The 132,141-nt window shown below is 44.5% G+C and overlaps 2 protein-coding genes across 3 annotated transcripts in view; both read left to right on the plus strand.

The window, feature by feature from the left end:
* The first annotated feature begins 777 nt into the window (after positions 1–777).
* On the plus strand, positions 778–60,691 carry gpc1b (glypican 1b). 2 transcript variants are annotated; one of them, XM_034556453.1, is made up of 11 exons: positions 778–871; positions 961–1,503; positions 34,912–35,070; positions 46,816–47,043; positions 47,280–47,443; positions 52,483–52,648; positions 53,258–53,388; positions 56,029–56,157; positions 56,411–56,544; positions 56,901–57,076; positions 57,173–60,691. In XM_034556453.1, exons 2-11 carry the CDS (start codon positions 1,341–1,343, stop codon positions 57,379–57,381), a joined length of 1,659 nt encoding a protein of 552 aa, XP_034412344.1. In that variant the 5' UTR covers positions 778–871; positions 961–1,340; the 3' UTR covers positions 57,382–60,691. The 2 variants fall into 2 exon arrangements, with proteins under 2 accessions (XP_034412344.1, XP_034412345.1); XM_034556454.1 differs by having other exon boundaries at positions 778–1,503.
* Positions 60,692–117,391: 56,700 nt separating this feature from the next.
* The window catches only part of LOC117746320 (ephrin type-B receptor 1-B), a gene marked incomplete at its 5' end in the record, with an annotated part of 95,395 nt that continues 80,645 nt past the window's right edge, over positions 117,392–132,141 (plus strand). Inside the window, 2 exons of the mRNA XM_034555377.1 lie at positions 117,392–117,463; positions 131,459–132,140. Of these exons, the coding sequence (XP_034411268.1) occupies positions 117,392–117,463; positions 131,459–132,140 (754 nt within the window). The remainder of the gene's footprint in view (positions 117,464–131,458; position 132,141) is intronic.

Genomic DNA, 132,141 nt, shown 5'->3' on the forward strand with positions numbered 1-132,141 from the left:
ACGATGGGGAACACACACATTAGTTATGGACACATTGCAGCCATTGACCATGACAAGGCTGGCTTACTGGATTTGGATCTTGGAACCAGTAGTCACTGATCCCATTAGAGGTAATGAATGAACTGAAAAAATTCCAAGTATGTATAACATGTGGCCTGCTCTATAAACACAGCATTTCCGTTAGAGATGTAAGAAGAAATATTAAATGTACCTCGCCAAACCGATCCAATAAGGCAAACAAGCAAAGGCACAACAGCCTACAGTTTAAATACACGTATACAGAAACGTAGATAATGAAGGCATTCAGCAGGTGACCACTGTAAGCTGACAACTGCACCGGGCGGGTAGCGACTTGCACTGAGACGAGTGATGCAGTGGAGTGGAGGAGAGGACCGGTAGTGGTGAGTGGGTGCCTGGGGTCGAAGGCCCGCCCACAGTTCACCTGTGACACCTGGCTGGCGGAACTGTCAAGACGCACAGAGCGCATTCTTTCCCTGAGACCACCTTATGAGACGCAGTGGGCCCGCGCGCACACACACTGGCACCACGGACACGTGACGGACGTTTCCAAAACTAAAACCCCGAGTAATGTTATTCTGAAACGACTAAAAATTATATTTAGATGAGAACGGAGCAGGAACACGAGACCTCGTATAATCTCTCTCTCTCTCTCTCGCTCTCTCGCTCCCCCCCTCCCTCCCTCCCTCCCTCCCCTCTCTCTCTCTTTCTCTTTCTCTCTCTCGCCTCCTTCTCATACCACACAGTGGCAGCGCTGGCATAGCATCGTTCAGAATATCCTGAGCCGGGACCGAGCTGCGATAGCTGCCGCCTGCGCGCCTCCTCACTCGGATCCCTCCGGCCGTCACAGCCGGTAGGCGTGCGGCACGACCACCAATGATTTCATCTGGAAAAGCGTCACCTAATTCGTTCATCTCTTGCTTCTTCTGTCTCCCTGTCTAGGTGAACTGCAACATATAACAAATACAACATTAAAAAAAACCAACAGTGGAGAGAGGAGAAACGCACTCATCCCGGGGCAAAGTGTGATAAGATCCAGTCGTTTTGGAAGAATACCAAAGCGCATACTGTCCCGTCCACATCGGCCCTACAGGGAAGAGACGGGACCTCTGCGCTGTGAAGAGTCGCTCCCCGTGCGGGTGCAGCAGTGCGCGGAGATCAGCCACAGGAGGGATCTCGGAAGGTGGAGGATATTTTACGCACAGCAGCACTCCGGTAGCCCTGTTTGACACGCGGCCACTTACTGGGAGTCTCCTGCTCCGTTTGGGACTCAACACAGTCGCTTCGCCTCTTGGTCGGATTTGCACTTGACTAAAGTCCACATGATGGATTCCTTCATCCTGGCGGCTCTGGCGGTGTGCTCTCTAACGGCACCAACCTGCGGGGACAAAGGGACCAGCAAAGCTCGGAGTTGTTCGGATATCAGGCAGTTTTATAGTGGGAAGGGATTCGCTCTGGATGGTGTCCCTCAGTCTGAAATATCAGGTAAGACCCTTCGAAATACGCCTGCTGCGGTCATAGTGTGCGCACTATTTATTTGGACCAAAATGTGATCTTTCCCCCTGAGAACCAAAAGGAATTTCAGGAATGACAGGTAGATACCTGTCATTTAGCTTCAATCATGCCATACAGTGTTAAACTGTGAAGCCCCGTACAGTTGCTACAGTATAAACTCATTGCCTCTGAGAACCATAATCTCTCTGCAAGTCCCCCAAGGAATGTTGATCTATTTTGGGGGCAAAGTCGCACCTGCAGTAGCACCATTTGAGTGTGTGTGTGTGTGTGTGTGTGTGTGTGTGTGTGTGTGTGTGTGTGTCTGACCTATCTTGTAGAAATGTGTGTGTGTGCATTTGGTTCACAAACCACACACAATGCAATTTGCACACATCACTGCAGGGAACTATTACTTCAAAATAGGTCTTGTTTTCCCAGGAACTTAAAAAGGATGTATTTTTACATTGTGCTCTGTTGTGAGAGTGAGCAAACCCAGTGTCTATCTTCATACCTTTTTGAACCTGCAGTCACACGCACCTCACGTCACATGGTAAAGGAAGGGAGCTCATAGCTCTCGGCTATTTCTCGGGATGAAACGCTGCTTTGAAAAGACATTAAGAGAGTACAGACATGTCACAGACACTCTGGCCTTTTGATCCCTCGTCATAAATGTCCCTTCAAATTCCCCCTCACGTGACCTTCTTAGAAACCCAGATGCAGGAGCAGCAACTCGCCTTCTGTTGTCGTTTTTCTTTAAGTTTCCCTTTCACTCACAACTAAGGTGCTCCACCCAGCAATCTTTCCTCTTATCTAAAATCAGTATGGTCTTTGTGTGCATAATGCTTCCCTACGGAATGCCTGACAGTCACTTGACCATGTGCTGCGACCGCACAAATGTGATGCTGCTCACTGGGTCGTTCATGGTCTGATGTCAGACAGTCACAAGCCTCTCCGCCGTTCAGATGATTACGTGCGCCTCCTCTGGAATTTCAGTGCGAGGCTTTCACACACATGCACACGCACACATGCAGTTGACTGCAATTTCAGGTTCTACAGTTACAGCGTTGTGCGTGAACTGGACAAGACAGGAGACTGTGGCCGTGCATGCTTACACAACCACTCTCCCGTGCACGTATTCAAATATAAACTCGATTCAAACTTGCATATTTCTTGTATTTATTGCCCCAAAACTGTCACATTACTGAATGTGAAGAGCGTGTTTGTTTTTTCTCCAAAAGTCAAGAACAGAAAGTACACCCTTAATATTTAAAGTAATCTACATATTTTACCAAGAGGAAATGAGCGTGCATGTGCACAGTAACACTGCCACAGTCCCTCCCAATCGTATAACGTATACCCTTTTCCTCGAAAAGCCCCCCCAGACTGCATCAGCCACCTTCTCTATTTTGTCCAACTCATTTTCCACAGAGCGCTCCACGACTGTGACAGTAGATAAACTCTTCCTCCCCTGTGAAGACAGAGGTGTTTGTCCATTAGCGCAGGCCGAATGGCTCTGAGACAAACAAGGGGGACTTCCTGCAGTATTCACCTAAAGGTCACTCACTCCAAAGGTGGAAACGGCTTTATTTTCTCAACGCGTACGCAAAACTTATACATTCCGATTTTAGGTGTTTTCTTCGTGACCATCTAGAGACGCCTTTAAGATGCATAAAAATGGAGCATTAGGAGAACATGATATCCGACGCAAGGCCTTTCAGTTGATCTTTCCTAGTGATCGCGCTGATAAGATAGGAGAGATTATAAGATTTGAGGGTGGGGCGGTAATGTGATGAAACTGTTAGCTCATGTCATGACGCCATACATCATAAGGCAGTGAGGGCCAAGTAGTAACTGGACACTTCTAATTTAATTGATTGACCGTACTGAATAAATCATTTGACAGACTTAACGCCAGCCCCTGTCCCTTAGAATTCCCCTTTTCTTCCAAATGTCTGTAATCCATAATGCTTTAAAGATAGAAATCTGTCTTGTCATGACACCACCTATTCCTCTTGTTTCAATCAATGATGTGGAGCTTACTTAAGTCTGGGGGTCAATGCATTCTCAATAAGAGAGAAAATAAGGGAGTGAGACACTGAGTGCCAGGAAGAGATAGATGGAGAAGTGAGAGTGAGAAACAGAGATGCAGATATGGATGGATGTGCAGCAGGAAGAGAGATCGAGGAAAGGGCAGATTTGCCTTTGATTATATTCCTCTCTGTGTCCCCGTCTCTTGGCTCTCAAGCATAAATAAACACTCATTAGGAAAGTATGAAAGCTTTAATTTATTCCTATTATGAGCCCCCTGATATTTGCCGCATGATATTTATTCGTGAGGCACCATGCAGGGCTTGATTAACTTGATGTATCGGCTGAGCCGGACTCAAAGTCCCATGCTGAGAACATCGCCTCGATTTAGTCCGGGAGGACATTGAGAGACAGCTGCATCCCAACTGTAAAAACGATGTCCAGTCGCAGCTCCGTGTGTCTCAGTGGTTAGCAGGGTCGTCCTTCAATCAGAGGAGCGGCGGTTCGATCCCCGGCTCCGCTAGCCCATGTCGATGTGTCCTTGATCAAGACACTTATCCCCAAAATTGCTCCCGTAGCTGTGCCTACGGTGTATGAATGTGTATGAATGTGTGTGAATGTTAATTAGTCCTGATGGGCAGGTGGCTCCTCCCATCAGTGTGTGAATGGGTGAATGATGTCATGTAGTGTCAAAGTGCTTTGAGTGGTCGGAAGACTAGAGAAGCGCCATACAAGTAGGTCCATTTACCATTTACAATAAATGAGATACAATATCTCAGCACACAAAGCATCGAATGTACTCCTGCACAATATTAAAGTTTGTTTTCAGATTTGTATAATGAATCATATAATCATGTGTAGATGAAGTCTAAACAAGTTTTGCAAGTAATATGGCCTTTAAAGTCATTAGTTATTAGAGTTTATTTTTTAAGAGATATACTTTTTACTCATATACCTCAGCTCTTTACATTTGAATGAGGCACTTTTATGAATGTGTGAGGTACACATCCCACAACACAGTCCCTGTTTGATTATGCTCAGTCTACAGTGAAAGAAGATTCCTAAATATTGCCTTTACATTGATACGCCTCATATAGCAACTTGGATAGTCTCCCGTTGTTAAATACTTTGCCCTAGAAAGCAAAGCACAAGAAAGCTATTCAGTTAAGGGTGAGCTGTTTGATATTGTGTTGAAGCTGTGTTTACTGGACTGTGGGAACAGTATCAGTCGAGCAGCAATATAAAAAGATGGTAATCGCGAGTAATCAAAAAAAATATGATGATGCCAGTGTAATTTGGTCCATTGTGGTTATTTTTGGAAAACAGCTTTGTCTCTTTTTTTTCTTGGTATTTATCCAAAATGGATATTTTCATTTTCCGGGGCTCACCTGTCTCCTCCCCATCCCACCCCACCATTACGGCCGTGATGACTTATCGGTTTGCCTTTCAGCGGAGGACACCCCTCATCCCTCTGTTTCTCTCTCTCATCGGCTCTTAAAGAGAGAGGCGCCAGACGCTCTTTGAAAGCAGCTGGCAGCCAATGAGTGTTAGATGCTCTATGACATATAAGCCCAAACAAAGAGACAAGCTGCATTAGACATCTGGACGAAAGGCTGGTAACGTTTTGGCATGGCATCGGCCTTTCCCACGCTGTATTTGTGTTGTTGTTGATTGCCGGTTGCTACAGGCCGACCGCGGGTTGCTCGGTGCTCTGAAATGTCATCTGTAACCATTGTTTGGCAAACAATACAATGGGGTTGTTGCTTACCAGGCCTGCTAGGAACTGTTATTGACTAATGACCGACTTGTGGCTGGAAATACGGGCTGATCAACATGGTAGCCAACAGAGAACAAGTATGTGGATCTTTTGAAACTACAGCTTGACTTTTTTTTTAAACATTTGGAAATGTAAAAGTAGCTAAAACAACGCATTTGTTTTTTCATACACTGGGTATAGGAAACTCTCCCGGGGCAACTCGCTCAACTAATAGACTGTGGGTAATGATAAGATAATGTGCTCGCTGCCCCCCGACACCACTTTCCAGCCAGAGGTTAAATGGAGATAGGAGTCCACTGCCAGAATATAACATGGCCAAGGAGAGGCTGCAAAACCAAACAACACAAATATGGAGGAGCCACATTAATTTCAAATCTGTATTTCGATCTCATTGTTATAAAAGCACCCAACTCTCAGAATCGGCACGATCTGCAATCCAGAGGACCCACCTACTCGAGTGTTCATGGTCCAGAGCAATGTTGTATGTATTTAAGCCCTTAATCTCTGTGGACATACTTATACAGTATCGCTATATCTTGCACCAGTTGCTGTGAGCGTTAAGACCCTCCAGTCCCCCTCTGAGGCTACTTGACCTGCGGTGGCACCTCATTCTTGTCCCCTCAGCAATGTACTCTCATGCCAGTTAGGATTATAATATAATATATAATAAATCTCTTTAGTGTTCACAGTTATTTACTAACCTGTCGGTACTACTCACTGTGAACAGTGTCACCGAGCTAAATAGTTTATTTGCCTGTGCAGTCCGATAATGAAACCACACTACAGAGCAGCAGGCATTGAGACTGTGAGGCATGTTGAAAAGAAAACCCAGACTGGCCTTGAATTTGGGATGTTCCACTTACGAGGTCATCTTAAAACCCAGAGACACCAGGACACCCCAGCCTGGGACATTTTTATGTAAAAAAAAAGGAAGTCTCGCTAGATCGGACACCAACAGATTTTTCTAACCCTTCCAACATGGTCGGAGTCTGAATTGAATACTGTGACGTGAACGTACTGGATTCACCAGAACAAGGGAAAATACACTTTTATAGATTAGTCACTTAATTATCATCTGTTTTGCACAAAGTACATAGAATGTCTACTTTCACAGAACACTATTTGGACTGTAGCAGTAACACACATGTGTAATATCAAACAGTGTCATTAAAAAAAGAAAAGACAAATGTAGGGAGCATGAAATAAGTAAAATGTCTGAATACAACATTAATAAATGAATCACTTCAATGGAAACAAGAACACCATTATTAAAATACACGGCAATAAAATAAAAAGAGTCCAAAACATTAATAACCAAAATACTATATATTTGAGATTTATACACTTGTGTGTCAGTAACTCATGAAGTAAAATCTATTTTTGGTGTGTCTGATGTTTCAAAGCAGAAGTTGTATAAAGAACAGTTGAAACCCACCAGAGGACAATTACTTATACTTGATACATAGTATGACAACGAAACAGTGTATAATACTAGTTTATTATAAAAGAAGTTTGGCGTGCTATTCAAAATGACATTTTAGACCCGCCTTTAATGTAGCCTCCACATCGTTGATGCTTCCCACACACATCAGCACGGAGTAAACAATGACAGACCCTTGGCTGCTCTGTTCTGTGCAATTAGAAGTTGTTGTTGTTGTTGTTGTTGTTGTTTTTAAGATGCTTCTCAGCTGCACTTCACCAAATGACTCGGCAGTACTCCAGATGTAACCGAACAAGTCACCGAAACAACGTCAATCACAACGTTTGTGTATTCATACCAGCTGGATGATTGAATGCCTGTTCAGTCTAGATCTGGGGTTACAAACTCATTTTCATCAGATCAGCATCATGGCTGCCCTCAAAGGGCCGGTTTATGAATGTAACTACTTCCGAACATGTTGTTAAATAAACGTCCTTGCATTTGAAAATATGGTACATGCATTTTTTATAAATGTACGAATATATCTAAGCAAATCTGTTATTATAACATACATCCATTTAATTTAGGGTTAAAAATAAGCAAACAAACATATTACTCTATCAAAGATCAAACTTTTAAAGAAAATAACAAAGACAAACATCAAACACACTTTATTACATGCACTTTGTTGAGAAGGACATACCTCTGGTACAACACATAATTGTGAGCTGCTAAGCACATGTGTGACAGATGTGTTCTGGGGCACACCTACTCACATACCTGTAGCGTGCACTGGTAGGAAGCTCGGGTGATTTCTTCCGCCACAATGAAGCCACCTTTTCACAGCAGCAGCATGTTTTGGCTGTAGCTTTTATGAATATATTCTGCTGCGATTGCAGTCTGCCTTGTAACTCTTGGACAATTTATGTTTTTCTGGGAGGCTAAATTTAGCGTACTTGGCTCCGTGTTTGGTGTCAAAAACGCCGACGTGAATTGTTTTCCTTCATCACCGACACAGAAGACTTACCGGGTTTTTTTTCTCCTTGAAGCACAAACATGTAATCGCTTTCCCATCTTCTTTAAATGGCCTTCCCTCAGCATCAATCTCTCTCTTCTCGGACACTTTGGGATTATTTGTCAATCTTTTTCAACTTAATCACTTGTCATTAGTTAAGCGCCGATATGGAAACACTGCTTTCTCGACGTGCATTGTGGGAGATGTAGTCTATGGTCACTGTACACTGTAAAGCAGCAGAGATTTTAATTTTAAGACGATCATATGCCTTTCAAGCTGCCGCGGGGGCCACATAAAATGACGTGGCTCCATAACGGCGGATAACTAATTGATCGCACTGAATTACATATCGCCGCCTCGTGAATGGAACTCATTAGTCGACTCCTTTGAAGGTTAGCGTCAGCATAAAGCGCCATGCATCTGTTGGTCTTCCTCTACAGGCGGATTAAAGCAACAGCAACAGTTGCTTCTGTAACACAGTGTGCCGGCTCATAACCCCGCTGCAGTTTACAGTGTGTGAATCCCTGCATCTGGGCTCCTGTCTGTGCCTGTTTAAATGCGTACTGTATCTATGTGTGTTTGTGTGTGTGTGTGTGTGTGTGTGTGTGTGTGTTTTCCTACCAACTGAATATGCTGGAGTTGTTAAAATGCTGAAGCCTCTTGAAGCATTAAGCCATAATGGGCTGCAGGGAGCATGAAACAGACCACAGTGTGTTTGATGTTCACCACAGAGAGAGAGGGAGAGAGAGAGAGAGAGAGAGAGAGAGAGAGAGAGAGAGGGCCCATGGTTTGCTGACTGTGACTTGGACTGGCCTGGTCTGCCTGGTTTTGCTAACCCCTGCTCCGCTTACGGGCAATATGTAGGAAAACAAACAACACATAGAACAGACGAGAAGAGAAAAGATGGAGTTTAAATGGGTTAAAGCAACAACAACAAAAAGCTCCTTGTGTGTTTTCTGCGCTGCCTTTCGTTACGTAGTCTTTTAAATATTCGGGGGCTGTTAGAAACATGAAAATCTGGAGGACAGTGTGTCCAGACATGTTTCGCTGCTCCGAGTGTGTGAACAAGGACGGAAGAAACCATTTCCCACTCACCAGTCAAAGCCAAGTAGTCGTCTTCATCTGAATCATTTCTCATTTGGGACTGCGATTTAAGGTCGGGCCAAAATGTAAGAGTCCTATTTCCTTTACACAGTAAAGAAATAGTCCAATAATTACACTGACTCATTTTTCAATGGAAAGAGCTGACAAACTGTTTGTCAGCTTAAAAAAATGTCACTTTTTCCCTCACCTTTCATCTGACTTATTTAAAAAGAATACGAAATCTACTGCAATTTATCTGAGGGTCTTAAAGGGTAGGAAATTGAGGTCCAAGAGAAATAGCTTTTTAGGATTTAACGCACCACCTTGACAAGTGTCAGCTGCCTCTTCTCTGACCAGCATGCTCTTCAGCTGCTGCCAGCCCTCTCTTTTCTCATGTCTTTTGTTCCGTGTCAGTTGTCTAATGTGTAGGAGTTCACACGTACAGCCTTCCCTTGGCGAGCACACACACACACACACACACCCACACACACACACACACACATGAATGACAGCATAGGCCAGTCTTTTTATGTTACCACAGGGGTTGTGTGTGTGTGTGTGTGTGTGGTGGTGGTGGTGGTGGTTGGCGCTTATGTCTCTTTTGTCTTCCGAGGAATTGGTTGTGTCAAAAGGAAAATTATTCCCTCGTCACTGCGAAAGCGCCTTTCGCTGTCTCTCGTTGTGTGAGTGTGTGTGCCGAATGTGCCCCTAAGCAAATTAGAGAGTATTCATGTGTGTGTGTGTGCACCACAGATGTGCGTGGACTCCAAACGGCTTCTAAAGACATAGCAAGTATATTATTAAACCGCTTCCTCTCCATTCGCTGTCATTGTGTGCCAAGCACGTGTGTGTGTGTGTGTGTGTCTGTGTGTGTGTGCATGATTGCTGGCTTTTTTTGTTTGTTGTGCCCTTTCGTCGGTTATGTAAATGCATACGTGTGCCATGGCAAACTGGCATGGCTGTTGTGTCTCCTGTCCCCTCCGGCAGTGCTTTGTGTAGACTAGGTGGGCATTTGACGTGACAGGAAACAGGCTCTGCTTCAGCTTCAGCTTCCTCTCGTCTTGCCCTCCTGCTGCTGGACAGATGGTACAGACCCAAACCCGGACGCCCACTCCCATATTTTACAGGGAGACACGGCGGACACCAACACGCACATACGCACCCCGTCTGCAGCTGTGGACCCGTGGACCCGTGGCTGTGGCACTATGGCAACAAATTCAGCAGGCCCACGGGTTGAATTTCATTGATTCTGATACTGAAATAATAATAACCTAAACACTTGGGTAGTACGATGTTTTGGCTCTTCTAATTAATAATAGAATGTTAAAAACCAAGAAAAACAAATGGCCTAAAGTGGTGTCTTACACATTATTCTGTTTTCCTCCCCGTATTTTTTTTTTGTGTGTTAGGATTCTGGGTCACTAAGACTTGGAAATACTGTATACATACACAGTCATTTCCTACATTTTGCTCACCACCATCTTTTGTGAAGCCCCCACTTTTGAGCCCCCCCCCCCCCCCAGTTCTGATCCAATTCCCGATTCCAAATAAAATTGCCTAAAATAGATGGATATTCTCTGATGGAGGCAGCCTTCAGGCTATTATCTCTGAAATATTAAAAAAGAATAAACAGGAATTGACAAGATGGTAGATTGGGCCTGTATATAAAAAGATTGGAGTAGATGATAAAACCGGTAAGGATGCCTCCTAACTGTTGAATGCCTGAAAAGGCGTCGGCACCTTGATGCTCAGATGCCTGGCACACACAATGCAGATTTAATAAAGATAGGACAAACAGGCGCAGTGGTACACATATCCCTCAACTACACACTTCCATTTGATAAGCAATCATTTATGTCCCACTCTGTACTACATTGGCCCTTTCTTCCACACACAGGTTTTTGTTAAAAATCACCATAGCTCACATCTGCAGAAGTAGCGGTGCAGAAACTGGACCGCCGGCCACCGAGCCTTCTGTTGGCATATGTGTTTCTGCATGTGGGTGTGAGGCAGACATCCCAGGTGTTTCCAGACTTGTGAATATCTTCTTTGTCTCGCCTCTCCTCCTCTCTTCCAAAAGTAGCAGCATTATTCGACACTATCTAGTCCAAACTCGAGGCGTTGGAGTTTCCACACTTGGGAGGCAGAACAGTTGCCACTTTCTTCTCATCTCTATCAGATCTGCCGCTCTCTGGCAGTCGGCATTTTTAACTTGGTCATTTTGCAGGAATTCCATTGCTGCTCCAGGCAAGTGACTGCACACGATGCTAATTCAGCTTTTGTGTTGCTTGGCTTTTTTTGGTTTTGGTTCTGAAGGTTTTTTTAATCATTGAGATTAACTGTTTCACATTTGTTTCCATTATCGTAATTATTTTCTCCCCTCTTTCTCCTCTCCGTAAGTCGTTTCTACTTGTGAGGCTTTATCTCTCATTCTTCCTCTATCTAATCCTGCAGAGGAAGTTGTGAATCCATTTATTTTTCATGTGAAATTTATTGCATACTCACAGATGCTCTAAGTAGCTGTTTTTTTTTTTTTTTTAAATCTGCTACTTAGTTTCTGGTAATTGTCTGTGATTTTTATGACTCCATATTTTTGGGGATTTAATTTCAGCAGACATTTTATAGCCTTAACATTAATGCCATATGTTTCAAGAATCCAATTCCAAATTCTTAACCTTCATTAATGGAGCTACACATGATGGCAACCGGGGACTCCTCGCTCTTCTGGGCTTTGGAAGAGACGTGTGACAATAAAATAAATCATTTATGTAGCCTTTATAAGCCGATGATCCTGTTAGTTTTCTTCAAACTCTTCCGGTCTGAATCCGTTTTCTCACACTCACTTTATCCGTCCTCCAACTTCCTTTGCTCTGAGTTTGCAAGTAATTAGATTGAAATCTGTGTGTTGTCTTCCTGGAGGCCTCAGTGCTCTGTGATCCTCTACTGCATATCTCCCTCCCCATCTGGTACATTTGGCTTAAACTGCAGAGATCTCTGGTCCCCCATAACATTAGTTCTTCTCGCAACCAGAATACCCAAATGGGTTGCTGCACTGGAGCCTCTTTATATCTCCCTCTCTCCCCGTTTGTGGTGAAGCAGCTTTCCTAAGTTCTCAGAGTCCACTCCAACTCTCATCTCCTGTTGGATTCTTTTCTGCTTTCTAAGCACATTTTTGTGTAATTAGATAGTCAGATCTGGTTTTGTGTGACATCACTTCTCCAGCGTTATTTGTGGCGTAGGAAATGCCCATGTACATCATGGTGGTTGGCTTATTTGGCTTGACCACGTTGGACTATTTAAATCCGGAGGTCGAGAGACTGTCTGAAGATGAGGAGGCGAGAATGACCGGAGGATTACTAAGGCCGAGCGAGCATAAAACAAGCTCATGATTACAGGGGGCAATATGTAATTACTGTCAATTGTCATCATGTTAGCTGGTACAGGATTAGCTTTTTATTAACCAAATCCATATTCATTATTTCTTTCCACATTCCTCTCTTTAGCGGCTCCTTTCACTAATTCTAGTTTGGAAAATGCTTGTGCGGATTTGAGAGAGTTGAGATATGACTTCTGTACGTCCTATACGTAGCATCATATCCTCTCCATACGCCAGGCATCTGAACCAATTCATAGCAACGTGGCTTGAGCTCAGTGTGTCTGACGGTCTGAGCCGAAAAGATGGAAGAATAGTGGAAAGGAAGATTCTCATGGTGCGCCAACTTCTAAAGATTTGGTTTGTTGAAACCGAACACTTCGTGATACATTTGTGATTGTGTTTGGCTCCACATTTATGTTTATAGACAGGATTTCACATAGGTCCTGTAAAGGCTGTACAATAAAGGACTTGCAATGAAAGTGTGGATTTTTCTCGTGTCAAAACATGAGCTTAAAACTCATCAATCAATTTTCATTATGAGTTTATACCCTATTGTACAAGAGTTCAGAGGTTTCTTTGCTACTGGGCTGTTTGCTCGTCTCTCCCTCCTCCCAGGAGGAGAGGGCATCCAGTAAGCTAATGAACTTGAAATGACAATGACTTATTTAGCTCGTATTTCTTCTGCTCAGCCGTAACCGGACATTTCAGTCGCCCCTCCCCGTCACCGTTTCATCCGTCTCGTTACATGCTATCCGTCCGTTGCTGCCTCACTATTTTCATCTCTTCTTCCTCCCCTGCAGAGTCTTCTTCTCATAAATATTTTACAGCTTCCAAATGAACTCTGTCAACTCAAGCTTAGCGCATGGCTGGCTGCCTTGTGTGTTCCTAAAGCGTATAATGTGTTTTTGTATAGTGCGTGTGTCTGAGCGTGCGCACGTGCATTCGAATGTATATGTACAACATGTCGTTCATCTGTGCGACGGCCTTGCTTCACTCGAACGCACCAATCGGTTTCTGCATGCATATTTGGATAAGCGCTCACATGAGACGTGTTTTACATAATGTTTACGCTTTTGTTTATTCAAGTGTTACTGCACCAAACAAGGTGACTAAAAAAACAAACATGTTATTTAGAGCAACAAAAAAAAAAAACCTAGAGATGGATAGAGAAACACACAACACGGAGTGCAGATCCGTAGTATGAGGGAGTGCATGTCTTTACACCTTACACACATGCACAAGGTGAGACAGCATCCAGCAGTATTTTAACTGCAATCCCTGACCCCTTAGTGTTCGATTAGATTGGGGGGGGGGGGGGGGGGGGGGGCTGAGGCATGCTTTCAACTATCCAGTGTCTTTCATTTTAGTGATTGTAACATCGAGCTTTGTAGGAGATAGTCCAGCGTCTCTCTTTCTTCTCTATTTTGAGCCGAGCTCTGGTTTAAACTAAAAGCATTCTCTTTAAATATTTCATGCTCTTGCTACCTTAATGCTGAGATCAAGTGAGAGACAGAATTAATGCGTGGCGCTTAAAAACCAGAAGTAACTTTGCTCCACTTCTGTTTCATACTGCCAGTCTTAGTTTCCACGAGTCTTGCTTTATTTGTATTTCACCTCAGCATTATGAATTGTACTCGTATAACTCCTCCTCCCACCAAACAACACATCATGTCAAAGCTCCCTTGTCATTCGTTTTCAGTGCACATTACTTAAACGTCACACAAAAAAAAAAACTATTTTTCATCTCACCCGTATTTTTGTACTGAATGCCTGTGTTTTTGTCCGCTAACACGTGCCACCGAAAAAACTAGTAACGGACTTCTACGGTGTGTGACTCAATCGCTCCCTCGCAGCAGAAGTGGTGCCCCTGAGTTGCCATACGTCTCCTGTGTGTCCTTGCTCCCTACACCCTTCTCTCCCAGTAGCCTCAGTTCCAGCCCTGGGGCCCAGGGCATCACTCAGTCAAATTGAATCACAAATTCTGTTGGGCAGGGGAGAGCGTGAGGCTCAGGATGAATGGCTCGGGTCGGTCATGTGACCTCTGCTGATGAATGGTCAGGGTAGAGGACAGGATGGACTGAACCAAGGAAAGTGGATCTGGTGTGCCTCTTTAAAGGAGGATTTGTAGTGCAGCATATTCTCCCACAACGAAAATGTCTTTATTTTATTTAAAAAAATGCTTTTAAAACATTAATTTCAGGTCTCTCATTGTGTAGCTTTTATATAATTGATGATCTTCCCCGTGTAATAGAGGTAAGACAAGTAAAGTACTGCATTTTCCTCCTGTTGAAAGTTGGTAAAGGGGAATAGCAACCTGCTGTCTTGGTTCCGGAAGATGTTTCCCTCTTTGCAATGTTGTGCTGATGCAAAGAGAAGCATCAAGGCTTTGATGTTTCATATCGGGGGGTGTTTTGTCAAGAGAGTTTTTGCTCACTGGGATGAACTCTCCCTGCAACTGCCCCCTCTCTCCTTAAATCTCTCATCCCTTTTTTCAGGCTCTCAGTGTTTGAGATATGAGAGCTGAGACTTTGTTCCCTTTCCGGTCTCATCCCATCTTCCTCTTTCCCCTCAAGCTCTCTCTTCCTCTCCCAAGTTTTCTTCACCTTCGTTCAGGCCTTCTGTGTCCCTTCACATCTCTCTTAGTTTCGCTCCCGTGATTAAGCACAGCTGTCGCGCTCATCGCAAAGCCCCTCTTTTTTTTCCACATTGTTATATAAATTGGCTGGCTGTCTTGCTCAGGCCCTGGCCCTCTTGATTTTGGGTTGACGTCAGTAACTGTTGTTTACGCCTTGGACACAGAGCCAATTCTGCTGTCTCCTCCGACGGCCGTGACTCGGGTCATTCAACCAAATACATAAACACTCGTTAAATTAAAATCAATCAACTTGATCTTTGGCAGCTGAATGAGATCACAGTTATATTGATGGAAGTGTCTGCTGGGTGGACGAGGAGGAGCGCGATACATGATGGCACTCTGTGAGGCAGAGATGTGTACCTGCAGGGTCCAGGAGGCAGTCAGGCCACGGCGGTGAGGGGAACTTTAATCGTACGCCATTGTGTGCTGAAGAGCTGAAGGGTGAGGTGACCTCTGGAGCGGGACAGTAGCCTTTGGCAAGCACACACGTGCCCTTGTTGGCCCTCGGTTTTCCACACCATATACTTTGAAACCTCTCCCGCATTGGTAAAACCATTGGTTTCCAGAAAACATGTTAGGGAGATGAAAATGTCTAGTTTGTTGTATGTTTTGCTGCCCTGTGAGACGGTAATGCGCTGACATTATGTTGGCAGTATAGGCTGCTTAGCTTCTTTCTTTTTTTTTGTGCTGTGGTATGCAGGATATGGTGTATATGTTTTTGAAGCCTTCTGTAAGGGCTGAAATGAGAAGTCAAGGAATCAGGCAATAAAAAGAACATTCACAGTTTTCATATTCGGATGATTAGATTCAATCACAAACTTGAATAATTGCTTTTCAGATTAATGTCCAATTTGTACATTAGTTCCTCGATTCATTTTTAAATGAATCATTTTGTCCGTAAGTTTTCTGAATATAGAGAAAAGTGTAAATTATGATTTCCCCAAACCCAAGGGGTTTGTTTGTTTTTTGGTTTCCTACAGCCCAAAACCTAAATATATTACGATAACCTTTTTTTGACAAATCATTTTCTGACAATCAACTAATTTGTTGTTGTTAAAACACAGTTGTTCTAGTCCAATACTCTTTGGATCCTAGTACCCATGTTGTCATCTGCCCATGTCAGCGAGGGGCGAATGTGCCGATAAACATGTGTGAACACAAGTGGACACCCAATGTACGGTAGTGCAAATAGCATCGCCTGCATTTTGGCCTACGTCTGGCACGTCTAACACTTTAATGAATGTTACAGTCGTCACTCTTTCTCTGAAGCACCATGCATAGGCAGTATGACTCAATGGATGCTACATGTATCTCAGACAACCCTCCAAGGACATTGCTCATTGTGATAGGAAAGCACTTCAGCCCTTCAGATGAGATGCGTTCACTGTCAAGCTACAATAACGCCCCCCGCCCCCGCCCCCACCCGCACCCCCACACCATAGTGTTACCTTTTCTGAAAGCACTTTGCTCTCTCAGTTTGCATCTCTCAAACAGGCATGGAGTTATTCTATGTGGCGGCCAACCAGCTCTTTTGTAAAGGACATGCAGCAGTTGTGGGAAGAGGCGGCTTTAACTGAACCTCCCACATCACCCATTTTGCAAATTGTAGTTTGGCCCTTTTCTCCCCCTGGAAACACAGTGCCTAATGCACCCTTACGCTGCTATGAATACTCTTTTCCATAGACCATGCTCGCGCTCCCATTGTGATGTGATTATTATTTTATTTCAACTTACCGGGATCGGTGTCATGAGTGAAAGTGGAGTCCTGCTCTTTCAAATGATTTTAGATCAGCGGTTCTAATTTTGTCCCTTGTGTCTGATTATGACCACTGGGGAAAACAAATGGATAATGTGCCAGTTTACCATTTGTTGAGCATGTTCAGCATCCCTAAGCAGTAAGTGGCTCTGCTCCATTCATTGTGTGTCGCTAATTGTCCCCAGAGCAGAAGTTGTTTTTGATCAATGCTCTGCAGTACACGACGGCCTTCTTTCTCCGTTTGTGTGGTTTGATGATCAGAGAAAGCTCTGTGTCATTTTCAATGCTAAGAGCAAAACGTGGGCCAAACACAGCTGTCAATGGTGATGGTGTTAACTCAAATGGAGATGCTTTTCTTTCTCTATCTCCTATACCGCTCTTAACAAATAACTCAAGGTTGTTGGCTCTTTTTCCTGAAACATAGGAAGAGGTTATGGTTACAGACTCTCTTTTCACCTCACTCTTTGAGTGTAATTAAAATGACTCCAAAGAGACAAAATGTTAAATAAATAAAGTACAAGATTCATTTTACTGATAGCATTATTGTTATATTCGTATTATTATTATTAGAAGAGATGTTCCAATACTATTTTTTCCATCCCAATATTGATCCCCATACCTGAACTTGCATAAGGGCCGATCTCGAGTACCAATTCGATATTAGTGTTGAATAAAAAAACTGAAATCATTTCAATGCTCTTTTTTGTAGGTCCAAAACAAGTGCTCCTTATCATTTCAGTATCAATAAATGGAGTTGCACAAATAGTTAGCGACATCAAGACTACATTTATTACAAACCAAGCAGGGGGTCAGAAGTCTGGTGTTCAATTCTGTTGATTCTAAGTCAGGAAGTAGAGTACCCCCCTCAAGATCTCTCCAAATCACAAAGCAAGCAAAAAAAAAAAAAGGAAACCGTAGCTCTACTATCGCCATTGACTGTTTACTCACAGATTAGATCCCTATCTCCCCTAATTGAGTTCACTGGGATTGGCACACTCGGAGCCTGTCCACAAGTACAACTCCGGTCTCCCAGCGCCCCCGTTTTTTTTCCCCGTGATCTTTCCATTGGGAAAGAGGAAATGGATGAATGCAAGGCCGTGAGTCGTGCCTCTGTGTGTCCTTGTGACGATGCTTTCCGAGGCTCGTCTGTCTTCCTGTCTGAATTATATGGTCTCTGCTTTGTTTAGCAAACAGACTGTGTCGCAGTTTAGGATTTTTATTGCACCTCAAGGTGTTTCTGCAGTTTGTATGTAGTGTATGTGTGTGTGTGTGTGTGTGTGTGTCTGGAAACAACATGGAGCAGATACCTGCTTTTACGAGCAGGTCTGTCCTTGTAGTTAAAGCAGCCTGTTACACTTGGTGCTCTGCAGCAGTGTTCGGTGATACAGACATCTGCCCTGGCGTTATTATTGTAGTCCGTAAGGGGAACCTATCGTGCTGTCTGGAGACAGATGCCTTAACAAGACTCCGTCAAGTTTGCGTTCCTTTTCTCTGAAGTAAAAGGGCCTTCTCTTTCTTTCTTTTTTCCGATGCTGATATTTTCAGTAGGGAACACTGGCTGTAAGTTCTCGCTGCCTCCACCATATTTTTTTCTTTCCCCCTGTCTCTAGCCCAAAGCAGGCTTTGATGTTCAGCGTCTTTACTCTCTGAAATAAGGCTGTTCTGCTGCAAAAAGAAACACCCCATCTCCTTCTCCTTTCTCTTCTTTGTTTTGTTTAGAACACTGCAGCTGGATGTGTTTTGGAGACAACAGTGTTCAGCCAGCTGTTAGAGAGCCATTGTTTCTCTCTGAGTTGAGATGAGGTTCTCTATTGTTGCTTGTGGCTTGAATCTAAACCACGGAGACAGGTAGGTAGTTAGAAGAAAAGGTTGTTCACTTTATTATATTTACATTTGTGCATTAAGGTAATATTAGGAGCACACAACCATACATTAAAACAAGTTAATATATACAAGTATACCTTTCGCTTCAGTCGCATTTGAAGCACCACAGACAGGTGTCTAGAATCTGTCTATGAACTGAAGTATGAACTCAAGCGTGAACGTCTGCTTTCATCACGCAGTAGCTTAACTATTTGTCCGGAATCAACATTTTACCATATTGTCTTCATTCATAAATCAAAACAAAAAGCTTACAATTACACAGATTATAGACCAGAAGTTGTAAAAAGAGGTTAACATGTTTTTTTCTTTTTCTTCCTTTTACAGTTCGGGAGGATAGAACTATTCCTCTCTAGTCAGGACATGCAGCTCAGAATCAGAAGCTTACTGTACACACAACCTTAGACACAGACATACACACGCACACCTGTTGTATAACTGCTTAAAGGTGTGCATGAAAAGGATGAATGGGAACCTCAATCTTACGACGTCTATTAGTGGAAATATCTGCTGTTTTTTTATGTTGGCTTTTTCCCACTTTTAATTGTATGGGTTAAAACCCCATAAAGATCAAATGGGACATGATCTGACATGGTTCAGTGGCAGCTGACAGATTTGAAGGTAATTAAAAGTGCTCTTTTGCCCGATGACTGATGCCAGTGTGACGGGCGTGGGTGGAGGGCACGGGCTGGCCCGGCCCACACAATGGTGGGCTTTGTAGGTGGCGGTGATGTAGGGAGAGGCTACATGATGTCAGGCAAGTGCTGGCTTCAGTCCGTGTATTCAAGTCCGATGGTCCTCCTCAGAGCATTTAACACCTTCGCACAGCTGGTTGAGGATGAGTGGGAAGAGCAGGTGGTGGAAATCTATCCTGCAGGAGGAGCTGCAGAACAATGGACTGCATTCCTTGTGAATAATATGGTGGAGGATCATTTGGAGAGTAAGATGGTTGCATGGTGTGAAACTGGACTACACAATGCAGCTGCCAGAGCTCTAACCAAAGCAAGTAAAAGACAGCATATTACACCCATTTTAGCATCGTTGCAAACTCTTTTAGAGCAGATTTTTAAGTTATTCTACCCTACGACACTTCCATACTTAGTTTAATATCGCCCCTTCTATTCGAAAGCATCAAATAAATAAAGAGAGTTGTTTGCTAAATGAAGCTACCACCAAAAGCCAGTTAGACTTGAAACTATAAGGAAAACAGAAATCCTGGCTCAGACTATCATGGACTATATTTCCCGGCCGGCCACAGTAACTTCCTGGAGGCTTGTCATCCCTGTCAGGTTGCCACGACAACTTGTTATTTTTACTGTGCAGAGTAAATAAACAAGATATATAAGGTGTTAAACTGTGAGCAATAGAGTGGGTAGTTACCTTTGGGCAGACACAGACCAGCTGTTTCTCCCTCTGTCCTGTCTTTGCAAGATGCTAAGCTAATTGGCAGCTGTCAGCAGCTTTATATTTACTGTAAAGACATGAGCGCGATACCAATCTTCTCATCTAAGTCTCTGCAGGAAAGCAAATTATGTTTTTTCCCAATAATTTTTAACTATTCCTTTAAGTGAAAAAGAAAAACAAGTTATACGAAGAGGCAATCTATTATCGTATATGGAGCAAAATTGGCTGTATATTACAAATAATTGTTGTGATTATGGTGACAGTAACAAAGAAGAAAATCATGTCTCGGGTAGAATGAACAGATCCAGAATGAACAGATAAGTGAATAAGTGAATAATAGTCTCACATTACAATACAGATGCCAGCTTTGCAAATTAATTAGCTGCCGTCTCTGCGGTACGTACCATCACCCTGGCGGTTGTGCAGTGATGCTGCTGACTCCAAGTCGTCCCGTGGCGGTTTTTGACTGGCGTCTGGGCAGCAGATAAGACCCCAGAGTCGCAGAGGAGTGGAATAGATAACTACAGAGCGCTCTCCAGTCCTTCTCTCTGTGTCATTGTCTCTCTCTCTCTCTCTCTCTCTGTAAATTCTCATTTTCTTTTTTTTCGACTCCCAACTTCTCCTCCCTCCCTGGTCGGAGGGATAACCATCTAGCCTTTCAGCAAAAGCCAGTGCCCTATCTGTCTCCCTGTGGCCTCCCTCTCAGCTCTCTTTCTCCCTCTGCCTTCATCTCACTCTGGGAGGATAACCATCTAGCCTTTCAGCACAGGCCAGGTCTGTCTAATGACTGTTTCTAGTGAGGGAGGACAGTGGAGAAGCTTTGTCCTACTCACTCTGATGCATTTCAGCAGCTCGGGGGGGAGGAGAGGGGAAGTCTATTCCATTTTTTTATATATTCGCACAGCCCCACAGAGAAGGACATTTTAATTGAATGTATTGGCAAGATGAGATGATAAGATTCCTGCCTCTTTAAATGTGACCCTTGCTTGTTGAAGTTATATGTCAGCTCATCTCACACTATTTTTGCTAATTTGATAGTCATTTGTAGGCCTTTTAAAGAGTTCAACAATCATCCACTACAATTAAAAAAAGGATTTAAACTTTGACTGACAGCTGAAATGGAAATGTCAACGGTCCTACCAAAATAGAAAATAAGCAACACAACTGCCAGTGCATTGGAGCGCATGAGCACAGCATCATTTCCTTTTTCTCTTTTTTATAGTGTGCACCAAATGGTGTAACAGTGTTCCTCATCAGACCAAACATCTCTGTGTAGACTGAACACAGTTTCTCGGATGTAACACTGCAGGTGGGAAAGTTTTGATGACTGATAACAATAATGAGCAGTCCAATTTGGAAAGACGAGAAAGTTGGAAGTCTTGACAAAGAAGAAACTCCCAAAAAAAAAAGGAATGTTTGAGAAAATGTAATGTTTGTAAAACTGATGAAAGACTTACAAAGCGCGGGCATGAAAGAAACCGACAGGAGCGAGACGGAGTTTCAAGCTCCGTGTTTAAAGCATAGCGAGCGAGGCAGCAAACCAAGACATTTTGACAAGCGACGGGAAAACATCTGAAACGTTCATGTCAACGGGCACGTGAGCTCCGAGAGGAAAACATTAATAGAGTGTGTGACAAAGCGAGTGAGTGGAGGAATGTGAGCGCGACAGAGAAAGACAGAGAGGATAATTCGAGGGAGGCAGGGAGCAAAGAGCTGCTGCACTTCCAAGTTCAGGAGTGCAGACTTGACAAGCATAGAGGTTTTCTTTTTCAAAGGAGAACCCGCAGTATCAAAAGCCCTCTTTCAGGCCTGGCCTGAAAGGCATATTAGACAGAGGCATAGCGAGTAAAAGACACAAACAATCCTTCACACATCTTAAGCAGTTACCTGTCAGAGCGTTGCAATAAAGCTGCTCCCACATGGGCAATATGCCAAGATTTTGAATTCTATAAGCCTAAAGGGGCGGCCTGTGAAGATCCTAACTCCAGTGTGGCACTGAGCCTTTTGTTCAGGGAAATAATTTAACATTATGCCCAAATAACAGTAACATTTCTGTAATGTGTACACACCTCTGATCTTCAGTTTCCAGCAATATATGTGAATCATAAATCATACAGAGAGTAGTAAATATCTTCTTCTCTGCCTCTGACTGTTACATTGGAGTCTGACCTTTTCGCATCGGAGTTGTACATCAGTTCAAGCCCTTCTGGATGTAATTTCCCTTGCAGCGATGGTGAAGAGTAATCTGCTGTGGTTCTAGCTGATCTATCTTTAAAGAATGCTTGGACTGTGCTGCACAGAACACAAATTCTCAAACTGCACATAATCTGTCCAGTGCCCCTGACAGTGGAGAGAGAACTAATGATTTCTTTTCATCATTAAGCTTGTTTCAGAGCTTGAGGGGTCATTGTGTGACCAGTCAGCCTCGCACTGTCACGCTAACAAGTGCTAACCCATGACAAATTCACTAGTATCAATAGTGAACAAGTCTTCTCTTATGTTGTTTTCTATCTCCTGGTTTGATAGAGGTCAAGTTGTCCAGTCTGAGCTCGTCCAAATGAACATTCGTCAAGGAAAAGACTTTATTGTTGGTTCCAGTCAAAGAATATTACACCACATTTGTGAAAGCATTTGTTAGGCCATCGAGCCCTCGGTAAACCTATACTAATGTGCAAGCTCTCTGCAAACTAACATATTTCTTGGTTTCTTTCTTATTTCTTTGTAACTTTCTGGTACTTCAATATGAACTTCAAATCATTTTTGGCTGTATTTTTTAATCATGCAATCTTTCCATTTCTATGTACGCATCACTGATATGAACCTTTTTGTTTTGAGATGATCAACAGTCCTTGTTTATTGCATGCACTCCGACAAACACACAATAATTCATTACAAGAAATACAACAACCATACATTTGTGGGACGAGACGGACCACCGCACCTTTTAATGTGCTACGGTTTAGATCTAGAGCTGGGTCAAAGGTCACCATCTAGGTTGCGAGTGTGGAGGTATCTGTCTCGGTCTTCACTGTCTCTGTAATGAGCAGGCATACAGCCAATGTAATGTAGGAATGATGGCGTTGGTCTGGATGCACTGTGTAAGGGAATGCAACTTTGTAATGTTTGGGAACATCGAGTGAAGGAGTAGCCAAAAGGATTCGTACTTTGTAGTATGATGCCAATATGTGTCCCCTGTTAACAAGTCCTTTTTTCAATGCCGGCGCAATCAAATACCAACAAATAAATAATGTTTTGCTTTGTACCTAAACTAAAGTTAAGTTTACAAATACCAATCTTCTCCATTTCTGGTGCACCGCTAACATCCTGAAGGTGACTCAGCTTCCCATCAAGCCCTTTTTTTTCCATGAACAAGCACAGGCACAGCTGAGGGTTGTGGTTCTTGACTCATTATGGTCAAGGCCCATGCTGCTTTGCATCAGGCAGGAGAAGTGTGTGACATCGTGATGGTGGCCTACATGGAACAATGATTTGGTGGCCTGGTTTCTGAAATGAGCTACTGCGGCGAATGGTGCTCTGTGATGTATCATGGTGACTTACTGAGGATTGCAGGGAGAACCGACTGGTTGGAGGCGAGGAGAAGCCGCAGACTTAATAGTTCTGACATTCTCTCAGCATCTTTATCTTCGTCTTTCCAATGGTTTGTGTATGTGCTGACTGGCTTCTCCATCGCTCTTTGTTTGGCGTCTGCCTACCTGCCTGCCCATCCTGAAGCTCTCTTCCACTCTGTTGTCTTGCTGCCCTTTTGCCAGGTGGCGTTCATGTTCTCCGTTTGTTTGCCTTTCTCTCGGCCTGGCTGTCAGTTAGCTGTGTCTATCTGTCCGTTGTGAAGACATTTCACTGACTCACAGTGACTAAGTGAGGCCTGAAGCGCTAGCCTGTTCTGACCTGACTTCAAAATAGACAGCTTGGCACGCACACCATGCACACACACAACATCGCCAAAAACAGGGCTTTCCTTGTACTGTGTTAGTTCCCATGTCAGCCCCGGTTTCAGATCTGGCTTCTAATGTGACTCACTGGTTACGAGACTTACGAGCTGTCGCTTGAGAACGATCATCGAAGCCCACAGCCATAATGCGTCTGATTGTCAGTGAACAGGAACACCCACAGAGGAATACAAAGCTCTGTCTTCTGGTTCACTGATTAAAGTGCTGCAGTTGGTTCTTTGTTGATTGATCAGACCTCAGCTAGACGGTTAATCGACGCGGCCTGACAACACAACCGGTAAGTTAACGTCACGCAAACAAACCAATAAAGCCACTGAATGATGGTGATGATACTATTCATCTTGATATAAAATGTAGACAAATTAGATATTCATACTGATAGAAAGAAAACCCTCCAAGGTAACGAGTGATGTCTAGCCCCAGCCATTAATAAAACATGCCAGCGTTTGAGGATCTGGGCAAGTGTGGATCTGTTCTTTGGAAGCCCAGATTCCCTGGCCAAATTCCCAGAGGCCAAGGAAGGAGGGAGGTGGGGGGGCATAAACTATTGGATGTACTGAGAGACTTGTCTTTGCTTTGATCTGATAACTGAAGCAGAGTGTCAGTCATAGTCACATAAGCACAGATCTATGATCAGATCACCCAACATTTAATACTTATCTGACTCATCATTGAGGATTAAAGAAGATCTGATTGAGGATTCAACAACCTCCCCATCTGGCTTTTGAAAATGGTTTGATGGGAGTGGCATGGGTGTGTGCTGTGGGTTGAGAGCTGGTGATTGACGGCCTTTAATGAGGGCCTTTGTACTGTGACAGCAGAGAGAAAAGAGACACATTGAATAGTAGAATTGCATTTAAGTCTTCCATCAAATGTGCCATTTGTCTTCTATTAAAAAAAAATGGATTTCCATCCAAAGAATGAGAGTGAGAGAACAGACTATTCATTATTTCTGTGGAGTGGAAGTTCGAAGCATCAATCTATGCTGACAGCTTGTAAATGTAGGAGGTCTAAGTGGTTTCGTCATTATTATTATTATTATTATTATTAAGCAAGTTGTACAATACTCAATAAAGAAATAATTGCGCACTACGAGTACATTGATCTCTCTGTACTTTGTTTGATGCACACGATGAGATTCAAAGGTTAATAAGGTAATTTTGCACAGTGCATAACAAGCACTGTTCTGTTTATTGCGCAATGTGCAATTTCATGAACTCATTGTGTGTGAATGAATGTGAGAACCAGGAGATGAGCTTAAGGAGTCAAACGTCTTGGCAGGTAACAGCTATCCCTGCAACTCCCTTGCAATACTGTGGGAAATTTGTATTCGTTATTTAATCAACTGGTGGGAAAGTAGAACATCTCAATTTTATAACCGGTTGTTCAATCATCTGGCAGAATGATGTATAATTGATGTCTCAGGCTTAAAGGAGACTTGCATGCTTATGTTATCAGTATAATATTGAACACTTTGTAACTGTTTGTGACTGCTTCTCGGGCAAAGTTAACGATCTTAAAACATGACTTTAGGGATTGGTGGTGATTTTTCATCAAATTTGATGGGGCTAATAATGTAATTCATTTTGCAAACTTGTTGGCTATTTGCGCATCCATCATACACAGAGGGACTTCTTTACAAGTTTTACAGTGTGATTTTTTGCACGATATACTGTATACAGTTTTTATGTTGGTTTCTGTGTCCCAAACCTACTATTACATCCAGATTTGTATCTTTTTGTATAACTTGAGCTTGTCAGTGAGAATATCAAAATAATTAAAACCTGTTTATTTAGTTTAGCACGAATAAAAGTTACCTTTTGTTTATGTGTGTATACATTATTATTATAAGTTGAATAAATAATACTCCATGTTTGTCTGCTGTTTGGTGCTGAGCAGGTACAGCATTTTTTTTTTAACTTTTTCATGCCTGTACAGTTTGATGCGAGCAATAAAAGTAAACCCAAATAGTAAACTACCAGCAATGATCTGAGATATGCTATACTGCTCCCCAGTTGAATATGGATTACAGCTGCTTCAATGCTTAGTGAAAATGGTACGTTTGAGGTCCCTAAATCGTTCGGTTCTAAACCCTTTCCCCTTCTTTACCCTTCTCAGGGTTTGTTCGCTCTTTATCTTTCTCAGTTTATCTTCGGTTCCTTTGTGGAAACGATTCATCCTTTCCGCTTTTTCCTTCACACCGCCTCGGCTCCTTTTCTTTTTTAAGTGCTCACCTTCCCATTCCCCCCTCCCCCTCAATACATCTCTCTCAGCTGCATCACCCACCACCAGCCTCCGTGTCTCTGACTCAGTCCGGGGCTGAATGTGTTTGGAGCTCTTGTTGCTTTGACAGGCCCCGACAACAGCAGGTCAGCTTCTATCAATCAGCCTCTCCACCTCTCAGCAGCACAAGGCGGAGTGGATCTGGCTCCTCTGTTTGTTCTTTCACCGTCAGGAGACAGCCACCGCCACTAAGGGAAGCTTGCTCACTTCTAGGAGTCAAGCCATGAGCTCTCTCACACACACACACACACACACACACACACACACATGCGCAATTACCTGCAGGCACAGGCTCTGTGCTGCACCAGCTCTCCTTTTCATGGGCTGTCTGACCCCTTTTCACGCATTCAATTGGGGCAATTTGACATGTCAACATCAGTCTTGAAAAGGAACGCAAAGCGGGTTATTTTTCCCGGAAATAAGAATTTGCCTCCTAAGGATTTAAAGTCTTGACTATCTGTTTCTTTATCTGCTAAACGGCAGTTTAATGATCGACAGGTACAATTCTCAATTCATATGGAGTGTTGACATAATGGCGTGGAGCTTGAGGGGGCCCTTATCCTTACCAATGGTCAGAGATAAACTTAAACAAAACAATACATCAATTAGACAAACTGAGAACAGACAATGCACTTCTTCTATGTTGTCATTATTTGTGCAATTCGGCCTGCTGCTGCAACCAAATCTGTTCCGAATTGTTTTGTCCTTTTTTTGTCCAGAAATGTTCCTTTTTAGGAAACTGTGCATGTAAAAAAGTCTGGCTGCATCATGGATGTTTAAAGTGAGCAATGTTACATGTTTATTATGTGAAAAGGGCTCCTTATCCTCCCTTCCTCGTCCCCCCTCATCTCGAAGAGTTTCGTAGACCTCATTGCGTGCAGTTACACGGCTGGCAGGAGCGTCATGTGACAGGATGTTCTGCCTGATGGGTCTCAACTGTTGATGCTACCTGTCAAAGACCTTTGCTCGACTGTCAGTGGAAAACTCACCCACACACACACACACACACACGCACACAAACACACACACTTAAAACCAACACTCCGCATACTTCCACACATGGGAATGAGGTCAGCTCTCTTCAGGATGCGGATCTACAATAGGCCTACAGTATGTCTAAGATATGGTTCAGATACACATCAGCAGTATAACTTTCTTCAGAGTAACTTTTTCACAGACTTTTCCTAATCTTTTTTTCTTCTTTTTTTTTCGCTTACACATATTGAGATCCGGCAAGTCAGTAAGCACACAGACAAGCTCAAGTTAGGACATGCCTGTGACATGCAGGGAGGGCTATAGGGTGTAACTACAGTGTGTGTCTGAACAGTATTTGGTTGGATGTGTTATTCTTGTTAAGTCCAAGTCAAATACATTCCAGTTCAATCTGAATTAATCTCCGTCAACAGACCAGTGAGCAAAAAAAAAAAATGGTGGGAATAGAAAAGAGTGTAGAGGACACTGAAAAAAGCAGGACGTGAATGGGCACGTTGGCAGGTTGGTTGGGATGCTACAAAACCACATCAGCCTCCTCCACAGCACTCTGACTCTACCTGCTAAGTGAATGGCACCGGCCACTGCCACCATTCAAAGCCGCTGGCTCTCCCACTCTGTGGTCAATTCTGAGCCGGAAGGAGACAGAAGCAGAAGAGACAAAGAGTAAATGCACTTATCAGAGTGGGCCGACATGTTTATAAGGGCTACAGCGTCCTATTCACAAAACCTGTTGTCATCCATCTCGGGATCCCACAGGTTCCCCATGACCCAAATGGTTTTGTGTTGTGCATTGTTCTCTACTTATCAGTGGGCCTCCAAACGAGGAACACAATTCACTTTTGGTTTAGGTTGTCTCCCTTTGCTCGCCCATTCAAATTCTCTTTCTCTCTTCTAAAGTTTTTTAAATTGGCATCACTGATCCATTTCAGTACGTAAACAATGACACTATCACTGTTGTTCTTCAGTCTGATGTTCCGGCGTCTGGTACTATGGGAGATGATATAAACAATTCATCGCGATGTTATTCACTTTTGTGCTCCTCATACTGAAGCTATTTGTGATAGGGCAACAGAATACACAGTTATGGTCAATTTAGACACGCCTGCAGGTGGTCGTGAACATATGCAGGTGCAACATAGTGTGCTGTCTCATCCCGCCTTGTCCTTCCCCTACTTTACTCCATTTTTCTCATTTTAACACAGACTGACCACTGGGTTAATCACAGCCAGAGCTACTAAACTCCAACCAAGTAATCTCCTCTACACAGCCCACATCATTACATTATTCCTTTAGTCATTCCTCTCCCCAATGAGTAGCTGGTCAAACTTTTCCCAGCCCATTAAAAAGAGTCTGAGTCAAGTGAGCATCTGTTGAGGGTGACAGTTGAGAGTAATAGTCACTGGCCGTTCAGGTAGTCGGTTAGAAAGGGGGGGGGGGGGGGGGGGAAGTGGTGGGGGGAGGGGGGCTCGACGAAGGCAGCATGGAGATCAGCCGGCCTCAGTAGTTATGCGTTATTAATGTGTTTTGTGGCCGCCGCCTCGTCTGGCTCGAGGAAGCTATTTATGTGACTTTCTGGTTGGCTCACATTACCAGACCGGTGAGCACTGAGGGTCTAGGTTAAAGCCTGGGTCGCCCGTAGGTCGCGCTGTGTGTGTGTGTGTGTGTGTGTGTGTGTGTGTGTGATAGTTAGGAGCACAAAGTAGCCCGACTAACAGCAAGCGGGAATGCAGGGTGGTGGCTGTTAGTCAGCCCGTATTACGCACATGTTTGTTTCGGCATGTGAGATTTCAGCGCTCACAGTTGGTGCATGAGACATGTCAAGCTCGGTTGCCAAATAGCCCTGTAACTTTTCACCTGTTTAACCCTAATCCAGTGCTCAAGTGTGGGTGTGTGAGTAAGTGTGTGATTCCTGGTGTCCACGGGTGTTTTCCTTGGCACTGGCATTAATCCACCTGGCTGTGGACACACACGCACGCACTCTCATCAATGACTGGATTAGGCTGCTAATCTCTCAGATCCCACAGCATGTGTACACACACATGCATGTGTGCAAACACGCACACACACACACACACTCTGTACACTGCGATTTGAAACGGTGTCAGTTATGCAATGGCAATCATAACCAGGAGCCATTCGTTATGTGTGTCAGCATATGAGCGTGGTCGAAGTTATGCCATTTGGTCAAATGTGCCTCGGAAGAAAACAATGGAGATTTGACAACTGTTCACATGTCATGCGCGCTAAATTCCTTTACGCATACTTCTCCAAAGCTTCAGTGCCAGCAGTGTCAGAATGCAAAAATACAACCAGAACTGTTGCCTAGTTTGGTTTATTGTGAAGTTGAGCATTAATTCCATCAAGCATTAAGTCTACTTTATTAATACGACTGTGGGCTTATTAATAAAATGCTACTACGATGCATAAAGAGTGAGGTTGGCCGGCCGGGTCGATTTCAGGTCGTTAGACCAAAGAAGTCGTTTAGGGCCAAAAAATGATTTTAATGCTCAGTGAAACAGATGCCCACTGCGCTCTGGCTGAGTAGGGGCTTGATTATTGATCTGTTTTGTGTATTTGTAGAGCATGATTAAGCATAATCCAATACACTGGTTAACTCCAGGTAACATGCAATCTCTTTTGTTACCCCAATGTGTAACCCAAGAACAGTTCGCACACAAAAAAGTAATATGTGCTCATAGGTCTAGATCATGTTTATGTATACACAGTTCCACAAATTCCCTTTCTTTGCAGTCTCCATCCCATCCAGTCTACTTGAGCTGTATGCACATAGTAACGCAAGGAAACACGCAAACTTGATGCTCGACACGGACAAGATCAGGAAGCCTTTACTTTTTAAACTCCAGTGTCAACTCTGTTTGCATTGTGGTGATGGTTGTCATCTTGGAAATGAATTAAACAGAATGTGCAATGGAAACAAAATAATATTCTATATTCAAATGTTCCACCGTACCAATGTGAAGGACAAAGAAACTGAGGTTTTGAATCAGCTGTACACGAGTGTGCAAAAAGTCGAAGCCTAAATTGCCAATCGGCATAACACCTGCACAGGTTAACATTTTCTGAGTTGATGGAACTAATGTGGCTTCAAAACCCGTGACGTTGTCTGAAAGGACCAAATAAACTGTGAGGCGGTGTTTGTTATTTCTTATCTTTCTATTTAGTACCCCTGGACCAGAAAGGAACAAAACCTACACTACATAGTGACACAGTGATGGTGACATGGCTGAACAAGGCCAGCATTTTGCCTTTTCCTGTTTTGTTCACAGACTCCCAGACAAATGACGGAGACACTTTGGCTTTGAGTCATTCTTAATTTCCTGTTGCCCTCTCCTCCCTCTGTGTTTCCCACCATCTCTAAAAACCGCTGACTGTCAGTCTCTCCCATGCTTTACCACAGCATGCACAACCCTATTCTGCCTTCCTAGATTACTGTTTAATAGGAGCCTTCCTCCCTGGTGAACAGTGATAAGCTAATGGTTCGGGAATTGCTCACCATTAAACAGCCCTGTCTGTCAAAAGAAAAGGGGAGGAAGCGGTGGTTGACTGTTATGGGGGGAATAGTTTCTGTCATTTTTCCCCCACGCATAGATTAATTTTTGGGTGGGTGGGTGGTTTATGCATGTGTGTAATTTTTAGGCGAGGCCAGATAATTGGCTTGCTTCCTCTGTGCTGATTGGCCTCCCAGAAGGTGGCTGATTAATGCAGAACACCTACTCTGTCAATTTGAATATTTGAAGAGCTTATTCATGTGTGTGTTTTGTTTCTTGTTTCTTGTTTCTGTATCTGTGCGCCAACTGCGCAGATTTGAACTCAATTCGTCGTCTCTTGCGAGACATGAACACGAGTATGACGGCATTTTTCACGTTTATCCATGAAGTTTATTCAGGCTCCAGGAGCAATTCAGGAACAATAGAGACAGGAAATGGCGAGGGGAAGGCTGGGAATTGGTTAAAGCAAGAGTAAATCTCTAATGTACGAGGAGTGGTCTTCTTGTATGTAATGAAAAGACGTTTTATTTTTTTTGCCCGCTCTCTAAGAGCAGAAAATAGGATGTCTGGTATTGTAAGCACAGAACATTGAACGTCTCAAGCATTAGCATTAGCTGCCCTCTCTGTTGTGGCCCTTTAGATGCGTCTGTTGGAGCCTCCCACTAAAACAGCTCCTCTCCAGATTGAGCTGTCCTCTGCTGATTACTCCAGTATCCTCTGGCTATTAGACTTAAAGTGTGTGTGCGTGTCTGTGTGTGTGTGTGTGAGAGAGAGAGAGAGAGAGAGAGAGAGAGGGAGAAAGAGAGAGGGAGGCAGAGAACGAACGAGTGTATGTGTAAAAGCGAGAGCTATGTCTGGTTGTTAAGAATCCATTTCCTCTACACTTTGATCGGAAATGGCTTACTGTCGCTCTCTCTCTCTCTCACACACACACACACATACACACACACACACACTGCAGTTTACTGAGTCAAATGGAGGAGACAGCCCTGTTTTTGTAACATTAGCCGACTGTTAAACTGGAAACATAATGCTCTTTCACAAGTGACCTTTTCTGCCGTGTGGCAGATGTGTGTCCAGGAACTTGCGTGTGCGTTTAAAACTGCACGTGTGCGTGTCCAATCAGCAGATGTTGTGCGCGTGTATACGGGAAATCACTAAATTTTTATTAATGTATGAAATGGGCCCTCTGAAGAGCCGCTTTCTGCCCGGCCACACGTGGAAGCCTCCCACCTCCTACTATCCGTGTGTGCGTGTGTATGTGTGTGTGTGTGTGTGTGTGTGTGTGTGTGAGCGCATTGTGCTTTTAAGTGTGTATTGTTCTTTTTGCACAGATGTCCTTCAAGCAGATTGCACTGGAAGAAATGGCCACAGGCCCGTAATACACAGAGACACTAAAACCAGTCCAGGCATTTAAACGTCTGTCCCAGGGGCTGACAGATAGCAGCTGACCCCTGATAGCGCTCTATGCTGTTCCTCCATCAAGCTTCTCTCTCTCTCTCTCTCTCTTCCTACCACCCCCCTCTCCCTTTTTACATTTCTTTGTGCTCTCGTCTTCACTCTCGCACCCCCTCATTGAATGTATTCGTCCTCTTACCGACAAATCACACAGACTTGGATACAAGTGCCCTTCTCCAAGTCCACAAACTCTCTCTCTCTCTCTCTCTCTCTCTCTCTCTCTCTCTCCCCCCCTCGGCTTGTGGATGAGTCACACCATGACCAGTGAGAGGTTGCTGAGAGATGCTCAATGTCACCTTCTCCTCCGATCTAGGCGGCCCGTCCTCCACTTTCATGCTAAAAGATGAGAAATCACCTTTAATTGCTTCACTTTAGAGTTGGTCCAGATGAGGCACTTCAAGGAAAGTTGCGGAAACTTTGGTGACATATGATCAGTGGAGTACACATCACACACTGTCATTGACTGTAAAGTACAGCTGCGATCGCAGAGTGGATAGTGCGCAGCAGTGACTATCTCAGCCTGCAGCTACGGTTCATGAAGCTGCATGCCTGTAAGTCACCAGCATTAGCGATGAAAAGGATGGGGATCAATCTCACCGATGCCTATAGACTCAGCCGAACCTGCACCAGGTGCATGCTAATAACAGGGGGACGTTAACTCTTTAATCCTGTACTCATGTCCGCTCATCGTATTTGTTGGTGCAGGCTACGTAAAGCAACGTCGGGATGATGACGCAGACATACAGTAAACATTTTGAGACTTCACAGTCACAATATTAGAATGCGTAAGCTGCAAAGCTTTGACGATTAGACCCAGGCTTAGACCTAAGCCCATTCATTCTATTAATAAAGGAGAGAACGGGGCCAAAGGTCTTGGGGATGCTTTACTGTACATGTTATGTACATGAAAAAGCATTTTGGGTTTTGTATGCTGCACATTTCGGCTTTTATGTGTCAAAACCTGACAGCAAAGACAGGTTTAGTCACCACGTTGTTAATATTATTGTGCCGTTTACATGTAAGGCAATGGCCGAGAAACGTCCACATTCAATCTGTTTTTCACTGAGAAGCAGAAAGATATATTAAAAAAATAATTGAAAAAAGTGTCCGTGTTAGATTCTGATCAAATACAGTAAGTGGCCATATATATCTTAATTATTCACGACATTGGATAAACAAGACGTGATGGTTAGGTTTAGGGCCTGTATGCGCGTGTAGACCTGAGTGAACCAACAGAGAGGCGGTTAGATCGCTTGTCACTGCCGGGCCTTCAGGTGGGAGGGGGGGTCTTGTGAGATTCAGTTAGGTGTCTCTTCCATGGAGGGAGTATTACAATCAGGATGGAAATTCTACAACCTGCACTCTATCTATAAACACTGCTTAGCACAACGTTCAACCAGTGGCACACTGGTATCAAATAACAATGCAGATGTTGGCTGCTGTAATACAGACTATACGGACTCGTGAGTCACACAAACTGTTATTGCTATCTCCTGGAAATGTAGCGCTCCTCCATGAGCAAGGCATCCTTTTCGCCAGCATTTGTTCAATTCTGTGGGGTTTGAATGTATCTTTTGAAACAAAAGATCACGTATGATTCTGATAGCAGGGGTTAGCGGCATCCCCCCTCCACGGTTTAAGAACTCCTCATCAACTGTGTGACGGACAAGCCGACGAAAAATATGTGTGTGCTTTATGGCTGTCAGGAAGGCCTTGGGTGACAGAACAATTAGATGCTCCTTAATATTTAATAAACATTACTCCCTCATATGAACAACAGCACGAGAGCAAAAGGGCCTTTCTTTTCTCTGCATCCTTGCTGCAACATTTGGATGTTTGTCCGTGTGCTTTTGTCTCATAAGCTTTATTTCATATATTTCATACTCATATAGTCCAACAGAATCATCTCAAACCTTCTTTCCTCTTTCCCACCACTGTGTGTGTGTGTGTGTGTGCGTACGTGCGTGTGTGCGTGCATGCGTGTCATATGTGTCTGGCAATAATAATAGCGGGGAGAAATCTTTAAAAAAAATTGCGTCACACAATATCTTCTCTCTTCACCTGCAAATGAACATCTCCCGCTTTTGTTGTGGATTTTGTTCGCCTCAGGCGGAGCTGCGTTGATGTGTACGATGATGTTTCTGTCTTGCATCATTTCTCCTCGTTTCAGCTGCAGCTCGACTGTTGTTTTAACCAACTTTGACAGCCCTTGTTCAAATTTGTTCATATGGTATTTATTTGCGCGCCCGTGTGTGTGTGTTTGTGTGTGTGTGTGTGTGTGTGTGTGTGTGTGTGTGTGTGTGTGTATACTCGCACACAAACCCCGAGCTCACGGATCCTTTATTCTCGCCTGAGTGTATGTATCAGTGTGTGTGTGTGTGTGTATCTGTGTGTGCGCTTCTGTCTACACACGTGTTTTCAAATGCATACACGTGAATGCGTGTCAGGAATGCTCATTAAAATTGCATGGGAGATGATGCCGTACTCCTGCTCCACTGCTCCCACGTCTCGCCAGGTAATCAGGCGGGCGGACGCATTCAGCGCCGCCACCTCGACGGGCCGAGTTCAAGGTCATCAAAACAGCTGCTTATTCTCCCCGTCGCGTTCATGTTCACCGCTGACTATTTCATACAGCAGCAACACATTGAGCGCCGACTGAACTGAGGAAACCTGTAAATAACAAATCCCTTGTCTGTTGTCCCTTTTCTTCATCCCCTCATCTTCCTCTTCACCCCTATCCGTTCTCCTCTCCTATTCCATCCCCCTTTCCTACATCCGTTCTCCTCCTCTGCATCCACCTGTCGTCCTTGTAGGGGAGCACCTGCGCATCTGCCCCCAGGGTTACACCTGCTGCACCAGTGACATGGAGGACAACTTGGCCGTGCTGAGCCGCAGGGAGATGGAGGGACTACTCAAAGAGGCCGGCCGATCCTTACAGACCTCGCTCACTGGACAGTACAAGGTCTTCGATGGTGAGTTTGTGTATTTACAATACATGTGTGTGTGACTGAGTGAGGGAATGAGACACTTCTTTGACATGTACTGTACAAGGACACACGTGTGGCTGTTTTTTGGTTTGTTTCAGTGTCGATGGAACAGAACATTGTCCTTCCAGTTGTGCTGTTTTGATTCCACATACCCAGCTGGCACAAACATGCAGACACGCATGTACACACAGTGTGAGAGAGAGGTGTTATCATAAAGTCCACTGATTGATGCAGATCTAGTGTCCACAGGAGAGGCTGGTAATGCCTTCCGGTTGTCTTGTCAGAATTTCCCGAATCCACAGAAAAATCTGCATCCATCTCATCGATATTTGCCTATTTCTTGAGAGGACTTGATACATACATTCCTGCAAGTGACTCAAATACGGTTTTATTATGGGCATAACTATGTGCCAATACAAACTGAATTTGAATCATTCATATTTGAATTTCTCAACTTGATTAATAACATAATAATTTGGTTCACCCAATTCATTTTTTTTTAAATTAATTTGTTTGCCAATTAATTACAATGAACTTTAAAAGCTAAACGTAATATAATAATACGAAGATGAACATAGTAATACATATGAACTCAATTGCTCTGTAACTGTATTTGATCCTCAATTATATACTTACACATTCAGTTCTCAGAATTCAAATTCAGTTCACTGAGACAGACATCTGTCAGGTCTACAGAGCTGCGCTTTGATAGTTTGTTTAGTGGATTAAATCCAAAGTGGCAGAGACGAGAACAGGACTCATATCTTCATTTCATTCTCCCCGATACGACTCCTGCACCGGCACCGGAGGCGGACCTTCAGTTAGCGGCTGTGTCTCATGACACACAACATACTTCCTATTGCAAATTATGTTCACATTTTCCAGTGTGGCGATAACGTATGTCGAGCAAGAGTCTGATTCACTAAATATACTCTGCACCATAGCAAAATATTGTTTGAGCGCTTAATAATATGAACTTAAATCAGGACTTATTTGAAGTGGCGAGAGAGGAGAGAAGCATTTTCAATCTAAGCACATTTGCGCACCAAGGCAATTATTTGTGTCTAATGACCTGCTCCAGTTAATAGAAGGGTGTTTCTGTGCTCCACGTGTTCCCCTCGGCCAGTCGGTGACAATGGATCTGTCAGCCGGGGCTCTGAGTTTGGCTAGTTAGCCTGACCTTTTCCAATCCCAGTGATTAGTGGCAGAGTGACACTTTTTCACTCTTCTTCTATCGCTGTCCTGCTTTCTCATCGTCCCTCCTTGTCGCTCAGGGGGCGGTTGGCTGTGCCAAAGGGATACAGTCACCCTGCCGAGTACAAATATGAACACACGCACACACACACACACGCACACACACACACATACACGCCCACACACAATCCTGGCCAGGACAAATGATCTCCAAGTTTGTTTATGTCATCCTACAGTTCTTGAGCTTTCCCAATTTTTCAGGAAAACACCTCATTTAGCACAGCATGGCTGTAAACAACACAGACGACAGGCATACACTCTCAGGCAGCACTCAGCGCCGACCTCTAAACACTCTAATGACGTGCATCCAGAGATACGTAGTTAAATACGCAGAGACACACGGCACCAACATAGTAACTTGGGTTGCCTCAGAATGAAGTCATTCGTTTCTCTTCCTGTGTGCTCAGAGTTTATCTTCTTGTGTTGCCCGTCCGTCCGTCTCATTCTCATGAACGTGATGTCATAGGAACTCCTTCAAATTAGGCACAAACATCCACAAAGGGACAAACCTCCATTTGGACTCCCCCCCCCCCATCCTCCCCTTCTTCACTTGCGTCCACACTGTGCTGTTCCGACATGATCACCGATAGCTCGTCTTCCCTAATAGCTCGTTGAGTCGCTGACCTCCAAGGCTTGAGCAGCACACCACAAAGTCTCCAAGTAAAGACAGCAGTCATTGGAATCATACATCTCAATGTACTTTATTCATAACTTCCATTTCGATCACAAACATACGCTGAATACTTTTTATTCATTTTCTTCAAAGTCTGGACAGACATGGCTGTAAACCGCTATTTGGCTGGTTAGCGGAGGCATGTGACTGTGAGGCGGTATTTCTACTGCCTAAAGTCCCTGTTTCTCAGGTCCCCTTATCTCACCCCAATCCGCATCAGATGGGGATGGCAGAGCTGACCGAGGTAAGAGGGAAATATATGTGTGCTGAGACCTTGAGGTCTTAAAACCATATGTTGTTGACTGCGTACTCGGAAGGCAAGAGCCGAGCGATAGACTGGGGTTAATTGGACCATAGCACGTTACATTTGCTGCCACATGATCAGCGCAACTTAAGGGGATCCATCCATTCTTAGAAAAGACATCCTCTTGTTAGCTGTGGTAAAGTGAAAAGGTCAAAGAGAATGTACTTCTGTTTCAGGCTGTGATAAACAAGTTACGACTGGAAGTAGTTTGGTTGTTGGATCTTATAATATTCAGTAAGGTTCTTATGGTTTAAAAAAGGTGAAGATTAGATGGTTCCTAACCACGTCCAGAGCAGTTTTCTTTATGGCTGAAAGAGAGTTCAGTGACATTGTAACATGTTGCTAGACGCTGCACATCTGGCTGTGTTTAGCAGGGTGTGGGCTAGCTAGCGCCATGTGGCTAAGTGTAGGGTGTTACTATTCCAGGCAGACTAGGACGTTTTAGGTCCAGGGACTTTGGAAGAAGCCCCAACCAAGCCACAGATTAGAGGACCAGCATGCTCACATCCAGCTGGCTCTGGGCCTGTGAGTGTGTAGCCTACACTGTATGTGTGTGTGTATATATATATATATATATATATATATATATATATATATATATATATATGTGAGCATGCAAATGTGTGTTTATATGCATGTGTTTGTAAGCTTGTGATTTAGTGTGTGTCACAGTCGAGGTTTGATGGGTATTTGTATACAGCATGTGTGTATGTGGTTTGCACTTGGTAGTCCTCCCAATCTCATCACCGTCATTCATACTGTGCAGAGAGGTAGAAACTAAATAATATATCATGTTAAACAAAGATACAGCGTATAATGCAGAGGAGCCCCAAAAAAGAGGGGCAGAATGAAAGACAGAATGATATTGAGACGGATAAAAGAAAGATCCAGAGAAAAAGGGGGACGTGTCGTCAGAGCAAGGGCGAGGGTAAGAGATTAACTGGTGGAAATGAAGAGGGGTAGCTAGAGAGAGGGAAAGGGATGGCCGGAGAAATAGAGATGGAGTTACATATGAAAGTGAGAGGGAAAAGGTCAGGGAGGACACACAGAGAGTGATGGCACCAAAGGGAGTTGCGTGTTAGCTAGCAACCAGGTGTGTTAGACAGACGGAAGCCTTAAACCTGGCAGGTGGTGTTTGGCCTAATGGTGCCATCACTAGCATCTGATTCAGTGTCTGTGAGTGTGTGTGTGTGTGTGTGTGTGTGTGTGTGTGTGTGTGTGTTCCCTTGTACTGCTGCCACATATAGCTTCATGCAAAAACACATGTTTTTGTACAAGGGGTTACTTATTTAGTCTATATAATACCAAGACAAAGACAATATTATTCTATTATTCACTCAATTCATACCTGTTCCCTTTCAAATTTAAGATGTGGTTTGTACAGTACATGAGGCTCCCCATGGCCCTGAATGGTTTGACATACAGCTGCAAACTCCTGTCCTGATCTCACTGCTTCCACCACGTAAGGTCGTCAGACACCGGGCTGGTGTCTGTGCCTCGATTGAAGAAGCAGGTGAAATTGGGACAGAGGTTTTCTTTGCTCCCATTTGAATTCCTCTGTTGTTATTATGTTAAGAAATAATTCATAACACATTTGTAGTAGCTATTTGTTCAAAAAAAAAAAAAAAACATAAATCAAAGGACCATTAATGCACCATGGGTCATTAACAACAGTAACAACAAAATACTTGAACTAAACAAATATTAAAAAGCTATTTTAATGTATAAAAAAATGCTAACCTAAATAAGCAAACATCTGAATTAAAAAAAAATAAATAAATACTAACTTTAAAATAATAGAAAAATGAATAGCTCCTACAACATTGTTTAAAATGCGTATGTGGCTATGGCAGCATCACTTCAGAAAAGGACTGAAATAATTAGGCAATTCACTGAAACTATTTTGATCGTTTTTTCATTTAATATATTGTGGACGTTTAATACATCCAATGATTTATTTAGGCAATTCCAGAGTCTTTTCTTGCAGATTTGTTACGAGATGGATGAATATTTGGATGCAGTCAGTGCGGGTCGAAGAAACTTAATTCTTAACTAGAGAGGCACCCACACCGATACTAATATTGGCCAGTGTTTTACAGCCCATTTCATTTCAAGGCAGATCAGTGGTCATAGAGCTTAATCTGATTTGAAGATTTTTGGCTGGCCGGTATATGGGTACACTCCTTTCTAGATGACCAGGCAGGACTCAGTTAATTATTAATTTAAGTAGAGCCCTGAACATCTCCCAGCTGGACTGTTAAGTAATTCCATCTCCTCCCAGAGAGATAGACTGAGATGGAAAGAATCCACGAGTATGACATCAAGCACTCTCAATTGTCTCCTATCAGATTTAGGAAACAGGCCCTAAACTTGCATCAAAGGACAAGTCTGTCAGCTGATAGCAAGCGGCAACTTCAGTGAATCGTCTGGCAGCTCATCGGGAGTTCTGATACAGATACATCACTGTAATGCAATCCATACAAGACAGAGTGGTAATTGTCAAGTGATACGCCATTTGAGTATATGTTGTTTACGACCAAATGTAGGCCAGTTTGTTTTGTTTTCACCTCCAAATCACTAAACCCATGCTGACATAGATTGGACACTGGTGGCACATGCTACACCTGTCCTGCAATATTCCTACAATTAAGCAACCGATTTGATTCACTCCCACCTCTCCCGCCACCCACCCTCTAATTTGATGCTTTCAGGGTCACCTCTGATGATGTCACGAGAGACAAGGACATCTGCTCCCATTGTGGTGCTTGATTGGCTCATTTTATCTTCATGCAAACCACGTCGGCGGGGACCTGGAGTACACTGGCCTAATTATGCCAAACACATTACTCAACAGGAGCGATGGTGCCTTGGAAGGATAGAATGAGAGAGAGAGAGAGAAAACAAGACGGCGAGAAAAATGGGAAGAGGAATTCAGTGCTAGAAGGGATGGTTAGCAGTGGAAAATAAGATGAGGGGAACCAAATGATAGTGAGGGTAAGGAACGGTATGGAGTTTGGGAGGAAACAATCGTCTGAAAAAGAGAACCAGATGGACGGAAAAAGAAACAGAGTAAATGGTGCATAATGCTGGAAAAGGGAAAGTCAGAGGAGAGAAGGTGGAATAAAAGCTTCCACTGAGTGCCTGTTGATAAATTACATGCAGTATGTGATGTGTTGGCGTGTATAATATGGGTGAGCTTTTAATAGCATCTAAATGCTGGCTAAGGGGCTTGCAGTGTTCTCTGGGCACAGTATGTTTGTGATAAGTGTTGTTATTGATGGAGACTCAGTCTGACACATAAACAGTCTAATGGCTCCCATATCATCTTTTGTACATTTAGTGTGCGCCCAGGACAGCAGTATTTGTTTGTGCCTGTTGTGTTTATTTTTTCATCGTCCTTGCACAGTTATGGGGGGGAGGGGGGGGGACTAACGAAGGGAAAGGCTGAGGAGCCTGGGTAATGTGGATGGGGGTAGTGGTTCTGGTAGGGAAAAGTAGAGATCACAGCACCATCTGGGGCCAGCTGAGGAGACAGTGATGCCGAGTACAGACTCGCCTTGATTTGCCTGCAATGTTACAGCTCTGCCGGTCGCCCTTTCTTTCCTTCTCTTAAAGATCAAGCTACCTCAAACATACAGGATATGTTTGGGGTTTGTTTTTGGGACAACACAGCTGTTACGAAAACAGCTCATTTGGTGGATACTTTGGAAATAGGCTTCCTTGTGTGAAGAGTTATATTTATGTTAGCCACATCTGTATCGGCAAAACAAATATTTTCAAGCGATCGTAATGTCTTTGTGCCAAAGCGTTCACGAGCCCGAAAATGGCCCGTTGAATACATTGTGAACTCTTAAACCAAGTGCAGGCGACGGTTCAAGCCGACCTGAAAAACGTGATGTCGTTTAGCCTACGGGTGGCAACATGATACAGTTTAATGATTGACACACAAATGTTGCGCAATTCAAACGGCTAATATTCCCAGAGAGAATTTGGATATTCTCCAAAAAGTCATGGCAGTCACCATACAATCATGTGATTTAGATCAGATCCAGATGCAGCTTAACCTGTTCAATCATTACAATAACAAATGTAGAGCAGTGCACAGGCTTGGCAGAGGTACTGTACGTGAGTACTTTACTGAGTACTTTCTAGTTTTTTTTTTTTTTTATGCAACCATGGCACCTGTTTTTCTCCTCCTCCTCCTCCTCTTGGCATATGTCTCATCTTTGGCTCTCTGTCTCTCTGCCTCTTTCCTCCCTTCCAAAGAAGCAACCAGCTAATATGATCATTCAGCACTTGCCAAATGGACAAATAGAATTAAGGCTGTCAGATATGAAAGAGATATACATTTGCTGCTTTTTTCCTGTGTTACTCCCTCTCATTCGTTCACTGATCTTCCTTCTCTATCCAATCATCCCGTTTCAGTCTCAGGCCCACTGCCAACAACTCAGTCGATCTGACATGTTTCTCAGCTAGTTTTCTATATTTGGGCAATAATTGTCGTTGAGTAAGTGTATGAATCTGCAGTATGCTTAAAAGCATTAGTGTCAAAATCTACTTTCATTTTTTTCCTCCATTTCAATGTGTGGGAAGTGTCCTTCTCTTGCAAAAGACCTCGCAAATTCTTTTCCTCGAATTTGGATTTTATATTTGACAAAAATAATATTCAGTCCCGTGTGCTTTGAAAACATTTCCTGCACATGCGAGATAAGGTAACTGCCAATTAGAGGAAACAAAAACCAAATGGTCCACGGGGGGACCAGAGAGTCGGGTGGGCTGAGTTGTTAAAGATGCAATGATTTCTTGTCATCCGGTGATTACTTAATCACCAACACATATTAGATCGGATTATTCATTCAGCTGGTGTTAGTTGCGACTTTAGTAAACAGTGGCAAATGTTGCCAGACCCGCTAAACCCTCTGTATGAGAACCCTGAATCTGGATTATCCTTGGAATGAGTAGCACAAGCCTCGGCCAGTTAATACCTCTGTGTGAGAAAGTAACTCGGGATCAGTCCAAGCCCTCAGCATTGAGTGATTGGCAGCTGGAGGAACATCAACACTGCCTCCGTGTTCCTCTGAATCGCTTGTCAATAACACACCCTGACACGGGAGACGGAGTGAGGAGAGGGAGGACGTACGATGGAGAGACACCAGAGACTCAGAGGGCACGTGGAGGTAGAGGCGCCTTGTTTAAAGCACTGTATTGATGGACATACGTCCGAGAGAGGGTGAGAGAGGGGGATATTTGCCAGAGTATTCTATGGTTTATAAGGATTTGTGTGTCCATTCAAATATGTAAAGAGGCAGCGGGATAAGTGGGCGTAGGAAGAGAGTTAAAATAAGCCTCTAACATGTCAAGGTGGCCTGGATGTGAAGCTCAAAGTGATTACAAATGAAATCATTACTCTCCTCTCTCCGCAGGAAGAAAGTCATTAAGACACATATGCTTGACTTAGCTTATTCTAAGTGTTCGAGAGAAGAGAAAGAGGGAAAGGCAGAATGTGTCGGAGGGAGAGGGCGGCGAGAGAGATTTTCCAAATCTACTGTCACATTAAAGATGTTAATTATGAGCGTATGCAGCCAATGTGGTCGGCTTCTGTAATGGGGCTGAGCAAACGCCTGACGTATATTTACGATATTAACAGGATATTCTCCAATAATCATATCCGACACAGTGTTGCAAAGCAGGCGCATAGGAAACCGTCAAACCGATGTTTAAATCAATGTATCTTTGTTCCACTCTGATGCATCAGACCAAACTTGATGGTTTGCTCGTTTTTTTTTTTTTTTTTAAATACAGCTTTCGTTAATGATTGGTTATTAAATCTGACTACGGACGGACTGGGAGGACGTTATCGTGATGAGATTATAATGTCACGATAAACTGGTTACAGGACAATCCTGAATTACAGCCCAGTTCTACTCTGTTGGACTATTGGAATCAGTTTGAGGACATTCATTGTATTTAAATAAAGCTTTTAACTGTATATACATTCTAGGATAAATAGCGTAAATACTTTGTTTTTTACAATAACAATAACGTATACCTATTTTTATACCTATTTTATAAAAATATTTGGATCAAATGACTGAGATTTACCAGGCAAGAAACATTAGCTAAACAAATAGCAATTATCGAACCTCACAACTAATTTACATCACACACAGTATATTAAGGTTTAGTTATGACTTTAAATGTATACATTGAGAAGCGATGCAGTGTCCTTATGACTAGCCCACACCCATAAAAGCAGTAAGGCGCCCTCTCCCCTGGAGAGCAGGCGCTGGGGGAGCGAAAGGTGGAGGTTCGGCTTCATGGGACGACAGAAGATTGAGGGAGAAATGAAAAGGTGAGGGGAGGGAGGAGCTTGTTGCTCCCCGTATCACGGAGAACACAAGCAGATGAAGAATGAGAAAGGTCATCTCCACACACAAAAGCTCACGCGCACACACATGCACAGGGGGCTTTGTGTCACACTAATGACGATCATTATTCACTTGAGCTGAAGGGCAGAGGAGAACTGGACAGCGGGATAACATTTACCAAGATCTGCCCTCCACGTGGCGATCCCAGAGCACTTAAAAAGATCCCCCGGCCACGTGAAAGAGAGGAAACAGAAAATGTGGATCATTCATTTAATCGGCAAAATAACTTCACTCCGTCACCTGAAGGAAACTATTTTGGCTGAAACTCATTTTGCTCAGCCAGACCTAAAGGCATTTTTATAGTCCGGCTCGCAGTTCACAGCAGGAATGAATTCTAATGCGGATTAAAAGCAAAGCTGCACCAGTCACAGCAGCTCCCCGTCTGTCTGTCTGTCTGTCTGTCTGTCTGTATAGTGTGTGTGTGCGTCTGGACACATGAAGGTGCTGTCACTTGGAAGCTGCCGTCTCTGTATACATGTGTGTGCATGTGCTTTTCTGCTGACTCCTGGAAGTATGTGTTCGAATGCGTCTCCTGGTATTTTGAGGCTGGCCCCAGACCTGTGTTTCCAGATAGTTTGAGTGACAGAAGGTCAGGCAACAAGGGAATGATGTGTCATCCTGCTCGGAAGTCTCGCTGCTAAACAAACGCTGGATGTACGGCTGCTTCACGTCAGAAGTATTTATCTCAGCAAGCAATATAATCAAAGAAAGGATTCACGCAAAGAGAGGCGGCACACCGACATTCATTAAGGCGCCATTTGCTCTTCACTCTGAGGTTTAAAGCTACAATGAAGAGCTTACTTAGGAATATTATCAGTCTTTTCTGCCTTTCGAAGATGAGCTTGTTTTGTTTCATTCTTATTTATTCATATAAACAATATATGACACTCTTTGAACCAAGTCCCCTACCATTCTTATCATCTTCCAGTAGGAAATAGTTACTTGGTTTGTTTCTTTAAGTGTTTTTCACATGATAAAACTGCTACATATCATTACAATCTTAAACTTAATCACACCAGTGAGGAAGAGCAGGCACAGGTTTTCAGCATAATATATGAGATCAAGGCCTTTCAATTAGATTCTTAGAGATATTGGTCCTCTATTGCATTGTTTAACCCCTTAGAGGCACACATTTATGCATGACCATGACTCTGGTTTGAAAATAATGTACACTGATATTGTTCTGGGCATGAACCCAAGTGGGTCGTGGCGCCGCACAAGAATGGGGGTTGTAGGAGAAGGAACTTGACCTGGTGTGTCAGGGTGCAGAGCTTTCCAAACCAAAACCAACTCGGATATACCGGTTAGCTTAACTCGGCTTTTCAGATCAAAGGCTCCAATGAAAGCCGAAGACCTTTTAGCTCCAAGTCTATGAAAATGCCAGAAGAAAGCAGCGATGAAGCAGGCCGGCTGGTCGCTAATGAGTGGGGAAGCAGAACAGAGATGTCGTATCCAACAAGGCCAGTGCTTAGATAATGCCACGCAGATGGGTCAGGGCGGGCTTAGCATATTAAAATGTGATGTAACTCCAAGTGCTGTGAATGTCTTCAGGCCTTGCTCACGTGGGTGTAGTTGCTACTGTACAACTTGGCTTTTCAATATGTTGTCATCGGGGAAACTGTTAGAAGACAGGGTGTGTTTGTATTTTATTTAAATATGCTGGATAGTGTGTGTGTGGGGGCATGTTTGTGTGTGTGTTATGATGTCCTTAAAAAACAGCTTTGTTAGGGGTTCCCTGTGGAGGCCACAACCTCCCACCCTTTCCACGTCTCGCCCTGATTGGGGGTGGTGGCATGCAGAGATAAGACACCTACAAAGTAAACACTGCCGCACGCTCCAGCTTCCCGTCTCCCCGCGGCACAAACTCACACGTATACACATCCAGAAAAGACAAACAGATGGACACACACGCACACACACACGCACGCACACACACACACACACACACCTGGTTTGAACCCCGTTGTGTACGTGGAGATGCAGAGCCAATGTTGGCCCTGAATGGATGGATGGTTCGCTGACAGTGTTGTTGTTGCTGCCACACACACTTGGCAGAACAGGAGCCTCATTTATAAACATTGTTTACACACAAGTCAAATAAAAACAAAATGTTTACGCCACTGGCTACAGAGTAGCTGGGATTCATGAAAACAGACTTGATCTGTGAATGTGTGCACCTTGACGGAAACTCAACCACTGTTGAGTCACCAGTTTTAGCTGCACCTGCCCAAGTTGTACTTTTTTCAAATGCTGACAGTCAGCCTTCCTGCCTGTCTGCCTGTCTTTCTGCCTGTTTGGCTGCCTGCCTGTCTGTCTGCCTGTCTGCCTGCCTGCCTGTCTGTCTGCCTGCCTGCCTGTCTGTCTGCCTGCCTGTCTGTCTGCCTGCCTGCCTGCCTGCCTGCCTGTCTGCCTGTCTGTCTGTCTGTCTGCCTGTCTGTCTGTCTGCCTGCCTGTCTGCCTGTCTGTCTGCCTGTCTGTCTGTCTGTCTGCCTGTCTGTCTGTCTGCCTGTCTGTCTGCCTACCTGCCTACCTGCCTGTCTGCCTGTCTGTCTGCCTACCTGCCTACCTGCCTGTCTGCCTGCCTGCCTGTCTGCCTGTCTGTCTGTCTGCCTGCCTGTCTGTCTGCCTGTCTGCCTGCCTAGCTCTGGCTGTACCCTATATCTAAATCCTCTCTAGGTGCTGTATATATACTGCACCTAGAAGCGCTGTCAGTCCTCCGACATCCCCTGAGTAACACTCACACATACTTCAGCTTTAGGTTCACCGGCAGTACGAGACAAGTGTTGGTATGCAGCACAAGGCGTTAAGAATAAGAGGGAAATTGTGTCAAAAACCATAAGTGTTTTTTGCGGAAATAGTTATCTGGGAATATTCCAGACAGCTTTATGGCTGTGAGAGGCCGGCACATCTCCGTTAATGACCACATTGAGCAGCACACACTACAGGTACAGTCGGTGAGAGGAAATAAATCTGGCACGGAACAAAGTCATATTGTGCCGTGTGGTTGCTGAAAATGTAAGTGAAAATGTATGTGAGTTTTAAACCGTAAACTTTCTCTATTTTGTTTTTAGGTTACTTCCTGGAGTTGCTGAACCGCTCTGCGATTAGTCTACAGGAGACTTTCACTCGAACTTGGGGCTTACTGTACTCCCAGAATTCCCAGGTCTTCTCTGACCTGTACACGGATCTGAGGCACTACTACCGAGGCTCCAACATCAACCTGGAAGAGGTGCTGAACGAATTCTGGGCCCGGCTGCTGGAGAAGCTCTTCTACCAGGCAAACAAGCAGTATTTCATCGGTACAACCAGCTTTTTCACACCAAATAACAACGAAGAGCTACTTCACAACACCGTTGTATTGCCTGAGACCAGGAGAAATGTCCAGTAGAAAAGATAAAGAGCAGAACATTTGTCATGGCTCTGACACTTCTGACATTTCTTTTTTAATGCACTTTACATTCCGTGTAAGCACACTCTTTTTCGATGTATTCTCTACTCTGATGAAGATGTTGATGGGTGTGTATGCTGCTTGCAGGTGAGGACTACCTGGAGTGTGTGTCTAAGCAGATAGAGACACTACGGCCCTTCGGAGACACACCCCGTGCGATGAAGATGATGGTCACGCGCACATTTGTGGCAGCGCGTTCCTTCGTTCAGGGACTGATGGTCAGCGGGGAGGTGGTGCGCAAAGTGTCCCAGGTAAGAAATCTCTTCCCACCCTGCAACTGTTTACTGTCCCATGTTCTCCGCTTTTCATTTTGAATGCTAACCCCTCCGTCCAGTAGCTGTTATTTAGTTTCCTTCCCTTCAAATTAAAGTCCCATTTCCTTTTTTTGATGAAAGTGTCTAATCGCCTCGAATGACTTTTTATTGGTGTCTAATCGCTCCACAGAGCAAATATTCTCTGCTCCCACCGCATGTATTCTCGTCTGTATTCATCTCTCATTGGTGAACACCATCGCCCCTTCTTTATGTGAACACACAAACACACGCATGCAGGTTTTTACCAGTCCGTGCGCATCGTATAAAGCAGATCAATGTTGGTGGAAACGAGAAGCTCGATAAAGAATGGCCCCCGGCTCAGACAATCAGCCCCTGCAACAACAGTTAAAGTCAGGCCCGTGCTGAAAAATGTCTCCCTGGGCCGTGGGGAGGGTTAATATCGCCCAAGAGAAATGGCCCCCTCTCTGTATAAGACAAGAGTAAAGTTAAGATCAGAGCAAGGCTGGGGAATAATGCCAGCTCCTGAAAGGGAGGTGGCCGGTACTGATGCGCCGCTGAGCAATATCACCTGCCAGACACTTGGCAAACAGGGTGCCCGAGAGCAGTGGCCCCCGCGAGAAATATACTCATACTCTGAGAAAAACAATGCCGCATCAGCGATGAATATTACAGTACAAGTCTTCCCTCTGAAGAAATATCACACGGTCAGCAGGCTGTGTGGGAGCATGAAAAGACAAAGAGCAAGAGGAAAAGAAGAACGGCAACGCGCGACAATATTGGTTGCGGTGCTACTAAGCGACTGCAAGGCCACACATATGTCAAAGAAAGAATCTATATGGTTCTTCTCCCTGATGGATGTGTTCTGGCTAGCACTGTGGGTGGCTCGCAGCCTGGCCTAGCATACATCTCTCTCTCTCTCTCTCTCTCTCTCTCTCTCTCTTTCTCTGGCCCGGTAAAAAGGTGCAACGTCTCACACCGACACGAAGGGAGCGGAGGATGCCTCAGTTAAGTGGGTGCGTGCTTGCAGTAGCCCGTCCATAGCCACTGGGGAGTAAAATCAGGAATAACCATGAGCACAGCTAACCTGGCGGAGCAAGAAGCTGATGAACAATAAGCATGCGGTATTGGAATTGTTGCTCATGATTTGTGACACCTGGAGTAGCTTACGATCTCTGCGACTCTCTTGGCGAACACTCATGTACACTCTGAAGTACGTGTGCTTGTATCAAGAGTCACTATGTCACTATGGGCACACTAGGTCAATCTCTGTTGGTGGGAATTTCCAAGTTAGGACCATTGAACTGTGCAAGGAGAAACAATGGCTAATTGTTCCTTGAGACAAGTCAAGGCCTGTTGGTGCAATTTGACTGAAACAAGTTCAGACTTCAACCAACTGTTCAGTTTCAAATTCATAATGTGTGTGTCAGTCTGTGTTGCGTGTCTTCCCCCAGCACATATTCAGCACTGTGCTGCACTTATGCAGAGTGGAAGGGCACTGTGCAATGATGGGAACGAACGAGACAGTGAGACAAATTGAGGGAGGAAAAAAAAGACTGTGACAAACTCCAGCATCCTCTCTTTTTTGTTCCTATCATTCTGCTCATATACCGAGTAAATTGTGATTTAACATTTCTGCTGATATCTCCCAGAGTTGTGCCCTGCGCTGTCCCCCGTCTCCTTTTAGTGTGATTAGTTGGTATATCAATTTGGATCATAGCTCCCCCCCCCCCCCGCCTCCTCCTTTCCCCTGTAATTCTACCTTTGATTGATTGGGCCCTATTTTTAGCCATGTATTGCCACTTAAAGGGACCAGTGACTAAGGATGTTTACCACACGCTGCTCGGGGAAATATCACAGTGGTTGAGTGTGAAGACTGGGGAGAATAACATTTGTTTTGCTATTAATTGCTTCCAACGTCTCCCGAGGAAATGTTTTTGTTTGTTACTAACTCAGAAGAAAAATAGCATGAATGCCTGCTCCGTTTTTGTTGTACTAGCAATGAAAAAAATGGAAGTGTAGTGAAAGGTGATGAGAGAGTATCCTGAAAGGAAGATAAGAATAAGACCAAGATGCGTGGAACAATAGGAATAATTTGAGAGATGTGTTTGTGAGACCGAAATAGAGAACTCGACAGTAAGACGCAGTCTTTCTTCCTGGTACGGTATTCGTTCTTCCTTAGCAGTAGCAGTTGCTGTGTCCTTAACTTTCTTTTGGACTGTTTTATTCCCTTGGGTCAGGGAGTGGAGGAAGTAGGCCACGCGCCACATGGCTCACTCTGGTGGCGAGGAGTCTGGATTGTCTCGCTCTATAACACAAGGGGGAGAGGTCGCTCATATATCCCTATTAATTACAGAGGAAAGACAAGTAGAGAGGGGGAGGTTGGGGGGGCTAGAGAGAGAGAGACAGAAGAGCCTCGCGCATGATAGCCACGAGCAATATAGAAGGTCCTGACAGGTGTGTGTGAAAGCGGGGGGAAGGGTGAGTCAGGACATGGGTGTTTAAAATGTAACGCAGTCATTTCAATGAGCTGATCGTGCATCCATCAAAGAGAATATTTCAAACCTTAAAACTTTCTTTTGATATCTCTGAATAGGCCAGTGTGGAGAGGATTTAAATCAAGACAGAGTGAATGTGTGTTCTGTGTATATGTGTGTGTGTGTGTGTGTGTGTGTGTGCGTGTGTGTGTACTGTGTGTATATGTGTGTGCGCGTGTGTGTACGTGTATGTGCATGTGTGTGTGAGCGTGTGCGTGTGTGTGAGCGTGTGCGTGTGCGTGTGTGTGTGCGTGTGTGTGTGCTTGTGTGTGTGTGTGTGTGTGTGTGTGTGTGCCTCTATACGCATTGAAGCAGTTATTTGATCAATTTCTAAGTTAATTGTCTGAAAATGTATCTGGAACAGTTTTGATTAACCAACTGAGCAATTTATCAAGCAACATATCTAAACTGCATGTTTTGGCAATTGTGCTTAATAAATTCATCCAGTGATAAAATCAGAGAGATTTGCTCCTTTTCTTTCCTATTTTATATCTCTGTCAATTGTTTGAACAACTTCAGGACGTCCCCTTGTGCTCCGGGGTAATTATGATGGGCATTTTAATAATGTTTCCCTCTCAGTTTATGAGAAAAATAATCAAACTATTCACAGATAATGAAAATAATCTTCAGTTGCAGCCTGAGGCATGTGACTGTTATTGCTGCTTCTAATTTGATGGCCCCTCCTTCACAGCGCCTGGTGCAGCTCCAAGAATACAGAGGAAGTTGTCAACAGCAACCTCCAATTAGCCCCATGGAAGTGTTACATTCTGAGTCGGTCTGGTTTGCCCGACCGGGGACTCCCGGCATTAATACTGTATGGATGATGTAACAGAAGCCAGATTAATGACAGTCTGTCCTTAATAAGTATTTCATTAACATCACCCTGGGTTTTTTCACTCCCCTGCCAACGCCCTCAGTGAATCTCGTAGCTTTTTAAACATCCCCCCCATCCCTCTGGAGTTCAGTCTTTCTCTCCACTCATCCCTGCACACTCCCTTCCCTCACTCTTCCCTCTCACCAAAGAAGCATTCGTCTGACTCATCCCTGGCTAATGAGTGGTCGGGTAAGGATGGGAGGAGGGGAGAAATGGAGGGCAGGAGTGAGGCTCTGACTCATGTCTCGTATGACTTGAGATTAAGCCTGGGGATGTGGTTATTGCTTTTCAGTGTCACTTATTTCACTTCATGCTGTCCTCCTTGCACAACTGGCAATGATTGCCTACTGCTATTGGTCTCTTTCATACATCAGAAATCCATTTACTAATTTTGTCTCATTATAATTTGTTTCTAATGTGATTTAAGATTTAATTTGATTTTGAAACAGAGTCCAAATAAATTACTGTTGCCTTATGTGGATCAAATAGGATTACATTAAATTGTAATGTTCCTTGTGGGGAAATTGGGTTGATACACCCTTAAATAGTCATTGAATACAGCCAAGACAAATAAAAGACTAAAAACAGAACGCAATGAAAGTTGTTTGAAACTTTAGAATCACATTTTCAACAGAGGAACTGATGTAATGTATTTAAAGTGTGAGAAAGCATGGATCACACAATGGTCTCAGAGTGATCCCTTTTGTGAGCAATTATGTCGGCCAGACGTTCTCTTCTGAACTATTGACAGCTCTGAAGGGTGTTCAAAGAATCTATGATTTGTTTTCCCTCTTGATCCCCATTGTTGTCCTAATTCCACTCTATATTTGTGAAAAGCTGGTTTTAACTGTGACTTTCCTGTTGGAAGAACTGTTTCCAGGAAAAGCATCAAGATGGCCCAGATGTCAGCTTAGAGGAGCTTTATATGCGTAGCTGGGCTCTCTCTCTCCTCTCTCTCTCCTCTCTCTCTCCTCACTCTCTCTCTCTCTCTCTCTCTCTCTCTCTCCTCTCTCTCTCTCTCTCTCTCTCTCTCTCCTCCCTCTCCTCTCTCTCTCCTCCCTCTCTCTCTCTCTCTCTCTCTCCTCCCTCTCCTCTCTCTCTCACGCAGACTCGCACACTTCCTGAGGTTTTGTATGCATAGCTGTACTCTCTTGTGAACAGAGCTTACTGGTATTAACCCAGTTTCACTTTTCACGCACCAGGGCCCCTTTCCTAGGAGAACCGCCTTGTGGGATACAAAGTGAAATGGAAGGAGCAGGAATGATGGTGTGAGGGACTGAGAATACTTGTATGAATGTCAGGGCTTTTTTTTTTCAGCACATGTGAAACCAAAAGTGGTTTCCAAGGAAACGGTGCTCAATGAACTGAGAAAAAGGTCAACAAAGGCAGGTGACCTCATACAGTTCTGCACCTGCCGAACTATTATTCCTATGAAAAGACTTTTGTGTGTTTAATCATCGTAACTGTGAAAGTGGTCAAATGTACACTTTGATCAACTGCTGCTGTCTTTTTCATCTTTTAGACTATCAGATCATGTATGCTTGACAAAACAGTCATTTTTCATCCAGGTGCTGTATGTGTATTGTTATCTGTGCCCTGTACCCCAGGTGCAGCTGAGCCTGGAGTGCATGCGGGCCATGATGAGGATGACCTACTGCCCCCACTGCCGTGGCATGGCCTCTGCCAGACCTTGTGCCAACTACTGCAGCAACGTCATGAAAGGCTGTCTGGCCAACCAGGCTGACCTCAACACTGAGTGGAGGCATCTGGCAGGTGGGCAGCGTGCACACATGTACACACACGCGTTAGGGTGCATCAGAATTCAATGCAAAATGTTAATGTCAATATATCTGAACTGTCTGCCGTTGCATTTCGTTCGAATGCACATGGAAATGATTTCTGCAAAGTTTTGGGGAAATTCTTTGAGATTTAGAGGTGCAACACATTTGAAATGTTGCATTGTGGGGTGTTTTCAGAACTCCAAATGACAACTTCACAAGGCCGACATAAAAATGCAAGAAAATACCTCGAACCGTGACAAGGCTCCGATAGAACCGGGTCGATTGGCATGCAGTCACAGTTGTCATACACGGATTACACGGCATTGTTGTAATCAGTCGTAAAAGCTGATGTGCCGTTGCACCTCTAGATCACCATGGATTGCAACAATATTTTGCATGTGAAATGGAACACTTTTAGCACAGATCAATATGCTGGAAATGTGTATTTTGATGCACCCTAACACACGTCCAATTCCGCCGTATGTTTGCTCGGAAAGGTTGATGTTGACTTTTGTGCGACGGATGCAGCAGACTCATACGTACGCCACGTGAAACACGTCACTCTTTCTGTACGCTAACTGCACTTCCCCCGTCTTTGTAGAAACAATGATGCAGGTGGCTGGACGCTTTGATGGCCCATCTGGTGTAGATGACGTGGTCCTCTCCATCCCCAGTCGCATAGCAGAAGCCATGTTTACCATGATGGAGAATATGCACAGCATCAACAGCAAGGTCAGAGCTCACATCGGTGTGCTGTCGACTGAACCATTCGAACACTTTACAGTGAAGAGTTCATAAAAAACAATGATCATTTGAGTTGAACCACAATGTTGCAAATATATGTCAAAACCACCATTTCAACTGAATATAGTACCGATCACAAACTAACGTTTACACTGATCTCGGCTTATGGCGTTTTTTATTTTGGTTAAAGGCACAAACTAGAGCGCTGTGCAGGCCTGTAACCCTCAACTTAAATGGAACAGACAGTGTTAGTAGGTGTGATGGTCTTGCTCGAGTCATAATCAATCGAATTACCTATTTCCTTTATTATTAATTATTAAAGCCGTTCACTCTGCGCCGCATATGTAAATATTTTACTTCTGGAGGAGAGCACATGTTATTTCATAAAAGCTTCCTCTGAAGGGAAACTAATATACCGATGACATTTATTTTTTTCAAATACATTTTACAAAGCCAAAGAGAAGTTTGCTGCAAAAAGCCGAAATTGTAGCTCCATTTGAGAATGTCTATCCGCCAGTCAACTTCATGGCATAGCACTGACACTTCTCATCTCGAGTTTACATGAAATATATTATTAAATATATGTAGATCGCTTCTGCTTGAGGGAAGTTAATCAAAGTCAAATTTGCAAACATTTTGTTGGCACTATATTTTAAAAAGGCCCCGAAGGCCTCTTGCTTATTGCTATGAGCCAGGTGGTCCTACATAAACACACACACACACACACACACACACACACACACTCACCGTGCTCTCTTCAGTGGTTTGAAGTAGGTCGGACTCTTTGGGAAAAATAATGTGATGTGACGCACTTCCACGCACCAATCAGAATTTAGCAATATGGGAATCAAAAATAGATGACAGTTGTGTTATTGTTTATTGCTTATGAAGCCAGACGTCTGTCAAACAAATCTGTTCAACGCACACACAAATAATCAGATGTATCTAGTCATGAATATTTAATGTTAAAGAGTAAGCCTTTTCACTTGCTAAAGCAATAGAAACAGTAGTGAGGAAGTAACACATCTTTGTGTAAAATGATCCATCAGCTCAGAGACTGGCTCCCCTCTCACTGTTCCGCCCTATGTCCATATATTTATTTTATTGTGTAATTAACACCCATCATACCACAATGTCGTCGCCATGCTCCATATGCCAGTTTGAAAACAAAAGGATGCGAGTCATGACCGATCCCGCAGGCCGAGCGTTTACTTCACGGTTTGATAGAGTCTGAGCAACAGTTCTATACGATCCTTAAAAGGCAGCTGGCAGCGATGAAAAGCTGACCAGGCTGGTTTGGTGAAGGTGGAAAGCAGTGCGGCCGCTGAGAGCAAAGACAAAGCTTCCTCTGTGCTGGTTTGCTGAGAAAGAGCCCGGCAGGCTGCGGCTCACCTTAAGCCCGCCCCTGACCTGGTTCAATATGCTAATCACACACAGCTTCAGCTTCTCATCTTCATCTCTTGGGGAAAGTGCTGTGTTGGCCCCATGGGAGTCAACTCACGTGTATACACTCTGGTGTTATGCTAGTGGAGGACAGATTATCTAATATTGACATAATCTGTTGACACCAAGAGCCATATGTCGTGTTACTGCATGTACGTTCCCCAATAAAACGTACCAAACACGTGTGTGGAAACTGCACCGAGCGTAAGTCGTTCGAGGTCCCGTGTGCCACTCGGTACCGCGTTTTTACGTCCATTATTCAATCTGCTGTCAACACACAACACCAAGGAGTTATGGTGACGGACATGACGGGAATCTTAATACAGGATTAATTTGTAGCTATATGTGAAGGTTCAAAGGCTCGAGGCTCCTCTAAGCAGGCCAGATTGGATGACAGATTGACTGCAGTCTTACTGTATTCCCCGGGCTCCATTTATAAAAATTGTAAGCCCCATCGGGACAAGTGGTGCTTTCTGAGCTGTGAATCATTCTGCTGGCGCAAAGCTGTGATTGACTCCTGGGGTCATGCAAATAAGCAGTACACTTGTGCTTGTTGGCTTTCAAAGGTAGACGTGTACTTATGTTCTCGAAGGTTCTTTGTGCACTCATATATAACAAGCACAATGTTTCGCTGAAGCACTCAGAGTATGGCTTCATAGGTTGCTGCTTTCAGCATCATCACATGGCTGTCTTGTTAATAATAATAATCCATTTAAATAGCGCTTCTTAAGATACTCAAAGACATTTTACGTGTTACTTTCATACACCGCTACAGGGAGCAAAGCAGGGTTAAGTGTCTTCCTCAAAGACACATCGACTAGGGAGGGGATTGAACTGCCAACCCCCAGATTGAAAGACGGGCATGCTAACCACTAAGTCACAGTCACCCTGTGTTAACACCAACACCAATAGGGAACTATATAAGTAAGGAAAATAAACGTTATGGAGAGTCCGGACTTTGAAGCCTTTCATTTCAAGTCCCTCTGTAAAGATGAATTAGACGATAAAGCACAGAGATTTATTGTTGGGGGCTGAGTAAAGCAATAAAATTGTTGTTGTTGTTGTTGTCAGAACTGAACTTAATTTCCTCATTTCACCCTTTTTGTTAACTCATCCCTCACTCGGGTATCCTCTCCCCACATTGTGTTCATTAATCGTCTTTCCATTCACTTCCTCCTGCCCCAGTTGTTCCAGGTGTGTGGCAACATCAGAGAGGGAGGAGCCAGCAGCACGGGAAACGATGACATCATGAAGAGAGGGAAGGTTAGGGTGGACGACAGGTTGGCAACCAGCTCAAACAAAATGGACAAACTGGTTAGTATTTTACCTGTCTGGGTCTGCCATTGCTCATCATGGGCAATTAAACCCTTTAAATGTTCATTTCACCTTTACACAGACAACTATGGGGGGATTAGATGAGAATGAATGCTTGGATGGATGAATGAGCCAGATGACTGAGCACTGCAGGTTTTTTTTTATTGGGTTTTTCTGACTCCTGTTTGATTGCAACATCATGCTGGGATTTTTGAACAAAGTCTAAAAGCTCATGAATTTGCTCTGCCCCAAGGTGTCTGATGTGACCGTGAGTCTGAGAGACATGCAGCCGTACTGGGTCTCACTCCCGAGTGTTCTCTGCAGCGACAGAGTTGCCACTGGATCCGGGGCCGAGGATAAGTGTTGGAACGGCATGAATCGTGCTAGGTGAGGCGCATAATAAACCTGTGAGGAAATGTATTTCGAAGTAAGATGTAAAAAGTACATGAATATCGACAGGATATCTTTCAAAATGGGAAGCTGCTACTGATTTTTTTATTTTTTATTATTCAGTCGACTACTTTTCCAAACTGTTGAATGAGGAGTGCTTTTTTCTTGTGTTGGCGGCTAGCGTTTTAAAGTACATGTGCAAAAGGATGGATTGATGGAAAATCAATGTGCCTTTCTCCTGCCGATGCCCCTTTTGTCCGCGGCGTCCTCTGTTCCACTGCGTCCAATTAACTGTGGTGAGAAGATTCCAGACATTGTGATTCACACGTTAATGAAACGTTAACGTGTGCCAGGTACCTTCCTGAGGTGATGGGTGACGGCCTTGCCAGCCAGATCAACAACCCCGAAGTGGAAATCGACATCACCAAACCGGACATGACAATACGGCAACAGATAATGCAGCTGAAGATCATGACGCACCGCCTGAAGAACGCTCTCAACGGCCAGGACGTGGACTTTCAGGACGCCAGTGAGTACTTTCACCGTCAGACATAAAAGCAACGCCATTTATAAAACCACGTAGTATGTCGTACCATGAAACTCATGTCCTGACCTCTGTCTATAGGCGACGATGCCAGCGGTTCAGGAAGTGGCATGTGCGCCGACAATGTGTGTTCCCGTGGCCCGCGCCTTATTGCCCCCGTCACCGACCGGCCCACGCTCTATCCCTACCTTCCAGAAAACAAGAAGGTCAAATCCTCCGCCGCCAGCCACAACCTCCCCTGCATCGCCATGTACCTGCTTCCACTGCTCATTCTGCTGCTCCGGCGATAATTGACGGGGGAATCTACCAACTGGGACTGAGCTTGGGACATGGAGGTTGGGGAGAGTCCGAAAGGGGAGGGAGGAGTTGTTGGGAGTTAGTTACTTTGCCAAATACTAAATGAGTAAAAGGAAACAACAACAAAAAATATCACTTGGATGGACTTCGTGTTGGTTTTGGATTAGAACAAAATGGATTTACGAGTATTCATAAGTGTTTGGGTTCTGCTCTTTTCTTTTCTTTCTTGCTATATTATCACACCATTAGAGCTGGTCTTTTTCGCATCTTCTAATGTTTTGTTTCTGGTGTTTGGGTTTTCTGAGATTATATCTGTACCTAAAACATGTGTAAGACTATATTGCTAACAGTATGTTGGTGTTGACACCACGGGGAGAGGGAGAATGGGCTTTGCAGTGGCGCTCAGATTTGTAATTCCACTCCTTAAAAACAGCACTTATGTTCAGTAGAATAATTTATTGATCAATAACTCACAGCAGACCCCAGAGTGGTTTAATCACTCCCCAATCCACACGAACCACAAACTTAAATGAAATACAATATCGATGACTTTTACAGGGGGATGATCTGGACAGCACGACCCAGCAGACCTCTTCATGCATTAATCGTCACAATATCATGACACACACACTCTCACGGCAAGAAAGCGAGCGTCAGCACTTTCTGCCATCTCCTCACGTGAGCTGTAATAAAAGCTGTGATCACATTCACACCTGACATGACCGTCTAATGTGGCGAGTAACGTGACACCGTCCTGCCGCTCACATCCATCCACTCACCCCTACACACACACACACACACACACACACACAGACACACACAGACACCCCCCCTGCCGGGGCAGATATCACTCTGTCTCCAGACCCTGCTGGCTGTGTGGGATCAACTCGAGAGTCTGGTGTAAGCCAAATGCATGCTGGGCCGGGCTGGGTCTCAGGTGACAGCAGCTTCCCACTATAGAGCAATGTATGCGGGATGGGGCGGGTGTCGGTTTAAGATTGCCTCCACAGCTAAGGATTGACAGCTCGTGATTTCAGAAGCCTGTAGCAGAACAGAAATGTACACAGAAGCACAAGCAGAAACACCACTGTCCTGTAGCGGCTTCTTTTTTTGTCTTTCTTTTTCTTTTTTTGTGCACAGCAGAGCAAAAATATGATGTGTTTTGATGCTCTCTTCAAAGCCCCAGTGCTCCTGTGATTAGCATCATAAATGCAACTCGCAATATATTGTGTTTTTGTCTAATTGCAAGCATTGATCCGTATCGCAGTAAAAAGCCACACCACGCACGGCAGACACCGCAGTGTACATATTCATACTTCTTCTTTGTGGTTTTCTAGAAAGAAAATAGCCAAATTAAGTATCAACATTTTGTAACAGCCGGATCATTGTGTGCTATAACTCTCATTTCATTCATCATCTGTCATCGCGTATTCATATCTACCTTCCATTTTTCTGCAACTTTTCAGTGCCTCTTGATTCCCAACCCTGAGTTCCTCTACCACCCCCCCCCCCCCCCCCCCCCACACCTGCTCATCAGTCATAATGACCTTTAGAGTGTTCCTCATGCTTCTACAATATGACAATGACACAGTGCTTCATTAGGTGTCCACCTTACTGGGAATGGTGTGGGAACACGGTGCAAGGCTTTTCCTGGCGAGGAAACACACACCACATTTGAATGCAAAGACATGTCAGAGCTCTCATTTTGGAACGCTGTGTGCAGGGCGATGGGAAGACGCTTGCATGTGTGTTCATGTACGTGTGTTTGTGTGTGAGTGTGTGGACTTATCTTTGATCGATGGAGGAAAAGATGGTCGGACGATGGCGGCTTTATGAATTGTTTGGATGGCACAGAAATGACATGTATTGAAATATATTGGACTGACATTGTCCGACAGCAATGGGAGATTAATTTAGCTTGTTTTTTCTAAAATGGCATTTTCCAAATCCCAATCCGATTGATGGTATCTCTGCTTGTCAGTATTGTAATGGTATTGTATATATGTGTAAATGGGCACATGTTTTAAAATACACAATTGCTTCAGTTGTACAATGTTATTATCAAATAATAGGTGCATATAGGTTTTATTTACTTTATGAAAAAATAACTATTTGCTCCTGACACTTTGATAATACTGCAGATCCAATTAAGTTGTTGGGGGCTCTGTCAAAGTTTGAGAGTCGCATCTGTTAGATTCTTGGTTAATTACCGTGCTGAAATGGGTTGTCATAAGTGTTACCTGACATGTTACCTTGGACATATTTTCCTGTTTTTGACATGCCTAATTAATGAATGCTGAGAGTCGGTGTGCGAGTGTCTGTCTTTCTGTTAGTTCCTGGTCAAATAAATCTGCCTGTGACTGCCTTCGACACTTTGTCTAAGGTTGGGGTCCATTTGTCAATTCTAAAAGTCCAGCAGTGGGGGAGGAATAAAAACACATAATATGTTGAACAAAGTGTGAATTAGTAAGAGCACCACACAGGTCTTCTTTTTGTGACCCCTGGAGAAAAAAATAAATCTGAAAATGAACATGAAAGTCCACACTAAGCCCAGTAAAGAATGAGAAATGACTCCAACTGTGATGGTGACATTCCAATTCAAAGACGACTATGACTCACAACTTCAGTTTCAATGACTGCCTCACAATGTCAGCGGGCTGAAATTTGCACAACCCCCTTTCTCTCCTTCTCCACCTTTTTGATCTCATTAATTTGTTGCTCAAAGTCCCCCCTCCCTTTTATAAAACCTGCACTTTTATGAGGCCAATAAATGGCATTGTCTGCACAAAGACATCACAAGATGGCCGATCAATGCGCGAGTCAACACCTTCCAGGAACGACTATTGATTGGGGATGTGCGTATGCAGATAGATCTGGCCCAGCGAGACGTCTCCTGTTCAACGATGGTGGAACAGTGTGAAAACAGAGCCCCTGAGTGTGTGTGAGAGGGGGAACGTTTGTCCAGAGTGCTGATCCCAAATCAGCTTATGCACCTCAAACCCTACTCTCATTCATTAGGTGGCAAACATGCAAAGCTGGTGATACCATTTACAGAAGGCTTTATTCTACACTGAGTTGAATACGAGAGGGATTTTCTTAAAGGTGCCAATATATGAGGAAAGAAAAGTCCTTTTTAATTCTCTTGTTTTTATGTACTTTGGTTTTTGTTGTTTTCAGAAATCTATGGAGAGTTTGTGCTTATGGTGAAGATTGATGCCAGAAAGAGGTTTGAAAAATACAAATGTCTCATTTGCTGTTGTACCTGAAATCTTGTGTCAATTATATACATTGTAAGATTTTCAACATGCCTGCGTACTCTTTCTTTAATGGTTGGTTTGTTTATATGTGTGTGTTTTTGACTGATAAAATGAAGGAAAACAAGTGTGTGTGTACATATATATATATATATATATATATATATATATATATATATATATATATATATACTCTTACAAGGTTTTAAATCCATGCACAATGTATCTATTTTTCTTAGAAAAAAACGGGGTGGGGGGGGCGAAAGGAAAATGAAGTTGTTTGCACATGACATCTTCCCAAGTTGTTTCCCAGAGCGCATCAGGGCACACTGCCACCTCAAAAGAGCCAAAGCATTCTAGTGATGATGTAATAGGTGACAGCTGTTGTGTTGCCACACAGGGAGAAAAAAAAGAAAGAAATTGCCACATGTTCGGAAACACTAAGTGCTTTGTCTGGTTTCTGTGCGTCGACAATGGGATGATCAGCCCCCTCCGGCTGGTTCGAACAAGGTGTACGTACTTGACCGTGATCCAATGCGGTGTACACAGTGCATGCTCCCGGTGTGTGTGAGCCGAAGATGGGGACGTTGTGGTTCCCGTGCAGAGCTGCTGCGTTTCTCTGTCTGTCACGTGGCTACAAATTATAGGAGTGAAACGTGTGCCAATGCGGTTGAGTCAGCGCAGCACTCTTCACCGAGATTATGAATATTATGGTGCGTCAAAGTAATCCTCAAGTGCCACCCTGTCAGCCTCTCAACTGGGCTAAAACACACACCGTGTGTCCTTGTGGGTCGACCTTCCTCACACCAGCGTGTGTTTGATGTCACAACACAAGCTCATATTGTTTTGGTTTTTTTTAATAATCAATCTCATACCTAATACATTTCTATTTATGGGGTGCATTCCTCTCCCGACACTGAGACAATTCTATAGCTCAAAGTTCCGCTGAAATGATGATTAATCTCTGTGCAGTCGCCATCCCTCAGCAGCTGCTTCTGTAAACACAAACGAGGAGACACACTCACATTGTCAGCTATCGATTATGTCTGAAGCCGTTCGGCTTCTTTTCTCCCTCGCTCACCAGCACACGCACACCGCTGCACACACGCACCCCGAGTTATTCTCATCCCTCTGGCTCTCAGCCTGCCCTTTGGTTCACAGCGCTCTTACCTCGCATGGTCTCCGCGTTTGAAATATCACCTCAACGGGGCAAAACACTTGTCAATAAAAAATCTCCTCAGCTCAATGCACCCCGAATCGGCCTTGGCCTTCCGGCTCCGTCACGTCACGGTTTACGGTAATAGGTGACACGCTTACCAGGGCGGTGCACCTTAATATCTCAGAGAAATACATTCAAATGTGATGTACTATATACATGTTTAAATACATTTCAAAAAAGCTTAACATAAATCCGTGGAAGCAGTGCGGAACCTTTTTTGTGTCTGATTCTCTCCTGGGAAGCAAACCTCCCTAATCTTTCATACCCAGGTGACAGTGTGGAATGTTTGGTAGAATACACGTGGTATTTGAAGTAGTTATCCTATTGTAGTTGCTTCATCCCATCTACTGGTATGTGGATTACAGAAATAATGCAGGCTTTCACATCCAACAATGACAACAAATTCAAAGAGTGAGATCCCCTGTTTTTTAACATGAAACATGGAAGTTCTGCTATAAAAACTGCCCTACATGGCTGCGAATGTGCTGAGCACTCTTTTGCCTTCTGGCCCACCAGACATATTCTGTCACCTTTTTTTTCTCACTCTTTGATCTACCTTGAAAACTGAGCTGATCGAGCTGAGTTTGTTATATAATTGTACATGGGTACTTATATCTGAGATCAAGGGCTTCACATCATTGCCTCTGTCAGATGGCTGAATATGAGATTGGGTCAAGCTACTTAAGAGCTCACGGTTCTCCCTCAGGTAGTTTGTGCACAGACGATATGCACATACTGCCACCTAGTGGGAAAAGGGTCTCATTACATGCAAGAAAGCATTAGAACGCTCAAAATGAGGGGATGGACACATACAATATATATTATGAAGATAGGGACATCAAGTGTGTCCTTTGTGTGTGCAAAGTGTGTGCTTTGGTTTAATTTATTGTTTAAATGTGGCTAAGAAACTTTTATTTGAATGTCTATTTTGTAAAGATTACAATTGTTTACATCTTAAGTGTTGCTATTATTGCTTGACATCTGTTAATTCACGGCATGCACTGGTTTTGGATTGTTGTTGTTGTTTTTTCCCGTTTAGAACTTTCTCCAAGGGGTTTGCTTATTAGTCCATCCCATAAAAGTGTGTTTGTTATAACAAGCAATTAATACAAGATCCAGCTATCTTAAAAACTTTAACAACTTGGTTTTACCACACACATTCTTATTTAATTATACCCATGCCTTCCACATTGTTTGCTCCATTGGCCCCAAACTGATACAAATACAAAAAAGAACAAACATAAGTGGAGCACTGAGACAGTTAAATCAGAACATCTGTACCACGGTTGTAGTTCATGTTGAACTAGCGGACCGTTTTCATGGAGATGCAATTAATGCTGGTTACACCAAATAAGACTGAAGGGAGAATGATGAAGAACTAACGACAGGATCCAAACTGTTCATTAAAACGACATCCACAAAATGAAAGAAAATATGTATTATTCCTTGATTTATGTAAGCCCACAACTGTGCACTTCAGGCTGGATTTGGTTCCTAATTGTCATCATAGAGGTCATGTTACCTTATTGAGAGTACAGTTCCTGATTACAGTACTGCGGGAGAAAATATGTGGTTGGTCACACATTCAAATGACCTCTCATCTCGTGAGGACAGCGCCTGGAAGGCGTTCAAATAAGGGAGTAAAAAGTATAACATAAATACCCACAAGTGTACACAATATTTGTTGCCGTTGTCATGGTAATGTCATTTTATTTACACCACGTCAAGCCCTTACAGCTTCTCACACTCAACCACTTAACAGGTGACGTCAGTACGTCCCTGAGGGTTCAGGGTTTGAGGCCTTTGGGATTGGGCCCAACCTGCATCCATCATCAGCGCTCGGCGTCATCAGGTTGAGTCCGGAGCACTGCAGACACACACAGACATGAACCGCTGCATGTCTTTACTGCCCGTCATTATGTATTGTTTGTCATTAATTTACAGTTAATGACAAACAAAGTCTGTTCATATCCAATGTGTACTTTTTCTTCTTCTTTTTCTTCTCCGCTCTGTGTTGCACGCATTGACGTTCATGAGATACAAATGTATGGATGGCACAGGTGTAAACAATAACAAAACAATGATGGCTGAGAAGCAGCTGAGAAACAATAGAGGAGGGCACATATCATATCTTACAGTAATAGCATCCCGCACATGCCAGCCATTGGCAGACGTTAAACACCCGATCAGGTGTTATTGGCCATGTTGAGTATTATATATAATATATAGATGTATATTGGATTTTTTTTAAATAAGTGTCAGACAAAGGAAGGAAAATGTAACATCTGAATGAAATAGTACTTTTAAAGCTATTTCAGCCATAAAGAAAATCCACAAATTGAAAGGAAAAAATTAAAGACTTCACCGAAGCAAATCAATATAAGAGTGTATACTTTCCACATTGACAATGCATTGCAATTTAATTGAAAGACTCTCCGTGAGGTCATCAACATTCACAAACTACATTCATAAACAACTGTCTTTGAATTTACAAGGTCGATAATATCATCAGATTCTCTTTACATTTCTTCAAGAAACATTTCTTTTTTTCTTCTTTTTCTCCTGCAAACAATTTTAGAGCATATCACCAGCCTGTTGATCCTCTAGGTGGCGCTGTGGCACCGCAGCGTGGCTGATCCCAGCAGGAAATCAAGTGTTTTGTGTGGCGCCACAGGACGGTATGCCGCTCAATGCTGGGAACAACCGGCATACCTTTCTCGTGCTGCACACACTAGGAAATTTTTTTTAAAAAAGCAACACTGTCGACACACTCGTCCAGCAGCTTGAAACGATTCCTGAGCTTCATGAATCCAGCTGACATTTGAGCAACCCACCATCTTCTGTGTGACCTCAACCAATCCATAATGGCCTCTGACCCCCCCCCCCCCCCCCCCCCCCCTGGCCTTCTATGTGGTCATGTTCCTCTTGGAGTTGTGGGGGGAGGTCAGTCCGCTGAACTCGTCACTCCGTCTATCGTGGGGGACAAAAAGAAGAGGCCTCTCTCATAGTAGACCCAAGGAGAGGCTCCATGATGCTTCCTGTGGTCTCCGGTGGGCACACAGCACGTCAGCTTCACGGTTACATCCTCCTTGCTAAAGCATGAGCGTGTGATCAGGATTTATGTGGCGTCAACCAAGTATTTGGTAGTGTAATACATTAAATTGGGGATTTGATTGTCTTTCGGCTCCTTTCGTGCCCACCAGCGCTAATGATATTGGGCTCAGTTTAGTGATAGATGAAATTGTACAAAGGCAGAGCTTTTTTTCTTTTCTCCAGTAGGCTGATAATGTCATTTCACAATACATCATTGTATTAAGTATGCACTATTCTATATACGGTCATAGATTACTATTTTGATATGCAAGAAATATGATATCCCATTTTGTACGAACAGGAAATTAATAAACAAGTGTGATAAAAGGCATCAATCAACGTGTGACTTTGGAGTGCTCCTGAAAATTAGTCGTCACAAAAAAATAAATGTGTAACACACATTTTGTTATGCCAAGACATCCTTGGGCTGTCTCATGATTTATTTATTTATTTTCCAACTTTGTGCAGGTCTACCATGTCCACTGTTGAAATGCATTGTGGTTGAACAAAATCAAGTATATGTTTCAGTATGAATACTGACGTAGAGCATATTCATTGTTGTTTCCATTAACACATGGACAGGAGTGACGTTCATCGGGTCATTTATTGTGTGTGCATTAAAAAAAAAGAAAGAAGCATTCCGTAAAGTCGATTATTTAAAACACGTTACCAAAGCGTTGGATTATTCATTCCATCTCTTCTTTGCAAAAAAACAAAATCGAGTACTTGATGAAGATGCCGTCACTGTGAAAGATTTAAACTTTAGGACTCTGACCCAGTGGTGCTTTAAATATGTTTTCTCATTGCACCTGTCTTGTGCCTCGGGTAAGCTCTCCCCACATACACACACACACACACACACACACACACACACACACACATGCATATTTGACAGGTCATCTATCAAGCCCTCAATGAGCTGAGGATCTGGGGAGCGCGGTCCAAATGAGAAATCATTGACTGGGAAACTGTGAGGTAATGGGCTCTGCTTCTCATTGGATGAGGGGATGACAGCCGACGACTGAGCCTCCTGCATCCATGTGGCGGCGCCGAGTCCACGAAGAATGGGAGAAAAAGGCACACACGGAAAAATGTGCAGCGGTGATTCAGTGAGAGAGACGGAATTGGAAGTGTTAATTGCTTTCTCAATCGTGCTCAATGATTCTAGCCACATAACACACACCACTGATTAACAATTAGTAATGGTCAACAAGTCAATGCTGAGTCAAAGTGTTTTTTGAGAGTGTGTATTACAGTAGTATTTACTAGCGTAAGACACATTCTGTGTGCAGGACGAGCTTTTGACATTTAGGATTTGACATGTGCTTTGTTGCGTTTCTGTGTGTGCATGAATGTGTGTGTGTGTGTGTGTGCGTATGTGTATGTGTGTGTTCCCTGTAATTGAGCCTGCAACAGGCCGATAGTGCTTCAAGCATCACCTGGCAACAATGTTTATTGATCTGATGATGCATGCTGGGAGAACAGATAGCTTTCAAAGGTCAATGTTAATATCAGAAGGTCAGTGTGTTAACTCCGCGGCGTTGTTTGTTTGCATGACTATAACTGCTTTGTAGGTGTGCTTATTATCTAAATAAATGTCCCCGTGCATTCTTATCCCACGGCCAAGTATCATTTTACATTTTACGTCCTCCAAGGGAAAAGCTTTGAGCACCGCTGTTATGACATTTATTGATGGCTTGTGCATTTTTTTCATGAATCCTTTTGTTCTTTTCTGCCACCATCACATCCTGAATTGTGTGTGTGTCTGTGTGTGTGTGTGTGTGTGTGCGTGTGTGTGTGTGTGTGTGTGCGTGTGTCTGTGTGTGTGCGTGTGTGCGTGTGTGTGTGCGTGTGTGTGTGTGTGTGTGTGAATGCATTGTATACACAAAAGTATTTGCGTGTGACTACATGTGCATTTTACATGTAATATATGTAATATAAATAAAAGGGATCCTTTTAAATTACAAATGAATTAGTCTGTGGTGCGGTATACAGCCACAAATTGGAAAACTAAATATGAAAAACTAAATCTCAACAGAGATTTAACAAACAAAAGGTAATCACAAACTCCAACACAGAGTAATTGCTAAGGAAAGGCGACGCAAAATTGTAAAACAAATCGATCTCAAATTAAATTAATCTGTCTCATATAATTAATAAATCAATGCATTGGAGTTGAAAAGTGGCGTCTAGAAACTCCACTCAGTAAAAATGAGTGTTGGACGATGTGTTCTAATGTAATCTTGTAAAATGTAGTTTTGGTGAGAAACTTGAATAAATCCAGTTGTTTGACGTGATGTTATCGCAGCAACATAAATAGATATTTGTCACAGAATTATGAACTGACAATGGCTCTATAATACATCATTAAAATGACTGATGCCAACATTTTTCTTGTCAATAAAATTACAATCTTTTATTTCCTAATCATTTGAATTGTGTGTTATTGATGACTTAAGAAAAAGCTGCATAATTTGCAGTTGAAAAGAAAGCAATAAATCGCAGAGTATCGCAATGTTTGAATAGTCAGCATATTGCAAAACGTTAAAAAATTGCAATCATATTGTATCGTGACTCACGCATCATGATAACATCGCATCGTGGGGCCTCTGGTGATTCCCATGCAGAGCAGTTAGCACAGTGTTCATAGAAGAAAGAATGTCATTACTTAATTAACAGGAGGTGAAATGTTTTACAATAACGAGACGACTAATGTATTTCAAGGATTATTACACTATTAGCACTACAGTTAAAATTATCACCTGAATAGGCATTTCAGGGAGTGCATCTCTCGTCCACTGTGATCAAGTCAGACTGAAGTGCTGCACTCTTTGTATTCAAATGCAGCTCTGCAGTTTCATTTGCAGAGGTCAGCCTATGACAGGGGGATCAGTGTACGGCAGACAGAGGGCAGATTGATTTGACCTCCGTTTTTCTCTGCCCCTCCACCAGACAGATGTTTATCCCATTTAGCGTGACGGACTCGGGGATGTGGGCTTTCGGGTGTGTGTGCGGGACGTCCATACGTGGCTCAACAAAGCATCGGTCCCCGGGTGAGGCAGACGGGGGTTGATAGACTGTACTCAACTATCTGTCACTAGGCCAGGGGAGGGTGGAGAAGGAGACAGGTCGGAGGAGACGGAGGGATGCTTTCTGATGATGTCCCTGTGAAACAAACAGGGAGCCGGGGAATGAGTGGGATAGGCCTGTCACGGGGAGCTGACAGAAAGTGATGAGCTGTCAAGCTAGTTTTGTTTTGCCTCATTAACAAGTCCACCTCCTAAATGTCTCTTTTTTTTTCGAGCCAGGAAACTACTTTATGAGCCTCCCCGCTCAACCGGCCCATGATAACATGTCGAGTGGGTACGAAAAAAACAATTTACCATTGTGTCAAAGGCTTTTGTCCACACACCTCTTCGCAAGGGGGCGGAGAGGGTTGGTGCATAAATTGAAACACCGGATGTGGCCGAGGCCACGCGGTTAATAGGAAACTTTCTTAAATGCTCCAAGAGAACCCCATTAACCTCTTCTGTGATTAGAGATCCCTAATCACGAGAAATGAATGCATCCTAATCACCACGGCCATCAAGTGTAAAATAATTAATCAGTAAATTGCTGATTTATAGTGCGTAGTTAAAGGGTGATGGTGGATTGAGAGGGATTTTTCTGGTTTGTGTGTCTTCCGTAGAGTTTTTTTTTTTTTTTTTGGACCGGTGGCACCTTTTGAGAGATAGATTGGGTGCTCGCTGCCAGAACATTGTCTGCAACAGGAAACCCGATGGCAGCTGACAGAGCAGAGTGACTGAGGAGGGGGGAAGGCACCAATCTATTACCCGTCACTCTCTGCTCGAGTCAGCCGCACAACACATGTGAGTTTGCACACGAAGGATGCACGCGCACAAAAAGAGTGAATGCAAGTCGGAAAACACGGGGCCCGAGCTCACAGTCTCTCTCATATACTCACGCGCCACTCGACGAAGGGCGAGCTGTAATGACGCCCTCTCTCATTCGACGGCGAGCGGGCATCTCCTCATTGTGTTGTCGTTGATTAATCGCAACTGAAGAGCTCGAATCTTGAATAGAACGAACGTGAGCTAACGACTTATTAATCAGACGGCGATGCTTAAAGTCGAAGAGCGCTTTCACCGCGTCTCTGGAGTGAAATCCCTCTCCACTCTCTCCCTTACACAAAAACACAAACATGTATTAAACCTGTTCTGCTGAATATTTGGAATAGGTACTTTCTTGTCTGCTGGCGTGGGGCTGGGTGCCGGGCCCCGTGTCCACGTGGTGTCTTTTCTGTGTGCAGTGAATGTCTCTGAAGTGTGTGCTGATAGCAGAGGACAGGTACCATCAGTCTGGGCATCATTGGCAGATTAATGAGAGGGCTGTATTTAGCTCCTGCCCTGCATCTCTGTCTGACCTACTGTCAGAGACTTCTTATACTACTACTACTTCCTGTATGGCACCACACTAACCTTCAAACTTCTTCTTTTTTATTATTTTTCTTTATAGATGGCTGACTGAATGCGACCGGTGTCATTTTTTTCGCCGCCGTGTTCCATTTTTTTTTTTATTTCACCGAAGAAAATTGGAGTTATACTCTACAGTATAAACACATCACAGGCAAAGAGGCCGGCCTTTGTCAGTACAGCGTTTAAGAAAACATGTCGTGCAAACCCAACCAACCTCATACGTCCCCCACCTCCACCACCAACCCATCTTCCATCGCCTCTCTTGAGCCGTGACCTAGAACATACGACTGAGGCTGGCACTCACGAGTGAGTCCTGACCCTCTGTTTGGGGAACACTGGTCCAGACCACATCTGTATTCAGCCCTGGCTCTGCACTTTTATTGGCAATGGCCAGCGCCCAGACTCCTGAAGATGGATGAAGCTAAAGCCCAGCCTAATAACAGTCCAGCCCCCCAGAGTGGGGCTAGCACTGCACTCCTCTGTCACCTGGGTCCATGCACTGTCTCCATATTGACTTAGGCATTTCATTTTCATGCATTCATATCCATCAACAGACAAATCTTCGCAGCTCCCCCATACCTCTCTCTTTCCTGTGTGTCTATTTCTGCCTTTCACATTCTTTGCCATTAGAACCATCCAGCTCTTCTTGGTGTGAATGCCTCCTGTCACCAACTATATCCCCCTTCTCCACTCCACATATCACACATCTGAATAATGAGTATGCGGTTCAGTAAATACCGCTGTTTCCATAAAATGCACAACGTGTTTTTCATCGTAAAAGGTCTTGCTTGTAGGTACTCTCTGTTCTTTATGTTGTTTTGTATTTCCTGCCTGACTCCACTGAAAAAACAGAACGATTGGGATTTTTTTTCTTCTTTTCCCAGCAGCCAAACAGGAATCAGGAAACAGGAGACCTAAAGGTCATGGCACATTGGTCATGGGGAGGAAGATACCAGTTGGATGTTTACAGGTCAAAAGCGCAATAACTTTAGGGTCAAGTCACAGAATGCAGAGAATGGAAAAAAACATTGAAATCCAACAGAAGTCAGAGAATACCACCAGCTGGAGAGGTTGCCTTTCTTTTTATTATTTTGTCTTGAATCTGGTCTTGAACAGAGAAATGGGGGAATGGAGAAAAGATAATAGAACGGGGATGCTGCACTTGCAGGCTTAACCACACAGAAGAAATCCGGCCACAGAGAGAATGAGAGGCTCTCTCCCATGTTTTTGGGCTCAGTACTGGTATCGGGCTGAGGCTCTTGAGCTGAAGTAGGCAAGTGCTTGTGTGGCTTTGTGTGGATCATTATCTGAGTGCTGTGTGGGTGAGCGGCTGCACACACGTCTGTATTATTGTATCCGTATGTGTGCATTGTAAGGGAGGATGTGCTACAGCAGCAGCACTATTGTTCCTACCTCCCCTCATGCTCTTCCTTCCTCCTCCCCCCCCCGGGGCGTGGACAGCAAACAGAGACAGATTGCTGTGTGCTGCTCCTGTATTTGGAGAAGACCCGTGGAGTCATAGGTTGTGATGACTGGCCTGGTGAAAAAAGGCCAGGTGGCTATGATGGGCCTGCGTGGCCGCTGGCACCGGGGGGGCCATGCTGTGCTGTGCCATGTCTCTATACTATGGCGCCGCTCCTCACCACGCCATTAAAAATGAGAAATGCTCTCATCAAGCGCTTCCCCGAGTTAGCATTCGCTGCCTGACGCTCCGGAAGCGACTGTGTCTGCCCCAGTTCGTCTGCTGTCCTTTGCCACAGTTGGTAGGAACCGCTTATTAAGTGCGAGTCACTTTTGATTTCTAAGGCGTTTGATTTTTGCCATTGTAAAGGTTAAGAGTGGAATCGCAAAGGAGCACAAAGAGATAGATGCAGTGAGGAACCAGTGCAGGCTTGTTGGGGAACAAAGGGAGCAGATAAATTAAGAGGGAAGTGTGGCTTCTTTAAGATGAACTAACTGCAACGAGATGTAGGATCTCATTTTATAGACTAAATAATATTTGGAAAACCAGACTGTTAAGTGCACGAGAAGTAAAGCAGGTAAAAAGTATCTGGGCCAGCATGCTGTGAAGAGACAGCACTGAAGTATTAGGCCATCCTGTGGCACCGGGTAAAACCAGACCTACCCAGGCTCTAGATTAACAACCCAATTCTTCAGCTCCAGGGACATGGGGGACATATCTAGCCCAAGACAGGTGTATGGTTCTGGGCCACAGGGCGGCAACTGCCCCCTTCTACTGCTGAGGCAGACCGTAGCCCTCTGTGTCCCTGAGGGGAAATACCCATTGTGTGGACCATCTGTTGAAGCACACGTGCACCCAAAGGCGGGGGAGGGGGGTGGGGTGGGGGGGGCTGATGTGCAATGCCGGTTTAATATCATTAGGATGTGCAGTTGGATTCGCTAAGGCTATGAAAGAACATCGTCAGCGCAAATGATGTAGTTACTTGTGTGAGCATAATGGGAGAGAGAGACGAGGCCAGGCCATGTAGAAGGCTACCTCAGACAATTCCTAAAAGGTATGGTGTCAACAGGGTGGGGGCGGGGTTGGGGGGGGGGGGGGGGGGGGGGGGGGGTCACTTTAGGAATTAATAAAAGAGTTTTGTGAGACATCCTGGGACTGTCTTTGAGGTCAGGATGATATTCATGTGCAGCACACATTTGCAATAAGTGAACAGGCCATATGGGAGCAGCAGTGTTATTGTGACCCACAGGCTGGCAGGCCACTGAACTCGCACACAGTCGTTCAGCTCGCCTCCGGAGGGAATGGACTTGGCTCCGTGTGTGCTTGGTGTGCAGTGGCGCGCGTCACCCGAGTGGTGGCGGTATTTCCCTTCAGTGAAGCGGACGTCGCTTCAAATAGGTCAAGGAAAAGTTTTTTGGGGTGTTTCCACTAGGCGAGGTGGGCGGAGCGGCCGTCCGCTGATTGGCTCGCGAGTTTCAGCTCCCAGCCGGTGATTGGCCCCGGCGCTCTAATGGGGCTGTGAGCAGGCAATGTCGGGTCTCCCCCCCCCCACCACCTCCTCCAAACCACCCCCACTCCCCCCCCAACCCCCCACCCACCCCCCTCTGCTCCCTCGCACCCCTCAGCCCCGACACTCCGCTCTTACCCGGCGCTGATTGTCACACATTGTTTACTACGGCTTGAAATGTGACTCACAACACAGGCTATCTGCTGGAGTACCACTCTTGACAACTGAGGGATTCTTTTTGACGCGCACCGTGCGTCTTGGTGATTTGGGGACAGGCCGTGGACACTACCTTTTCTGCCATGACAGTGGATTTGTTTGCGCTTTTATGCGTGCTGGTCACCACATCCTCTGCGATGGAAGGTAAATTAAAAAAAAAGATTGTCATTGTGCTTGTTGTAGATGTGGAAACACGCGCCTCTCCGAGGCGCGCGCGCGCGCGGTGTTTTCATTGGGGATGCTTGCAGCGTTTTCCGCCGGGGCAGCGCTGCGCCGCTGGCACAGGGATGCGCCGCTGGCACAGGGATGCAGGGATGTCATCCACGTGGATCGCAGCAGATCGCCGTGGTAATCCCTTGATTTCGGCGCGCGCTCGTCCTCCCACTGCGCGCTGCTTGTCACTGGCGTCGCTCGTGATGGTGGAGAGCAGGACTTTAAATGTGTTTAATCGCACGCGGTAGTTTATCAGTGGCTCTAGAATCTGTTTCCTCTCTCTCTGAAGTCGCTCTGTGCATCAGGAGTGCGGGACAGGAGCAGCCTCCCTTATACATAGTGTTATTCTGAGCTTTGCATTAGCCCAGCAATTAGTTGTTCACAGCTAAAAACTAAGGATTTTTTTGTTGTTGAAACCTGTCAAACCTCCAAGGTTCCCGTCACGTTTCTCATTGTGTGAAACACTATTACCACAAGCCCATGAGCATCACTCAGTGGCAGTTTAAACCGCTGAGACATCCCTGTAACTTGGATTTAGTGAAGGCGTATATATTTCTCCCTTTTTCTTATCTTTGGAAATGAACCACTCTGTTAAAAAACAACAACAACAACAAAACAAAAACTACAACACACTCAATCTGCCTCAACCCCTTTTTTTCTCTGTCTGTCCCCGTATGCTTTTGTCTCTCCATCCATCTCCATTCCCTTGTCTCTCTTTTTGTGTTTGTGCATCTCCTCCAATTTCCACCTTCCTTTCTCACGCACACTCTATCTGGACAAGCGGCAATGCCACTAGTAGGCTAATATCCCCTCAGTTAAACATGTTTTTCATTTCCGCTGTGGGACCCTGGGGACCGAACACTGGCTGTAGCCTCTGACATTGGCTGATGGATGGATATCCCGGCAACATCGTTGACATATAGTTTCTTCTCTCTTTTTATTGTACAGTAGCTCATACTCTCCAACAACACGGACTAGAGGACCAGCTTCCCATGGCTGGAGGACTCCCCTCCCTATAGCATAAATAAGTAAATCAGAAGCAGACATGAAATGAGTTTTTCACGTGCAGCTTTCCTCTTTAATCATTTACAACTCTGCTCCTCCACTGCTCTCGGCCTCGGCTGTGCTCTGTAATTCGGCAGTGGCTTTCTTGTTTGTGCTCATCAGATTTCAACACGGCTATGAATCCCGAGCCCAGGCCGAAATTGCTACCTTTGTGAGGAGGATGGATATTTCGAGGTTCAAATGTTTACCCTGTGCGAAATGACGACATGAATGTCAATTCAGGGAGCTGAGTGGAGGGCGGGAGGGATGAAAGAGACGCGCCCCTTGCAAGGAAAGGCGTGTGGGATTTCGCCTCTTAAAGATGGGATCAGAAACAAACAGATGGGCAGAGAGACGGCCCATGAGTTACCTCGGTAACAAGGATGAAAGTGATTTCCTTGTTTGGGTCGCTAATTGAAAGGAGGTCGTCCCATGGGCTGGTTAAAATCTGCACTGATCTGAACTCCAAGCTGTTGCTTTTGTTGTGTGTCTGTGTGTGTGTGTGTGTGTGCGTGTGTGTGTGCGTGTGTGTGTGAAAGAGAGTGGAGCCATTGACCACATTATCCTTGCTTCTCCAGTCACCCCTTAATCTGCTTAGGGGCCCAAATCAGCCAATAATCACAAAGTGTCAGAGATCTGTGTGTGCATGTGAGTGAGTGTGTGTGTGCGAGTGTTTGTTCCTTTTATAATAAGGAGCGGCAATGACCATATGGACACATACTTGCGTTGAATTGAAAGCATTATTTGACCTCCTTACACATGCTTACACTCACAGCACACACCGCACATATAATTGATGACCTGACGAACGAGGGAATGAACGGATGGATGGGAGGCGGCTGAGGGGGGCAGAAACATGACATGCAGGGCATAAGCCTGAGTTTGGAGTGTGCGATGATGGACCAAAACAGTTTGAGTGTGAAGTTGATTATAGGACTTCAAAGTTGTTTGAATTGAAACTCTAGGCACGGCTACCCGGCGCACACACACACACACACACACACACCCACACACACACACACACACACACACGCACACACGCAGGGCGGCACACAATCCCCCACACATGAAGTCATGATGTCTGCAAACAGAAGGGCATTCGCCGACAACTTTTTGGAGGGGCATCAGAGCTGAAGCAAAGGGCTAACAGAGAGGAGAGGGAAGACGGGGATTTGCATGCCATTAGAATAAAGAAGCATGTGCAGCGCTTTGCTTCACCCTCTTTTTTCTTCTCTCTCCATCATCTTCCCTCATGCCTACTTATCTCTACACCTCCCTTTCCCCACTCCTTTCTTCATCCGACTCTGTCTTCAGCAGTTCTCGTCACTAATCTCCCCATTCCTCCCTTGTCTCGCTGCGCTCCTCTTCCGCTCCTTCTCTTTTCTCTCTCTCTTGTGCGGACGGTTCTGGCCGACAGCGGCAGTAATTCTCCCTCACTTACAGAGCCATTGCTTATTTCTTTTTGCCCTTAAACCAATTAGACCTAGATAAGCCAGCTCATTTAACTGGCTGCAACTGGGTGGTGGAGGTTAGAGGAACGGAGGCAAGGGGGATGAGACGGCGGTTGGAAGGGAGGCAGATACAAAAAAGATGAGAGACCGATGGAGGGAAGTCAGCGAGTTTCAGAAAAGATGGAGTTTTTTTTGTGTTTAACAAATGAGTGGCTTGCAACTTGACCGAGGCTGTGGAAGTAAACACTCACTGGGCTGTGTGCCATGCAGCAGCAACATTCAGAATGATAAGAGATCATTAGTAATGTGCAGGAGCCAGTCCTTTAGGATGCTGTGTTAAGTACCTGTGCTATGCTAAAGTAATGGCTCAAGTAGAATAATGTAGCTTCCTGAACAAACAATATTAATGATTGCTGCAGTATCGGATAATAGTGATGGAGGTCAGAACCACACAACGTGGATAGACATTAATAAGGAGCATTACCGTGAGAGTGAAATATTGATTTGAAAGGACTGAGTGTTGAAGAGCAAGTTCCAGCCTCCATCTGAGCAGGAGACTGGGTGCCCTGCCGAAGTGTCCTTGAGCAACACAGATACTTGGCTCCAGAGGCGCCACTGCAGAGTCAGAATCAGCCTCCATGGGCTACTAAAGTATCACACTATTGGTATTCTGTTGGAGAGTTTTACTTCTTCTTCTAAACAGTACTGCTGGAATTGTATTAAAGCTCATTATGAATAAAGTTGTGGCGATGCGATTATTACACACAGCTTTGCCAGTCCAGCTTGTGGTGTGAGAATATAGTAGGGTGCGCTGTAGATGATTGTCGTCCCTCTGCTTGATTCAGACATTACCATGAACCCTTCGTGCGCCTGGTTGGACAAATGGACCACTCGCTGAGCTGTTATTGGCCATTTGGACATTTTCACATTGCATCTAAAATATCCACCAAAATCTGTCTAAAACGAAGAGTTAGAAAATCGTGCTTCATTTGATATATTCCACGCCAAGTTAAAAATGTTTAATTTAGTGGTTTTACTATGGAGAAAGATCACACCGTCATCTAAACACACCGCAGGTGCTCAGGATGGTCCGAAATATATCGGGTCTGAAATGATTCCCCGTTGCTTCACAGATTTAAATCTAGTGGTGAAAACACAGCACGTGGCGATGAAGACTGACTTTGCGAGACTAGTTCAGTGTTGAGTTTGTAATTCTTCACTCAGCCGGCCGTGCACAGGAGGCAGCCCGTGAAAAGGGTCCTGTTGAGTCTCTAATGGATGTGTATGCAAGATTGCTCCTGTCCCCTGCTCTCTCCATTCAAATGGTTAGAGAAGAGAAGAATGGAAATGCGAGCGCAACACAGGCCGGTCGAGGTGGTAGTCCTGAAAAGACGTGACGGATTATGTGTGTGAGCGCTCAAACGAGTGTACCAGTGTATTTTGGCCACGGGCACTACTGCTGATCTGGGACAACCTGAGGTAGAATTCAATTTCCACTTCTTTGCTTTCTTCCCTTTTTTTTTACCGCAGTGTGTGTGTGTGTGTGTTGTACGTTTGGGTCCCTGTGTCGTCAGTAGAGTGCTAAAGCCATTATGGCTGGCAGAGATGGCCTCATCCCATAATGGAGGCTTTATTTTGTCCACAGTGAAAAGGACTAGTCGGTGTTAAGGTGTGCTTACGCGGCCTACTCAGCTATGACGACCCCCAGTAAAAACTCTGCCTGCAGCTCATGTACCTGCAGTGCTGTGGATGTGTGTTCACTGCCTTTTCACTGCCTTTTAATGTGAGCTTTTTACATGCGGTCAATGAGACAATGTGGCATTAATCTCTGGTCTGTGCAGCTTCTTTTCCAAGATTTCAATTAAATTAAATTCAGTTTATTTTGTACAGCCCAATATCACAAATTACAAATTTGCCTCAGAGGGCTTTACAATCTGTACACATACGACATCCCTGTCCCAGGACCTCACATCGGATCAGGAAAAACTCCCCAAAAAAGAACCTTTCACAGGGAAAAAAGGGAAGAAAGATGGTTTTTCACATATTGCAGTACACTGTATACTGTACTTTTTCTTGGACAGTATGATCGCTGAATTCTCAATCTCTCTTTTCCTCTCTCTCTCTCTCTCTCTCGCTCGCACACACACACACACACACACACACGCACGCACAGTCCCCCCTCACTGCTCACCTTACCCCAGAGACATCTGAGCCTTGGGAAGGCCAGATGGTGGATGCAGGTTGGGGGCTGGTATGCATGTTCACATTTTTTGTGTACATTTCATTGTGAGAAAGATAGAGAGAAAAAAAGAGCAGCATACTGTATGTGCGCATTTGTGCGTCCTGCTCCGTTCCAGCCTCTCTTCTTGGTGTTGCTTTCTCTCTCTCTCTCTCTCTCTCTCTCGACGAGTGGATATTTTGTGTTCTTTACTACGTTGTCAACCCGTGTCTTCCACACATTCCTGTGTCCAGAGATTTGCCGGGGAGATGCTATCAGCCGTGTTAGGTTGCGGCCGTCTTGCTTCCTGCTCGGCCCTTGTCGGAGCAGGTGGCTGACTGTGGGACGAAGGCTAAGGCCTTATCAGTCTAATCTCGGGGATAAGCGGACGCACGGCATCAGCAACATACGGAACACATTAGAGCACAGGAGTGAAAGCGGTGACGCTCGGGACACAGTTCAACCTCAAACTGTGTGAGTCATCTGTTTTCTGGTCAAGCCAGTTCTATCAAATGGCAAACGCACAACATGGAGACACACACTCACACACACACACACACACATGCCCGCACGCACACGCACGGACACAGAGACATACTCCTCCTGGCTTAATGTGCACAGAAACACAATTATAGACATAAACCTCCGAGCCACACCTCGTAGAAAATGGCAATACGAGTAATTGATTGGGAGCAGTGACCCAGCTTCCCCGCCACTCAAGGATGGTGGTGTGAAAAATGCGCTTTTCTCATTCTTTATCAGTCTCTCGGGCTTTTCCCCTCCATTATCACCTGTCCTCGAGATCGGGTGACAGCTGTTCGATATTTGTCCAGTTGAGAAGCAAGAAGAGAAAGCATTGATTATCGAGTCTTATAACCCAGTGTTCACGCAGCCTGGCTCCTGGGACCTCCTCGCCCCCCCCCCCCGTGGTCCTTTTAGCCCCTGTCCACAACTCCCAACTCTCCCTAAATTGTCTCAGCCAGATCCACAAAGGCCTGTTTTTGACTTGACTTCTAGATCCTTTTTTTTTCTTTTTTTTCAATGAATTTTAATTAAATCTGAGAGTTGCAAGCTACACCCCCCGTCTCACCCACCTCCTCTCCCAAACCTTCCTGCCTGGCAATAATTGGTTGTTTCTACTGGCTTCTCTCCCTCTTGTATCCCCTCCTCCCTCCCTCCCTCACCTGCCTCCTACCCCCGCATTTTTTTTTAGTGGAAAACAGATGCATTTATGAAGCATTATAGGGTTTACTACAAGGGAAAAAGGTGAAATATGAGTCTGTTTCTGAAGACATAATAGACGCAGCATTGGCAGGAACAGGAAAAGGGTTAAGAGTCTGCTGAGGTTGTAGGCTTGTTGGAACAAAGGGCTTCATTTATGATTGTTATAATGAGATCTGTTTTTAAGTCAGGCCCACAATGATTTAATTTGACTTTTAAGCCCAACGGCTCAGGCTTAAGGGCTGCGAGCAGGAAGGCTGCGGGGCAAAGGCTGACTAAGGAGTGGGAGGAGGCAGTAGAGGGGTGCAGGGTTATTGTGATACGACTTTCAATGTGTGGGAACATTTTTTGTCTCCAATCAAACTGATAGAAATGCCAATTTAGCTCACGCTGTATTTACAGAACAAATATTTTGGAGTCTAAATGTCCAATATATGAAGATTGCTACCTTAAAGGGGGAGAAAAAAAACAACAACTTTGTGGTACTTTTTTAATTTTAAGTGAATCAGCAGCCCAGAGGATGCTCCGTCTCCAGCGCTCAGAGGAATTAAAGGCAGAACGTTAATAGGTCTGAAATTACGGATAGTGGTGGAAGCTGCTCCACTTCTGATTAAATAAAAGCCGGCTCCTCCACAGGCTGTTTCTCCAAGGGACTGACAAGCACACACACACACACATACACACACACACACACACACACACACACACACACACACACACACACACACACACACACACACACACACACACACATAGCTTTGATGTGTAGAAAGGAAATGAGTAGAGACGGAGAGCTAAGGGCTCGGGCCTGGGGCCTGTCCCATTATTAATGAGTTAGTGTCAGCGCCTCTCCTAGGTTCAGGACATGTGGACATATTTCACCGTTCCTCTGCCCCGCTCCTCACCATAAATGTAATCTCTTATTAAGCCATTGGCTTCTTGGCTAGAGAGGGCCAGATAGAGAGAAATTGCGCATGAATATTTTTGTTTCACTGCGCGTGTCTGCGCTATGAGAAATGAAAATTGTGTGGCGGAGAGAAATGAAGTGCCGGCGCAGTGCAAAATGGAATGGCAGCTTCTGAGAGGGACACTGATGGGCCAATAAGTAGCAATGGTGGGAGTGCAGTTTTCACCCTGCATAACACTGAATCCTTCTGCCAGGCAAATCTCTGCCTGTCTTGTGCTGTCCACTTCTCTAGCTTAAGGAAGAGAGCTTTTTGGAGGTAATTAACTATTGATTTGAAGCATAGAGGGTAATGAGAGATGAGTAGACAGCATCTCCGTCTACCAGCAGTTGCCTGGCTGGCTAAAATACTGACTGGCTAAAACTGATGGGGGGTGGGGGGGGAGACATTTCCATAAAAGACCCAACGGTGGTTGATTTGGCTTTCAAGGTCTGTTCTGTGTATTCAGGCAAAAACTAAAAAAAGCAGTTGAAAAGCAAATGGAAATTTCAGCATGGGAGTTATTCAAGATGGAAATATCTGAACCTGTTATCTAATATTCATTATATTACTGAATACATTCTCCCAAATCTGAATATGTATTATATTCATGACAAACTGATCCCGGCCCATGTTGGCCTGTTGACCTCGGAATCCCTTCATGAATAGTTATGACAGTGAGGGCCAAGGTGACTCATTTCAATGTCATCCTACCTGAGGTCACATCGCCACCAACATACTTAAGTGATGAATCTTGGCTTAATATTATTGAAAATGTGTTTATAGCAGATGCAAGAAGTAAAACATTTCCCACATGGAGACAGTATAGTATTCCTCCCCTTTTACAGCTGTATGTGCAACTCTTTTTGTTAGAGGCGAGCTAGAGGACACGGATAAGGACTCATTTGTGTAAGAGACCAGAGGCAAAGAGGGACAAAGAGTTAAGGGGAGACAAGGATGGGCTAGTAAGATCTTATTTGTGCTAATGAGGAGGCTGGTGTCTCTGGCTGCTAACCCTTAAGCTTATCCAGCCCGTTCGAGTGTGTGTGCGTGTGTGTGCGTGTGTCTCTGTGTGTGTGCATCTCTTTATGAGAATCCTTGGATGTCTGATGGGAGTGGGATTTTCCTTTTTTGTTTAAAAAAAGAAATTGTAGCTCTAATGAATGATGCAGAGAAGACTGTTTGTTTGAGTCACGGTGTGTGTGTATTCGCTGTTAGTGTGAGCTTGTTTGTTAAGGTTGCTGCTAAATCTACAAAGGATGTCTTGATGGAACTGGCTAACATAGCGTTCTCAGACATACAGTCCTAACCCAAACCTATCCTGTAATGGGGCTCTACTTTAACAGCATAAAATCCCCCCCCCCCAATTGTTGCCTCCCTGCTCATCCTTTATTCCTATGAAGTCTTCCCCCTCCCCGCTTTCTCCCAAGGCTGGGCATTTAAAGTGGCATGTCTTTGATGTGAGCTTCACACACAGTTAGACACCCACTCATCAGATTGACACTGATGTCTGGGGTGGAGTCAGCCCATTTTCTGAGATCTTGGGAAATGAACTTCTGGAATACACTGCACACACATATGGCACGCGCTCAGGTAGTTCTCCATAAAGTGGAGTGCGATGTGGACGCGAATGAACAGATGTGCTCGTTCAAATGCAGAAATGTTCCACGTTGGCCGTGCTGCTGCACTCGGCTGATGATGTGTCGAGATGACAAATGTCCCCGCTGAGCCGAGCTGAGTGTAATTGTACAGCGGTTTTCTTGGCTGTGTTTTACAACTGGCTTACACATCAGCTTTTAGAGGAAGTTCAGACAATATCAAAGGATGCAGCCTTGACATATACGAGATGGGAGATTATTAATGCATAATATCTAATGCTCGCCTCTTTTATCATCAATTCTATTCTATCTAAATGCCCGTCAGCACAGCCTTGGATTTCTACTACGGGCTTAGTAAATGATGAATGGTGTCTAAAGGCCTAACTTAGCATGCTGTCTGTGGTGTGTGTGTGTGTGTGTGTGTGTGTGTGTACTGAATTGTGCTCAATTCTCAATTCTGGTTCCATTTTGTTCTATTTACCTTCGCCCGTCTTATCTTTTCCTTCATGCAAGTTTGTGTGATGCTTGAAAATGATCTTATGTAAAAAAAAATAATAATAAAATCCCTCGCATAAGAAAAAAAGACTGACTCACGACGACGTCCTCCGCAAACGTTGTCCGTCACACATCGTCGTTTCTTGATTTGATCAGAACACGGCCGAGCCGTAGCAAGGCGCGGCTAACGTGTGTCATTTAATGAACTGGTTATCGCCAATCGGCCTTTTCTGTTCACTCCACTTTAATTCACCACGTCTTCAGGTCCTGAGGTTGGTTCTGCCTCTCAAATTGGTGTTGTTCTTCACACCCGGAGCTATCGCACAATTAAGACTTAATGTCGTGTCTGAGCACAAGCTACAGTTTACTATGAATGTAATTTCAGAATGTTATTATCATCGTAAGATTTCAATAGCCTATTGAGAGATGTGCATTTCAAACACACTCTAAACAAGGCTCATCTCGATTAGGGGGGGGTCTTGATATCTTTCTGTGTGTCATCACCTGTATTTTAGAGAGGAAGGGCATCTTTTCAGTGTTACCATACTGAATCTTAAATAAAGCTCATTACTGAGTCCCTCCCAACCATTCCAGGTAGACGTATCATGTTCCAACCTGTGTTAACGTCAATGCTGACTGTGTATTACCATTCACAAAACGGTTATCCCGACAAAAGCAGCTGGCCATGCAGAGTCATGCAGGGATTTTCTGTTGTGTGACAGCCTCCCTGGCTTTTGTTCTCCATGCCAAAGCTTTAGTCTGTCCGTCCTGAGTCAACACTCTATATGTTCTAAGAGCTGTGCGTGACTAGGTCGCCGCGATTTGCAAACTCACGCTCGCAAGGTCGTCTTTTCGTTGTGTTTCCATCTAATGAAACGGTGATAAATGCGTCTTTGTGCATTGCGTGTGCATACTTGCATGGGTTTGCCCTTACAGGTATGTGTGACTATGTATTGATACTCTTTCTTTTGTCAAGTGTGTGAAGTAGTGTCTGTTTGTGTGAATAAAAGGGTTCCATTCAACAGCCCACCTGGTGCCAGCCGTGTTTACTGTTCCTACTTTCAAGGTTTGAAAAACTAAATCTTCCCAGACTCAAAAGGGGCTTTCATTTCTCAAACAATCCCCAAATACACCGTCCCCTTTCAGATTTATGAAGGCTATACCCGATATCTGGACTTACCTAAGCCAACCCAAGAGACACGTGTGCAATGCTCTGTTCATGTGATGTTTATAACTCCTGACAAGGTCACTGTGGGAGTCCGGGAGTTGGTCTGCGTGTACTTGTGTACGCATTTATAAAAAATGTAAATCACTCAGCCTGCTCTAAAAGGGCTTTCAGACACCTGGCAATGATTGGCTGAAAGAGGACACCTTCTATCTGCTATTATTGACAGTTGAAAAATGTAGCGAAAGCGTGGCGAGTGACTTGCATTTTTGCACATGTTTTCAATCAATTTGAGGCTCGGGTAAAGCTTTGAAATTCCACTTCCTTTTGATAAACATCACGCGGCGGCTTCTAAAAGATAAAGCATGATGGATGGTCATCGTGTTTTTGGAAAAGCAGAAAAGACCAAAAGCAAACAAGAATCCACTCCCTCCCTCTCTCTCTGTGACTGTCGGTCTGTTGCCTTGGCGCTGAAGATTGATTGTGACTCGTTCAGGACGTATGAGCGCTGCGACCATATCATGGATCACAGCATGGGGAGGGAATGACAGATGTCGTAAGCACCCATCCTCTGTTTATTTGAGAGGCAAAAGTCTGTCTGATGGATTGATTGCGTTTGGTGGATACGAGGATGATTTGTCATCTCGTATGTGTCTCGTGGTCTTTTTGTGAACATCTAACCAGGCAAACAAAGGGTTTATCTCATATAGAACAATGCCTCAGTGTTAGAATGTATTTACCTACAAAACAACCTCAAAGTATATCACTTGCATGGATAACAAATACGTAACATAATATAATAACGATTGCTTGTAAGATTTCAAAAATTGTGCCCCTTCTGTAATGCGATATTCTTTTGGCTCTACATCCAGCACCTCCCTAAGCACAGGCATTTAAATAGAGCAATTACCAGAATTCCGTCGTATCACATGAGCATTTTTTTCAGATTCAATACACCTCAAATAAATTGGGCACTTTGCTGGGGTGATGGTTGGTCAAGGCGCTGTTGGAGGAGGGCTTACGTGTGTTTCAGCCAAGGTCGTTTTGAGTGGCATATGTATCCTATTTAGCAGCCCCCGATACCACTGAGCAGTGTAGACATGAAGCGGTGTTGACAGGCCTGCTATGCTGTGATTGCTACAGTCACACTGGAGATTAGTTACAGGACCGTACACACACACACACACACACACACACACACACACACACACACACACACACACACACACACACACACACACACACACACACAGGGTCCTCTGTGCGAGCTAAACAGTTGATTGGGTCATTAATATGGACAACCATTTTTATACTAACACCCCCTGATTGCTTTGCCTTGGTGACATCAGCACATTGCTAATTGACAGATAATTGCCAATAATCATGAGATGGATCAGTAAGAGTGCAATTAAAAGAGCTTGCTCCAGCATGCCAGGACGCCTTTCAGAAATCCGGACTGATCAGTTTGCCTTTGTTTATTAGTAAAGCAGGTCAACTGCAAGAGCAATTTTTGAGATGGTCGCCAATGCTTATGTTTTAAGTTCAATTGTCCCAGAATTGTAGAAGTCTGATGAAAATGTCGAGGACATTCCCTTTTCCAATGTGTATTGCCATGTTTGCTGCCGCCTTTGTGGGAGATAGCAGCCAGGCGCTTGTAATGGGATCCTGTCATTTGGGAGAAGATGGAGGAAATCACTGGGAGCTGGAATGCACTGGACTCGCTCGTTTGGGTTAGTGAAGGAAATGTCGGTGTGTGTGTGTGTGTGTGTTTGCATGTGTGTGTGTGTGTGTGTGTGCGTGTGTGTCAGTGCAGGTGTGTTTGTGTTGTTTGCTCAGCGATAGAAAAACGGAAATGTGATATGAATATCCTCTCCATTCTTCCATAAAGGTACCTGAAAATATCCCAGAAAGGGCCCCATTTGGGCTTGCTCCCAGACAATAGAGTACAATGCCCCTGATGACAGGCTAACTGGGGGAGGAAATAGCCCTGCTCAGGGCAACATAATAGCAGAATATTCACAGGAGGGATTTATGGAAGCAAATAGTATTTTTCTAACATTCAGTGGAGCAGTGTGCGTGGCGTATTAATGTGTCTGTGTAGGGTGTGTGCGTGTGTGTGTCTGACATGCTGACCCTCTGTGTAGTGCACAATGTGTGAATTGGAGCCTTGCCTCTCCCGTCAATCAGATGAAGACATCATTAGAGGTGTCGCAGTCAAATCTATCATCTCTGGAATCAGCTGTCATACTAAACCATCTACATGTGCCTGTGCCCAGCTGCCAAATACTCTATGAGTTCACGAGTTGAAGCTGAATACACAAAAGGTTTCCTTGTGGATTTAGATCGCCAAGGCGACCTGTTCTCGTTTCTGGTTCGCAAACTGTTTTTTTCCTCCAATTCTGTTGCTATGCTTTGCCTAGTTTATTTACTCCAAACTAGGCTTGCGATTTTGAAATAAATTCCCTTTCTGACGATATTGCTTTAAGACTAATAGAAAAACTGATGAAGTGAGAGCTACACATAGAAATATGCCTAAATATCTATTGACTTTAGACACGTTTGTTGCAATACCGCTAAGTGGCCACAATGTGCAGTAGCAGTAAGTGCTATTTTACACACGGACATGCTGAGATCACTAAATGAGATCGGTTCATTGTTAATAACTGCTGCTGTCCCGTCACCGTTGACTGTCACCATGACCAGAGTTTTCTTTGTGGCTGGCAGACTATTCTGTTGCATGGCGAGTTAGAAGATGGAGATGGTGTTTACATCTTAAGTCCCCATTTGTTTATCCTACAGCTTACAAACCACGTTGTTCACGTTCTCTGGCTCTTCTTTTGCATAGCCAAATAGGTGCATTTGCATTCTTTTTGCGAGAGTGGACATATTTCCTCATGGACTTAGTGCTTATTACCTATTAAATACTTGTGCTGTACCAAACAGTTTGACGCTTCAAGGTTTTATTCACAACATTGACATTAACATTATTATTATTAATAACTCAAACACACACAGCCAGTGACGCGAGGCTTTGTCCTTGTCGGTGTAATGATCTCAGTCCTTAAGTCAAAATAATTTACTCTCTTGCTGGAATTTGCATTAATAGGGCGGTCTAGCAGCAATGTGAGGGCTCCATGAAATCAGACTTACGCGAGCAGGTTGTTTCCCTTTTTGATGGGCTACAACAATGCAGTGAAACATATCAATCACATACTGTACATACATAGAGAAGGCGAGAGAAAAAGAGAATATGGTGCAAAATTGACAACAGGTGTTGCATAACTGGATATTGTTTTGTTATCGTGGACATGTGAGGACCATAAGCATGGTAAACCAATATCCTGTTAAACTCATCATATTGTCCAAGTATATTCCAAACCAGTTGATTTTGAAATGCGGCATTTATTATTTTGCGACATTTTAAATGTGTGCCTGATATTTATTCGACAACACTCTTTTGATTGTTCTCTCTTCCCATGATCCTCTGGTGTGCGGGAGACGACTCCATCTTGGGGTCCATATGGACGCCATGTTGGAGGCACGCTGCTCTATAACAGTGGGGGAATACCAATTAGCACCCCATTTGCTGAGCATGGCATAGAACCAGAGACCTGTCACCTCTGCTTCACAGCTTCACATGCATGTGTATGTGTGTGCACGTGTGTGTCTGTGTGCATGCGTGTGTGTCAGCATAGAGGGAGGTAGAATCATGTTACGGCACCTGCTGCTCAGCAGGGGATGGGACTGCTTCACCAAGAAAAGGTGTGTGTGTGTGTGTGTGTGCGTGTGTGTGTGTGTGTGTGTGTGTGTGAAGGGTGTAGCGTTGGCAGAGCAGCATTTTAAATGCATGCGGTTACTTGTAATCAATGCCACCACAGCCCCCTTTGGGTATGCTAATATATTCTAAAATGCTAATGCATTTCAGTGCCAAACCCTTAAGTTGTATCATATGAGTGAATGAGCGATCGTGCGCACAGTGGCGATGAGATGGAAATCTGCTTGAGGAATGTCAGACAGTATCTTGGGAGAATGAATTCCTGCACACAATTAAAGACAAACATCATTGCACGACTGCATCAGGATTTCCTTAGGTGGCATCCAGTGCCGCGTGTTTGTGAGAATCATTTGATCGCAGTTTAAAAGTCTCTTTGATCTCCGTGGTGTAGGGAACTGATGCTACACAAAATGGTCGGCCGCCTTTTGAGGCAGACGGGGAATCTGTGCCTCTGATAGGATAGGCCGCAGTCGTTCCTGCTTTTGAAATCCCTCTTGATCACAGAACACCTGGGTGCGATCATTTCAGAACGAGAACAGCAAAGACAAATACCCCTCGTATGCCTCTGGTGTTTGTTGGCTTGGTTGTAGGTAGGGTGAAGGAACAGCGCGCGTGTGTGTGTGTGTGTGTGTGTGTGTGTGTGTGTGTGTGTGGTCTGGGTTTGGCCACCACTGGACTTGAATTCTTTTGACTGGCCTTGCTCAGACACACACGCCATTACTAAGATTTGTATGTTGACAGTGTCCCGAACCAAAGGCCCCTGAACTCTGTGTAATCATGAGCTGTCCTGTACAATTAAATGATACAAAATACACCTTTTCTTTTAAAATTCCCGTTACAGCTCATTATGCATTCATCACATGATCTCCAGCCAAAATCATAAATATTAATAATGCGGTGTGAGTTGGTTGCCGCGGGTTTTCAGATCCACATCCGTGAACCGCGTGGTCCTCGCTTCACGAACAGCACGGGACCTTTTGCGTGTTGTCTTTCTTCTCTCTTCGCTCTGCTGTGGACTCTCAAATAAAAGCATGAACTGGCCGAAAGGTACTTGTACATGCTGTATACAGAGATTTCGAAGACAACTTTAATCAGACTCCTCTTGCATAGTAACACGCATTACACCTGCACAGTTGCTAATACCTTGTGTTTCGTTGCGTGTGATGTTTTTTTAGTCCTGGAAACCCAAAACCTCACTCATGTGATTAACACACCCTCACATGGCAAAGGGGTCATCTGCTTCACACAATGCCTGGATTAATGGGTTGCCATGTTAAGTAGGTACATGCAATTTATATTCTGTTCCGTTTCGTGGTGTTGCTAATTCAGCGTAAATCAATAAATCCCCCCCCCCCCACCCTCTCCCAGTCTCTCTCCCAGTCCCAGTCTCCCTGCCTCCCCTCATTAGAGCGCCAGGTTGTGTAACATGTTGGTGTGCTTTGTACTCGCCTGGATGATGACTTCTGACAGTTGCCCACTATTTCTGGAGTTCAGCTCTGTGTAGCGAGTGTGCAAGTGCATTTGTGTGTGTTTGTGCGTGTCTGTCGGCGCGCAGGCTAATGGCAGCTGACAGGGCCCACACGTCTTAAATTAGCCTTGCTGTCTGGCCCCTGGGGAAGTCATGGATGTTCAGATATAGAAGAAGCCTCAATTCTACAATCCCTACTTTCCGTCCCTATAGTATCCGAACCTCCTCGTCCCGCTCCTATGCCTCCAAGTCAGAGCGTACCTATCCCATAAATGATACCGACAAAAGGAAATGCTTTTCCATGTTTTGTCTTTGAAGACAGCTCGCACATAGAAAGGTGTTGGAAAACCTTTTGCTTCTCCTTCATATATGCAGTTTTCCTCAAAGCGTGTGTGCTCCTGCTTTAAGATATGGAGTTTCTTAATGTCATTAAAACAAATATTGCATTCAGCATCTTCACGGTCAGCAGAGGTTATTGTCAGCACTGTATAATGTAGAGTAACTTTAGAGTCACAAAGGTTTGTCATCCCTAATGAAGGTCTACAGGTTAGTGATTTTAATGTGAGTCAAGTGATTGTGGAGACGTGCCAATGAGCACTATCAGTGTTAATCTGAAGGTGATCGATGTGACACTAGAGTGCATTGTGTTCCTTGTGTGTGTGTGTGTGACTAGATAGATGAAGGAATGAAAGGGTTCCCATGTGACTTGGGCTTTATTAAAGAGAAGTTAATGAGTTCCCCAGTCTGCCTCTCTCATTTTTCCTCCCCTCCCCATTTACTCTTGAGCTCCATCTCTTCTCCTTCCTCTCTCTCTTTAATATCCCTCTCGCTCAGGATGTTGCTCCAACTCTTCATGTTCTCAGTTTCGCTGCCTTGCCCGAGCTGCAGCATTGGGAGCGAAAAACTAGTGGTTACATTCCAATCTCTGTTGCCCCTTTTTCTCTCTGTCGGCCTCCTCTTTCACTGCGTGCCAAAGTAATCTCTCCTTTATCGCTGTCTACTAGGACACGCTAGTTTCAAGCAGATCCATCTGAGTAATGCTGATCACAGATGTGCAGCACTGTCTCCATCGTTGGCGCGTGTGTGTGTGTGTTTGTGCGCGTGTGTGTGTGCATGTTAGTTCATTTGGGTTTCTCATATCACAGTGTTTGATTCTTTTGATGTTCACAGATCCTCCGACAACAAAGTTGCTTTTGATAATGAGATCCCTCTAAACCAAATGGCTGCCGCGGAGGCCTCATCAACGATGCTAATACTTTCCCACAGTGACTCGTTCTCCAGTGTTTACATTTAAACACATTGCGGTCTCTCATGTTCCAGCGGAGGAAAGTGAAGATGACGAGTGGCGCTTTGTAAAACGTGTTAACCCGAGGAGAAGGAAACGCCTTTGGAAAGAGAATAAGGCAGACGAGGTCGTAGACAAAGGGGCAACCGTGCTCCTCTGTTGCTCTCTCCTGAGGCACGCAGAGGGGAGCTAGCGGCCTGACATGCCGGCGAAATAGTGCTCGCTGCCGTAGCATCAATCTGACAACAAGCAGCACGGACACCGACACGCTTTGTCACTCCTCACGTTGTGCAGTCGCAGTTCTCGCTCGCGGCCGTGGAGAACTTACACACAGCACGCAGACGTGGCCGGAAGCACACGTGCGCAGACACGCCATCACATACAACTGGGACCAATGCCGTAGCTCTCAAAAACCACCGTGACACAGGCAGGTATGGTGGGGGGTGGGGTGGGGTGGGGATTCTCGGTGTGTCCCACTCTTTCTCATGTTTCCCTCTCCATATCCTGCTACATGTATTTGAGCTGCACATGAATGAACTGAGATCTATTCCTATGTTCTTGCACCACAATGAAATGTTGAACCCAGTATATTCCATGTCATCTGATTCCAGGCTTTTTCATCTCACTCCCGCTGATTGTAGCCTTCTAGGATGTTTGATGCAGTGGAAATTCTCTTGACAGGCCTATTTGAGGGGCCAAAGGAAGAGAGAGGACATGGTATTGCATCAGATCCATAGGAGGGACATGTGGGGGCCACTAGCAGTAGTCTGGGGGAGTCGGTCTTAGAAAGGCAGGGGGATAGGCCGACTGCAGCCATCTGGAAGGTCTATGGAGTGTGATGTGACTGACGTGGAATGCTATTTGTTGAATCTTCATTGGACAGGGTGAACTGACACATCTGTGGCATGAAGCCAAATCAACTCTGATTTACGCCACCCCACCATCTAGAGGGGGGGGCCTGCCCAGTCACCCATTACAGAAGATGTATTGTGAGGGGTAGCAGAGTATCAAAAAACAATCACTCACAGACACACACACACACACACACACATAATACAAGATCTATGATGAGCAGGTTAAATGATCTCAGTCACAAGTTATGGCTGCTCATGTTTGACACATATAAATTTCCCTCACACACAGCCGCAGACATCAACGGCCTCCGGCAACATATATTTTGTTAGGAGGAAGCCATTATCGCAAATAAAACAAGTTGTTGGCTGGGCGCCCGTCTGGGCGTTTCTGACTGCATGCTTAAACATTCGGTAAACCCTCAACACATTCCCCTGCTGTTAGCCATCACACTGCTGCGCTTCCAGGCTCATTCAGCAGCAGAGTAGAGAAGGAAGAAGTGAGATGGCAGTGTGGCGAAAGGAAGGAGGGTTTAAGTAATTGAGAAACCAAAAGGCATTTTGATACAAAGTAGGGGGCTGAGAAATAAGTGGTGGCAGACGTTAAGATTGATAGGAGAAGAGAAGTGGTCACCCATGGACACATTGAGGGCAGTGATTTAGCACAGAGGAGATGAGGCGATAGCATTCTCATTGAAAAGCTGTTATAAAGGTAGCAGGGTAGATGTGGGACTGGTCGGGGGTCTGCGAGGGAGTTCAAACCTCTTCTTTCCGAGTGTGTGTGTATATATATATATATATATATATATATATATATATATATATATATATATATATATATATATATAGAGGATTTTCTTTGGATGGACCAAGTTGGGTTTTGTTGTTTTCTAAAGCTGCATTAACCTGTTCATTATGTTCAGGCAGATAAGTAGTGGTCTATCAATTTAATTCAGTTAAATGAGGCTTTATTGGCATGGTAGTTTTTTTTTTAAAACCAAAGATGGAATGTAGATCTAAAACTGATGGGTTTATGTTTCCAGAGAAATAAGTGTAATAACTTAAAACAGTTAAATAACAGTTCAGAGAGTTACACTCTCACTTGCCTGAAACATTCAAAATGCATTACACATTTACGATAGTTGAGAGGGTTCAGCAGAAGCTGCAGCACTTCACTAATCTCCGTTCTTATTTAGGAAGCTCCTAAACTGGTCCTCACAGACACATGCAAAAGTCATAATTAGTGATGAGGTTGACATAGAAGAGGGCTGCTTGGCCAGGGCCATCTGGCCGGGCCTGGCTGTCTGATCTATGGTTTTTCTGGTTTGCCAAGCCCACCTGTTTAACATTGTCTCCCAGCAAATGGAACACAAACCTACTGCTTTCAACCAAACCAATGATAACCATGAATATATTTGGGAATATTTATGTTTGGACACAGACAGTATTTCATTCACATTCGTTCACACCTCATTTTTTTTTGTGTTGCTCGCTGTCTCTCACACGCACGCGCAGGGAAATTAATTAGACTTGACACAGCAGCCGCAGCTCCGTTCTAATAAATCTCTCCATTATCTAAATTGATTGGTGGACACAGAAGCTCATTTCCTGCCTCAGAGTTGAGAACTGAGGACAGGCGGACATTAACCCCAGTTTTCCTCCTCTGCCAAGTGCCTGTTCTTCAGCGTGTGAGTGCATATGTGGGGAGAGAGGTCGTCACAAAAGATCAAATTGCATAAAATTCGTTTTTTAATTGAATTTGTGATTGAATATCTGTTTTTTTTAACGAACTCCAATCATTTGACACTTCTGATTCAACATGTAGCACAAGCGTGGATGAACAATTGAGCGTGGCCCTTTTGTGCACATGTATGTATAATATTTTATCAATGGAGTGCCTGTCAGAGAAAGTTACAGCTTTCATACAGGTCTCATTATAAAGGCTTTGGCTGATAATCATGCAGATTTGAACAGCATGACATAGATTGGTGACTTAGACATTTGCTTCAGTTAAGTCCTGATACATAGCAATGTTGTGATTAAGAGTAAATAGTTATATATGCAAGGAGGAATGTAGAGCAAAACTATTTCCTGTTCCTGCTCCACCATAACATCACCAGTGTCGAGGGAGCCCTTGCAGCACTTGTGTCTCATCTCCATGGCACCTTTGCTCGAGGTCTTTGGCTGATGGAGAAGACAGATGGAGCAGGCTTGTACTACTGGGCTTACACATGCACACACTTGCTAAAAAAAAATTAAAAAAAAAAAAAAAAAGGATTTTGAGGTCAAATAAATCACACAACAGTCTGGGGTGATAGCCCCTGATGAGATATAGAGCCTACAGAAATAGGCCATCACAGACCCGATTCCTCCTAGCCAGCACTAGAGTTAATGGCTTTCAGATCTCTGGGTGCCTCTGTGACTCTTTCTGTGTTATCAGGTTTGTCTTTGTTATCTTCCAGCTCTTATCTTTGCTCTACCTATTTCATCTCCTCCACTGGACGGCCATTCTAAACGGCTGCTCCTTGCTGTGTCCTAATGAATGCTTTGCTATGTTGTAGACTATTTGTTCACAATAAACCAAGATCCCATTTATGTCCCTCGTTTGTTTCAGTGTCGCAGTGTTTATTTTTTAAATGAGAGGAAGAAGTGGAATTGAGGACGGAAAAGGGCAGAAAAGGACGGAGAGAGGAAGGGAAGTCATGACCGGAGTGTAGACAGAAGTGGGGAAGGGAGGGGGTGACTTTTACAGTTACACTGGCAGAGAGTCAAGTGAGCTCCGTGAGGCAGAATAATACGGGCTGAGTGTGGTGGGCGCCATTGTGCCTCCCCGCACGCGTGTGTGTGTGTGTGTGTGTGTGTGTTGGCTTTTGACTGGCGCACAACTCGTGATTCTCTATACGGAAGACTTGCTTTAATATTTCCTCCGAATGAGTGGCTCAACAACTTTGTGTAATTTTTTTGATCTAACAGACAGTCCAGCCCAACACACAGAACCACTAACTGGCCTGTGAATTACAGTATGACTCCATCTACCATAGCGCTCTGGGAGAATAATATATGCTTTTAAATACAGACAGTTTGACTCCAGAATATACCCCTACCCTGAATGATCCGACCCTCTCGCGGTTGTGGACAGCGATTCTAGAGGTGAATCCTTAAAGGACAGAAATCAGTAGCCTGCACTGACTTCTGAAGTCAAGCATGGTTCACCACATAAAGCGCGTGGCTTTTGTCAAGGTCACACACGCACAGGTTGTCATGTGAATAAACACATACTTAAATACAGACTCTATTAATTCACACCTGAATATGGGGTTGCCAGGGGCAACGCGGACCCTACAGCATCCTCAAGCTCATTGTTTGCCAAGCAGCCAAATATCCAGCACCATTAACCTCATCATTGCAACATAATCAGCTGCGGATGAAGCCGCCGCAGCCTTCAAGGCACAATTAGAAATGTTAATTAAATGTTGCTCCGTCTTGCATTGCCTTGACACATAATGCAAAACCATCATTTGGAGCTGTGCAGTATGAGCTTTCTCTCGACTGAGTCATTGAGGATCCGTAGCAGACCATAGATCACGGACAGGCAACCATGTAGGACGGCAGCAGATGATCTCACTGAGCTGTGTAATTAGCAGATACAACCGGGTGTGGCCTGTGGTTGGAATGGAAACCTGCACCCTCCCTTGCTCTCCGTGGCATGATCGTCTCGTCCTGCTGTGGTTGATCTTTCAGCAAAATGTGCTGGTGATGCTGACCATGTGGCTCTTTACACTGAAATGGGTTCTACTCTTATTCAATATTTTTATTCTCCATGTTTTTAAAGAGTGGCGGAGCCTTGTTTGTCCATTTTTATTGCTGTGTGGCTAACACTAAAGATTGAATGGCCTTTGTGTGTATGGACATGTGCATGTTTGTTTGTGTCAAGGTCTGCAGCTTTAAGTGCCTTTAAGAGCACCCATCATTCACTAGACCACTGAAAGCTTTGAGGTCTCAAAATGTTAGGTGGCCATTTTGGAGTGTTAAACAACTACTCATGGCTGGTGGAAATAGCACCCACTCCAACCCCAGAATAAATGTGTGTTCGATCAAGCATGTGAAAGTGAACTGAGAGGCAGGGTCACCCTCCTCCTGTGCGTTGCTTTCCTTCGGAAGGGCTTCTGAAAATGAATCCATATCTCAAACCATCTGCAATGAGAAAGAATGCAGAGTAATCCGCCCAAAATGGATTGGACAGATTGCACCGCCTAATGCCATTTTATTAGATGCTGCCAGTCTTTGCACGTCATTTGTGAAAGACTGCTTTATTTGCTGTTTCAGTCCCTCAAAGGCTCAGCTTGAGTGAGTGAAAGCTTGTGTGTGTGTGTGTGTGTGTGTGTGTGTGTGTCAATGGTCTGGTTTAGCTAGGCCCACAGATGAAGGAAGCCCAAGAATGACAGGAGAGAGTGAAAAGGATTAGAAGCTAACTCCATTTAGACTGTGGTTAAGACCGACAGGTCTGCTCTAAACAGGTGTGTTTATCCAAAGTTGCAAAAAAGACCCAGCTGTGTGTGTGTGTGTGTGTGTGTGTGTGTATGTGTGAGAGAATAAGACAAAGAACTTGTCTGCGCACACTGTGTGTGTGTGTGTGTGTGTGTGTGTGTGTGTGTGTGTGCTGAGCATCTCCCCAGAAGAAGCTAATTTAAACAGGATTAGAGGAAGTAGTGATGGACTGTTCGCCCTAATTTCCACTGTGTTGTAAAGCACTGTACCACCCACACGCGTCCCACACCTACATGGTAGTCCAACAGTGGTTAGCATACCCTGTGCACATGCGGTGTACACTCGTGCGCACACACACACAGACAATTGCTGAAGAGTGTGTGGGTTGGAGAGGGGATATGTAGCCGGAGTGCGAGAGGTTTGTGTGCTGTGTGAATATTTTCCCAGCTCTAATCTGCCCATTCCTGTTGGCATGAAAGACAGGGATTAACAGACGAAAGGTGAACATGGAGAAAAGGCAGGACTGGTAAAGAACACAGGGAAAGAGAGATAGTATTCCGGAAACCTCGGCAGGATTCTTCCCCTGCCGCTTTGGTGAATGCAGATGAGCACTCTTTTGTATGAAGTTAAATCCTCGTATTGATCAGCAGATTAGGCGCTGCCTTCGTACCTTCTTTAACTTCCCAAAACTTAAAAGCTCGTGTCTCTCAGTAGTCTGCTCAGGATTTTGGATAGCTCAACAAAAATGGTTAAAATACAATAGGAACAAATGCCATGTGAACGAGCTACCTGAATGATGTATCTTGAAAGCCGAATTTTAACAAACGAGGTCCGGGGTCTTTATTTGCGTAGTTGACTTCCTGATTCCCTTTCGTTGAGTGTTACTCAAACATAGTAAAACTGGCCTGCTGTCTGTGATGTAGCACCACACGAGCCGCTCACATCGAGGGATGCGTCCGGCAATGAGGATTTCTAAACGACGCCCACGGGAGAGGATCTCCCTCACTGGGAGATAAAAGCAGGATTTTAAATAACATTCAGTGTGCGGTGCTCCTCTATCTGGTATTATGTTTGGACTTCTGCTCAGGCTTTGCAAAAGAATACCAAGTATATCACAACTCTTTTGATTACCTGAATCAGGGCCTATTAAAAAAACCCGAAAAGAAACGTTTTTGAGAGTTTATAAATGATAGATACACCAGGAAAAGACGCCTTGTTTACAACTTACATGAGTAATATTCGTAGCTATATTTTGTACACATCCCCCCTCTCTTCTATTCAGTTCACTTTTGAAAAAGACAACATGAAAACAATAGCAATAACGGTGGCGTCGATGCCAGCTATTTTTGGAAAGCGAGCGACAAACATATGCATAACTCGAGGCTTTCAAACAACCGCTTCTCGGCGTCTCGCAGCAGAATCCCTTCAAGTTCTGTCTCGTGGCGCATTGTTGTTGCTGGTAGGCCTTTCCCATCTCAGCACCCTGAAGACTGCGCAGACATCTGCACGAGCTGCACGAAAGAGTGCGAGCAGGGTTATCTGAGCAGCCATCGTGGAGAATAGAGGGGGGCGGGTGCTTTTTGCCTGCTTTGTGTCCGAGGCGTCATCTGTCCGTCGGTAGACGGAGGTAGAGCAGACACAAAAATAACACCAAAGACAAATGTGTTAACAAAGGAGTGAGAGGACCACCATCTGGTACACTGTTGAAATGAGAGCGACTACAGTGATTTTTGGAACGCCTTTGACCAGTTTGTTAATCATCATTAATGTGAATAATAAACGGCCTCTTGTCAGTGCCTTTGGGTGCGATGCTGATTTTAGCATGACAGCATTGCATTGTATCAGACTTGCACTGCAAGTATTTATATAAAAGACACACTGGGAGATGTAGCAGCACCCTCTTGTCCCGCACCCGAAGGTATGTTTGTGTCTGAGAGGAAGAGTGTGTGTGTGTGTGTGTGCGTGTGTGTGTGTGTTCATGAGTGTCTAAATGGTTTCCTTCCCATAACAAAACAAAGTTAATTGCTTCAATTACTGATATTAGTTGCAAATTACCCGCCATTGGTTGTCTGTGACTCTCAATTTGGAGTCCCATGAGTTCATATCTCAACTCTGCGTTCTATTTTGTTGTTGTAAATGGTTATGTTAATATGGTTCATTCTCACTGTCCTTAGGAATACTGATAGAGTGTGCTTTTGTCTCCTTAGCACACACTTACACACTCCTTGAATGTATTTAATTGTACTGACATTTACATTTTAAATTGTCAGATATTATATATATATATATATATATATATATATAATTATGGATTCATTAGCAGATTAAGCAGTTTAATATATACAATGTATACAATTAAATATATACAATTAAATTAAGCATATATATATATATATATATATATATATATATATATATATATATATATATATATATATATATAATATGCGCAGACTTTAATGCTGAAGCTAGGAATGTGGACTGAATATTGAGCCAGTCCTGTTTGTGCTGTTTTGCCTTTCGGGTCATCTCTGCTGTGACGTAGGTGTAATATTATTTTTAAGCCCACACAGGAGTTTTTAGATACCAAGGCCGGATTTAATGAAACAAGAAAAAGAAATGTTTTCTTTTTGTACAACAGGACAGATGGGAACATGATTCTTACACACACGTTATCTTTTTAAAGACCCCTTATTTCTAAATGGTATGTTTTAGGTAAGTGATGTTTATAATGTAGAGAGACACCGGGTACTTTTACTGCAGGGTAGCATTTAGAAGGTGGAGAATACACCATATCATCTCGCTAATCACCTGTAATGAGCAGATGCAAAGGCAGATGTGCATTGCTGCCGGCACAGGTGCTGCACAGTAAAAGTGTCCAAGCTTTGTCTTGAAATCCCCGATAGCCTCGGTGCAATCTACCTTCCTTCTGCCTGCCAGTCTGCTCCGTCCTTTAGTAAGTTTCAGTCTGCGAAGCTGCGATGGGCAAAAAGAAAAGTTTAATACCGAAGGCATACGTGGTTGTGATCCTGTCCTCTGCGTCCTCTCCGAAAACAAGCTTGACTCTCAGTGTTGGCTCGAGGCCACCGTGAAACCAAGCGGAGAGGTTTTCGACGCAACAGCCGAAATGCCTGCTGGATTTATTTTGGAACCTTCACAGGTGGACTCCCCAAACGCTCTGCTGCCTCGCTGGGAGCGAGGCCGCAGGGGATCTCCAAAAAGGAGACATATGGTTGCTTATGATTAAAAGGGAAAACTGGAAAGTTTGTACGTGTGTGTATTTCTGTGTGTATGTGTGTGCTCTTGCATATGCATAAACTACAGTTATGGATGGATTGTGCAGAAATACAGACTTCACTAACAAAATAAAATTCATTAATAGTAATATAAAAACCTGCAGCTGTGGAAGTGACATATAACGTCATTAAACAGTATTTCAATTAAACAAAACATCCTGCTTATGGTCATGGAAAGTACAGACATCATTTTGGCCAAACCATTGCACTTGCAGTTTATACAGGGCTTCCAGCACCCTTCTTGCTATTTTCATCACGGCGGACGCATGCGCCTATCATGAAATAACTACAACTTTATTGTTGTGTTTTATTTTATCTTTTTCTTATAAATAATTCAGCCAAGTGGCAAACTTGTTTTCCTTGCTATCCGTCTCCGGTGGCTTCCCACGTGTTCATTTCACAAGTAAAACACGTTACATAACCGAATAAATGGAAGCTTTGGCCTCTTCTCGATACTCTGAGTCTGTTGAGATCAATTCATGCCACTTCTTTCTGCAGAGCTCCCTGGCTGCCCATATTGTGTACAGTGTGCCACTGGCAGCCACTGGTTAATCTGCATGGCGCACAGCTGATATCAAGGGGGCAGCAAAATGAAGCAACACTCTGATTGTAGACAGGGAAGTTAATTCATCAAACCAATGTGCTATAATGCCGAATGGTAACAACCAAGTTCCTCACTGTTACATTTTATTTAGGAGTGCAGTAATTTCAACAAAAATGGAAAGCCCACTCCTCAAAAAGCCATTAGGAATAGAAGCAGAGAGGCAGTTTTTCTGTTTTCTGTAGCTTTTTACAGGTTTTACAAGTTGCAGCCCAGTGATGAATTTAATCTTGTATATATCTCGGTGTTCAAATTCAAAAGAGACAATTCCACACACTTTACTCTGGATGCGCTGTCATAAAATGGGCATTTCTTCTGCAGTCACATTACAGTGTTCACAGCTACTCTCAGTAAAAATGGAAACGTCTTTGTATGTGGCTGTATAAGACTAAGAGCAATGTTGTGACATTTTTATTGGGAAGACTGTGAACGATGCTGTAACTCAAGAAGCATAATAAACATAATGAGCTTTGACTTTCCTATATTCCTATATTCTGTAATGTGGAAAAGGCCATAGGTCTTGCTTAGACGGGGCCCAGGGTTTTATGTGGTTCTGTTCACTGGGTCTGACATTTCAATCCTAACATTTAATGTGCTTTTTGACTGCATTTATGCCTTTTACATGCACATACAATATACTCCCCCACTTGCACATATATGCTCAGAACTGCCCTGTGGCCTCCTAAAGACTAAACTAGGCTCTGAACATCAAACAATAAACTAATTGTGCTGCTTTACAAACCAGAGTTTAGCCAATAAGTGTCATGTCTATCTAATTCTAAGAAGTGTGAAGGGGCTGTGACCCTGCCGTGGACCAGCAGTGGGCAGCTCTCGTCCCTGCAAGGTGCGTGTGTCCGCCTGGGCTTTTGAGTTTTAGCTGCCGCCGTCTGAGACCCATTCATCAGCGCTTCATTAAAAACCAAATGGCTTTGTCCGTCACAGCCGTCACTCTCTCTCCGCCATGTCTGACAAGTCCCACATCCCGTCCGCTCAATTTCTGGGTTGGGCCTGTTGTTAAGAGCAGTCCAGTCCCATGACTCTGCAGCCCCCGTCTGCTTTTATCCAGAATAAGATGCTGTGAAGAGTACATTGCCCACCTGGGAACATCCATGGCGGAAATGGCTATTCACTTGGTTAGCAGCGGAGCAGGGAAGACTCACCTGTGTGACATGGGGGTGGGTGGAGGGGTGGGCGAGAACGAGCGAGACGCGGGGCTGTTGAAAAGGAACTCTCCAATGGCCTTTTCCTGTTCCAGCTTTTGTTTGCAGCTATCTCGCCGTTCCGTGTTATTCAAACCACACAATGAGGTACAAAGCTGCCGCCGGCTGTCCCCCCCCCCCTCCTCCACACACGCCTTTATCCTCCTCCTCCTCCCTCCACTGTACTATAAACCATTTAAAAGCTTTTTTTTTGGTCGCAGAGTGTAGCTGTTCACAGGCCCCTGACCACATTTCGCTCGCAGGGAATGTGTTGACCATTGAGCCTATGCTGCGGCGGCTTAGTTAAAGGGCCAATATCTCATCAAAATTGAGGCAAAGCAGTTGAGCAGCTGTATCGTGTTGCCTCTTTATCGCACATATATCACCCTCTCATTGTGTCTCGCTCCCCCGCTCGACTCAGGGAAGTCTGCTCTACTCTATTAGGTTGAAAGACATGTTTAAAAGTCTAAGCAATTTGTTTCTCCATTACTGCAACACAACACTTGACTAAAGTGAATGCTGTAAGTAAGAATGTAGACCAGTGAGTGAGTGTTGTAAGTGTATTCCAAAGATAATTGTGAAAGGCATGTAGTATTGATTTTTACAGCAAAATAAATAATACTTCTCAGCCAATTGTTTCTTTATGGTTTCACTCACTGCATAGTTCTGCAGCTGTACATGTGGGTCAAACCGTTACATCAACCGCGGACATTAACTAAAGGTTAATGGAAGCCATGTTCGCTTCTGTTACTTGATGTTTTCATAAATCTGAAGTACTTTCTCCTGTTTTTCCGGTGCAGCTCGAGTCCCGGTGGCTGTATTTCCCCAGAACATGCTCATTACATTCACCAAGACATGTGACCTTTTTCCTCTGGTGAATGTAACACAGACCACAGGGGGGGGGGGGGGGGGGGGATAGGGAAAACAGGATCGCACATTGTGCACCAGTGAGGAATTGAAAGAAAAAGGGCCAGTTTTGTTTTTCTTTCTTTTGCATCGGCATCTATCGGCACTCAAAGTACACACTTGCTCGAGCACAGAGAACACACTTTAACGCTCGCCGCCACACAGGTACACACAGCGGACACACGCACACACAGCGGACACACACTCGCACACTTCCACCCATTCCCCCCCCACATCCTGAGGGGAAAGGTCAGGTTAAGTGCTGTGTGGGGCGGTATGCCTGCTTTTCCTCTTGGCTGTCACCCTGCCCACGTCAACAGTCCCTCTCTTCAAAAGCCACTAATGCAGCGCTGACAGTGTTCTGACAATGAGTTACTTTCTGCCAGCCGTGGCCCCTGACCGACTGCCGGTCCCCCCTGAAAAACAGATCTGTGGCGAGAGCAAAGGTTAATCTGGCAGTGAGGCTCCGCTGGCGACTGCCGCCACGGCCATGTGTGACTGAGAATAGGCTGCTAGGAATTAACGCTGCTGCCTCGGGGAGTGTTGACAGAGGTGTGTGTGTGTGTGTGTGTGTGTGTGTGTGTGTGTGTGTGTGTGTGTTCGTCCCTGTCTGCTGTGTCTGCACTTCTGTCTGTGTGTGTCTGTTAATGATGGGAAGTGAGGAAGGGGCAGACAACGAGGTTTGAGGAGGAGGTTTTGTGTTCACAATCCATTATCTTCAGGGAGGATACACGTCGGGAAAAGGTTGTTTCATGCCATTTCAAAGGCGCGAGGCAAATACCGGCAGACTGTGTAAACATTGCTGCGGGAGTATGCGTGCTGTCTCCTAATTGTCCGCTGTATCAGTCGCTCTGTCAGCCTGTCTCGCTCCGTTGCTTTTTTTTAATTTATTTTTTTTACCTATACCTGTTTTTGTTGTTTTTCTTTCACGCATTCTTGTCTGCCATTGCGGCTCAATGGAAAGCACAATGCAACCGAAAGGCTCCTGCAGCCCGCCAGTGACTTAAGAACACCTTTGTTGGTGTATGTTTGTATATACTTGTGTCTACATTTGATTGAGTCTGCAAAGGTCAACCTGGTTCATGGCCTCCTGAGGAGACAGCATTTAAACTGCTCTCCCTACCACTGTGCCAGCTGTCTGTTTCTAGTGCAAACAGCTCTGTTGGCTAAGCCCCTGTTGCCACATCATGGCCCCGCGCTAACGGTTAAGAGCCTGCCATTGCTGCTGTGTGCTAATTCTTATATGTGTTACTTGTACCTTTACTGTCAAGTTTTCTCCCCTAAATGGTCTTAAAATTGAGAGTTTCCTCTCGCTTCCATCATCCCGAGTGTTAAATGGAGCATGTTGTCGTGAAGCGACATATTCGAGGAAGACAATAAATCAAATTCCTCACCTCAGATTTGTTTAGATTAGCATATTTGTAGTAATAAGTCATGCATCAGCAGTTGGGGATCTTTTCAAGGATTTGGGGCTCAGAAAGAGAAATACCCAATTGTGTGGATTTCTCCAGATTATCTTTGTGCAGATAAAGTGGAAATTGAGGGATGAATAAGAAAAGACAAAAAAGAAAGCCCCGAGTCGTGCTGGCTCTGGCTCATCACAGTCAATTAGCTATGCGAGGCATCTCCTGGAGAGATTTTACTTCTGATAATGTGTCTTCTGTCATCAACCTGCATGTGCATACAAGCAAGTGTCTTTGTTTGCTATTTCTATGTGTTCGTGGTGAGGAGGATGTCTGTGGGTTAGTGTGTGTGGGTTGCCTGTGCACACACCAGGCAAAATACCTTCATATAGCCCTCCTCGTGAGACGGGGCAGGCTGGAGTGCTTGCTTTCCCACTCACAGTGGGTGTGCATTTCTTTATCTCCTCGGCCTGTCGTGTTGACTGATGGATAATATGCTAAATGGGGCCTGTGTTTACCTCACCTGTGGCACCGGCAGGCCCCTGTGTGTGCTGGGCTTTGACAGGGAGCACTAATAATGCTTTAACTGCTCTGTCAAACTTCAATCACATTGACACAAGCTCTGGTGTAGCAACACCGTCCATCAGCAGAGGTGCTATCACCGGACAGATGGAGGTGAATTGTGTCCCTGTAGTTACATGGCGAATGTTGACTTTGCACTGGAGATCAGGGAACTGGGCTGTGCACTAGCAGCCCAAGTGCAGATGTGCATTTGAGTGGGTGTGTTTCTATATTCATGTGTTTTAAGTATGCAACCCCCTCCCCCCCCTCTATTTATATGTGCGTTTCTGTTGCACAGTTAGCGCATCAGCGAGGCCTTGCAGCGAGTCTCTCTCTCTCCAGGAGTTTGTGATTTACGAGCCTGACGTGAGCACTTCTGCCCTCCTCCTGCATAACATCCCCATTAGAGACAGCGGCCACTGTGGCTCTGTTCATCATGTCGGACCAGCACACCTGGGGAGAGGGGGAGAGGCAGAGAGAGAGAGAGAGGGACAGAGAGAGAGAAAGAGATAGAGAGAGGGACAGAGAGAGGAGCAATAGGCAGAGAGAAAGTAGGAAGGGAAAATGGAAAGAAAGAAGAGATGGCACAGTGCACTATCTCACCATCGCCCTATGCCTCTACAGACACCATGACCAACTGCATCGGGTGAGCGGAGAAAAAAGTGGGATGGGGATGCAAAAAGGGAGGGGGGGAATACAGAGCAGTGGCATGATGAATACTCTCCACCGGCCAGCGTCAGCCACCACCACAGCAGCAGCCATTGGTCCTGTCGAAGATTGCGAGTTGCCCACTTTCCTCCTTCATCTCCTCTAGCTCTACTTTTTGTAGTTGTATGTTTAGTACCTGTGTTTGTTTTGGTCTGTCATCGTCATTATGTGGAGCGAGCTGTCAGGGGACACACAGGCCAACAACACCCCTGGGGAGGAGACAAGAGGAGTGGTAGTGTGTGAAAACTCTCCGGGAGTCATTCCAACAGCCATCGACATTAATAACTGCACAACCACAGATAACAAACACTTCATGAAGCGGTAGTCGTATTTGCTCTGCATACACGTAAGGCTGGGCAAAAAGCATGGAATGCACTGTGTATACTGGCAAACATTTGGAATATTGCCTTTTGTATCGTTGCACACAGTGTTTTGAGATTAATAGTTATTTATACAAGTGGCGTATGTACTGAGCTTATGACTAAAGGTAGGTTTTCAATCAGCATTATGGCATACGCGTAGTGCAGATATGTGTTGTCTACTATCCTCCCTAACAGCCTCTCTTAAAGCAGTCTGATATCTCCTTGATGCATGAGGGCATTTTGTTTGAAACTCGAGCTACCGTGGGAAAAAAAAAACATTCAATCAGTAATGATGTGTTCAAAATCAAAATTCGCTGTGTAAAAGTGCACCAGGCCTTCCTTGCCTTTGAGGTTCAACAGGGAGCATTTGACATGCACTGACTCTGTTTCATGCCTTGGTGCATCAACTACGTATTGGTTACGAACACAATGTGGAGAAAATTAACTAACTGTAATGAATGGATAATTATGGCACCAAACCGTCTGAAATGTGATATGGGGTCGTTTTTAGAATCCAATGCCATAGATAGAAAGCGTGGATAGATTGTGGGGCAGCTGAGGCACCACTGAACAACCAAAATACTGTTAATTGCATTAAGACACCAAGACCTTGAGGAATACCATGGGAAAATTCATCTTGAAAAGTCAATTTTAAGATCTCTTCAAGAATTCAATTTTTGAACATTGTAGAAGTTCTGTATGCGGAAATAGGCAAAATAAAAAAATATATGCTGCAGACAATGTTTTTATTATTTCCCCCCCCCCCCCCCCCCCCCAAACTGTAGATAAGAGACACACCTTGACCCTATAACTCTAAAACGGAGCCTGCTAGAGCCTCTTACAGCTCGCAAGGAGTGTAAGAGGTTAATTCTGCAGCAGCGTGTGTGTGGCGTCTGAATGAATTTGAACATATACTATGTCGGGTTTTGATTTTATTTTGATAAGCGACTGCCCGGCCATATCATTTATTAACTTAAATGAATTGCTTTGAAAAGTAATCTCAGCCATTGATTAAGAAGTCAGTTGTGTGGATATCGAAAAAGTCAGGGGCTTTTTTTAACCTACTTATGATCGGCATGTAACATGAATCATTCCCAGTGTTGACATAACAATGGTCAAATGCATGTAGAATGTGCAAATGAAAGATATTAATATGTTGCAAAAAAAAAAAAAGAATCAAGAAACGTGTCTCCTTCTTTGTATTCATATTTGATTGAAGTGGCACACTTAATGCAAATCTGCTGCAAAAGAATTGTTGAACCCTCATGGGCTGAGCGTTAGTTTTTTTTGGTGGCGGGGGGGGGGGGGGGGGGGGGGGGGGAAATAGCTTTTCTGCTCTACTTAACATTTGTAATGAAACCTCCCTGGTTCTTTTTCTGCCTCTCTTTGGCTTGCCCGGGCGGGGACATCTGGATCCAAGTACTGCCTCTTCTGTATCCACGTCTCCATGTTATGGTTCAACTTACACGAGTTAACTGCATCAGCTCGACAACTCTGCTTTTGTTTTGCGGAACAACAATTGTCTCAACGTTTTGGCCCACAGAAGTACAGTAAATCCTGGCTTTGCCCTCCAAGCGGCTTCAAACAAATGCTAAGTATTACATACAAGTTCTACTCCACAACACAGCCGAAGGTGTTATTCCCACCAACGCAAAACACTCCTGCCAGTTCATCTAAAACACAGAAGGTCCTGATGGGGTGATGTTCTCTCCAAACACCTGCACACCACTTGTGTCTCCCATCAGAGCTTTTTACACCAGCAGCCGATATTCACACCCACACAGGACAAACACCTGCATCTATTCTAACCCAGTGACATTGCGCTGGAGAAATTATTTACCAGCTCGCAGACGCTTTTACAGCTGTGTAATCTGCTTGTATCTGCGCTACACGTGTGGATGCGTGAAAGCGCGCGCGTGCCTCGGAGTGAGCAAAGGTGGCAGTGAGCGAGTGTTTTGTTTTTTTTCTCCTGCCACAGCTTCTTGAAGGAACAGCTTGAAGTGGCTCGGTGGCACTACATATTTAACGAGGCGTCTCGGGCTCTTTAGCTTCGCCGCTGTAGAGCAGCGAGCAAGAGTGTCGCACTTTGACTTCTGGAGCACGCCTCACGTCACGCCAGCAAACGGCCTCGTCTCGGTGGGGGCCCGAAAGCTTCGCCGCTTTGCTCCGGCTGGCGGCTCTTTTCACCGAGAGGGTAAACCACAGGCTGTCTCTCTGCATCCAGAAAGGGTTCGCCCCTCTGATCCACCCATGTTGTCTGCGTTACATCAGCGATCCACAGAAGGGATCGGAAGATTCAAAATGGCAGGTTATTAAAAAAAAAAAAAAAGAAAGAAAGAAGAGAAATGTTGATGGCGGGGTGCATTTTGCCTCAAAGATGACAGCGAGTACCGGCGCGGCTATTGTGGAGAGAGCAGGAAAAGGCCGGAGGGATGGCTGATGTTTGCGCTCCCCTCTAGTGTCACTGGACAGCTGTGACATTTGGGGGCTGCGTTCTGGGCCAGAGCTCAAGCACCACGGCATCCCGGATGCCAAATCAGATGAGGTCACATTCAGTGTGTGCGTGGGTGGCACTGGTACGAGATCGAAGTCACCCACACCCTCCCCGTGGCAAAACAGACTGAATGAAATGTGTGTGAAATGACATTTGCGCTCCTAAGAAGAAGGCTCGGAGAAAGGAGAGTGAGGAGAGAGCGAGAGAGGTTCAGAGAACGGAGGACTGATTTAAAAAGAGGAAACAAAGGGAAAACAGTGGGCAGGTTGATGGTGGAAATAAAAACAGCAGCATCAAATGGAGGGACATCAAACACAAACTCCTCCTGGAAACCAAGCCCATCAGCCTTTTTTTTTCTTCCCTTTTTACGGTTTCCACTTCCCAACTCTAAAGAGGCACTGACAAGCATAGAGGGCATGTGCTGTTTTCCACTGCAAGATAAAAGACCTCCAGACAAATATTCTCGAAAAACGTTTGTGTCTTACTCCCCAGAGGTAAAAATTATCTCTCTTTCTTTCCTTCTCTCTTGTTATAGATTCTTATCGGAGAGTGTCTCCCGCCTCTGTCAGCCTGATGCTAGAAGGTCAAAATTCTCTGCTGAAAGTTTCTCTTTTCGCCTCAGGACTATTTTCTATCTGTAATTCCCCCAACTCCCCGTATGCAGACTCCAGCAAAGCCCCGAAGGAAAAACAAAGCCCATCTCCAAAAATATATAGCCTTCCCCAGGCATGTGAGCATATGCTGCAAGAAGGTGGATTTAGTGTTTGCTTTTAATGGAAGCATTGTGTTTGCTCGGAGGCCACAGACATTTTCTTATGGAGATAGATAGCGAGGAATGAGAGGTGATCTCAACCTGAGAACGTCTGCGGTCGCCCAATAGTTTAGCCGGACTCTCGGGACCTATTCTCTGCTTACGTGTGTGTGTGTGTGTTGTTGGGAAAGTGGTGGGTACGTGTGTTTGTGTGTGTGTGTGTGTGTGTGTGTGTGTGTGTGTGTGTGTGTGTGTGTGTGTGTGGCGGAGCCGCACTAACGAGATCCCAGAAGAACGCCTCACTCGCAGTTAAGGGAGGGAGATTACACAGCGCGTTTCCTCTCATTCACACCGGCTTAGCCAGCGCTGTCCCCCTGGTGAAGAGCACGTGGTTTGGGGAATACCAAACTGAGGCATCAATTACCTGGATCTCACTACACCGGTCAAGGGAGAACAGCAGCTAAATTGAATAACACTTTCCCAATCGCATGTTCGCAATTGCGCTTTCACACACATGCGAGTGCTGGCTCGCGGACACACACACGCGCGCGCACAAACAATCAGTAGTCCATCCCAGTGGCACCCTCGCTCGACAGGGTACACTAACCACTGCTCGCCGCTGAGATTTGCTCTTAGTGCGTCATATGATTGACTCACTCACACTTCCATATGACTGTTAAATTGTCTTATACGCACAGTCAATCCAGGCTTAGTGCCTTTTCCCGAGCCCCATGGGCGCGGGTGATAATTTGACTTTTATTGAAATTCAGCTCCAGTGGGTTCAAGGTGGATGAAGGTTGTTCTTTTACTGCCACAGATGAGATGGAGGGAGAGCACGGCGTCAAACCCTCAAGGCTCCCTCCCTCTCTGCCTCCTGTCTTGTGCTGTCTTGTCTCTTTCCCTCTCTGCCTCCTGTCTTGTGCTGTCTTGTCTCCTTCCCTCTCTGCCTCCCCGACTTGTGCTGTCTTGTCTCCTTGCCTCTCTGCCTCCTGTCTTGTGCTGTCTTGTCTCCTTCCCTCTCTGCCTCCCCGACTTGTGCTGTCTTGTCTCCTTCCCTCTCTGCCTCCCCGACTTGTGCTGTCTTGTCTCCTTGCCTCTCTGCCTCCTGTCTTGTGCTGTCTTGTCTCCTTCCCTCTCTGCCTCCTGTCTTGTGCTGTCTTGTCTCCTTCCCTCTCTGCCGCCTGTCTTGTGCTGTCTTGTCTCCTTCCCTCTCTGCCGCCTGTCTTGTGCTGTCTTGTCTCCTTCCCTTCTCTGCCGTTGCGGGAATTATTCAGGCTGCAGGAGTCAATTCCGTGGTGCATCCAAACATGGTTAACAACAGCGTTTAATGAGATTGGATATATAGCTAGCTGGTAGTTTGCCTTCTACCACTTGAACACAGTCTTCTTTATTGTTTTCCAGAGGCACATTGCCTTATTCTTGGGGAGAAAGTAGCAGGGACAGAGGTTAATCTGTATCACATTTTTCATTGTTTTGCTTCCGGCCCTGATGAATGCCACCCAAAGTTGAGTCAGACTCTGATGGTGTCCCAAAGGAGGTGATGTAGGAGGTGCAGCTGGGCCGCGCTGTATTTGATGGCTGTTGTGAGCACGCATATATATTGTGTCTTTTTCTTTCTGTGCCTGCGTGCACATTGTGAGACTTTCTTTTATCCCTTTTGTGCGTCTCGTGCAGGGTTTTTTTTCTCCGGCTGTTGGCGTGATGTTCGTGTCACTGTGAGACAATTTGGTTCCTGTTTTTTTTACTGTTCATAAATATTGCAAGTGCCACACAAGAGCAGACTGTATCTTTTGTACGTTCAGGCAGCAGGTCGGAAATGGGGTCAGGTGGTTTCTAGGAAATGATGTGACTCTTGTGTTCAGCTAAGGTTAGATCCATTTCTGTATAAGATAACGCAGGGCGCCGCCACATGATGCCCTCTCCATCGCAGTGTCTCTCTGATTAATCCTGCATATTTTCTGCGCTATCTCTCCTTATGGAACTACAGACCTTCTCCCATCTCCCTCGCTCTCTATCTCAGTGCTGTCTTTCTATTTGACTTTATCTCTCTCCATACTGGCTCCACATATTATCTCAGTTCAATTGTGTGGCAGAAAAAGACACTCAGTTCTATCTATTTTTTGGGGTTCCTAACTCCTAGTTGCTATAAAATGCAACCAGGCGAAAGTCACAGTGAGATACCATCAGAGACACTGTGCACATATTTGACATTCACTTCATTGATTCCTTTATTTCTCTCTATTTTTGCACTTAGTTTTGGGACCCTTCACCCCTCACACTTCAGCAGCATGCATCCTCACACACGGCGTGCCCTAATGACGATTCCTACTGTCTTAATTAGAGTGAAGGACTGCAGTGGGAGGTAATTGAGTGACATCATTTTGTGCACTCAGCACTATTTCCTGGTCTGGTTGAAAAACAAAGATGCTTTAACTCAGCCCGCGTAGCCCATTAGCTATAGCTTATACTTCTAAATGTCAGCCTCACACAATCCCAGAGCGACCTGCACACAGTTCTTCTCCGTCAGTCTTCTCGTGTCTGTAGCCAGCAGAAGTGATGATCGGGCCAAGTCATGGCTAACCTCGGACATTCTCGTTTCTGAAGTTTAGAAATGTCAAACCTATAGTGGATAGACTTTCATTGTAAAGCCATTCTCCTTATGGGAAAAGGTTAAATTACTTTGCCATTTTTTTTCCGCTCCGTGGTAGCTCTCCAACATAAACAGAGTTTAGTTGGACTTTTCTCATTCACCACTGTGGGAGCAGGGTTTTTGGCACAGTTGTCGCGCTGCAAAATGATACTCCTCGGGCCCTTATGGTTCACGTCACCCACTCTGCACTTTTAATTTGGGCATTGATTGACAAATGATTTTAGTTATGTCATTAACGTGATCAAATGTCTGCTTTTACTGCATTTATTAGAAAGAAATGGTTGTGGGAGGAGTTGCAAAGAGAGTAAATGACAGTGGGTGGGTGTGGCTCAGTGATTGGGAATCCAGCCAAAGCCTTGTTCTACAGCCAGTGAATAGATGGGGAGTAGTCTCCCTCTCCCTGGATTCTGTTCTGTAAGGTGAGGAGCCTGATAAGAGTTGTAATTATCTCATTTTACTCCAGCAAATTGCCAGGTTTCTTAAGAGGAGACAGGCTGGCTGAGGTAATATCAGCAGTAATGAGTATTGTGATGGTTGTGGGAGGCTAGCGCTGCTTCCATCTGGATTATTGCTTGGTCACTGCTGCTACAGCAAGCCTGAGCCGATCCCGGGCTCATTACTGCGAGGTATAAATGGTTTCATATTGAGTTTCTCTGCGATGTGTTTGGCAGCCCGATAATTATGTATGTGAGCATTAACCTTGCATAGTAAGATAATATATACACATTTGTGAATTACACATTATTTTTCCAACGAAAAGACATTTGATGTTCACTACGGTACAAATCTTGGAAGAACTTTGTCCTGGAGCTGCATGTCTTAAAACTAATGAATGTGCTTGTCTGTACTGGGTATGTGTACACGCATGCAATGTTGTGTATTTTTCCTTACCAAAAGGAGGGCGAGAAGCATTATCTATCAACAAAAATGTCGGCTTTTGATTGGTCCCTCTGGGGCTACATTAAATGTCGGTATACTAAAGTAACTGCAGAATTCCCGAAGCGGTGTCATCACTGCCAGACTCGCTCCAAAGATGAGGGCGATCATATTTCTGCTGCGTGCGTCATGAGCAGGGAGAAAACGAGACATTTGAAATTGTATATCTTTCATCAGAATGCTGAACACTGTGTTTCACCAGATTACGTTGATATAATTTAACCTTTTAATGGAAACGTTAATATCCCCACTGTTTGGAAACTGATACTCATGTTATGCCATATTTTGGAGATTTGCTTCCCTGCCATTGATCTGTGTCTAGCATAAACTCTACAGCCCCACCATTATGTGGTTTAGCTATCTAACTTTCTGCCCTATTATTTTGTAAAGAAGAGGAGGAGGATTAATTGGAAGTCTTTTGCACTTACGCTAAAAGTAATTAGGTTGTTAGTTTGTGAGCCATAGGATGAGACTTGGTGAGATTCCTTCTATCTGTCTCTGGTAATCGTTACAACATAGGAGAACATTGGTTTCCTCTCCTTTACATCCAGTGAGCTAGACAATTACTTGTAATTTGCAAGCATTAGAAGAAGAGATGGAGTTTTTGATTGGGAGATTTCCTTTGTAATAAGCAGAGGCCAATGGGTCGCATCAGAGAGCCCCGTGTGAAGCCGAGACATCCTCTGCCTCCCAGACCGATGCATGCAAGGAGTTTTTTTGTGTGTCTTTTGGGTGTGTCCCTTCTTCTGCTTATCCTGCATGGAGCTCATGCAGGAAGAGGAATCAAACCCCCTGTAGCCTGTCATTAACAGAAGGTAGAGAGAAAGAAAGATAAGGGGAAGGAATGGAAACAAGAAGGCCAAAAAGAGACAGGGGGGGGAAGGGAAGGAGATGAAAGACGGTGGTAAATGGAAGAAGCACGCAGAGATGAGGAGGAGAGCGGATGCACTGGGATTAAGGGGGTGAGGGAGAAGAGGGGTGGATGTGTGGGAGAGGAAAGAGGGAGGAGAAGAAGAAGAAGGTGGAGGTAAAGAGAGAGCGAGAGGGGGGGGTGGGGTTATGATGAATTAAAGATGACACTCTCCGGCAGCCTGGTTTCTAAAGATCACTCTGTCTGCTAATGCAATGTTAATGCATGCAAATGATGTGCCTAACCTCTCTCTCTCCCCTGACCGAGAGAGAGAGCGAGAGAGAGCGAGAGAGAGCGAGAGAGAGCGAGAGAGAGCGAGAGAGAGAGAGAGCTGTGGGGTTGGGGGGGTTTTGTACAAATGTGCTTGTTTCTGTCTCAGGCCTTTAGCTGAATGAGTGACTGACCACGCGGATGTGATTAGGAGCGTGGATCTGTTGCCTCTGGGTGTGCATTGGTTGTGTCCCTGTCTGTGTTGGCCAGCCCCGCCTCGAGGGGGCTGTGGTGTTTTCCTGCTTCCCTTCCAAAGCGACTCTTTTACAAGCCGGTAATAGTGGGGAAGAAGAGTGCGGCTGCTCACTCAGTGCCGCAAGGTTGAATCTCAAGTTTTCTGCGACGTCGCAGCCCAGATGTGGAAGGCCAACAGAATGTCACCTTGCTGTGATGACAGCATAATTGCATCAGGTTCTGCAGATGCTGCATGTATAATAAGGTTTCTGTCTTGCGAGGCATTTCTTCCTCACATCTGCTGCCGATCTCACTTTGGCTTCTGTGGTCCCCCTCTTCTGGAGATCTCCTCTCATTTCGCTTGGCTTTTCCTGTTGCCGGTCTTCTTTCGTGCCGAAGATTTCATTTTCACTCAGCCAGAGCGAGCGCCTGCGAGCCCAGACCACTGTTAATATATATGTGTGTGTGTGTGTGTGTGTGCGCGTGTGTGTGTGATTTGTGAGCCTGCTCATTTATTCTGGCCCACCGAAGCGGGACTTGTGTATCCCATCACTCCACGCTAATGTCTCCGAGGCTGGCAGATTATTTTGTGTTCAATTTTCAAATCCGCCACATTGTCACTGCTGTCTACAGGGAGACATAGAAGTAACTTATTTCCTTTGATGTATTTCTGTTGGCTCTTCTGTATCTTCTATTTAAAGTGAAGTACGAGTGACACCGCTTTAGTGTGGCGCCGATTAGAAGAGTCTCACATCTATGTTCGCAAGGATTGTCTTCTCTGTTGAACACGGTGACTCCATCAAAGACATCGCATCATTCATATTCTGTTCCCCCTGAGGCTGTGCTGTGCCACAACCCCAGTTTGGGTTTTCAGATCAGCTCCGTGCTCTTGACCACGTTTGGACTTGAGCTGATCCTGTCATCCAATTTTCTGGGGGGCGATTTCCCAGGTTGAAGTGACTGCCTGTGTCACAACCTTCCACACGATTTGTTTAGAAAACACTTCACTCAAAAATGTTCCCTTTTTATTCATAAAATCCCCCGAGTGGACGACTGATTGGTTTGGGAGATGCGGCAGCAGCGGCAGCAGCCTTTTCTCATGTTTGTTTGTCACTTTGTTTTCAGCCCCGTATTAAGATGCCAGGCTCAGCAGGGTACCGTGGGGCTTCATCATTGTTAAGTGCTCATTTCAATCCTGCTGATTTCGGTTTTTCCGTCTCCGTCTTTCCCTATGTCTGTCTGTCCATTCCCTTCCCTATCTCCCTCTCTTGGTCCTCGCATCTTGAATCAGTTGTGGAGAAAAGATAAACCCCTCTTAAATAATGTTGTTCAAGGCCCTCGGATCTTATTTCAGTGTGTGTCTACAATCACAAAGAGAAGCCCCTCTCAGCCCGGCATCCAGCATCTGGACATGATTGTCTCATTGAATTACAAAGTGAACCAGCATCCTTGAACAGGAGGACATAGAAGAGGGGGGGGGGGGGGGGGGGGGGTTAAGGGACAGATGACTGGGAAAGATGTGTTATGGGGTGGAAAGGGAAATCTGCAGAGATTTGTCTGCCGTATTGACTAAGGAGCCATGCTTCGGAGAGGCGCTTCAGCACATGTTCTATCGACCAGCAGCCATACAATCACACAGGCACGGCCACAAAAGAGGGACACAGGCGCGTTGCCATTCTCATTTGCGACGCATGGAATTATAGTCCCGTACGGAAAGACTCGTAGAGGATGGCGAGATGGCGATCTGGACCCGCTGCTCTTCTTCTCTTTCTATAGACGTTCTTTGGACCAAATGCGCGCATTGCCGCGTCCGTGATGTATCATGCGACTGCTTGCTGACGTGTAATTGTGTGAAGACGGCTGCCTTATCGATCTGGTGCGCAAGGTCCCATCAATGTTTAATGCAGTCTCTCTCGCTCTTTCATTTCTCTCCCTCCCTCTCTCTGTAACTGTGGAAACAGCCTACCATTTGGTATTGATCTACCACTTGCTACTAATGAGAAGGAGCTGTGCTTTCTGGCATTGGAAGGTGTCGGCCTACGGTCGAGCCTTTGTTTGGGCTCGACTTCTGGGTTTTGACTCGTTTGGTGGCAGTGTATCAGCTTGAGTGAGCCTTACACAATGAGCCGACCCACTTCCGCTGTATGTTTTAGAGCTATGTCAGCTCCACCTGCAAGCTCCAATAAATTAAACACATCCAGGTTCAGCAGTTCAGTCTGTGGGACAATTATTAATATAGAGAGCTTAATGTTGACTGTGTCATAAATCAATTGGAAAACAATAGCTTGTAGGTGTCAGGGCAGCTTGCCTTGAAAGGGTTAAAAGAGCCACAGGGCCAGGAGATGTTGTGTGAATGCATTGCAGAATACCATAGTTGCAGAATATGAATGAATGAGAAAACACTCTGAGGTACGATCCAAACATGAGGGACTTGTTTTCCAAATGACTTGGTAAAAACAGAAAGAGAGAGGGTAACGGGAGCTGCGGTCAGATATAACTGCGATCAGAATCAGGGAGCCATGGAAAGGAGGATTAATAGTTTTTACCAGGGTTTTATGGACTAAGCTGAGGAGTAACCCAGCGTTAAGCTACTAGAACCTACATACAGCGAGGAGAGATGAATTAGAGGAAATAAGTGTCTTAAAATAAAAATTCAGAGTTACCCCAAACAGAAATAAAAATGCATACATATTCATTTGTTTCTATAAAAAAAAAAAATAATAATAATACTGTTTTGTTAAACCCATGTCATAGGATAAATTATAATTTCAGTAATAAACCAAACCTCTTCTAATTTTGAAAGAGCTATCTTTTCTAATGAATGTGGGTTGCTCATTTTAAAATAAAACTCTTCAAATCCACTTATGATTAAATGGATGAATGGTCTGCAACACGGCTCATTTAAAACTCACATACACAAGGGACATTTTCCAAATCCCCAGTGCCAGTGGACAGGTGCGCGGGCTACCGCATGACGGCTGTGTGAGCCCCGCCCTGTTGCTAATAACCACTTAGCATACTCCATTTACTCATCTGCTACTCTGATATTCTGCTAATGGTAGACATTAGGTCACATGACACAACTCACTCGTCCCTCCCATGGGCTTTTGACCTTTTTTTTGTCTCCTTCCTACACCATCTTGCGCCTCCTTCACCCCACTTTTCCTTTTAAAAGGAAATGGGAAATGGCCAACCAATGCCTGTGTGATTTGACTAAAGCTTCTGTGATTTCCCCTGAGAAAGGGTTGGCAGTCCCCACAACGCTGGCTGGCGCTGAGGGCTGTTTCATGCTCCTATCTCCCCAGCTGACAGCAAGTCGTGCAGGCAGGCAGGCAGGCGGGCTGGAGCTGGCTGGCTGGCTGGCTGTGGAAACTAGACAAGACAAGGCTGATCTTAGGGAAATTGAAATACTCTGATGGAAGTCGGGTGTGAACAAGGCTGTCACTGTAGGTGTACACAGAAAATTGCTCTCTGAGTTGGCTGGTGAACGTAAGTGTGTATCTGTGTGTGTGCGTGTGTGTGTGCGTGAAAGCTTGTGCGTGGCTTAATGTGTATCTGTGCGAGAGCTTGTGAGTGCAGCTGAATTACATGGGCTAATTTGTTTCATGTCTGAGGACAGTTTCTCCCAGTAAGTAGAGATTGAGAATGAAAAGGCTTTTTTCTTTCCTACCGGTCCCTTGTCACTCATCGTGTTTTTTTACCAAGACCACTTGAATTGCAGAAGACGGGCTTTGAGCGCTCCATCATTTGGAATGATTTCTAAATCACTGCAAGTTCAGTCGGATTCCAAATAAGCAACAGCTGCGGGTTTGTGCTTCCTGTGGAGGAGTGGGTGAAGGGAGGGTGCCGAGGGCTGGAACTTCTTCTTGAACGCAGACGTCGTCTGCTGGTTGTGTCTTCGCTTGCAGACGGAGTGAGATGTCTCTCCCTTATCAACAACACGTGTGGGCGTCGCTAGCCAACCGTGTGCTGTGACAGTGGAAGACGTCCAAGCCAACACAGCAACCGCGGCTCCTCTGAAAAATTCCCACACACCCTCACTACATCTACTGCAGATCATGAGCACCCAGAAATACCAGTCATTTGAGGGCATGTTGGCAGAGGGCATCACGTGAAATATGCTTCACTCGCTATAAGATGGAAGGAAGGCTGAGGCCAGAGAATAAACTGTCTGTTACTGGGGAAATTATGAATCTATCATCACACTGCTAAGGCCAACTTGTCACCCAGTCCATCACTCTATAGATCTGTGTGTGTGTGCGTCTGTGTATGCGTGCGAGAGACAGGTTCATAATAACTGTCACGCTTCTCTCTTCTTTCCTGGAGCTATATCGGGTTTCCAGATTCCAGTGTGCCAACAAGGCAGATATTAATCAAAACGGGGCTGACAAACGTCTTGGGTGAGCTGCCAGACTTGTTTGTCTGCGGTGTGTCACTGCGGATTAGCCAGAGGTAATCTTTGTCTTATATTTCATTGATAGGGGACCAGATAAGACACCTTTTATAATACAAAAGTCCAAAAGTGTGGTAGATAAATTCAAATCTCCTCTGAACTGTTCCCCTATGGCATATAATCCTTTCACAGGTTACACCATTTGATTGTCTCGTATTCCTTTGCAACCAGTGCACCGTACGGTACAGCTGCAGCCAAACTCAAGACATCTTCGTGCTGCTCATGAAAGCTCCCACACACACTGCATGCTTTGGAAATGCAGTACATTGTGTTACTGTGGGTTGGGAAGGACTGACAGAAGTCAAAACTAGTTTTCGGGGTTTGTCCTTGCTTGTAGTCGACAAACTTCACGTCCTTTTAGCAATGGCCTCGCCTCGGAGGGCTCCCTCTGCATGTGTGAAGCCGCTTTCTTTGGGTTAAACAATGTGACAAAGTGCAGCGCTCACACACGCAAACCCGTACCGTGTTTCTCATGTGCACGCTGACAAAATACCAAAATATCCACCCGTTTCTTTTCTCAAATGACTGCACATACCGTGCAAAATGCATGCACTCGCACAAACAAAGGCAGGATGCACATAGTGTAGTTTCACGCTGTCACGGAGACAACACAATACAAAGCTCAGCGTTTACCAGCATGACAGAGTCTCTCAGACATTCCTTCCAGCAAAGTGCCAAAGCTTTGTTCCCATGTCTCTTGTCTTAGCAGAAGTCGAGCAGAGACGGATGAAATGCTCTGAAGGATTCATCTCCTCTCTGTTCATCAATGATTGTGTCAAGCGATCAACGGGGCTTGAATGTGGTTCAACTCTGTGGAATGATACCCAAAATAGCTTTTCTGAGGCTAAACGCTGTGCTTGTCTCTCTCTACCTCCTTTCCTTTCTCCTCTGCAGAGACCGTGATGGACACTCGCGTGGCCACAGCTGAACTGGGCTGGACGGCGTACCCTAATTCTGGGGTGAGTCTGTTTTTGTCAACACACACACAAACAGACACACACACACACACACACACACACACTCATCCGGACCAAAGAAAAAAATGGTTTCAGAAGTTTCTGTTCAAACTCTTTTTGTGGGGAGGAAGAAACACGGTGTGCACACACAGATCTACAGGCAGCCAGACAAATAGACAGGAAGGCAGGCAGGATGGGAGTATATACTTAAGTAGTGCCCAATGAAGCTCCTATTATGGGTATTATTTTCTCTCTGTCCCAGCTCGTAATGACTTAATGACATAATGGGTCCACGTAAGCCCCAGACACAGTACCTAAGTCCCTGTAAATTGAGGCTGGGGGGATACCGTAGACATAATGATACTGTAATGATACATTTATGCAGGGAAGTGGAGGTATTAGGATGAAACGGGGAAGGAGGAGCTAATAGGATGGAAACGCTCAGGGCTTTTCAGATATTAGGGGAACTATTTTCAACTTTCCGGTAGTTTCATGCACATAAAGAGTTGAAAGAAGGAAAGTGCTATGTCATCAGAATGGGGACAGGTTTTGTTTTTTTCTGAAAGAATCACACGATGGGAAGTATGATTGCCATATTACACTAATGGACTTAAATATATTTTTAAGGCCTTGTGCTCTTTGCTGTAAATCAATAATTAAATCAGCTCCATAGACCAACATCGTCCAGGACAGACGGTGACTGTTTCCTGCATTTTCTGGTTTCTTGGGTCTTTATGAAGCATTTTACACACTTGTAAAAGGAGCTTTTATTGCTTTTGAACAGAACTTCTGTTTAAACATTGGAGAGTATGGCAGTCCACGCTGTTTCTCCTCTCCCCAAAGGAGTGCTAACTAAAACAACCTGGACCCTGGAATAACCTTGTGTGCATTTTATGTGATACAAGTGTGTGTGTGTGTGTGTGTGTGTGTGTGTGTGTTGGTGCACAATCCTAACATGATCTTACAGTTAAGATCTTGCTTATGTCTGCTGCTGTATGAATAACATTCATCCTATTAAAGGTATGTTGATACATGCTACATACCAAATATAGTTATATCGTTTTCTAGAGTGAGGGAACTACTTTAAATGCATTTATTTTACTGTATATGAATACAGCAGGATTACACTTAAAATAGGATGAGTAGCTCGTGAGCATTCTGTCCTCACCAGAAGAAAACCTAAAACAAGACACTGAGGTCATGTTGCAGGTCGGCCAACATAGTTCAAATCAATGTCATTGATTTCCAAATGATTACTGTGTTAGTGAGCATGCATAACTTGTCGCCTCAGAGTGAATTGAATGTTTAGCGGCCTTTCAATTGTTTTATTTATTGCTGTTTTAAGAATCCCACACTTTGTTGCACAACATCAGTCTTTGCACCAAGCCCCCGAGATTCTGAGTTCATCTTTAGAGGCGTGTTGATTTCACACCCGGTGCTGTTCACCCGGAATACTGTGAGAGTTGGGTCAGCACTTACAAACTTACATAATATGAAATTGAATAAATTAGATGCCCCCCCCCCCATGGACCAGCCTCACACTGTCACACTTCTATCCATATAAGACCCACTGAGTAGAGACATCTACGGCCTGCAGTTCATCAAGCCTCCCGGCGATGCAGCACTCTCTCTCACACACATACGCATGTGTACTTATATACACACACACACACACACACACACACACACACACACACATACACATACTTTATTCCGCAGGTTTTTAATTATAGTATTTCTGTTGCATTTAAATATGTATTTATGTCAAACCTGCGATATTCGATCATTTCCATGTACAACACTCCCCCTTTGTGGTTGCTGGTGCACCCGTTTGTTTGTGTAATATATATATATATATATATATATATATATATATATATATATATATATATATCACCTGATTTGGTAATCCAGTATTTAATTGATTATCAGATTTGACACATGTATTCCATCTCAGCGTTCCCTAGCTCATGTAATGGTCATGCTGATGAGATTTAGCGAGAGGTAAATCTCATCAGCATGACTGCAGCCTATTTCGGTGTCAATGTAAAAAAATAGATAATGTCCAGTGCTTACTAATTTTAATAATCATGTGTATTTTGTGGCATAGCCAGTGGCTCTGTGGTTAATTATTGTCTGATAACTGCCTCTCTAACACACACAAGAGAAAAGGCGTACACACACGCACACACACACACGCACACACACTCACATGTTGTCCCTGTGCTATTTGATACATCTCATTAATTTCCTTTAGTAACTCCTCCTCCAGGAGTCCATAAGAGGTGTGTATGTGTGTTTGTGTTTGGCTGACCAGAAGGGTTAATTCTGAAGGATTGCAGAAGCAGTGTCATTAGTTCCAGTGGTGTAAACACAAGGACTTATCAGGGTTGGCCGTGTGAATGTATAATGGAGCGACAATATGCAATTGCTCACTTGTGTGTGAGCATCTGCTGGAGAGCAGAGCTCAGATATATGTACAGCAAACCAAGTTATGATATTCCTTCATAATGTGCATTCTTGCTCCAGCTTTTATTGTTTCATCTCTGTTGGATATATTCTTTCTTTCCCTCTGTGGACCTTCACCTCCAATGTATTTTTAACTGTGTTTCTGTCTCACCTCCACCCTTATCAGTCTGCTTGTTCTCTCTCTCCGTCGCTCTCTGTCGCTCTCTCACGCACATCCTTACTACTTTATGACAAATAGAATATGGAGTCCCAGAGAGGCACATGGCTCTCGACCTCGCCGTGTGGCCATGGGACAGAGCACAAGAAAGACAATGAAACGGACACAGACACACCGGTCTTGCTAATGTAGACTTACATGCACTCATAATGTGAGTATTCTCAGTTATTAACAGTGACTTGGTTTCTGAACATCATCTAAATGATGAACCTCAGTTCAGTTTCAGTTTACTCACAACACAGTTAAAATTCACTTAAAATCACAAGACGCCAAAATAGGTAATAAATAATACATAAATACACTCAAACCAGGTTTTCTCCATCAGATTAAGCGATTCAAGGGGACATATATGCTCATTTTCAGGTTTGTACTGTTTTTATGCTTTAATGTTCATACTGTCTGTCTCAATATACCTGTATCCAGTTGGAGGCCATCTGTCTGAACACTCTGAAACATCCCAGTCTCCTCTTGGTGCACCTTTGCAGAGGTAGTTTTCAAGCTGCGGGTGGAGATACTCACGTATATTGTAATATGTATTCTATATTCTAATGAACTGCATGTGACATTGTGACATAGGAAGGGGAGCCAAATCTGAATGATCTAGACAGCCCACAAAAACGGACTGGGTTGCCTTATTTTATAGTTTGTGGCTGGGTAGGCACTCCAGATACCAACACTTTTTCACTATATGTCCCCTTTCATTTCATGGTCATATATACAGAGTGTTGTATGTTCATGATAAAAAAACACATGAAAAGCCCAACTGCAAGGTGAAATTAAATATCTGTGCTTGCAGTGAAACGGCTCATCCCTCGAACCCAAATGATGAAATGCAGGCGGTCATAAAGTCAAACTTAGAGTAACTAAAAAGTTGAACCATTCATTTTGTTCATGTTAAGTGTAAAAACAACAAAAACTCCTCCCACTACAGAGCCACTGTCTTAACAGTCCAAACACCATTCCCTCCATACAGTGTTAAGTTACATACAGTTAAACAATATCTGTGTAGACAGGCAGAAAGCAGATTACTCGCCAATTCAATGTGAGTTTTTCTTAAACTTTTGTTGTGGACATAATTGTGTTACTCGATTTCCTGCTTGATATTTCTCACAGTAATCTGGTTTCCCGTGTGCAGGATGTAGGCATAGACACTGGAATGTGACAAACCAGGGTATTGTATTACAATCATTTAAGGGAATTTGAAGAGGAAAGGAGAGTGAGGTGAGAATGAAGAACAGCAGAAGAGCAAGGCTGTGTGTCCACAAGCTGTTTTTAAAGAGCAGGATCGTGCAGGAAGAAAGAGCCTCGTAATATTAACTAGCCTGTAGCGCTATGGTATACCACCGGGAAATATAAAGATACTAGAACCATAGAGGCACATGAAGAGGCAGCGTTCCCCCCGCACCCCTCCCACCCCCACCAACAATGTGGATGACTGAAAAAAATGCTTTAATTTGAGAGGGAGCGGATGGGATTAGGGGAGTGTGGAGTGAGGAAGAGAGCGAGGGGGCTGAGAGTGTGGGGGATGAGAGGGAGCTGGGAGGGGAAAAAAACAAGGCGGAGGAGCTGAAAAGGGTTGCAGGATCAGCACAGAGGTTTGAGGAGGGAGGGGGAACCGGAGGAACTGGAGTGAGAGAGCATAAGAGAACGTGTGTGAACCCGAGCCAACAACGACAAAAAGCACCCCTGTAGAATTGCAGCATCCAGCTGTGAGTGTGCCTGTGAATGAGAGATTGGGTCAACTCGTGTGACTCTAAGAGGTCACAGACAGAGTTCGGGCTTTAAGGTGGCCTCGGGGGGGTTGAGGGGTTGAGGGGTCAGCGGGGCGGCTGGAGCCTGTGGGTGCTGTCAAGCGTGTAGAAATAGAGCAGGTTTCCGTGGTTATAAGGGGCTCGGGGAGACGGGGGATAAAGAGTCAGCTAAGTGAGCAGGGAGAGGGGGGTGTGGAGGATAAATGCTGGGGGACACGACGGACAGGAAAAGGCGTTCGGAGCGAGGCGCCAGCAGAAAGATGATGAGATTTTTCGACAAATCCCCGTCATCAGGTCGAAAGCAGGTGCAAAACGAGGGAGGGAGACAGAATGGATCTCACCCTGACATGTTTGTTTGTTTTTGTATTTCCACACGAGGACGCTGTGTGTGTGTGCTCACGCATATTTTGAATTGTCTGAGTTCGCCGTTATTTATCTGCACCTGCATATGTGAGCGTACAAAAGAGCAGGTGTTTCCGGAGAGGTGTTTTGGGGGCGCGCCCGGCCTGTGCTTAAGCAAAAGCTCCTGTGAGCCTTAACTGGACAGGTGTCAGCATACACTCAGCGATTCCTAAAGAGCACAGATAGATCCATAACAGCCATCTCACCATCTGCTGACCAGACTCAATACACCTCAATTATTCATATCCTGACAGACAGACAGGCAGGCAGGCAGCAGACAGGCAGACAGACAGGCAGGCACAACGGGCATCAGGGAACACAGGAGGGAGTGAAGAAGAGTGAAAGGTAGAGAGGAAGGAGAAAGAGGCAGATTGGAATTAGATAATTAGAGTCAGAGGGAGATGGAGAGAGAGAGATGAAGGTGAACTCTGAACCTGCAGAGCTCGAGCTGAAATGGAATGAGAGGAGAAAGAGACGACAGTGAGTCATGCTGGCTGCGCTTCAGCGGCCAGGTGAGAAGAGTGCCTTCATTACATGCACACACACAAACACACGCACACACACACACACACACAATTCACACAGAGACGGATGGAAACTGCACACGTATATTGTGAGAATTTAGTACCGGCACATATTCACATATTAATACATAACTCCTTATAAACAGTACACACACAGCCATTGTGTCATATCAGTGAGACCGGTTTCATTTGGCCTCCATGCTTAGTGAGTGTGATTTAGGGAGTGTAGCCAGGACTTCAGACACAGACCTCTCTGCTCGGGATGAAGGACAGAATATAATAACACAACAAATCACTTCAATCACAATGTCTGTGTGTGTGTGAGTGTGTGTGTTGTAGTTGTGTTATTCTGTGTGTGGAACCACTCCCATATCATATTTTAGCTCTGAACATTTGTATTTTTGTCAATAAGATTTCATTCCCTTTCTAAATCATTTTCGAAGGGAGACATGGACAAGACAGCAGCATCTTCAGACAGAGCAGACCATTACAGTGTGGAACACAAACAGAATATAGTTACAAGTTATATCGGGCTTCATCATCATTTCCTTTTCACCTTTTCTTTCCTACATTTCTTTGCCTCTTTGAAATGAAATAGCATGTGACTACCTCAAATATTTATTTCCTTCCTGTGGATTTCCCATCCACATTTCACACATAAGAATTATCTTAGATGTCTTAGGAGCCGAGGACAATTTTTTCCGTCGCAGATAAATAAAAGAACAAAGTGATAGCAGTGGGGCAAAAAAAGAATGGAGAAAAAAAAAAAAAGTGAGTCTATCTTTAATCTGGTATGAATTTGGAGGAGTGCGAAGGAGTGGCTGTAACACTGATTGTGTTTCTATTACGGTACCTGTAGTACCTGCGATTTTGGCAGCCCTACAGAGCGGGTCGAAATCCTTTTTTTCCGTGTGCTTTTTTTTATCCTGCTTTTCTTTTCTTTACTGGTGTCTCAAAGCTCAGACTCCCCTTTTGCTCTATCTTTACTTAACCAACATCCCCCGCCCTCTCTCCATCTCCATGTCTTTGTGTCTGGAGGATAGGGCTGTCAGGTGTCATGCTTTGAAGGATTTTTATACACACACACACACACACACACACACACACAGACATGCAGGCTGGGGGCCTCTTTGCACCCAAAAGCCTTGATACCTTGCCATTCTCTGTCCCCTGCTGACATGTTCTTTGTGGTTCGTCCCTAAATGGCCTTGCCTCGGGCCATAGGGGTCCAGGGATCCTGCCTAGCGACAGCTTTCACTCCCTTTCTGCGTTTCCCTCCCTCCCTTTACCCCTTGTTAATACACTCCATTTGTGTTCATCATTTATATACCTCTCGTCCATTCTGAATTATTTACTCATACGCTTTTTTTTTATGTCGGCTCCATCTGTGAATTTCTCTCTCTCTCTCCTGACCTTCGTCATCCACTTTTTCATTTACATTTTTGTCTCTTTCCGTACCTGCTGGTGCATGGGCACATCTCCAATTTCAATATAGACACACAGTCGTGATGGACCATTAAGTCGTCCTCCTCATGATCCTCCACAACAGATCCATAAGGTTGAGCCTTTAGCACCGGGTGATTCGAGGTAATGTTGCTTCTGGAAACTGAAAGCCCTGCTGAGGCCATCAGCTGCATGGTTTCTGTGAAGGTACTCCAGTGGGTGTGTCCAGGTCCTCCTGAAGCAAAAGTCTACAGGAAACAGTTCTCTGTTTCAACACAACTACATTAACCTTTTGTTTGTCCTTTTGATTGCATTGTTGTTCCAAAACTTTTACTGGATTATTTTTAGGCTTACTCATATGGGCCTTACATGATAATTGTGTAAAGATCTGAAATTATTTTACTCCACACAGACCTGCACACATTACAACTTTACTATTTTTTAGCAACAACATGCATAATTGGAGACTACTTCCTTATATAGAAGAGCATGTTCATGTAAATGTAATCATATGTGAAATGTGTAGTAGAATTCTTACCTTAGAGGATAATAATTCAACCATCATCATTCATTTTCATTGCCACATGTTTTAATGGTAAAACGTGTTCAAATGTATTGAATAGAAGTTGTCCAGTGGACATTATTTCTATTTCAAACATTGGCTGCTGTATAAGTTTTCCCACCTCCTGTTCCATCAAGTAACCTCGTAAAAGCTAAAACACCCGTCATTCTCTTTGAATTATGTTTGTGTTAATAATCCAATCTTCATATTTTAAATCTTCTGTAGGATGAGGCTAAATTTCCTGCGGTTAACATTTAAATGTCATTGTTCTTGACTGAAAGAACGAGCATCTGCGTTCATTGTCAGCCTGCACTGAGTAACGACAGTATAGTCACTGCCACGACAACACCGAGCAGGGATGTGTTCACTAGCAGCTCAATCTAAAAACATCCTCACTCAGATCGGCTGGCGCTTCAAAGCTACCAGCACGTAATTGAAAATGCAAGTGTTAATAATAATATTACAGAAGTTGGATAGAGGAGCCTGAGAGGATTGTTCACTTGAATGGCGCAGCGTGATGCCGCATTATGTGCATCTTGTACAGGATCTAAGAACAAAAGCCATATCAAAGACATTTGGGAGCGTGGAGACCAAATTGCATATCATGTGTCAACTCAGCGTATTTCTCGTTTCATCAAATTTGGTATGAAAGCCACCAGTACCAACAAAGCAACAAAAAAAGAAGCCTGCGATAGTTTTTGTTTATTCTCAGCAACATCAGCATGAGCTCACTTGCCTCACACCTCAGGTCAGTAAATGTATTGATCGGGGCACGATCTTCAGTGGCTCTCATTCTGATGCAGACAGACCGAGTTCTATTTGGGCTCAGTCAAACTGTGGGACTGTAATTATAGAGTGGCTGGGATCTGGCAGCACTGGGAGTGTTTCAGACATCACCATTTCCTCCCCATCCATCACATTCAGCCGGGCGGAACTAGGCCACAGATGCCGCGCAAAATAATCATTCCCATGCAACTGGTCTGACAGCAGCCCTCATTCAATAACAGAGCTGATCAGAAATGATAATAGCAATCATGCCACTGCATATTTTAGAGGCCCAAGTCTGATTGTGTGTGTGTGTGCGTGTGTGTGTGTGAGGAGGTGGAGGAGGCGTAGCTTTCAGAAAAGGTGAATTCACAAGACCAGCATGTGTCTCAAGAGGATGCGAGTAAACGTAGCTGCAGTTATTGTTGCCAAAGCAAACCAACTGTTGCTTTACATGACATCTCCGTTCTTTTGATTTCAAAGAACAGACCCAAAGGTTGAAATTCAAATATCCTCACTAAGTCAGAGGGAGCCATAGAAAGAAAAAAACTGTCTGAGCTTTGCAAAATGAGATGAGCATCTTTCAGGAGGGGCATACAGAGTTCAATCCCTATCTCTGCTTTTCATGTCCAGCTATAATCCACTGTCCTTCTGAGACCTTGGCCTTTGCAAATGTGTCAATGTGAATTTCACCCGCATGTCCGCCCTTCCCTGTTCTTTTCTTTTCCCTTTTTTATCAAAAGCCAGCTCTTTAAATGCTGATTTATTCATGCCTAATTATCTAAAAAATTGATTCTATGAAGGTATACTTTCCCTGCCTCGGTACAATGTTCTGTTGCCATGAATAACAAATAGGTTCATTATTGAGATATTCATCCTAAGCGTGTAGTATGAAAAGCAATCTCCTGCTTGCCTCCACCCACATGTTTTAGTCCTGCATTGATAGATGAACAGACAAGTCTTGGGTAGAAAGTGTGCCAGCCATTTCATCCCAGCCATAGTACTGTTGGCAGAAAAACTATATAAACACAATCTAGTCCGACAATTCTTTGGGAATCCCACACAGAAAAAAAAGAAGCAACTTCTCTTACTGACTGTCCCTTTTGAAGGCAAAGCTCAAAGTTGAGTGCTTTAACTGAAAAGGGCACAAATCAATCAGTTGTAAACTACACTAGCAGAGCGTAGTCTGGGACAACGTTGAGGGGAACATGATGGCGGTGGAGCAGTTACATTTGTCCACTGCTGTCCACTGTTAACTACACCTCTTGCCTTTGGTCCTGCTGTAAAAGCCCATCATCACAGTGAAATGTGGGAGTGTTGCCGGCCGCTCAAGAAACAATTTCCAGGCGCTCATCTGCTATTTGCGATGGCATTTTGTAGACCTTTCTAGGCTGAGGAGCTTTGAATGTGGAAATGCTCTGAGCTGCTTGTCCTCTGTGTCCGTCTGAGTATATAGCTGTATTAACTGGTGCTGATGGATTTTAAAAGCAGTTAGTTAGTGGGACTCCACTGAGAATCAGACCGATGACTGGAGGTTAAAGATCAGCCCTATAGATGCTTCTCTTTACCATGTAACCACTACCATTACATTATGAGCTTAAAGTAGTCAAGACCCATCTTTAAGTATGTGAAGTTAAGCCTGAACCACAACCAGACCTATGGCTGCCAAGTGTTTTGGCTGGTTTGCATGATTGAGGATAGAGTTACAGTACATCAGAACAGAAGTCGTATTGCTCTTACTTTATTCCTGAATTTCATTTTGTGGCAACCACTGGCCTCCTTACACGAACTAAACTAACAAACAAAATCGGGAAATAAAAAAGCAGAAAACACTTGATCCCTAATAGTGACAATCTGCCAAGTGTTTTCTAGTTACTTTAGTATGTAAAACCAGCATTGATACCATTGGCACCCTTGTACTTGCGCTTGACCAATCAGCAATGCTCAGCTCTGCAAAAATCCCCAGGGCAGAGACTTTTGGGGGACATGAACTAAGTCTCAGGAACTACATTATGGTCCAGGTTCCTTGAGTTGAAAAGCAAGTACAATGTATTCGGTTCCTGAAAAACTCCCTGCGATTCTAAAAAAAAAAGATGAATGTGGTGTTAATGGACTACATCATCTTTTGTACTATTTTCAGGCCAGACCTCTTCTCTATAGCTATTGTTATGTCGGTATCAAGCTTGACTGGAATCGTGCAGCGTGTGTGCGGATAGCTCCTGTCCTGTTGCCACTATGCCTGCTCGAAATAACTCATTAGTCCAGTCCATTTGTCCTATTATGGTCCACAGGTGTTATGTCCATGTTCTAATAGGTTACTCTCAGCCCTGTGTGAGCTCACTGTTGGATGCTGTGGTCCCGCGGTAGAACAAGACTGTGGCCATCTGAGCTGCTCTGTGTTATTCTAGCCTTTGAAGGTAATGGCAGGAGATCAATGTGATGAATGGCCTTTATGTGGGCAGAGTATTGATGGCTTGATGGCAGTGAGCTGAGGCTGTGCGAAGAGGACCATCAGCTTGAATATATTACCCCCCCTTCTCCTGGATTCCTTGCGTTTTCCGTTTATCCATCACTCTGTCCTTTTCTCTCCTCCGCCATCTCTTTTTTCGCTCAGCTTCTAGCTCAGCTAGCTGTGACTGGTCATTAAAACAAACATTAAGTGCTCTGTGAATCCATAGCTCCTCCATCTCCTCGTTACTGCCCATAAAACAGTGAAGCCATAACGACACACACAATGGCCACACTTGACAATCAGGGGCAGGGAAGAGAGTCTCCTATATTACTGGCAAAAGCAAAGCTATTAGAGTGGAGCCAATGGGTACATTTGGTTGGTGTAGAAATAAGTGTTGTGTAAAGAGGCTTTCAATATTTGTCTGCTCTTTCATCAGCAAGAAAGTTTGTGTTCAGTGAGATCAGTGATGATAACATTTAGACATAGTGATGCAGAAATGTGTACAGTGAGAGCTGACTTCATAGAGGCACATAAAAGACTCTCGAAAGTGATGTTGATCCGTCTAATGTCTCTACCAACTGTATTCATTTGATTTTTTACTTCAATTCCATTAGGATGCAATCCACATCTTCTACTGCTCTGCGGTTTCTTACCTAGCAGATAGCATTATCTCTTAACATCTGAACTTAAATGGCATCTCCAGCAGGGAAAACACATGTTGGCGTAGTGCAAAAGAGGACTCAGGAACATAGAGATCTCACTCCGGTCTCCAGTCTTCCACACCTTGTTAGTCTTGAGCCGATATGAATAATACATGCCTCGAACATACATGTGTGCTTATGTCCACATTGCATGGAATAAATATACGCAGTGCAGTCATATTAAAAAAAGAGAAAATGGATGCAAGGACCAGGAGGTCCATTATCAATACGGTGACAGGTGATGATGCCTTCTCTTCTCTCTCTCCTTTGGCAAGGTCAGGGAGATGTCATGGAGAAGTGCTGGAGAAAGATTTGATTTAAATGATGTAAAAGCAAGAGCAGAGAAATAGAAATAGAATTGAATAGAGTATTGATGTGACTGCAGGGCATGTAGCTCCTTCTATGGATAGTGTCCTTGCTTCTTAAAACACGACGTGTGTCACACGCATTTCAATGCTGATGAAACAGGAAGAATGACAACGATGCTTAAGAATTCATACCGATGTTAATACTCAGAGTAATCAAATGTTGTGGACTTACAGAAGCAGAAATGTGCCGCGTAGCCTCAAGCTCTTCAGCAGCAAAACAACTGCCAGCAAATCAATATGTGGTCGCTAAACCATCAAATTATGAACAACACGATCTACACACACAGGCGTCGATAGCAGCAGAATACAAAGCGCTGGAGGGATGCGAAAGTTTTGATTTCTGCTAAGTAACTGACGCACCTGTAATAGTTTTCTTTGTCTTTGATACAATGGTGACACCGACTATCTACCGAGGAGGAAATAAAGGAACGACATTGCAGTTCATTATCACAGGAGCCAATGAATATCTGGACAGATTTCCGTCGGGCATTATCGGAGATGCCTCGGGCCTCTCTTTGGCGTGAAAGATGGTGGTCATTTGGCGAGACGAGGGGCGGTGAGGACCCCCTCCTAGACCGGAGCAGACGGGCACAGAGGAGCCTAGGGCCGGCTGTATTAATGAACAGCCAGTGCTGAAAGGGACAGGTTCCTGTAATGCTGATGAATGGTCATTACAGAGCAGAGACGAAGAGAACAGAAGGGGAGGAGAGGAGAGGGTGAGAGTACAGCAGAGTGGGCACTGAGGGAGCATCGGTGAAAAAATGCTATAATTTGCGCCTCAGATTTCTGTAAACTCGTTTATCATGTCAGCGGTGTCACCGTTCCAACCCGTGTCGCCTCTCCCCTCCCCTTCCTCTCCTTGACCCAAAGCTTCCTGTTTCTCCTCCAGATATTGCCGCGTGTATTCCTCGGGCCAAGTACTTACATGATCGTCATTGTTTTTGGTTTATTTTCACTATCCCGTGTTTATCGATGCACGTTTCTTTAGCGACTCACCCGACAATATTTCTGTAGAATCCTTTTCGTGGTCTGACCGATTGTGGAAGGTTGCGTGTGGACGGTTACTGTGTTCACTTCGCCCCTGTAGGTCTGATTGGGCAGCTGGGGCTTTAAAGGTCAGAAAAAGAAGGACGCACCGGTAAATATATGCTCACAAGAAAAACATGAACTAACTGGACCCCCACCTACTCCTCTATAGACCTCATTAACTCCTCCTGGCCTACAGCTGTTTGCGCCATCGGTGGAGTCGGAGAAATATAGCACTGTGTGCCAAGCTTTTCTTCAAATAGGAGTAACCAGAATTTGTATTATTACAGACAGTGGAAGTGATCTGAGGAGAATATGTAAAATAAATAATACAACTGTTTCAAATCACTCGCTGCTCCACAACATATTAATTTCAAGTCAGTGTGGCTTTTATGTGACTCATCATGCATTGTGCCTTTGTATTTCGTTCCCTCTGTCTGCTCTCCAGCTGTATTTTCAAAGTATAACACATACATTATATATTAAAATAGCTTTGCAAATTAAAATATCACATTTAGAATATAAGTAGACACATTTGAACCTGACCAGCTTTTTTATGCAGCTGGACCGTTATTCCAAAATATTTATCTGAAAGCAAGCTTCGAGGCAACCATCTTTTTTTAATTTCACTAATTTCTCTCTCCAATTCCCAGTGATTCCAGCCAAATGGTAATGGCACATTTTCATCATGATTTTGTGCAGTTAATACCCCAAGGAGCCTCTGATTCTCATCCAACATACTTTCTGGGTCACACCTGCAAGAAATGGCCTGCAGTGTATTACAGATCGGTCTGCAGGCAAATGCCTTTCCATCAGACCGGCTCTCGGTTCCCCATCTTTCTAATTGTAATTCAAAAGTGCATAATCTTGCATTGGTTACAAACCACATGTTCTAATGTATCAACTGCGCGCCTGGTCTAGCTCGGCATAGATTGCAAATAGCGGCGCATCCAAAGTAATCACGGGGTTTATGCAGTGGCAGTACACATACTACAGCAGTTAAGCGTATTTAGAGAACAAGACGTGGCATTTTTGTTGTTGCTGCACTTAAATAATTGTTTAGAATTCCAAAAAAGACGGACGTGTGTATTTTCAATAGCTGAATAAACCCCACAGCTCGACAGGCTAATTCCCTTCTGTTAATCCAGGAAGTAGACTTAAATTTAGTGCCTTAGGGAGATTACTGATGTGTACAAATTATCTGTGGCTCAGCCAATATTATCATTCTCTATCAAAAAAAGGAGAAAGCACCACAGCCGTACCACCAGGGATTACTAATCAACCGTGTGCACTCTTCTCTTTCCTTCTCTTTCTGTAGTGGGAGGAGGTGAGCGGCTATGATGAAAACCTCAACACAATCAGGACCTACCAGGTGTGTAACGTCTTCGATCCCAGTCAAAACAACTGGCTCCTCACCACCTTCATTGATCGGCGTGGAGCACAGCGCATCTATGTGGAGATTCGATTCACCGTGCGCGACTGCAGCTCCATCCCCAACGTCCCTGGCTCATGCAAGGAGACCTTTAATCTCTATTACTATGAAACTGACGCCGTCATCGCCACCAAAGGCACGGCCTTCTGGATGGAGGCGCCTTACCTCAAGGTGGACACCATTGCAGCAGATGAAAGCTTCTCGCAGGTGGACTTCGGCGGACGCCTGATGAAGGTCAACACAGAAGTGCGGAGCTTTGGCCCGTTGTCTAAAAATGGCTTCTACCTGGCATTTCAGGACTATGGCGCCTGCATGTCTCTGCTGTCAGTCAGGGTGTTTTATAAGAAGTGCCCAAGTGTTGTCCAGAACTTTGCAATCTTTCCAGAGACCATGACGGGGGCCGAGAGCACCTCCCTGGTAATTGCAAGAGGAATCTGCATTCCCAACTCGGAGGAAGTAGATGTGCCCATAAAGCTGTACTGCAATGGAGACGGCGAGTGGATGGTTCCTATCGGCAGCTGCACGTGCAAGGCTGGATTTGAACCTGACAATGGCAACGTGTGTCGAGG

Source organism: Cyclopterus lumpus, chromosome 17 (genome assembly GCF_009769545.1).
Source record: "Cyclopterus lumpus isolate fCycLum1 chromosome 17, fCycLum1.pri, whole genome shotgun sequence".
NCBI classification, from domain to species: Eukaryota; Metazoa; Chordata; class Actinopteri; order Perciformes; family Cyclopteridae; genus Cyclopterus; species Cyclopterus lumpus.

Coding starts and splice junctions, on each gene's coding strand:
- gpc1b (XM_034556454.1), top strand. CDS start 1,341: ATGATGGATTCCTTCATCCTGGCGGCTCTGGCGGTGTGCTCTCTAACG. Junction 35,071..46,815: donor ACAGTACAAGGTCTTCGATG/GTGAGTTTGTGT, acceptor TTTTGTTTTTAG/GTTACTTCCTGGAGTTGCTG. Junction 52,649..53,257: donor TGAGTGGAGGCATCTGGCAG/GTGGGCAGCGTG, acceptor CCGTCTTTGTAG/AAACAATGATGCAGGTGGCT.